Source organism: Polyodon spathula, chromosome 4, assembly GCF_017654505.1.
Source record: "Polyodon spathula isolate WHYD16114869_AA chromosome 4, ASM1765450v1, whole genome shotgun sequence".
Lineage (NCBI taxonomy): Eukaryota > Metazoa > Chordata > Actinopteri > Acipenseriformes > Polyodontidae > Polyodon > Polyodon spathula.
In genome coordinates this window covers 41306321-41429959 of record NC_054537.1, presented here as the reverse complement: position 1 = coordinate 41429959, position 123639 = coordinate 41306321, and the positions used below count along the sequence as shown (strand labels likewise).

At 36.0% G+C, this 123639-nt stretch overlaps 1 protein-coding gene across 1 annotated transcript; it reads right to left on the bottom strand.

Moving 5' to 3' along the window:
• Window positions 1-18430: 18430 nt before the first annotated feature.
• LOC121313936 (aryl hydrocarbon receptor repressor-like) lies at window positions 18431-112687 on the bottom strand. The gene is made up of 11 exons (XM_041246711.1): window positions 112609-112687; window positions 112096-112166; window positions 108493-108674; window positions 55921-56035; window positions 40799-40862; window positions 39293-39428; window positions 37625-37758; window positions 33520-33719; window positions 30954-31051; window positions 23302-23443; window positions 18431-19652 (listed from the first exon to the last, which is right to left on the bottom strand). The coding sequence occupies exons 2-11, from the start codon at window positions 112155-112157 to the stop codon at window positions 18542-18544; spliced, it is 2244 nt and encodes a 747-aa protein (XP_041102645.1). The 5' UTR covers window positions 112158-112166; window positions 112609-112687; the 3' UTR covers window positions 18431-18541.
• Window positions 112688-123639: the final 10952 nt, after the last annotated feature.

The window sequence follows — 123639 nt, the reverse complement described above, 5'->3', positions numbered from 1 at the left end:
AGAACTCAACAGCAGCTGCCATTCCTTCATCTTCTATCACCCCAGCCTTAACCCCAGCTCCTCCCCCCGGACTCCCAGCTTTAGTCCCTACAGCAAACCTTCCGGTATACAACCTGGCTTGTGCATTAGCATCCGGCTCTCAAGCTCCTACTTCCATCCACCGTCATTCTCTTTCAACACATGTAATAGATCGTTGAGCTTTCTCTCAGATATGGAGGAACAATGATCTTTGAATATCACAAAACATATTCTGCAGACTCCATTTTAGCCATGGATAACCACATTGTCGATTGGTCCAACTCTGACTCCGATCATTTTAAAAGGATCTTTAGCGGCCTTCTCTCTATTGCTTGTGCACTGTGCGCCTCAAATGCGCATTCCACCTCCTTGAGTCCCAAGACCTCTATCGCTTCCTCATTCAAGCCAACTCGTTCCTTCCCCTTTCAGTTTAACAGCACTCTACCAGCTCCTAAACCAAACCAATCTTCAGCTCCTCCTGATCACTCTACAGCCAGTGTCCCATCTCCTTTTCTGGACCCAGACAAATATGCAGCAACTTCAATAATGATGCCTGCCTATCAAAAACATGTTCAACATTGCTCATCGTGTTCACCCCCATCAACATACCTGCATTGGCTCAAGCCCTCAGTAATCACCAGACCAACAGTTTGTTTCTTACTTGATTAATTGCTTAACAAATGGATTTTCTACTTGTCTTTTCACACTCCCTTCTTTACCTTTCATTTCTGATAACCTTCATTCTGCCTTTAACGAACCCTCAATCGTCGGCTCTCTAATTCAAGCTGAAGTTGATAAACGCTTCATGGTCTGCCCCCCGCCCCTTTACTAACAATAGAATCAATTCTGTCGGCATTGCTACTTAGAAGCTTTCAGGCAGAAGAGATTGATTATTGATCTTCCTACACCCCACGGCAAGTCAACAAGCAGTATTAATTCACTCATATCCCACCATCAGTTTTCTCTCCAATATATTACAATATCATTAAATGCATTAAGATAGCCAGTCGAGGCTCATGGCTAGCCAAAGCTGATCTCAGATGCATTTAAAGTAACGCCCATTCATCCCTCTCTCCATCACCTTTTTGTGATCTGCTGGCAAGGCAACTTCTACTTTGCAACTCAACTCACATTCGGCTGCCACAGTAGCCCAAATATTTTCGACTCTCTCCAAAGCTCTCTGCTGGTTATTTCTCAACTCTTGTCATGTTCTATTCCTTCTCCATCTCCTTGATGATTTCCTGCTAATATCTCCTCCCTCAGACCCTCCAGCTAAAGCAATTTTTCTAACCTGAAATCTTTATTTTTATCAATAAATGTATTGCTTTCTGAGGACAAAACCATCGGTCCAGTCAACTCCATTGAATTCCTCAGAATTAGTCTTGACACTTTGAAATTTGAAGCTCATCTTCCTCCATCCAAACTAGACCGCATCCACCTTCTAATCAACACCTTTCAAGTTTCATCTTCCATCACAAGACGCAACCTCCTAGCCCTTCTCGGTTATTTCAACTACACTATCTGCATCATTCCACAGGGCAGAACCTTCATATCTCGTCTTCTGCATCTACAGTATTAACCACAGCAAAACATCTTAGCTCCCACATCAATATACCAGTCGAAGCAAGAAAGAATATTAAGATGTGGGCTACTTTAATTTGTCACCGAATTAAATTGATCAGCCAATTAAAGATGTGATATCAGTCTACAGGGTCGAGTCAGGTAACAGTCAGATGTGATGTAACTTGACATAGTTAAACAAGGCAATTTCTTCTAATTTGGTCCCCCTGTCATTCATAAATTGAAACTTGGCAGCTCAAACATTAATAAAGAGGAGACCAAGTCAGCCTTAGTTGTGCCTTGTTTAACTACATGTCAAAAATTGGAAGACTTTTTCTTTCAGAATTCACAGCATAAGAATGTCACTATTAATTAAATGAAACGGCAACTTAGAGTTTCTAATCATTGTAGAAATGCTTCTCAGCTGCATTATAGTCCGTAAATAAAGGCAGGACCTTTTAAGGTCCTTCCATACCTTGACAGCCCGTGGACAGTTTAGCATGGCTGGGTAGCAGTTCCAAGGTCCTCCTTGTTGTAAGAGGACCACAGCAAAGGGGTTCAAACTCCTGGTTTTCCAGTGCTAGAAATTCTCTGCAACTGGCCAGTGGCATCAAGTGAGAAATAAAAATCCAATGCTTAATCTTTTAAGAAAAAAGATTTTGCTATAATTGGAGAATGAAGGAAAATAAAATGTAAACACACTATATTTAACAGTAACTTGCATATAGCTAACATTCATTCAAACCCTCAGTCCTAAATCTTTTATTCACATTGATATTAGTGGTGTTGGGTTCAACTACCACACAATCAACTGTGAAAGGTTTGGCTCTCCTACCACCAGCAGCTCTCTGCAATGATATTGCTGCATCAACTGGATTCTGTCTAGGCATGCTAAACCTATATTTGACAGAAAAAAACAAACACACATATGAATCATTAAAAGAAAAAAAAAATAGAGATTTACACCTAGTCAACTCTCAAAACACGCCTCCCTCGCATGTTTTAAGTTACTTATCCAAATGTAACACATAATCAAAAGGGCTATTTTAATACCTTAAAAATGCAAGAGAGTATGAGGAAACTTGGCACAATAACAGGTGTGAGACTTATCAATGGCTCAACATTGAATTCTATTCATAGGTCATGTAGTACAAGTTTGGAAGTTGGCTATATGTAATTTGTGATACTGGCTAAAAATGAACATTTCTGGTTACTCTATTCCATTTCATTGGTCTTGTGCATAACATGAGGCCTAATTCACAATTAATACATGATACTGCAAAATAAATCATGTTTATTATTTAGTAACTCAATTATTATTTAATAACTTCAATTCCACAGGTAAGTGGAGATAGGAATGTGCTGTGACAACAATATTTTCGTAACTAGATTTTAATGTACAAATGGCAGTGCTGAACAATTGTAGGTTTTGTAAATTGACTTAATTATCAAATCCATATTTTAAAATAATCCTGATTGAGAGGATTCATCTGCTTGGAATATTCTTCCAAAAATTGTTTGTAAAAATAATTTACGATTATATTTTATATAATGAATAACTATCATGAAACTTTCAAAAGCCTTTTAATCTTCTCCTTCAAATAAAACTCTAAAAGAAGATTTCAACTCCAAGGATATCATTACACTCAACGGTCCACATAAGATGCGTACCAGCTGTTTTTACACATTAAAAAATCAGAAATGCTCACTCAATTTAAATTGAATGCGTACAAATACGCATAACAATTTTGCTGAACAGCTTATCTACCTCCCCATCTACCCTAAAACTTCCACTAACATCTATGTCTGCCAGAATACAATGTCTTCCGTTGTTAGGGCGACCAGATAGCAAGTGAAAAATCGGGACGTTTTTAGCTGGGGGGGGGGGGTTATAATACAGTTATAATATAAATTAGTATATAAAATAAAAATAGAGCATCCATATAACATGTAATGTAGATGGTATATCCCTCTAATTGTTAGCACCAGCAGTCTCGTACTTCATTTGGCCATGGGCATAACATCTTTTTTGCCGATGACATAACTTTAGAACTCCTTGCAGCTCATGTTGTTATTAATGTGTACTTGCGTTTCGCACCTCACCAGCTCAATACTGCTTCAATTCCTCACGCAAGCTTCAATTCACAGTCACAAGACCGATAGAAGTGTTGGTGTACTACTCTGTCATTCGCATGGGTAAGCTTTGTAGCAACAACATTGGTATCCATCGCTTCACTGGATAGTGACAGGTTATCAACAACGTCAGCCATCATGACACTTCCCATCAAAAACACACAACGTACTCCTCATCATATGACTGCAGGTTAACATCATTGGAATAGCCGCATAGATGCAAACAACTCTCTCAAACAACATGCCCTAAACTAGTAGAGTATGCTGTTGCACCATAAAACAGTGCAGCAGCCACATGTGGACATTGATTCTAATTCTAACACCTTAGAATTTGTGAGACTACTGGATTCCTTAGATTATATCCTGCATGTCAAAGGTTCTACACATATTAGTGGCCATACTTCAGATCTGGTAATTTCTCGTAGTTTAGCTGTTAGAAATGTCATAACGATGGATCTCACTACTGTTGTTTTCGAGGTTAATCTGCCAGTATCTACAAAGATTGTGAGCTGTACAAAAGTTTAAAACTCGAGTAATTCATTCTTCGACTTTTGTAAAGTTTTCTGATGTTTGAGCTCATTGCCACTCCCTGACTCCTTATCAATAGATCAGTTGATTAATACCTACAACACCTCCTTGACTGGTATCTTAGATACTATAGCTCCAGTTAAAACTCGAAGAGTGTTCTTTAAAAAAAGCTTGCTGTGGTTTAATGATATTACTCGTAAACTGAATTACTTGTTCATTACATTGCATGGAGGGGCCATCTGGTTAATAGGAAGGCTCTGGTATTGGTTAGATTGTCATATTATTCTAATTAAATTGAAAAGAAAAAAAAGATCTTAGATTTATTTTTGCTACCCAAGACAAATTAATTAATCCTCTCTTAGCTGCAATGACTTTTTAAACTTAAAAAAAAAAAAAAATACTGAACATCAGAAATCAGATTACACAGACACGTTCTATTAAAGCAGATTCTAGCACAAAATTACCAATTAGAGCTGTTAAGGCTAATGTTGAAGCTTTTTCTTTGATTAATTTACAAGAACTGAAAGAGCTAGTTCAGCATATGAGAGCTACCACATGCTCTCTTTATCCTATTCCTACAAAACTTTAAAAATATGTTTCTGGTGCTATTAATACCCACATTTTAAAATGATAAATGGTTCACTTCCCTCTGGTATAGTTCCCTCAGCACTTAAGATAGTTATGGTAAAGCCTATGCTTAAACAAAATTTAAACCCAAAAGTCCTGAATAAGTATAGGCCACTCTCATATGTGCCATTCTTAGGGAAGGTTCTAGAAAGAGTTGTTGCAAATCAATTACAAAGATTTCTAATTCTTAATGGTGTATCTGAGAAGTTTCAGTCTGGATTCCATGCTGCACATAACACGAGACAGCCCTTGTCAGAGTTGTGAATGATAAGCTCTGACTTGGTTTTCCATCAGTTTTAACTCTCTTAGATCTAAGTGCTGCCTTTGATACTGTAGACCACTCCATCTTATTGAATCCTCTTCAAAACACAGTGGGATAGATTTTAGTTTTTCTCTATTGAGGAGGCAAAATCTGAAAGGTCTGAAGTTGTCTGCAGTGTTCCACAGGGCTCCATTCTAGGTCCTTTTTAATTTTCATTATATATGCTACCGTTAAGTGATATTATCCACGCACACGGAGTGAACTTCCATTGCTGTGCAGATAATACCCAGCTATATCTGTCCCTAAAGCCAGGAAATACTTCTACTGGGGAGTTGCTTGCTGCTTGTCTGGCAGATATCAAGTGTTGGATGTCTCACAATTATTTAATGCTAAATTCAGATAAAACCAAGGTTATGCTAGAGGGCTCTCAGAACCAACTAAAAAATGTGGATTACATGAGCTCGATCACAGTAATCTCTCATTAAATCTTAAACCTGAAATGAAAAATTTGGGGGGCATCTGTGATCTTGATCAATCATTTGAGACTTATATTAGGGAAGTTACAAAAGCATCTTTTTACCATTTGAGAAATATAACAAAACTCAGACCAATTATTTCTGTATCTGATGCCGAGAGATTAATGCATGCCTTTGTCTCATCTAGAATTGATTACTGTGATGCACTTCTCTCTGGTATCCCAAAAGGTATGCTGTCTCACTTATAGCTTGTTCAGAATACCGCCGCTAGAATTCTGACTAAAACCAGGAAAAGTGAACATATTACCCCTGTTTTAGCCTCCTTACACTGGCTCCCCGTGCAGTATAGAATAGATTTTTAAGATTTAGCTGTTAACCTATTATGCCCCAAATGGATTATCACCTAGGAGTTACTGACCCTGATGCATCCAAATCATACACTTAGATCACAGGATGCAGGGTTATTCCTAGGGTCAACAAAATTAACATGGGAGGAAGGGCTTTTTCATGGAGAGCCCCTAAATTATGGAATGCCTTCATTTCTTTCGTCAGGGAAGCTGGGACTGCTACAGTTTTTAAATCAAGACTGAAAACATACTTCTATGAAATAGCTTTCTTACCTTAGTGGGTTTTAATGTAACTTCCGCTCTTAAACATACTGTTGTGATAGGGTTAGCCGTAGCTTCGGGTTCGTGCCCCTTTAAAAATGTGACCCAGAGAAGAAAACTTGAATTTTCTGCTCTCTCACTTTTATTAGAGCCAACAATAAACAAACAAAAACCTAGCTCTCAGGAGCACTGACTACACACATGTAGGTCCCTGTCTAACTTGCAGGATAGCTAAGCTATTTACCTGACATGTAATGCAATACAACACACTTTACACATAGGGTTTTTTCACAATACCTTTTATAACCTTCAGACCAACCTCTTCACACAGCAGTAGCCTAGAGCAGACTGGCTGCACTCCTTTTAAACCCTGCACCTGGCTCTAATTATCAATAACGACCAGGTACAGGTGATAATTAACAATTAACGATAAATAAAACAATTAAACAATTGGCAGGGAGGCTTTTTAACCCCGTTCCTGCCATAAAACAAACATTCTTAGGTTTGCAGGTTTCCATTACATGAGTATAGATGTTAAACTTCATGCTGATTTGAACTCGGCTCTCGCCAAGATAAGCATCAACTAACATCTCCTGGGGTCTTCAAGTGGGCACCTTATATCCTCGGTTTCGTCGACACCTTAAGAGGGTCGACAGTGATTCTGGCATCCCAGCATCACCCACCTCTGTCCCCAACTCAGCCCATTTTACTTACCCATACATCAGTGTTGCTTTCTTTTTATTGTGCTTGAGATCCCAAGCCAGAATCTTTCAGTCTCAACCACAGCCAGTTGCTGCTCCTTTCTGCTACTTCAGATAAGTTCTTCACTGTGTGACGCAACTCTTGACCACTGAACCCAACATCTCTGAGAAACCAGATTGTAGAGTGTGCCACAAATCCTCGACAACCCACCTCCACTGGGTAAACCCGGACTTTCCATCCTCGCTGTTCCGCTTCAGTGGCTAATTGAGCATATCGCAGTTTCTTCCTCTCATACGCTTCTTCCACAGCATCCTCCCATGGCACTGTTAACACTACCTTATGAACAAGGCGTGCTGATCCAGACCACAAGACAATGTCTGGTCGAAGGTTAGTAGTGGCAATCTCAGGTGGAAAAATAAGCCCTTGACCAACATCTGCCAGCATATTCCAGTCTCTAGCAGCTTCCAGTTGTCCTGAGTGAGGCTTGATTTTAACACCTTTTCTTGGTGGATGCTCTCCTGGATGGAGGAATATTGTCTTTTGTGTGTAATGCTTTGATGGAACAGGTGGCAACTTATTGGTCAGGTTATGCTTGTCTTCCAATGCTAAGGCCAAACATTGCAGCACCTGGTCATGGCGCCAAGTAAACCGTCCTTGGCTAAGACCCACCTTACATCAAAATGTGCCTTAATGTTGCAGGTGATGAACACAAAGGACATGAGGGATCCTCACCCACCCAGAGGTTTGATTGGCGAAAGATAATGCTGGTTTATTGGAGTTCACAAAGATTACTTTTTTCAGCTTGGTACGATAACATTTTCACTTCCTCTTATTTAATTGTTGAGCCTTTTACTACATTACAGCCCTTAATTTCTTTATTTTAGTTTCCAGTGCATTTTGTTAATGGCACGTGAGCAAACCTTAAGTGTACTTTTGTTATATGATTTTATTATAGTTTTTCACTGTTCTTGTTCTACACTTCTTAAATGCAACTGTTCATTTTAAGCTATTTTTTTACCATAGAATACTCACTCATGTTTGGTCACCATCACAACTGTTGCAAGAAACTAGGTTTCCTGTATTCTGCTGGTGCTAATACCTCCCTGTATTTGTATTCAATCAAATTGTTACCGTCCTTCGCGCAATTTATTAAAACATGTGTATAGCGCTTACTTTTATTTTTTTTTAATAGACCAATGTCATGTCTCGTTCATAAATATTGGCACATGCTTTTAAAGGGAGAGGCAGCATTTCTGTACCTGACCCCAAAAAAACAGTTGTCAAAACTTTGTTGTCGGATTGAAACCGGCATCATAATTTCTAATTTATCTGTGATTCAGTGGTACAAACAGATTGATATATTACAACCGTGCGATTGAGGGAGTATTGTGGTTCAGGAATCATGTCGTCATAAAGCTGCTGCGTTCCAGTTGCAAGTTTGTCACGCCCCACAGGTTGAAAACCACTGCTCTAGGTAACCAGCCCAGTAAGTCAGCGGAGGCAGAATAGATGTTGTAGGACAATATTTTTAGTTAAATAACAGTAAGCTGTAAAATAGTATTCACTGTTAGGTTATGGAATGTACTGATATGAATAGGAATGAATAGGTAGCGGCGACCTTTCAAAATTACATATCTGTAATTTCAGCTTTTGTAATGGACAGCTGACGCTCGATAAGCCAAACGGAAGGCTCTCGTGGGCCGGATTGGGCCTGCGGGCCGCTAATTGAATAACACTGCGCTATGCACTGTAGCTCACGGTCCTCTTAAACTTTCTAACTGGAGACAGGTAACACAAAATTCTGATTGTTATGATATGGTTATTTTCCCCAAGTATATTTGTGAACTGGTCAAGTGACCGTAACACTAGAACCACCATGCGAGTCATTGTGACCCATTTTGAACTTAAAGTGTTAATTACTCTTCCATTGTAAGTCATGTGTGTGTCCGTTTTTGACTTTTCCTAAATATATGAATTGGGCTTTTCCAAGCTCCTTCTATCTAACCTTCAAAACATCCTTTATTGGTGGGCATTAACTCCTGCTTAAACGTTTTCTCCTAAAACAACAATTACTTTAAAATACCAACTCGATAACAGCTGTTTGTATGTTTGAACTGTCAGAAGGTTTGATTGTTGGTTATCTAAGGATACCTAGTTCATTTGAACATTTGATGTGGCTTGAAGTGCAGTTTGTTTCGCTTGGAGTTAAATGTGAAACTTCAGAGAACCACATAACTGCACCAGGGTGTGCATCAAACCAAGTGTACTGAGATCACTTGAAATGGTAGTCTTGATTCACTTGGAAGGGGACTTGGTACATTTGCCACTTTGCTCCGTTTTAGCTTTTTGCAATGTGAAACTAAACGTATTCCAGTTCACTTGGAAATTAACCGCTCCAAACAGTAAAGCAAACTGTGGAAGTGACATACTTCAGCAAGCACCAAGGAAAGTGTCTCGTCACAGTCACACATAAATAGTGCAGAGCTTGTCAAAAACACATAAAACAGGTACAATATGTGAATCCTTTTCATAATCACCTGATGAGAGATGATTGTTTCTTCGGCAATGATGTGTTGTCATAAGGACCAAATAATCCAAAAGAACACGGTCAACAGAAAAGCATGTAAGGTATTCTGTATGTTGGGGAAAATGCTCTGCTCGAGTTATCAATTAGAGAGCCAAGTGCCTTTGGAAAAGCACAATGTGAAACCAATAGAAATTTGGATGAAGCTGCAAGTGAACCAAACTTTGGATTCACTTTAAAAGAAACTCAAGTTTGCTTGAATTTTACTGGTGTAAAATTAACTGAAGCAAAGCTGAAAAAATGTGTTTGTTTGCAAGCGAACTACCAGTAACATCTTGGGCCACAGCTCTATAGCGCTGTGGCCCAAGATGTTACTGGAAGGAAAGAGACTCAGAGACAGGGAAGCCACAGTTTTAGTGCTGTCATGCACTTTTAATTGAAAAAAAAAAAACGAAAGTCGCCAACAAACTAAATATTTTGGCACTTTAAAAAAAATAAAAATAATTTAAGGCACATTTAGTTCTTAAAAAGGTGTTTTACAAAGAGGGTCATCTGCAACATCGTTTTTTCAGGAGTTACTATCTTTGTGGGGACATTTTCTCAAATTCTGTCCACAAATTTATAGTAATACCTAATTCATATTTTTTGTTATTATATAAAAAAGATTTTGCATGATGAAGGAAAAATGGACAAGAGTGGCAAACAGTTCTGTTCTGCTGCATAGCACTTAACAAACTACAATTAAAATGGCAAGACTTTTTCTTTTCAGATCTCGGATATTTATTTATAATTATGTTACATACTGCAATACTTCATCCTCTTTGCTACACTTCCAAAATTACAACCAAATTAACTGCATTGCCAGTGCTGTTCTGGTGAAGTTGCTTTATAGAAGGCAGTGTATCAGGAACACTATTGCATCAATAAGACTGGACACCAGACTTGCTATTTATCTCTTTTTCTTGGTCTCTGGTCCTTATTCTATGGCGCCATTCGATCTGATTTCCCAGAGGGGCAGTATGTATGGACATGTGTTTTTAATAAAAAGTCTGTGCAATTCTGTGCTATGCTGTGGTGTGTTTGGAAGTGTCCCCGTATGTCTGCAAGTTTGTTTGAATCATTCAATAGTATAGGAGGACAAAACACATGCTAGAAAGCTCTATATTTTTTCACTTTACAAAATCAGCCATTACATTAAGAACAGCTCAAATAATATAACATAAATGATCTACAGTATACATTGCTCCCTCACTGTTTTGATAATTTACACTTCAAAAAATAATGAAATATTGAAAACGGAATTATTGAAAGATAAGTTTAAAGCATTACAAATTTAGTAAAGTCAGCATGCCCTAACTGTGACAAAATTTATGTCCTGTTTTTTTTTCTGATATTCTCTAAAATAATTAAAGAAGAACTTGAGGCGACATACAATAAGTCCTTTATCATAGTGTTATTGCTTTATTTTTGCAAAACATAGAGAAAATGCTGCAGTACATAGTGCCTGTGTTGCAGCTACAACATTTAATGGAAGCCCCCATGTTTATTTCTTTAAAAAAAAAGATACAGAACAGAAGGAAATCTGAACTTTCTGTAATTATTCAGCAAAACGAATAAATCACAAGAGTGGTCCCTAAGCTATGTAACACATATCCAAACTATTCACATTAAATAAACAAATACATTGATGGATTTATACACATATTTTAAGTATTTGAAGTCATTAAAAGACATCCCAGAAAAGAATAAGCCAAACAGATTATATAATACAGCTGGAAAATAGATCAATAATGGAAGATTATGAAACAAGAACATGGGTACTTTTGGAGAATGATTGGATTTAGGGTTTATTATTGCTGTCATTTATTGGATCAAAAATTTTAAAAAAATATATTAGTTATATTTAAGTTTGAACAATGAGTTAAAATTTGGTTAGCCATATGGTTCTCTCTTAACAAATGCAGTTGGCATTGTGTGTTTTTTTTTTTTTTTATTGGTGTGATTCACTTTAATTTAACTTTTCATAAAAAGTCTATCTTGCTAGAAGTATAGATGGGTCCCAAATGAGTCCTGACAATAACAACTACCAGAAACTCTTAATTGCTAAAGAGTGGAATTTTAGAAACACAGCTTTTTAGGTTTTTCCACCTTTTTTTGAAACAGTACCCCTTGTGTCGGGAGGTTTCAGCTAAGGTACCCTTTACAATTTTTGCTCACTGAATGGTACCAAAGTTGCAATAAAAGACAGAATAATCTGATTAACATATTTATTTTTCCTGTTTATTTAGTATATGATTTTACCACTCTGGGACTGACAAACCACTGGTTTAAGGCAGAATACCATGCAGTAGGCTTCATTCTTAAAACTTAATTACATGTCTTTGAATGCACAGAATTAAAATACAGTATTTAAGAATCTATTTGGAAACACTCATATAAAGTCATTATAAATAATACAAAATAATCTGTATTGTCAATGCTCATCATGTTACCATTTACTTCCCACCTCAGCATAATTCTGTGTGCCATTTAAAATGTTTACAATATCAAAAACATTAACCTCAAGATAAAACTATAATAACTAACAATGATAAACTGCTTTTTTTTCCTTAAAACCAGCTTAAAAGTTATCCAAAGGGAGTTAATTTGCACTTGGAAAAGGAGGGTTTTAATTAATGAAACAGTATATAACACACCTTGAAACAGAAATTTAACAGACCGCGGCTGACGATTACAGAGATTGTACAGGACCAGAGTTAATTTCTTACAGACAACCTAAATAATTCAATATTTGTAGTTATGAAAATATTTTAGCCTCTTCTATATTTGTGGTTATGAAGAAGATGTATTCACTTGTTTTAACCATTTGCAACCTTATAGAATGTTTGTTGTATTGCTAAAATGATATACCGTTATTTGCACCAAGTGTAATGTTACTACCAAGAAATTATCACGGCAACTATAGTTATACATACATTATATGACAGCTGACCTCTACTGTAGATTTTATTTGAATTGTACAACTGAAATCTTGGTATAGAAAACGGCATATTAGATATTATAATAAAGTTTCCTTAGGTGATTGCAGATTTTCAATGTGTCCTTTTAACACCTGTGTCTAATCCACACAAAAATGAAGAACAGGCATACAAGGGCACACAGACCCACTAGGAATGTGATTGAGATCATTGTCATGGAATTTGCCTAAACCTATTTAATGTTGTCAGACCCCCCCCCCCCCCCCAAACTTTATGTACAATGTACACTTTTACCTTCACACTTTTGTATGCATGTAAAATGTTCTTATAATACTGTAAGTGTTCGGTTGCTACTTTTAATCATGTTGCGTTTATTTATCGCAGAGGTGAGCAAAGAGTACCAGAGAAACTGCACGACTAGAGGAATTTACTGAAAAATTAATTATAAACAAATTGCGTATTGGGTAGGGAGTTCTATAATGATTTTAAAGCTTAATAAATATATAACGACCAGTTACATACACGGTGTACACGTATAACACAGCTAACCACAAACACCAATGACACTTCAAACGTATTTATTTATAGCTTACAATTGTACATAAGAACATATAGACAAAAGTAGATGTACATAGGTGGCTTGCGGTATTTTGTTTGTTTTTAACAAAAGAAAAGATAGCAAAGTGCAAATGAAAAGAGTGTATAGTAAGCTGTGGCAAAATATCCCCGTGAAAGAGGGTAAATGACTAGAGGGGATTCATTTTTATTTATTACTTTTTTTTTTTACCAAAACATTAAATAAATGTACATGCTGCATGACAAAATACACAATTTTAAATGAAGTTTACAAATTATACACAACATAGTTCCATTATTTTTTATTTCCATTTGGCTGCTGTTTGCTGGTGGGAGAGCTGCCTCGATGTATGCTAGTATTTCCATAACAGCGAATTATGCTTCCATTCATTTTTCTTGATGAGTTCCCCTTAACTAGTCATTAAGACAGGAAGTAATGTAGGTGACCTGTAACAATCAAGATTTTTAACGAGAAATGCATTCATTAACTACCTCATGAACTCAATTTCAAAGCATTAACTGATTTGATTAAGACATTTCATTTGAAAATCACTTGCTACTAAAGGTCTTGTTGCTATACAACAAGTTTGATACAATAACACTGGTTTTTGAAGAGCCTACCCCAGGGATGATGAGCAGCACAGAGTGCTCTCCATAGGCACACTTGCCAGACGCCTGCTTCCCCTGTATATCAGAGTGGAAATCCACTCAAACAAAATGCGCTTGTGTACAGGTGGAAAATGTGGACGTGATAGATTCTATGTGTTTTTTTCTTCAATCTGCAGTTGACTTTGAGCTGCTAAACAAAGATAAATTATAAACAGTGTTTTAGAGAATATATAATACCATTACAAAATCATTATTTTCTTTTACTTTCTTTTTTTTTTTTGTGCATTTCCAAGTCGTTCTGCATAACCACTATGACCCTTAGAAGTACCCCCAGGAGTACTCTTACCCCTGGTTGAAAACCCCTGGTTTAGGTCATCTGAATTCACCACAGTATATTGAGGGAATTATCTAAAATTACTATACCAGACATTTGGACATGGGAATGCATTTGTAAATTATACTGTGACTTGCCAGAGGTCTGATAAAAACATGTTGGTATGTTTCATATCCTGGTATCTCATCAATACATCAGTCATAACCAACACGTGAAAAACAATTTAGAAATACAACATGCATACAGTAAACGGTACAGCATGCTGTAATCTAAAACCCTGTAATTGAAGATATTGGCAAGCCTATAGTCAAAATATGGTTAAGAGTTACTTTGAGAAATATTTATTTCCAGCTCTTTCTCAACCACTCAATGTAATTAGCAGAACAAATAAGTCATGGTTTACTAGTTTTTTTTTTTTTTTGCAAGGCTTTCTTAAAGGCAAGAGCCTCTTACTCAATGTATATAGTTTAATAAATATCTTCATGGCCAGGACCCATTGACTACTTTTTTTCCCCCCATAAATAAGGCAGACAGTGAGTCTGAAACAAGATTGATACCCATGACAGAAATTTAAAACAGTTTCTAAAAAACGAAAAAAGATAACATAAAGAGGAAGAGGAACACTTTGAGTAACTGTAATATGAGTCAATTTTCAGTTAGATAGATGTTCATGTATTCCCTATTCTAAATTTCTAATTTCTATGTTTTGATTTAGTTCACAGATTTCTCTGACATTATGCGAGTACTGCCTTTGCCTACATTAAGAATCACATTTTTTTTTTTGTCATAATAAAATGAAATAAGATCTCTCGATGGTTTTGGACTGATAATGCACATTTGTATTAATTATTATTTTGACACCAATAATTTTGGTGCTTTTTCTCAGGTTACCAATTTTTGGTTGAATACATTTTGATGAATATGCAAAGTGATTTTCAAAAGATAAAATAACAAAACACAGAACACCACTTGTATAATGTGATGCCTGTCAGTGAAAACGTTTACATGATGTGCATACATAACTTTATCAAAAGGCTAAATTCATGTTACAAATGCACAGCATTCATGCATAGCGACTTAAACCTTTTCAGTGACACTTTTAATTTTTTTTTTACTAATTACCACGCTAATTATGACAAATGTATTGTTCGCAATAAAGGCTGTCACCTACAAAAACGTGATCTCTTTACAAGTTCGCTATGCCTTTTTCTGCTGATGCAGTATTCAATTTTGTCATCTAATTGAATGTTGTATTAAATCTAGTAAATGGAGCCGGGTTTAAAATACCTGAGGAGTTACTTTTTGAGTGGTCTGCTTAAGAAAACATTAAAGCCAGTGAGTATAACACATAATACAAGCTCCTTTGTGCACAAGATGACAGTCTTAACCAATTTATAAGTGTGTTTGCTAGTGAGGTTTCAATGGAGACATGATTTATAATTAGTAGTCATGACATAAATGAATGGTCTTCTAACATTTTACTTTGCAGACAGGGATAGTACCAAGATACCACTGGGGCTGCTAGTGACAATGTCCATTAACAGCATTACTGTGCCAGCGACTCCATGGTCTGAGAACGTAAAACACCAAGCTGTTTTCTTTGAGACTATCAATAACTAATTGGTTGTAAAACACTTAAAAGATTTGAATAGACTGATAGCACACATTAGTGGTAGCGTTCTAGTTAGTAAAAATATTTTAACAATGCAAAAATAAGTTTTAATGATTACTTTAAATATCACGTTCCTGTAATGTTGCTTTAAACTGTAAATTTAGCTAAACTGCTTTATTGCAGTATGTAGTGCAGTATCTTTTACAACGTTATGCATTGATGTAATGCAATAACATTAAAACAGAGCCTTAAGTGTGGACAAGAGCTCCCAAGGGGCAGTGGACAATTGACCGAGTGTCACCCAGGTGGGGAGGGCTTAAGTCGGCCAGGGTGTCCTCGGTTCACTGCGCACCAGCGACCCCTGTAGACTGGCCGGGCTCCTGTGGGAATGCCTGTAAGCTACCCAGAGCTGCGTTGTCCTGCAACACTGTAGCTCTGAGGTGGCTGGATGGGGGGCCTGCAGAGTGAGAAAAATCAGTCGACTGATGGCACACATTTCGGAGGACAATGTGTGTTCGTCCACGTCGCTCCCAAGTCACCGCGGTGAGCTGAGCCTAAAATAATACAGTTGGCTATTTAAAATTGGGAGAAAAATGGGTAAAAATCAATTGGCGACTACTAAATAAAAAAATAATAATAATAAAAAGCAATAAAAAAAACCCCAGAGACTTATGCTTTATATAATGAAATATGAAGTACACTGAAGAGCCATGGTTTTCTCATTACTAATTTTCATATTGTTATGATAATTGCTTTGTAAAGGGGACTTGTCATGATAAAACAAGCTCAATCTGAAATCCAGCACTATAAAAACAATATGAAAGAGAGTGCAATTCTAACACTAACTCTCAACAATGAAATACTGTTAAATGTTGTTGGGATACAAATGCCAGGAGGCATTAAAATATTGCTGACAGCAATTTAGATTTTATTTGCAGTTGAATAAATGAAATTATAGTTAATTAATTAGAACATTGAACACGGCAACAGTTTATTATTTCGATCATTATTGCTTACTTAATTCGAACTGCTAAAAGGCAGAAGTTGTTAAGCCAAAAATATATATTTAGCAACTTATTACAAAAAAGTACAACAACAACTAATTTATACAATACATATTAAACTCATTGTGGATTGTATAGACCGCTTGTCCTTTCCACTTTTTTCTGCATTTAAATTTAAATTTAAAATCATAGTGCTTCACCATCCTAGTTCACAAACTGATATAAAACCTTTGTGTATTACATTTGACTGTTAGTTACTATAGCCCAGTGGTTTTCAAACTTTTTAGGCACTGTACCCCTTTCCAAATAATCTAGTCTACCGCGTAAAAAAGTGGGTAAACGCCCGTTTGGTGGACTTGAACAGATTCAACAGAGATAGATTGAACATGAACAGATACATTGTTATTGGCCCTCAGCCAACCAGAGACCCCCCCCATACAGTCCTTTCCCTCTGAGCTGCTGTTCAGACCCAACGGTGCGCTTCAAGTGAACAGTTCTGTGAGGGTCCTTTCATGGGCTACGATGAAGGCTACTAGCAAGTCCAGTGTGCCTAACAACAGAACATTAATAGAACATAAAAAAGCAATCACAGAACACACACACTCACACACACAAACAGAACACGCAGTCCAGTGCCCACGCCCCCCCTGCGCGCGCCACAGTTCTGACTGAGAGCTCTCAGCTGTCGGTCTTGCGCACAGAAACAGAACACAGATGCTCACTGTTAAAATATCTTGTCTTTAACCTAGTATTTGCACATCACAGGAGAGTAGAAATGAGCAAACTCTGTATCCCTTTTATGAGAAGTGGGTAAATTGCCCAAATTAAAAGTGGGTAAATGGCGTTTACCTGCGTATACCCTCGACTACACCACTGCATACATGCACAAGGTATTCCTTGGTTTGTATAAAATGTCTGTGCCGACATATTTTGAAAACAAGCCCTGACAGCACATAAGCATTGCACTTTTTACCTGTTAGACAAAATATTTACAGATTACTTAAAAACTGCTGCTACAACCATGATTCATTTATTTTTAAAAGCATTTTACTTAAATGATTTAATCATGTTTTTCTTTACAATGTAGGGAACATACTGTGTCGCCCAAATGCTTATAATGAAAACATGTGTTGTTTTCCCTTCATTGTAAATAAAAACGTTATTTGGTATAATTCAATTTTTGTAAGAATAACAATATCGTGATTTTGCTTTTATTAATAATTACTGGTGTGGGGATGTAGGGTAATGCACTCACATGACAAAGAAGTTATTTAGCGAATTAATAGTAAGAAAACGCATACTACAAGCATTGCAAGTAAAGATAACATTTGCGTCGCTCCAGCGCAGAAGTGAGTGATTTCATGGGTGACCCAGCTGTCTGCTCAACTAAACTGAAGCAACATCGTACAATGACCTTTATTTAAATATATACTGTAGTCTATACATATTTTTAGCCCACAGACTGTGGTAACCAGTACACTGCTATTGAAATATGTAAATTAGCTCAACGCACTGTCAGTAGCCTGGCTGGGTGTTTATAGTGTTAATCTCGCCCAACAGAATGGAAACCTGCACCAGCATGGCTTTGGTTTTATTTGAAAGGAGTTTCAACATTCTTGATTCGATTGCTAAATCGCAAACTACTACAACACTGGAAAAAAAAAAAAAAGCATTGTCCGCCATTACAGGATTTTTCTTGCGTACCCGTTTGAAAACCACTGCTATAGCATATTATGCTTAATGCTTATGCTGCAGCTTGTCAAGCTGTAGGACACATCAGAAAACACAAAGATCAGTGTTAATTGTATTAATATATTCTGAAAAGTGCTTTAAAACATGTATCATATTTGCATAGTAAAGAAATATAATTTGAAGTCCTTAATTATGAGTAGAACATCATCTAAAATCTCCCATTTTATGTCTGTAATAATTTCTTCACCCTGAGCAATGCAGGTGCACAGGCAGATGTTTATGTTTTTCACTGTACCTGTTACTGCAAATAGGAATACGGATTAGATTTATGTGCCACTGAATTCATAATGCAGTTTGGCATGACATTCCGTTGCAGAGGTGTCTGTATGACCTTTTGATTGATATCAGACCATGGGGGAGAATCCATTGGCTCACGCTTGATAGCATGGATCAAGTTGTGACTTTTGAACTCGTAGGCTAGTTTGTACTCCTGCTGGCCAAACCCTTCATGTTCCATTGAATTGTGCCCATATGCGGGGTTATCCAAACAGTTTGCACTGCGGTTACTGGACAAGTTATCTGAATGAGGTAAACTTTGTGGGCTAAACTGGGTCAAGGCTTTGGGAACTACATATTTTAAAGGTCTGCTCCCAAAGGGGGTATCTTGGTAGTGCTTGTTAAAAGGCACTCCCATGTTATTTTTATTTTTCTGACAGGGAGAGTGTTGCTCATAATAGTCTGCTTCAGTTTTCAACAGAATTCCTTCAGAATACCCAATCCCAAACTTTTTCTCCACTTCCTCCTTACATGTCCAAGTCCTGGATTGGGTGACTCCATAGATGTCACAGGCATTTTCAGAATCTGATTCCTGTTCGACTTTGATTGGAGTTTCAGGAAACATCCTGTTGTTGTAGCATCCCACATGTGATACATATGTGCTTTCCGATTTCATAACATCTGCCGTGAAGTTGTCCATGTCTGGATTTTGTGAAGTGCTATAAAGTTTGGGGATATGCGTGTCATTCCTGATATGGTGACAGCTTGGAGACATTTTATAAATGCCTGGCTTCCCATAATGAGCAGGTTTACTTGGAAAGCCATTCATATTTTGACCAGTCCTTATCAGCTGTGCCCCTGTGGATGATATTACAGCCCAGGGGTTATCTAAATTGGGGGCTTTTTCTCCACCTAAAGAGGATTTACAGAAATTGAATAGCTCATCTTGGGTATAACAAACTTCACTTTTGTTCAGTTCGAGTTTTTGTTTAATCTCTTCCTTTGTCCAGTGATTGTGATGTCTTTGTTGCCCGGATGTGTCACTGAAGCAGTTTAACACATGCACCTCGTCATTTTCATTCATTCCACTAATACTGGCTTCTGTCTTTAGGTTTTCAGCATCTTCTTTATCTCTGTAAGAAATAAATAAATCAATATGTTTTTTGTTATTTAAAAAATCGCCACATACAACATTGCAGTCAAATATCACTAAAAATAGTGTGGCAAACCAGGGTAAGCTTGCCAGTTTTCAGGACCTTTAACACTGTCTTCTCATGTAAAATGAAGAAACAGCATTCACAACAGGTGAAAACAGGACAGTGCCTGTATATTTATTTATGTTTACAAAAACAAAACAAACAAACCAAAACCTAACTCCTTCCAGTAGTACTAACTAAACTTTTCCCAAGTTTTTAACCATCACCAGACAGCTACCCATTTATCGGTTCAACAAAACACCTATACTTCATAAGCATTCACACTACCTTTCCTGATCTGATCCACACAGGTCTCTTCTCTGGTCTCTTCTCAGGCTGTAGCCTACACAGACCTTGCCTTACAGACCGGTTTAAATACCTGCTTGATAAATCCCAGGTTGGTGCATTAAACTGTTAATTTCAGTCCTGACTAACAGGAGACGTTATGAAAAAAGTAGGCCAAGTTTATTTAAGAGTCGTTTCAAATTACAATATATAACTAACCTCTTATAGGATGGATTACTAAAGCAGTTTTATTGCCAAAAAAATATTTTAGTTCATTATTAGTCTTAGGTTGCTTGTGTAATGTGTTAGGATGGAAGCCTTGTTTTGTTGGAGGTAGTTTAGGAGAAAAGCTGAGAGTTGCAGGTGGTGCGCTCAACAGTTGCACTGAGTTGTTGGATGAAGGTTTATTTTTGTTTGCGTTTTTGTTTTTGTTTGTTTAAACATTTTATTATGCTATAATAAAAGTGTGCTTCAGCTCTTTAACTGTAGCTCTGTTTCTGAGTCTCTCTCCTGCTGATAACCAGTCTTGCCAGTGACGCTATCCTTTCACACTGGCGTCATAAGTTGGGTGGCACCAACTGGAGATTCAGAATAAAACTGCATTTTTTTTTTTTAAGTAATGTTTAATATCCAATTCAAAAGGTAATTTTTTTTTTTTGTAACAAAATCAACACCATTTATTCTACGCTCTCCTGCCACAAACCCAGTATAGTACTTGACCACCTTGACTCTCCTCCGATTGCCCCTCAACCTATCCCAGCTCTCAGGCTTGGTTCTTGCTACCCTCAAGACTACCCGAGTAATACCAGTGCTCTTGAAAGGGCTTAAGCCAGCTAGCTGACGAAACATCTGAAAAATAACAGTCTGTCTTCCGGCCACATCACTGTAGCGAAACTGCTCTGCTCAAGATAGTAAATGATCTCCTGCTCAATGCTGATGTTGCTGCTTCCCCTGTCCTTGTCCTCCTTGATCTAACTGCTGCTTTTGATACCACAGATCATATCATTCTTCATTTTTCTTGACCTCTTTCAGAAGTATGCTGGGATCTCTGGAACCTGTCTCTCCTAGCTGTCCTCTTACCTATCTAGACACACGCAGTCTGTTTTCTGTGATGGAAGCAGTGCTGACGCAAACCCGGTCATGTGTGGTGTCCCCCAAGGATCTGCTCTTGGGCCTCTTCTCTTCAACATCTACATGCTTCCCTTGAGTCATTGAGGCATGAATGTCTACCAATTTTCTTCAGCTCAACACCAACAAATCTGAACTTCTTCTAGTAGGATCTAAAACTCAACTCAAGAATCTCAATATTGCTGCCTTGAACCTTGGAAACTGTCTGCTGCTGCCTTTCCCCACTGTACAAAGCCTTGCTGCACTTCTGGATAGTAACCTCTCCTTTGATGCCCAAATCTCCTCTCTAGTCAAATTCTCCTTCTACCACCTCCGAAACATCTCAAAGGTCCGTCCCTACCTTTCCCTCCTGGATGCAGAGATATTCTGTCATGCATTCATCTCCTCTCGACTCCTGCAACTCTTTCTACGCTGGTCTTCCGTCACACGCCATAAACAGACTGCAGCTGGTTCAAAATGTCACTGCTAGGATCCTTACCAGATGCAAAAAACATGATCACATTACCCCTGTCTTGCCCAGCTGCACTAGCTACCTGTTAAGTTCAAGATTACTTTCAAAATTCTCCTGCTTGCCTACAAGGCCTCCATCACACAGGTCCAGAGTATCTCTCCAACCTGCTGACCTGCTATGTCCCTGCACGCAAGCTGAGGTCCTCTGACTCAGGCCTGCTGGTTATACCCAAGCAAAAGCATGTCACACTCAGAGAGCACTCTTTTAGCTTCATGGCCCCAACTCTCTGGAACTCTCCCAGCTTTAGTGCGTGCAGCTCCCACAATCACTCGCTTCAAATCAACTCTCAAGACCCACTTGTTCTCTCTTGCTTTTAATCTTTTAATCTCTAAGCCTTGTATCTGTTATTAGCTGTTGTCTAAATTGTTTTCAGGTTTTTTACTCCATCTTATCTACGTTTCTGCTTGACACACACATCCACAATGTTTAGAATTCACATTCTAGCCTTTTATTTAATGTATTATACCTGTACTTAATGTATTCTGCATTGTTCCTCACTATCTTGTAAAGTGCTTTGTGATGGTGGTCCACTATGAAAGGCGCTATATAAAATAAATATTGATTGATTGATTGACTGATTTGTTTTATTAATTACTTTTTTCATAACAAACCCACATCTATCATTTAAATGGTGGCTTTCAGTTAACTGAGGTAGTTTACTTCTTTAGAAAAAAATCTAAACGTGGCAGCCTTTGATCCAAAACTGATGATTCCACGGAACTGTAGTTGGTTTCTATTATCTGTAACACAAAAGTAAACAGGAGGAAATCTAGTCCTCCCATCAAGCGTATAGTGCGGTTACATCATACATGGGCTGAGTCATAGTAAAAATTAAGTTTGGAAAACAAAAAGCTCAACAGCTAAATATGAAGGCTAATTTACATTTTTGGTTATATCTTAAATAAGTGTCAGTTATTCAGATGATTCTGTATGAAAGAACATAATTACTATTTATTTTGTGCGTAGTCAATATCATTTTCAGGATACTTAATCACATTAGTGATATTTTAAAATAATAGCATGTGCATATTTAGATTAAGTAATGTTTGTGTTAGGGTTAAGTATAAGTTATTGTATAATTTTAATTTAATAGTAATTTTTTATTTAGTCATTTAGCAAATGCTTTTATCCAAAGCGACTTACAGACACTAGGGGGTGAACTATGATTCATCAACAACTGCTGCTGCAGAGTCACGTACAATAGGACCTCAGTTTTATGTCTCATCTGAAGGACGGAGCACAAGAAGGTTAAGTGACCTGCTCAGAGTCACACACAGTGAGTCAGTGGCCGAGCTGGAATTTGAACCAGGAACCTCCTGGTATCAAGCCATTTTCTTTAACCACTGGACGAGACATATTGTCATAAACTGTCAGCGGGGTTTTTTTTTTTTTTTGGTATTACACCTATAAGAGAAAAAAATATAAAGCATATCAAGGCATACAATAAACATGGTAATATCTTGGATCTCTGAAAATTGGCAAGCCTACTTGAGCAGATCATTAAGAACCACTGCTGTGGACTGTTTTATGAACCTCAGAATAAGTTACTTACAACTAATAGGAACCTAAATGTATGGGCTATAAAAACAGTTTTGCAATTTTGCATTCTAGCCATCAAGGTTAGTTTTTAGTGATGACAAACAAACATAAACAGGTACATACTTCATAGACTGTTGTGTGACAATGACATATTCCGGGCACCCATTTCTGTACACAAGCTGAGCATTAGCCTGCACCCAATTCCATTGATCTTCATTTGTAAGCACTCTAAAGACAGGAACTCCATTTTCTCCATTATTCATCACTGTCACCAAGGAAAAGCAAAGGTTTAGACTGCTACAGACATAAACATATATAGACCAGTCTTTCATCCCCTACTATGGCTGTGGACAAAACTGGAACTATCAGTAACATGAAATGAATCCCCATGACTTAAATCCACTGTATGCACAGATAACTAGTGGTAAAGATGTTCAAAACTAAGTTTCAGAACAATTGAATAAAGGCTTCTCTGGCTATGTTTACAATGTTAAAAAGAGAATGGTAGGCTCTTGGCTTACCTTTATTATATTTTTTGGAAACTTGTCTGTTGCCTGAGGTGGACGTTATTCTATTTTTTATTGAGGTTGGACTATGTTATGCTAAAATGGTAGTTTCATGAAAGTTAAAATTAAAAATGCATTTGGGACATAAATTCTAAAAAAAAAAAAAAACTTCCTTAATGTACAGCAAACCAAAATAGCACAAAATGGTTTTGTAAATAAAACTTAAAAAAAACATAGATATCTTATTATACCAATTCAGTCCAATGGAGTGCTGTGAGTATAATGTACAGTTGGCACATATCCTTTTTTTATAAATCTTTTTTGACCTACTATTGATGACCTACTACTCACTACTGAAGTTTTCTTTGAAATATTTTCCTTTTAACACTATTCTACCCATTCTGTAAAGCCCAAGGCTGTTTCTAGGCTATAGCCATAGCAGGCGATTCAAATCATATCACATAGCAACATTTAAATTGAACTCTCAACAATGGGTTTAAAAAGCAGTTATTTTATCACTATATCAACTGCTGTCTTTGAAGAGCACACACAATGCTACCTATTATAAAAAAGAACATTATATTACTGCTTTGGAGGAAGATTGCAGGTGTAAGGGATTTTACGAACTAGATTACAGATATACAGTGGGCATTGGCAGATTACAAAAAAAAAAAATGTGTACATGTGTACAATTCATTGTTACAGCCTGTGACAGAAATTCAATGATTCTTGGTTGTAAATCTCCCTCCCGGCCTGTGAGGGCACTAAGCAGCGAAAACAGAGTTCTTTGGACGGGCTGGTCAGACAATTCTCTCCCAGGGTTCAAGGGAAGTTGGCGAGACTCCACTGCAATAACGCACTGACCCGGAAGGGAAACAACATGGCAGCTGCAGATTGGAGAGGTGGTTGCACTTGTTTATCAAGGGGTCATGTGTGACAGCAGAAATGGTGATGGAGAATCGTAATCTGTAATCTGCCACTTTGTCACACATGGTGTAAGACAAAAGGACATGGATTACGATGCACTGGCGGGGCTGCTGGAGGTGCTGGACAGCAGACGGGACACAGAGGATAGAAGGAGGCTCAAGCAGCCTATCAACGCTGCCATTCTCTGCTGCCTCAATATTACGGCAGACACCCACTGCGTATGGTTCAGGAAGTACTGAAGATCCCTGGAAAAACACCCCAGGTGGTTGCAGAGCAGTTGTGTGACCACATGGTACACTGGTTGACCCCTGAGAAGAAAACCAACCTGCATGAAGAAACCATTCTGCCATGTGGTCGGCGCCGATACCAAAGCCTGGATATGGCTGACCCCCAGCTGGGGAAGAGGTGCTGCCCCTGCCCCCTTGCCATAACATCAATAATAAAGAGAGAAGGACCGCAAAATGGTAGGGAGCATCACTGAGACAAGGCTGGGGTCTGGTGGGAGAGTGCTCAGATGGTAACAAACACCAGTTGGAAAGCAGTGTGACTGAGAGGGCGAGGTTACTGGGCCATCTAGAGCAGATGTTACTCCAGCCTATCTCAATATACTGAACATGTGGTACTCAAGCGCATACATAGTTTGGGGCCAACATAATGACCCATCACTAGTGCATGCTTGGGGGCAGAGCCAGTCTATAAGGTAAGGATGCTGATGGCGCTGGGGCGCTAGCATTTCCACACTTCAGTACCAATGGGCAATTACTGTATAAGATAAATCTTGCTGTGGGCACAGAACAGCCTGTAATACAAGTATTTGTTCCCCCGTCTTGTCAGACTGAGACATCATGATGCTGATGCATGATATCCCTTTTGCGGGGCACCTCGGAGCTGACAAGACAAGGGAGCGGATATTGGCTCGATTCTATTGGGTAGGTCTTCATACTGATATATATATATATAAATATGTAGGCACATGCCCAGACTGCCAGCAAGTAGTGCTGTGTCGAGTGTGCCCCGCCCCTTTGATTCCACTGCCGATTATATGCACTCCTTTTGAACGCACTGCAGTAGTCATAGTGGGCCCTTTGCAAACTTCTGACTCCAGGTACATGCATATATTAGTAGTGGTAGATTACGCAACGTGATACCCAGAGGCAGTTCCATTGAGGTCCACTAGTGCTGCTGCAATAGTCAAAGAATTAGTGCAGATTATTGCTAGAGTAGGGATCCCCAAGGAGATTTTGACTGATCATGGAACCAACTTTTTGACTAACACGATACAGCAGGTATGTAAAATATAAAAAATACATCCCATCAGGACATGTGTTCATCATCCACAGATGGACAGTTTGGTAGAACAATTTAATCAGACCTTGAAGCAGATGTTGAGACCTTTTGTAACGCAAGAGCAAAAACATTGGGCATCGTTCCCTACTTCCCTACCACCTTTTTGCAGTGAGAGAGGTGCCGCAGAGCTCGACAGGGTTCTCCCCTCCCGCAGAGCTCTTGTACGGCCAACAGCCTCACGGCATCCTCGATATGTTGAGAGAGGGCTGGGAGGAGCACAAATGCTCATCCAAAAATGTAGTGAAGCATGTGCTCCTACTAAGAGATCGTCTGGATTTGGTCGGTTGTTTGGCCGAGGACAACCTCAACTCGCAAATCAGCTCATCACCGGCAACAGCGGCATTATAATAAAAATGCATTAATTCAAACCTTTCTACCAGGAGACAATGTAATGCTGCTGCTTTCCTCCTCAGAATCGAAATTATGTGCTAAATGGCAGGGGCCATATGAAGTGATTTGGGCTATAGATAAGGTGAATTATGAAATTAGACAGCCCAATCACCGTAATGAAGGTGAAATTTATCATGTCAATTTAGTAAAGCTCTGGCATGCAAGGGAGGTCTTGTTTATAGCCCCAGGCAATGTAGAGAATGAGTTAGGCCCCTGTCCTAGCACAAAAATCATTTTGATGGGGGAACAATTGGTTCCAGATCAGCAAAGGGAGCTGAGTAAGCTTATTGAGCAGTTCAGCTATGTTTTTTCTGACGTGCCCGGCAAGACTAAGTTGGTTGAATATGACATTGTCTCTCCATCAGGTGTCACAGTACAAGAGAGACTTTAATGGATCCCAGAAAGTCAACGAAGTGGCGTTTGCAAAGAGGTATGGGACATCGTTGAACTTGGGGTGACTGATCCTTCCAGGAGCGAGTAGTGCAGTCCAATTGTCATAGTGGCCAAGAAAGACAACACCAATCGCTTCTGTGTGGAATTCCGGACGGTAAACACTATTACCAAGTTCGATGTGTACCCTATGCCTTGATCTTCTAGATAGACTGGGAAAGGCGAAGTTTATGTCGATCTGACAAAGGGACACTGGCAGATCCCCTTAGCCTGCAGTTCTAGAGAGAACTCTGCATTGGTATATAGCTGTATGTATTTAAATTGTAATGGTAATAGCCCAAAGGTAACAGTTGATCTGCACATTTTATAATGCCCCACTGTAAATACAGTATAATCGTAAATCTCGAAAAACTACTCACTTCTAAATCTTTTGTAGTCATTTTTGTATTACTTTAGTATAAATACATGTTAATTTGGATTCATATGTTGTTTTTTTCTGACTTTATGTGAACGAAAAGACACACATTTGCCCGTTTTCCCATTGGAAATAGTGATATTTTGAAATATCACTGTCCTGGTCACAAAAGCAAAGTTTGTGGGGAATAATAGCCATTTTCTATACTTTTGAGGCATAAGCAATTAGGAAATAACACTTACTACCCAGGAACAAAAAAAAAACAAAATTGTTACACGGTGTAATCATTCAATTGGAGTCGTGGTACAACTGCACGTGAATTAATAAAGTGCAATTCCCTGTGCTCACATATTATTACTTTTTACTTGCATGTGAAGTGCTGTGCAATCCGCATGCCTAAATACAAATATACATTTGAAACACTCGTATTACACAGACCCGTTTATATCCTGTGTACCAATGACTATACACCAACAGTAAAACACAACACAAAATACACACAGGAGCGGGCACTTTGCCACAGTCAGACAAGTATTTTCAGACAATTCCAAAAAGGATGTCCAGATATTGTAACATTTTTCATATGTAATTGCAGAGCAAAAGAACCAAAATCATAACTAAGGCCATTGGATGTCCTCCACTGGATATGTGCAGTGAGCGAACCAGACTTACACTAAAGGAGAGTCAGTCTCCTGGCAGCAAGCAGCAGACAGCTACACAAATTATATATTGAACAATCTAAAGAAACTTTTGGTAGAGGGTCAAATAAGGCCGATCGGTATTTAGCTTCAGAATCACACATTAAACAAAAGGCTACTGCAGGCTGCTGAACAGAACGGAAAATAAACAGCTTTCAGAAACCAAGCTGGAAAGTTAGCCCAGACAAAAAGTATTCCTGTCTGCAAGTTAAATCAGTACTAAAACGATCTAGCACAGCCATCTCACTTCAACCTGCTGCTTACTTTTTCGCAGTTGGAATTTTAGACCCGAATAGCCACGTTCTTTGTTTTGACTCGGTACTGATAAAATAAATTATTGGATGGGACATATAACATGATAATGAACATGCTGCATATATTGCCTTTATTAAAGCATGCCAGATGCCCGTCGGTAACCGAGTTTTGGGGCTGTTTCTAATCGAATTCCACATCCAAAGCTTTGCCCTACACTTCCAGCCAATTCCGCGAATGCAGACGTGCAGTCTCAAAGTATGAGCAAGTCAACTGCAGGGGGATGCTGCTTGCCTTTAACAAATGACAGCACTCTGTTTTAGTAAAGAAGCAAGTACCACTATTTTTAGACTTTATAGTGTTCTGAAATACTGTCTACTTAGGTTTATTTAATGTTTAGTCCTCAACCTACCCGTGAAAAATATGTAAATTTACCGCGATTTAAGACCCCTTGTTATGATATATAACTGGTATGCAGGTACGCATGCGAACCAATGAAAAAGAAAAGCAGACTTCCACATTGTTCTTTAAGACACAAAGGCGTACTGTCAGTACATTTTTAACAGACAAGCGTTTTTCATAAAAGTAGCAGGCTCTCCTGGGCCAATTCAGGGCTACCAGGATCACCCAAGCCCATTCTTTTCTGATTTTCTCCAGTCACAGCAATAGCAAATACAGCCCCATATAAATGGCTGTCTGGGAAGGCGTCAGATGGCTTTTGAGGTGGTTCGCTGAGGTGACAGGTGACCAGTGACCAGCTATGTGTAATGTTGCCTGTGTGGGTGACTCGGCACATATTGGCAAGTCATCCAGATAATTGAGGAGCCTGAGGCTTTGAGTCTCAGAGGGGCCAGTATAGCATCCATGCAGTTGGAAAATGTGCGAGGCGCCAGGGAGAGGCCTAACGGCGAGGACACAGAACTCGTAAGAGGTTCCCTGAACCGCAAGTACTTCCTGTGGCTGGGTCTTATGGGAATGTGGAAATAGGCATCCTTGGTGAATGAGTCGTCTGGCCTCACTGTCTGCAACAGTTGTTGCAGCGTCAGCATCTTGAATTGTCGTCTCCTAAAGAACAGGTTGAGCTGTCCAAAATGGGCGAGGTTCGGACTGAGGCCACCATCACGTTTAGGCACCATGAAGTACCTGGGGAAAAATCCCTCCCTTGTTGAGAGGGTGTACGATGGAGATGGTCTGTTTTTTAACAGGGCAGACACCTCCTGAGACACTAAGATATCATCTTGTGGGTTCATGACTGTTGTTGTGGTCACTCCCTGAAATGGGGAGGGCCATGTCAGAAGTGTACAGAGCAGTGTTTTTTCAGTTAGCGGCCTGTGACAGCCTGCTGTCTGGCCCGTAGGTGTCAGCTGCAGTGCTTCCAACTGGACATTTTTTCTACAAAACTGGGCTGCTTTTAGGGAGAAAATTATGTTGGTAGTTTGTCTATTTTTGAGCAGTTTTAGCAAAACGCTGCAGTTTTATTTATTTTTTTAACATGAAACCTTTACCATGATTGACACAACATGAATAACATAACAAATCAAATCAGAATCAGAGTAAGAGGAGCACACACAAACACACACACACACACAAACCCCAGCTCCACCTCCTGCCCTGTCATGCATCCACCAATAGGATTGTTGTTTTTTTTTTTCCGGGGTAAATTCGACACAATAATTATGAACAGAAACCCCTCAGATGCTAAAGGAAAGATGCCGAAGTCGTGGGCAAAATATATTTAAAAAATTAATCTTTCCTGGGAACGAGAAGCAGTTTTTAAGGGTGAGAATGTGTCTATTATTGGAGTTCAGCAACACACATTCATTAGATCTGACAAGTGCAGGTGGCTGTTCATCTGCTGCTACCTTAATACTGCACTAACACATGCCATTTGCATCCTGGCTTTAATGTATCTCATAATTACAATAAAAACAGCTGGAGCAGCTGGAGCAGATGGTCTTTAACCAGGCACAGCTCATCCAATGCTTGGGCGAGGGCCTGAGATGACTAACAGTGACTGCAACAGCATAGACTGGTAAGCTACCAGTATGCTGCTATAGTTGCCCAGGCATGTGGCAAACACAGCAGCCGTGTAGCCTTTCCTAACAGCACTTAAGTGAAGCGACATTGCTTGTTAGGGCAAAAAAGTCCTTAGAAAGCAATTCAAGGTTGGGCATCTGGACCAGCGAGGCAATAAAAGCCTCAATAGGTGGGAAGTGGGCAAGGTTGTCAACCACTAAAGAGACAGCAGGGGTGGTTTCCAGGTGGCCCTAGGAGGACTGCACCTGCAAAAAGTCTGACAGTACTGAGGGAGGAGAGGACTGTTGCATGGCAGTAACTGTCAAAGAGGGAACGTCTGAGGGACAAGGTGTCCTCCTGAGCTTGCTCAAACCCATGTGTGGCTACTTGCACCCTCGGGAAATGACTTTGAATTGGACATAGATAATAAATAATATGTAACCCTATGAATACTTGTCGCCTGCTATTGCAAAAATAATTTACATTCCCCAAATACCAATAAATACAGTAACTATGTTTTTGTGACTGATGGGAGGTCCTTTACTGGCAGTTGATTACTTGAACGGGTAGTTAGTAACGCAAAAACAACTGCTGCAGGTCATTAATAGCCTTGGTTTGTCCACCTACTTGTGCCACTATTCCTTAGTCACATACAGACATTTGCCATCCTATAACATTGCATTGGATATCAAGATACTGTATTCCAGATCCAATGATGACCAATAATGACTACAATAATGCAGTAATCAAAAACAATGCAACAGGATAAAAGAGCAGAGGTGAGTGTTTAATGAGTGATGATGATTTAATGCATTGAAATTCCAAATTACTTACCTTTCAGATGGGTTTCTGCATTATGTGTCATATCAGCAAATCTGACGTAGTGGTATCCATTTTTGCTCTGTGCTTCAGCTACTTCACCTCCTTTGGCCCTGCAAATATAACATAAGAAAACCGTGACAAACCAGGTTTAAACAATCATAAAGCAGTCACATGCATTAGCCAGTCAAACGCATTGGAGAGCATTCACATGGTAGGTTACAGTATTGAAACAAAATACATTTTTTTAAAGTGTATACATCTATCTGTAAAATAACTTCTTGCTTTAAATAAGTTTCAAAATGTTTAATCATTTACACAACAAATGAATATAGTTTAAATTGCTGAAAATAAATATTGCAGATGAACGTGTATACCAAAATAACATTTTAATGAATAATCCCAATTCACTGTACTCATGCCAATATAAATATTGCATTGGTATAGTATGGCATTGGGTATCAACTATGTTATGCAAATTACTTACTAAAACTAAACCTCAAACAAATTGAACATACTAATGCTACCTGAACAAAGGTATGTTTACATGTTTATACTAAATCCCTCTAAGTAGTAAAACAGTAAAAGTAAGACATATATTTCATGCACATAAAAATATAACTGTTTTGTAAATGAAAACATTTTGAATGAGAATTCGGATTGTATTAATTTTGCATGAACTAAACTTAATTAGTAGGTTGTGTGGTACAGTGGTTAAAGAAACTGGTTTATAACCAAGAAGTCCCCCGTTCAAATCCCAGCTCAGCCACTGACTCATTGTGTGAACCTGAGCAAGTCACTTAACCATCTTGTGCTCAATCTTTCAGGTGAAATGTTGTTGTTATAAGTGACTCTGCAGCTGATGCATAGTTCACACACCCTAGTCTCATATCTGGTGAAGTGCTTTGTGATGGTGTTCTACTATGAAAGGTGCTATATAAATATTATTATTATCCAAACAAGCCTTAGTTCGCTGCCATAAGAGCCACTTACAATTTTTGCCCCGAATCATATTGGAAACCTATAGTGTAGGGTGGTCAAGAGTTAATCTCTCATGTGCACACTACATTCATAGCCTCATTCATAAACTGGGATAAACTGGCACAATTCAAGAGAGATATTAAACTATCTGAAACTCCATTTCATTAACAATGCAGCTGTGTGATAGTGTATTCAATGGATACCTGTTAAGCTATTTGTATATCTCAAAGACAACTGAGAAACATGTTAATAGTAAAAATTATTTAAAATGTACATTTTTTTCTGTGAAACAACTAAATGGGCATTTAAAATTTTTCATTTACCAGCAGAATGTACAAACGAGATCGCAACATGTTAATAAGCGACTAATCTTTAATAAAGCTATAATGAAAAATAAAGTATTGTATGCTGGACACACTTCCATTACAATTGTTATGCTTAATTGTATTTACATTAATAAAGATGAGTCACTTCTTCTTTTAAAATGAAAAAGTAAGACTTACGATTTAAAAGCCCATTTAATTGTTTCACAGAAAGAAAAAAAAAAGTGAATTACCAGTAAATCAATTTTAGTATTAACATGTTTCTCATTTATTACTGAGATTTATAAATTGCTTAACAGGTATCAATTGCATTTTTTAAAGGACAGTAGAAAAGTCGGGGTAAAACACCAAAATCTAAAGCCCTAAGAGGTTTAATGTCACATTGAGTTCAAGCGCCCATACAGGTTTTATGAATGAAAGACACAACTCAAAGCTGGGTTACCTATGCTGTCTTCCAGGTTGCTATATTGCATTGCACTGTGATGTTGTGTGCAATGTGAGAACTCAAGGGCACAGGATACCAGATACTTGCAGCCCAACATACAGTGACATGCAAATAGCTGAAACAAGATCAGGCACAGGTTTCATGCATTTCATTAGTGAGATGTAAGGTGGTGGGGGAGAGACATATAAAAGAAGGGGTGTGCACAGTGAGCGGTCTCTTGGCCTGCCTGACTAGCAAAGAGGCAGCCCTATTTTGTATTTCCTAAGCGTTAAAATAAAGACAGAGTTTGTTTTATATGATGTGGTCCCGAGTCTCATTACGAGTAAACCGACAAGTGCTACAGTACTTAAAAAAATAAAAAATAAATACAACAGCTAAACTGGGACGATTAACAATTTTACCGGGACAAAAAATGAAGGCTGAAAACTGACAATCTCAATTTTTCCAGGATGTATGGTAACCCTAATGTAGTTCCCCAGGACATGTTTTTGTTTTTTACTTTACTCATTTCCTCAGAATATGAATTAAACCGCAAAATGTTTACTTCTTAGTTAGATTACCTTATACAAAATACATATAATTTGATGTTAAACAGGTATGGTAAGACATTAAATGTTCTAAAAATGTAGATGACACAAAACATCGCTTTTAGAGAGGTCCAGTAATGAATGGCAGAGGGTGTTCTGTTGGGATTGAGGTGTCAGAAAGCTATAATGGTGCATAGTGTAACCATTCTCATTGTTGCTCAAACTAAATGAACAATAAATTAAATATTAAAAAAAAAAAAAAAAAAAAAAGTGAAGTCTTGTATCTGGTAGACATTTTTGCTTACTTGTTATCCAATGTGTCAATAACACCTGCTTTGTATTTGGTCCTCATTATCATGCTTTTCATTTTCATCTCTGTGATGGCGGGCAGCAAGACCGGCACTGCAACACAGAATAATGCTAGCTTGGGGGGTAGCATTGCTGCAGACGTTGTTGTCTTCTTTTGGCCGTAAAGAAATTTCAGTCTGCCTTGAAACTGCATTGTCTATGACAGGGAAAAACAGGAAGATAAACATTTAACACAAAACTTTGTATATATTTTCCATGGAGTAGGCTGGCGACCTGTAAGAGGAGCTTTCTTAATCTTTCCTTTCCATTTCCCACCCAAAGACTAGTGCATTGTATATAAATATTTCTATTCAATGTATAAAGGTAAAGCATATTCCAACTCTTACATTAGAATCAAGTATTTAAAAGTTCTGGATGATATACTACTGTATAAAGAAAGATATCTCGTGCAGGTTTTTGGTATTTTTAAAGCTTCTCTTCCATGTAAAACCTTTCTGAACAAAATGAAGGTTTCTATTATTGAAGTCTTTGGTACTCTTCATAAATTACCTAATCAGTATGTTACAAATAAACCAAGTAGGCAGAAATGTAATTTAAGACAGTTATAGTCTATTTACTTAAAAGGGGATTTTATTACATTTTTTTTTCCCCATTCATGCAATTATGCTTCAAGATTTGGGAAGATTAAAAAAAAGAAAAAAAGAAAAGAAAAAATGGCTGCAAGCGATGTGCCTAAATCCACATTGCTACTGAAAGGCACATCATCATTTATGTACAGAATAAACTCAAGGGGCAGGATTTTCAAAAGGTCATACATGATAACTCCAATGTTAATCAAGGAATCGGTGTGTAGCGTTGATTTTGGCATTTTCAAGCGGTCGTTATGCCTATTTTGTTATTACATAATCGCCCTAATGTGATTTCCGAAATTCTGTTGATTTACGAAATAATGTTAATATCTTAACGAGCAGTGCTTCTTGCAACTATTTCCTTTGTTTGCGTGGGAATTTAAAAGCAAATCTGTGTTAATTGTCATAATTTATCAGTTGTTAATTTGCACTTGGAAAGGGAGGGTTTTAATTATCAAAACAGTATATAACTCACCTTAACAGACCATGGCTCATGATACAGAGCGAGAGAGAGAGAGAGAGAGTGTGTACAGGACCAGGGTTAATTTCATACAGACAACCTAGATAATTCAATATTTGTAGTTATGAAAATATTTTAGCCTCTTGTATACTCGTGGTTATGAAGGAGATTTATTCACTTGTTTTAAGCATTTGTAACCTTACGGAACATTTGTGGTATTGCTAAAATGATATACCGTTATTTGCACGAAGTGTAATATTACTACCAAGAAATTATCAATGCAACTGTAGCCTGTTTGAATTCTGCATACGTACATTATGACAGCTTACCTCTACTGTAGATCTTATTTGAATTATAAAACTGAAATCTTGTCATAGAAAACGGCACATTAGATTTTAAAATAAAGTTTCCTTAGTTGATTGTGGATTTGCAATGCGTCCTTGGCTTTAACACCTGTGTCTAATCCACACAAGAATGAAGAACAGGCATACAAGGGCACACAGACCCACTAGGAATGTGATCGAGATCATTGTCATGGAATTTGCCTAAACCTATTTAATGTTGTCAGACTCCCCCCACACTTTATGTGCATTGTACACTTTCACCTTCACACGTTTATATGCATAAAAAATTTTCTTAAAAGTGTAAGTGTTCGTTGAGTTTATTTATCATGGAGGCAAGCAAAGAGTACCAGAGAAAATGCATGATTTGAAGATTCACCAAACAATTAATTATAAACAAATTGTGTACTGGGTAGGGAGTCCTATAGTGATTTTAAAGGTTTAATCAATATATAATGAAGTGTTACACACATGGTATACACATGTAACAACTTTCTTAGTCAAAACTGACCCAAAATGAACCATTAAACATATAGGAGTCAGCAAGTAAATAGTTACAGCATAATAAGAAAATTTAAAGGGTACAAAGAGTATAGTTTACCATGCAGGGTTTATTGTAAATTAATTCTACAGTGAGTATGGTATTTTGTGGGATTGAACATTCAAAGGAATGGCTCATAGCACAGGACAGAATATTTAAAAACAGAATTTCCTAGCAAGGGGGCAGCACAGCTTAGAAAACAAACAGGTCACCACACAATAATGATATGCCTAAAATGCAGTGCACACGATATCTCTAACAAAGCAATGTCCCAATTCCATTCAGACAACAAACAAAAATAAGTCCAAAAGAGGGTTTCAATTCAAAAGTATTCCAAAAAAAAAAAAAAATTTAAAAATCAGAATAAAAAAAAATACACAATGACCATTCAAACATTTGTAATCCACTGAAGCTGTTAAATGAAGAAAAAGGTTTGATCTCATCCAGTTATGTGCAATGACATCCACATCGCTGATTCCTTCTGTTTGGATCCTGCCGGTAAGGCCATGTGGTTGAATCTTTCCGTGATCCAGAAACAGAAAATCCAGAAAAAAATGTCCAATGTAACAACACAAAAAATATAGAACCGAAAAAATGGTTTGAACAATTGTAGAATAGGCAAACTAGAAATGTTAGTATTGCTGCATATTGCTGAGCAACTATTATCAATTATCCATTGCAAGTGGAACAAAAAGAAAATATGACTGACAAACAGAAAAAGTTACACATAAAATGTTCAGACCAACAAACTGCTAGCTCTTGACTACCAACACAATATATCCAATATGTCTGGAAAAGTAACTAAGTCCCCCCCATTACCTGTCCCTTGCTGTTTTTAAAACTCCTGGTAACTAACAACAGGAAGTTAAGCCCCCCTCAACTAAGGGTAACCCACATGGACAAGTGCAAAGGGCCTTAGGAAAATAATTACAAAATACCGCTTAAGGTTAATCCGATGCAATTGGAACAAAAAGAAAATACGGCTGACAAACAGAAAAACTTACAAATAAAACGTTCAGACCAACAAACTGCTAGCTCTTGACTACCAACACAACATATCCAGTATGGCTGATTTGTTAAAATTAAGTAAGTACCCCCCCCCCCCCCCCCCCCCCCCCCCCCACCGTTGTCCCTTCCTGTTTTTAAAACTCACGGTAACTAACAGGAAGTCCCCACCCCCCCCCAACTTAGGGTAGCTCACAGGGACAAGTGCAAAGGGCCTTAGGAAAACTAGCCAGGGATTCTGTCATACAGTTAAGCTATGGCTTCTTGCTTCACTTTGTGTGGCTTGTGCTACACATGTACAATATAGCTAACAACTACAAACACAAATGGCAATTGAAACATATTTATTCATAGCCTACAATTGTACATAGTAAAATACAGACAAAAGTAGATGTTACCATAAGAAAACAAAGGGGGGGTTTTCATTTTTATGGATTTATTCTTTTATTTAATCAGTGCCGTGCCATCCACCTTTTACCCACATGCCAGATAATCGTAAACCAGCATTTTATATGTGAAGTGTTCTAAATATATGTACATTCTGCATGACAAAATGCACAATTTTAAATGGAGTTTACAAATTATACCCAACATAGATATTCCCGTTATCTTTTATTTCCATTTGACTGCTGCTTGCCGCCTCCATGTATGCTAGTCGTTTCCAGAACAGAGAATTATGCTTCCATTCATTGTTCTTGATCTTGTTAACATGTATTTTGGTTAACGAGTTCCCCTTATGGAGTTGTTGAGGCAGGAAGTGATGTAAGTGACCTGTGACAATTAAGCTTTTTAACGATAAATCCGTTCATTAACGACCTCATCGACTTAATTTCAAAGTATTAACGGATTCATTTTATTAACAGATTTCAATTGAAAATCACTTGCCACTAAAGCTTTGTTACTATACCACAAGTTCACTAGAATAACACTGTTTTTTTTAAAATCCTGCCCAAGCCGCCTTGTTTTTTACAACTTCTATCGTGAGACAGAAATATAGTATAATGATAAAAGTACACAAAGCAGTCAAGTAGTGTGCAACTGCAAATCTCACAAGTTTGAATTTAGCAGTTAAATAGACTAGTGTTCAGTAAATGTATGTGGTGATTCTGTGACTCAAACACTTACCAGAAACCCAGAGGTGCTGTCGAGGAGACAACGAACTCTGCTGATAAAGCAACGCTTCAGAAAGGAAGAGCACTCTGCTGGAACACCATCTGATTCCTGGGCATTAAATAAACTGCTCAGGATGTAGTCTTCCCCTACGAAGAAACCAGGACAGCATTATGCATATAGACCACATTACACCTGCACTAATAATGTCACTTAATGAGTCCAGGTCCTTTTGATTGTCCTAAATTAGCTGTTATAGTTCTAATAGGGTTTGATGTGAGCTTCATTACTGCTACCCTTTAAGGTAGAAATATAAGGTTTAACAATGATTAAGCCTTATAAAGTTTATGTACAACAGATCTGTAGGTTTTGGAGTATGATGTGGATTCAATAAAAAACAACATAATGACCTGAGTGGTTTCCCGTTTTGAAACTTCCTGTAGTAGGGCTTGCACTAAATAACAATCCCCAAAACTGTAAAGGAGTTGCATACATATTACATGCAGAAATAGTAGCATGCAATTCTGTGTGATTTCTATTGTGGGATTCACCATAGAGTCCAAGTATAGCCTTGAACCTTTTTAAGGAACTATTAAGCCTAATTTTGCTTTTATTTTTTTTAATATACGTACATTTTGTTTTTACGATTACTTTAATGTACTATTTCACATGTAACAACATGCTACATATCTGGTAGCTGTTCATGTTGATTGATTTTTTGATTTATAGGTATAGGAAAGGCATCATTATTAAACGTTTGCCTTGTTAAGCATTAGTTGATTTATTTGGTTTCAATCAAACTTCACACTGCTCAATAGCAGGTATTTTTCACTACACATCCTTGTCTCAGTGTACACTTTTACTGCAGCTGACAAAAGGTTACATACTGAAGCTAAAAAATAGGATAGCATTTTAACTAAAACATAAATCAATGTTTCTTTTTAGTTTTAAGACCTAACTTGTCATGCAGTGTGCAAACAGCAGCTGTGCAGGGAAATTCTGTGCAGATAATGAATGTATAAGGCACTGACATAATAAGACAAGACAATAAACAGATTATGTGCTACTTAAAAATATGATGAACTGTTAGATATCACCAGTTAAAAACTGAATATTTTAACCAAATAACATTCATTAGCTTTTAAAGTGACAGGCTCTTCACTCTTATGCAGTGATGAAAAAAGCTAAGACTTTTAAAGCTGTAAAGCGACATATGGTTTGAGGTCATAAAAAATACATGTGTGTACCTTACTTGAGTGGTGTTATCTATCCTAGCCTGCAGTAAGGGCACTTAATCTTAGAGATCTATAGAGGTCTGCACTGCAGTATGGCAAGAGTTAAGGTTGTTGATATCTTTAAAAGCTTAAGTTGAAAGAAGGTGTTATTGTTATAACAGAATATTTCTGATACATTGGGAATAAGAAACAGCAGTGCCTGTAAAGTACACAGATACATAAACATTGGAACAATGTAGGAAACTGTCACACAAGAATCATATTATAGTATAAAACAGAATTTGAATGTAGGTGACTGCAGTTTTAAAATTTGATATGGTACTCAAACATTTTTAAGCATATTTCTCCCACCATTGTTCTACTTTAAAACTAAAATTCAACTTGCTAAGTCTTGCTTTCCAATTCCTCTGACTATCTCTGATTCTGTTGCTGTTAATTATATACACACCAGTTCCTGCTGTTAAATGGTGCTCCTGGCTGGCCACCTGCTGAGGTGGATTCATGGACCAGTGAAGCTGTCTGCGAAACTCCTGCCGATCATCCACATGGATATAATCAAACACATTCTGGTGCATCACATCAGTCTGCAAGAGCCATTAGGGGAGAGAATTAAATAATGCATGATGGCTTGACCCAGTAACCCTTTTATTAACTATGTCCTTTGTAGCTGTAAACAAAATGTTACTTCCAGTTAAACAGCTGCCAATGCAAATGCATGTAATTCTAATCTAAGGCAAATATGAAATGAAGTAAATGAACATACAATTTAACAAGAGAAACAGCTTTAATAGAGATACCTCTCTAATGCTCTCTAAAAAAATGTAATGTATTATATTGTCCACATTTCAAGGTTCTTTATTTTTAGAATAGATCTTGATTGTAAAATACTTATTGCAGAGGCAAAGTTAGTAGAACTTTAGATGACATTGTATGAATAACAATGTAATCACATTGCAATAACTGAGTGTGTGTGTGTGTGTGTGTGGGGGGGGTCTACAGTCATGAAGCCTAAACACTTTTCCAAGTTAAAATTTCATGTTGTAGTTTCATTCATTCTTCTATTTCTGCACAAGGATCTGCGTAACTTTGCATTCATTTGAAAAACAGTCCTTCATTAAAAAATGTATAAAAGTTAGTATACTCGAAAGTTAATACACTATACTACTACATTAGTGCTGCTCCTAAGACTACTACTCATAATAATAATAATAATAATAATAATAATAATAATAATAATAATATATCATTACAGCTTACAGCTTAGCAGTGCCAGTACTGCAGTACAGCTATGGGATCATAAACTGGAGAAAGCAGGAAATCCAGGAAATGGACAGGAAGACCAGAAAATTACTAACCAAATATATATATATATATGCCCAGGAAATGTGGTGGCCGTGGACGCATTGAGCTGGAGAGTGCGTGTAAGAATGCAATTGTCGGCATGAGTGAGTACATCAAGCAAGGGTCCAACAAGTACACAAGGCTTATAATGAGACACAAAAAAGAAAAGAAGAAGTACTCTCTGACCAAGAAAGGCGATGAAATTAAAAACCAATACATCAAACCACAGAACAGCCCCCAGACAGCAACACATAGTCTGGAATCTATCAAGAACAAGATGAAAGCTTCGCTCAAACGAAAAAATCACCAACCTCTTGTCGAAGCCACTACATGGTCAGTTCTACAAACAAACGAAAGCTATGTAGATAGAGAACTAACATTTGGATGGCTACAAAGCTCAGGGCTAAAAGGTCAGACAGAGAGTTTTCTTATGGCAGCACAAGATCAAGCACTGAACACCCACTATCACCAGAGAAAAATCCTCAAGATGGATGTTGATAGCAAGTGCAGGCTTTGTCAACAACAAGAAGAGCACATCAGCAATATAGTCGCTGGATGCTCCGTGCTAGAGCCGAGAGAGTACATGCATCTGCACAATGGCATTGCTGGTTACCTGCACTGGTAAATTCTCAGAGATCTCGGCATACCAACGCCTGATCACTGGTATGATCACCAGCCTGAAAAAGTCATTGAGACAGAGAACATCACTGTCAAGTACGACATGGCTATGAACACCGATCGTACCATAGGAGCCAACCGACCGGACATCATACTTCATGATCGGAGCAGAAAGCGATGTCTGACTATCGATGTGACAGTTCCGGATGACTCGAATATCTCACTCAAAGAAGTAAAAAAACGTGTGATACCAGTTGTAGTTGGAGCTCTTGGAACTATCCGACAAAGCCTCTGCAACTACCTCAATGAGCTACCATGTAAAACAAGCGTGGCTCAAGTGCAGAAGATCGCCCTTCTAGGAACAGCCCACATACTCCGGAAAGCCCTAAGCATCTGTCAATAGGAGGCCCAAGGAATCCAGTGAATTCCTGGCAAATACTGACCAGCGGAAGCTGACACTGAACAATCATAATAATAATAATAATAATAATAATAATAATAATAATAATAATAATAATAATATAGGAAATATGTTATTTTAAAAAAAGTATAGACGCTGTAGCTTAACAGATACTTGCGCTAGTAAGAAGCAACATTATATTATATTAACTCAAGTATGTGATTTTTCACTTCAGAGTTTTCTGTTGCCTATTCATTCACCCCTCAATACAGCAGTCTTAAATTCCAAATTTTACACAGCTTGTAATCAAAAGTTTTTTTGTCAATTGTTGCGTGACACTGAGAGCCAGAATGCTGCTTCCCAGGCTGATGAAAAATCCTTCAACAAGTCCCTGATTAATATTTCCTATTTCTTTCCAGCTCTGGTCATGTTTTCAGTCATGAATGACAGACTCCTTCTAAAATATTTAACCTCCCCATAATGTTCAAATCAGAGGCACACAAGGATTTGAACATTTGCCTTGTAAAACAATCCTAGAACCAAACACATGGCACATCCACCAATATCTGAAACTCACCCAGATTTACATCAGTACAGATATCAAGTGACTATAGTGTGAGATCCCCTTATAAAAAAATAATAGTCAGTATTTTTCCTGGCTGGAGTATCCTGTTCTTGAAAGGATAATTACACAGTAACAAATCAGATCAAAAGAAATCAGTGTTTGTGTACAATTTCTCTGCTTCCTTGGGATAGCCATCTAAAAAACACAGTATCTGCTTGGCTTTGAAAAGGTAAGTTGGTTACATGTGTGTCACTGACATAATTTTACTTGTACTGTATTTTAGGTTGCAAAATGTTAATGAAAAATTTATTGTACTGAAGAAAGTCAAAGACTCAGAAGGGGTGGGGTGATAGTCAATTTTTTTTTTATTTTAATGAAAACCCAGACTCATTGGTAACATGTTTCTGGCAATTCCCAGGCAGACTACAAGCTGTCCCGTCATTTCTCAAGCTATGGCATGCAGTAGATTCACAATTGACCATTGAGTATACCGGGAACCAACAAAGTACAAGAAACTTGATAGCATGTGAACTCAAGCTGTGTAGCAAAATTGCTATGCATATTCATTATGCATTCAATTTAAATATAATGCATAATTCATATTTTTTCAATGAGTAAAACCTCCTTTACACAGCTTAGTGTATCTGAACTTTGATGTTTTCTCAGCATTTCAGCAATTTTATGGTCACTATATTTAATAAATAAATAAATAAATAAATAATATGATAAGCCAAACCACTCTAATTCACATCCTTTGATAAGTTACTGTTTTTCTTCACAAACTGGACAAGCTGATCAAGTAATTTTCCAAGAAATACTAGCAAGCAGACACTCTGTACTATATGTGCTGATAATCCTGATTTGTGATGCCCGCACTACACATAATCATGTTCCTTCTGCATTGGTCAATTACTTCTACAAAGGCATGCTATTAGATGATGTCAGAGCCAACTGGTTGAACGAATGCTGCCATTAAGATCCATAATGTACAAATTAATCTTAAACTTCTTTTCAAGGTTGTCACAGACCATGTTTTAGGTAACACATCTCATAGTTAGGTATCAACCAAGAAAGATCCTTTGAAAAATAAACAGATATACATAAAAAATAATCTAGCATATAATCTCAATAAACATTTGGATGATAATATCTTTCTTATGTGTGAAATGGAGGAATGAGGAGTATTTTACTCTACTTGACAGTGATCCAAAAAGGACTAACATAACTATGTTGGGTAGCAAATAAGTTCATTATATTTTAACCTCAAAAAGAAAAGGTAAAATGGCATAAAAAGTATTGGTAGGGTTAAATTTACCTACAGCTTGCTACAGTGGTTCTTATGTCATAGAACTAAGAATAAATCATCATCACAGTTGATATTTTTTCAAATCTGCTTTAAGGATAGAGGCACCACTATTTTCATTTTGATTTTAGGTGAGCTGCAAGAAGGAACAATTAGTTTTAAAGTAATAGAAATAAAAACAAGTCTTTACTAATTGAAGACATTTTCAAGTACATTTTTCTATTACTGCATGTCTTACTTACTTTATAGTTATGACAAATTATTGTATTGGTAGTTTCTTACTATTAGGATTAAAAATAATTTTATTTCTCTCTAAAAGTTTACTTCAAAAGAGGGTCCTATGTGTTATATAGCCCTAGCGTTACCCTAATCAATTCCTTTTTTTTTTTTTTTTTAAATGGTTCTGACTTTGGAAAACGTGGCCCATTAGTTTCATAAAATGTTCTCTATGTTATAAGGCATGGAGCAATGTAGCATTAAAACGCTAAAGATGACAAAGCAAGGCCAGTTCTATAATGTGTTTAATGTGATTTAAAATGTTTTAAGTACAACAGGAGACCACTGTAGCACTACCAATTATTAACAATGATAGAAGACTACAACTGAATATATTATTGGTCAAAACAACCAGCCAAAAATATTAAATCCTAACAAAGCTTCAAACCAATGACCTTAACATGAAATCCTTAAAACATTTTGCCTTGACCCCCCCCCCCCCCCCCCCCCCCACTTCACCCCTGTGCAGCATGTTGTTTTGAATATTTTTCAGGTTTCTCTCACATTAGTTGACAAGTGGAGGAATATAGTGCAAGAACAGGGGATGGCTCATTGAGATTTATTAACACAATGGTTTCAGTGTAATGGATGCAAAGAAGATAAAGCACAACACTCAAGCCTTTGTAGCATATACCGAGAACAAGGGACAAGATTTAGGATTTTATGTTCGAAACCATGTTGGGTACTTTAATTTGCTAATATGGGGCACTTGATTAATCACTAGAAAAGACTAGAAAATTGGGAAGACATTTAGTAAGACTTTTAGTCGAAATGTTTGTCAAAGAATTGTATGTTTCTTTTAGTATTCTTATAGCAAACATAAGGCAAATTGTGATATGTTGGGTGTGCAATAGGTGCCTTCGAACTGTATTGAAGTTGCTTGAAATTTGCTTATAGATAGATGTGCATTACAGCAAACCAGCCAACAGTTTATCATTACAAAACAACTTTCCCACAGGTAGACCCCCCCCCCCCCCCATCCCAGATGGCAAACCTGTAATACCATTCTAAAGATGCTTTTACAAAGTGTGTTTAATTTTCTTAAAAAAAGCAATTCATAAATACATACCTGATGGAAGCCTAGGTAGTCAACAATAGTGGAGGATGCATAAAATATCATCCCGTCTGTGCTCACCACCAGAGCAAACCCACTCAATGACTGGAAAAAAACACATGTTTTCACAGTTAGTGAAGGAACTTGATATAATATAGTTAAACAGAAATACCTTTATTAAGGTTTATCTTGGTAAATTTGCACAGCAATTTTGCAGTTTTCTGCATTATTTTCCAATGGTTATACTATGCATTTACCATAGTTTACCATGGTTTGTCATGTTTTTTATATGCTTTACCATACCTCACTGTGGTGTACAATGCATATCTACTGTATGTCTAACCACACTTTACCGTGCTTTCACTATGCTTTATTACACTTTGCTATCATTTTACTATGGTAAACATTTCTAAGAGTATTTAGTCCACAACCATGGCCAAAGGTTTAGCTTAACTCTATAGAATTAACTAATTTTGCTTTATAAAGTCGAATGAAACTGATGAATAATATTACGTTAACATACTGAATTACATTCTGCTTTGTAATTTTCCATATACTTAGTGAAAAACTTTTTTTTTTAAATGATGTCTCAATTCCAAAATTTTAGGTGATGCAAAACTTTTGGCCATAGCTGTATATAATCTCCTTCAAAGCTATGTATCTCTTAAGGTTTATTTAATACTGACTAGTTTACAGAAATATATGTATTTGGCGAGAAATATACAATTTTAGTATGAGTACTGCTGTTAACTGATACGTTTTCTAATTTTTGTAATTTATTTATTTATTTCTGCAACTAAATTAATACAATGCATTATACATGACCACACATTAATTATATTTAAATGAAAGGCACATAGCAATTTTGATAAACATTTGGGTTTTTAATTATTCATTTTTTTATTTATATTTTTTCATGAATTACTACAGTGTTCATATAGAGTTGGACACAAGTGATTAAATCAACATCCTCCAAACAGTGTCACCTCAATTTAAATGTCAAGCTTTTTTTTCTTATTTGAGGGCGACTTGGTCTGACTTTGTGGTCTCCTTTATTTTGTGGTATTCCTGTTTTAGCAGAAATGCCATGAAAGGATGTTTTGAAGTTATTTGTGACTCCAGTTATGCTTTGTGTAGTCTCCCGTATCTCCCTTCCACCACACCAGTCAGACTCATTGTCACGATGTAGCGGCTCAGAGGGAATTGGGCACAATGCACAATCTTATTTCTCAGTTGACAGAGATTCAAATAATTATAAGTTATGTAAGATAGATAACCAATTACTATTAGATAACATATAGCACAATTCTCAATTTGAGGTAGTGGAGGTCATTAGATGATTTTTTTGCGTTTCATGGCTATAGTTTCTATACCAGTAAAAAAAAAAGAAAAGGATCATAAGTAATGCATTATGGTATTTCCATATTACCAGAATATGTGCAATCTACTATGTATTACATTATGCTATAGGAAAATGCCTCTCAACACTTCATATATATATATATATCTATATATATATATATAATATATATATATATATATATATATATATATATATATATATATATATATATATATATATATATACAAATTAGTACGAATAGATATTATAATATATATATATAATATATATACGCTATATATATCTATATATATATATAATATATATTATATATATATATATAAAAATAAAATTGTATTTACAAGATCTGCATTTTTTCTGCGACAGTTCAATTATAAGTGAGCGGAGGCGGGACATAAACAGTTGAAGGTCTTGAGTAGGTTTAACCAATGGGAGAGTCAAAGATCTGCCCTGGGTTTTCAGCTGTCCAATCATTAGTGAGCAGAGGTGAGTCATAAATACGCTAGGGTGCGCGGTGTAAGAAGAATAGTAACAATATTACTAATATTATAGAGACCGTTATTGGGAATTATATTGACAACTTCGAAGTAATATAATTGTTTTACAAAAAAATATATATCAGACAACAGAGATATCATAGTCGATTATACAACTTACTGTTGTTAGTTAATTAACAAATCTGAATTCTACCCACAAAGCAAAAAATAAAAGCCATGCTTGACTTGACAAAACATGCTTCAATCATCTAGTAATATTTTCTAGTCTTTTGTAAGCTATTTTGTACAGATTATAAGTGAACATTTGATATATACATACTTATATCTATATATACTGCATACAGACAGGGCCTATTGAGCTCAAGGTTTGATGAAGAGTCTGTTTAACAGCTGTAACTGTACAGTCATTAAGCAACTGGCGCCCATTAGCCTAGTAACCGTATTCAGCTCCTTTCTAGGCAAAACAAAAGTGATGTGCGACAAATCTTATATAGTCTTCTTGAACCTACCACTCTAATCTTAAGAACCAACAAATATAAATATTTGGAAAAATATGTATATATAGAAATACATACTAATTATACATGAGTTCACAAGATGTTTAATTTATTCTGGAGGAATGCAAACTGTTCTGTGAGAAATCACTAATTTGTGCAGTTTTGTAATGTGCCTGCTACAATCAGTCCTCTAACCCATCGGCTGCCTTGCCCATTGTAGTTGTAACACCTAGATGGAGCATTTATTCATATATAATTATGGGTGCCATGCGTTTAACAAATTTACAGCCATTATAAACTCCTTGTTTTTTGGTCTAGTGGAGCTCCCCCAAAGATGAAAGTTCCTATTTACCCTATTCTGAGTCTGTACTCATAGCAGCATGCACAACTTACAGCATAGATACTTAGAGCTGGGGTTCCCAAACTGGGGGCCGCAACATGGTTTCAGAGGGTTGTGGCCACGGGTGAAATTCTTAAAAAAAAAGTGCAGGTACTCCTATATGCAGCAAGTACACAATACATTTATGAATACAAAGTAAGTCTTAACAAATAACTGATAAAATATAACCAATTCACCATAAACAAAGAAGCTGAAAATACTGAAAGCTTTGTACCCTCTGCTTGTATCACTCAGTCATGTACTCTAATATAACTCTTAAGTTAAACCTTAAATGATAAGTATTAACAAATATTACACTGTGCAGTAGCTGCTGTAGAGGGAGTTTTGTTTCAAGATATCCTAAAAAAGGGGGGATGTTATACAAAATGTGTATAAAAAAAACAACTGTGCTATGAACAAATGATACAAAAGGTCAACCAATTGACAATACGAGCTGGACTACCCCTCTCATGCTTTTTAATATACCAGGCACTACTCCAATCTCCATTGTATTCTCTGAAATCCTCCCCATATTTTCCAGACCCTGGGTGCTCACCTACATCAGAACCTAGCCATGCTGCATCGATAGCCTTGGATTAGAACATACATCCCTGTTATTTATTTTTACAGATTACTTATCCTACAGTATATTCTTCGTGCTTCTCTGTTGTGATTCTGTTTAGATGACTTATACCATGATCTATTTCAGAAAAAGATGAGCATATTTGAGGCAGAAACAGTACATAAGTAAACATCAAATTTTTAATTTTTTCTAAATCCCTGGCATTGTGGTTCCTACTCAATAACAAAGTAACAAATTATAAATTTTCATAAAGTAATATCATTACTGTGGTTTACGTATGCCTTTACACACAAGTGCAAACTCAAATTTAACTTAAATGAACTATAGAACAGGTGGCATTGTACATTTACAGTCCTCATAACAGAAAATACTAGGATCACAACAAAACAAAACTTTGATCACTGTACTTAGCATTTACCTTGCAAGTTGGGCCAGTGCTTTGAAAGCATATTCCACATCTGATTCTGACTCGCTTGTCAAATCTTAAGCAATGCTTTACTTTGTTGATCCTGTTTTTCTATGTTAATCTCTACTGTTCCACACATCACTTTCCATTTTATAAATCGGGGCAAAACAAAGCACGTTGTGATAATTATTTATAATATTTATCCACTGTGTCATTTATGGTGGACACTAACGTGAATTTGTGAATATTTTCATTTAAATATTCAGATAGTTTCTCTGAACTTAAGAAAATAATAATTACCCCATGCCGCTGTTTTAACGTCTCACTGCTAAAGTCTTTTCTCGTTGATAAACCAATGAGCACTGACAGAAAGTGAAATGGGCAGAGATTTGTGACGCATATCAAAATGAAATCTAATCAAAATGAAAGCTTGGCCAATCAACATGCAGTGATTATACAGACTTTAATGATGGCAAATAGCAGATAAGAGACAAAGAAGCAGTATAAAGAAACAGAATGCAAGCAGCATGAACTGTTCTGAATGAAAGCCCATTTGAGAAATGTTACACTAGTGTGAGTGAACAGAACGCAAAAGCATTGGAAGAAATGCAGATTAAATAATTTCACCCCTGGCTACAGCACGAACAAAAATGTTAACTCATAAATGACCACGACAAAGCAGGATATCAATTAATTTACATGAATGCCCCTGTTAGGTGCACTGAGTTATTTCAAATGCAACATTGACATCAACTCGTGCACGCTGTAAACTTATGGTCCATCTTACAAAAGAGGGTGATTGTAAGGCGAAGGAGGAGGGAATTAGATGAATGCACTTTATAGTTATACAAATGTTTTTTTTTTTTTTTTTTTTTTTTTTTATTACATTGAAATAAATAATTAAATGCCAATGTATGGTTTCATTGGAAGTTCTTATATTTTCTTCCCACTACATAATTAAAGTAAACCATATTGTCGTTCCTGCTTACCTTTACAGGCAGGTTTATGTTGCATTTGCAGTCAGACAGTGTGCAATAATTTCAGTAATTAGAGAGCGGTTTCTCAAATATCCAAGAAATGACACTGAACATAATGAAAGCAGTCATACTTCTACCAGTACAAATTAACAACCTCTCTCACTAAAGGTATCAAAATCTGAATGTTGTATGGGGGTCCTCAGTCAGGTTGCCTAATGTCATGGGGCCTTGGCCTTAAGCCAAGAAAGTTTGGGAAACCCTGCTTAAGGGCTTTTAACTACACACCACGCCTCACTGGGGGAGGTAACATAGTTATGGCAAATGGGATGAGAGAGTGTCTTATAGTGGCAGGACAGTGCATATGTAGTTGATAAAGTAGGGTTACATGTTAGGGTGAGAGACAGATATTATCTATTTTCATACATATTGTAATATAAGTTCCATGAGAACCTTGAATTCTACCCATTAAAGAGCATAAATCATGTCACAAAATTTGGACGACTTTGCAGATTTTTTTTTTTTCCCTGCATACAATTCCAATTATGTTAAGTCACGGAAAGTTGCACCTGCTACTTAAACCAGAAAACAATTCAACACAGTTCAAAGTAAGTACTATGCTCTTGCGAGTCTTGCGACTCTGAGATGAAGGTTGTGGGATTTAATTTAGCACATGTTACAGTTATTAGAAACTCTCTAAGGATGTTGAATAAGGCAGATGGGGTGTTATACCCGTATATCCTTGTACTTTTCCTAGTCTCACAGGAAAACATTGAGCACAAAGACATCAAAGACATTTTGTCAGGGTCACAGCATATTAAATAAGAAATGTTTCAAACAACATTTCTCTTATTAGTCTTCCTCAGAATAAAAGTGAAATACTCTGGCACCTCTATGCCCCTTGAGGCCCTGTTGCTGTAGTTACCATACTACAACAGTGAAGGCCTGCAGCCATGCCTTGCTGTGAGTAGCTTTTCAAGTCACGCAATATGGGCAACAAATTACCATGGTCAATTGGTTTTTGATTTATTTTGTGATATTTAACTTTCAGACACAGAAAGGCCATTTGTGGTTTCATCCTTGTGATGACAGTTAAAGCATTCACATCATTTGAGACACACACACACACACGCCTGATTTCTATCAAGCATGTTTACATTTCTTGTAGCTACACAAGACAGAGACATATGTATCTGCTGGCAAAACCTGAATTATTTTGCCTTTCATTCGTAATAGGACGGGTCTAATTTATGACATTATTTGACACAGATATTATCTTTTTTTGCATTATGAATGATTTTATGATGACACTGTGTAAATGTGTGTCTTTTCGTTCACATAAAGTCAGAAAAAAACAACATATGAATCCAAATTAACATGTATTTATACTAAAGTAATACAAAAATGACTACAAAAGATTGTAAATACTGTATTATACTGTAAATACAGTATAATCGTAAATCTCGAAAAACTACTCACTTCTAAATCTTTTGTAGTCATTTTTGTATTACTTTAGTATAAATACATGTTAATTTGGATTCATATGTTGTTTTTTTCTGACTTTATGTGAACGAAAAGACACACATTTGCCCGTTTTCCCATTGGAAATAGTGATATTTTGAAATATCACTGTCCTGGTCACAAAAGCAAAGTTTGTGGGGAAATATAGCCATTTTCTATACTTTTGAGGCATAAGCAATTAGAAAATAACACTTACTACCCAGGAACAAAGATTGTGTTACATAGTGTTATCATATACATTTTGTGGAAACTAAGCCAAGTAACTGACACAGGCACAATTTATTTAACCATTATGATTGAGTTTTTGAGAGTTATGGATAGAAATTTAGAATTTTATGTTTAAATATACTGTACCCCCTCATTTTTTTGTTTGAATTATACACTTCTTTCTTTGACAGACAGAACTGTTTACCGTATGAATTGAGTAATAACTATTAATTTCGTAAAAGGTGTTTGAATAATATGCATTCAGAAGATAGCTAACTGAAAAAAAATGCAATAACAAATTGTAGTAATAACCAATATTATTATTATTATTATTATTATTATTATTATTATTATTATTATTATTATTATTATTATTAGTGGAGTGTACTTAATACACATTTTTTAAAATAAAAAATAGAGGAATGGCAATAGAAAGTTGCAGTGTCTAGCTCTTTGTGTCAAGCTCTTTGTGTAAGTCGTTCTGATCAACACATATGTAACCCCGCCCACTTTCCTACTTACAATAGAACAATAGAAACCAGCAATGTAACTTTAATAGATCCCTTGATTCAGCTGGGGTGTTCTGTTTTAAACCAACTAAAACTAATTTATATTTTGTATACAATAATTTGTAATCTCTGCAATTAATTGTGGGATTGTAGTCCTAGGCAAGGTATCTCTAATTAAACTCACAAAAGAAATACATATCCCAGTTTCCACAGCAACCGTTTTAGTTAGGGTGAACAAAGAGTCATGTTTACATGTAAAATCAGTTTCATTTGCTAGTTTTGCAACATACTTTCATTGTCAGTTTACAGCCTTGGCACAGTAGAACAGCAGTAAAACAATCTGTGCCCTGGATGAGAGGAACATTTGCTTCCTCTTTAACAGATACAATGGAGTACTACAGAGCGTTCATGAATAAAAGACAGCAGAGGCAGAACAATATCATCACACATGTATGCAAACTCGCTCCTGACTTGTTCATCCTTGCAAACTCACAGCTGACAGCTTGTTTCAGCAGGATGACACTCTGAACGGTTGGTTGATAGGCGACAATGGAGACCCACTTAAACGGTGGCGCATGACACCAATTTCACATATCTTTACACTTGCTAAACACAGATATAACAGATCCATCACCTCTGCTCGAAGTGTCATTAAGCGCACATTTGGAATACTGAAAACGTGTTTCAGAGTGTTGGTTGCTCAGGTGGAACACTACAGTACAGCCCTCTGGAGGATCCAACAAAGTAACTATGAAGACCAAGGAGCTTTCAAAACAAGTCAGGGATATAGTGGCAGAGAGACACAGAGCAGGAGAAGGGTACAAGAAAATTCTTCTCAGTACAGTGAAGTCCATCATTAAGAAATGGAAGATGCATCATACCACCCAGACACTACCCAGATCAGGTCGCCCTCCCAAACTGAGCAGCCGGGCAAGCAGAATACTGGTTCGGGATGTCACTCTGAAGCCAACAATGACCTTGAGAGATCTGCAAAGTTCTGTGTCTGAGATGGGAGTCAATGTTCACACATCAACAGTAAGCCGGTACCTGCACAAAACTGGCCTGCATGGACGGTGGCAAGAAAGAAGCTATTACTCAAAAAGCCTCATCTTAAAGCACATTTGGAGTTTGCGAAAAAGCATGTAGATGATACTGCAAACATATGGAAAAAGGTTAGGTTTTGTTGTCAGAAGCGTTACGTCTGGCGCAAGCCCAACACTGCACAACGTCCCAACAGTCAAGCATGGTGGTGGCAGCATCATGTTATGGGGATTCTTCTCTTCAGCAGGGACTGGGAAGCTTGTCAGGATAGAGGGGAGAATGAATGGTGCAAAGTACAGGTGAATCCTTGAGGAAAACCTGTTCGAGTCAGCCAAGACTCTGAAACTGGGGAGGAAATTCATATTTCAGCATGAAAATGACCTGAAGCACAAAGCCAAAGCCACACTGGAGTGGTTGACAAGAAGAGAATTAATGTTCTTGAGTGGCCCAGTCAAAGTCCTGACTTGAATCCAATTGAAAATTTATGGCGAGACTTGAAGATTGCAGTCCATCAACGATCGCCAACAAACTTATTAGAACTGGAGCAATTTTCCCATGAAGAATGGACAAAAATTTCACCATCCTATATTGCAAAGCTAGTAGAGACCTATCCAAAAAGACTCATAACAATAATTGCCGCAAAAAGTGATTCCACCAAGTACTGACTTAAGGGGCTGAATACTTATGCAACCAGTAAATGTCATTTTGTACATTTTCTTTGCAAGTTTTGTTGACATTTAACATCCTCTTCATATAACAGTGTTCAATTAACCACTACAGCTTTGAATAAAAAAAAAAAAAAAAAGTTTGCTTGAAAAACTGTGCATTGATTATTTGTAATTCAACAAAACATGACATGATTGGCAGGGGGTGAATACTTCTGCAAACCACTGTATAATTATGTTGTTGTTATTGTTATGATTTTATCATATATTTATATATATATAAAACCAAGTAGCTTTCGAGTTAAGGTGAATGCAAGCAATATATTTAAAAACAATGGGTTGTAGGGAAATATGTAAATAAAGCATTATAAGATCCAATCAAATCGAATGAAAGTTGCCAAACAGCTTCTACAGTCACAGCGTTTTAAATGTCAAAATACAGTAGCCACATACCTGTTTTGCCCATTTTGGGGCTCAAAACTGTATTTTGACTTGGTGTATTTGTTTCTGTTATTATTATTATTATTATTATTATTATTATTATTATTATTATTATTATTATTGCTTGTTTTGGATTGGCAGGTAGAAGGTTAAATTCCTCCCTGCCAGAAATACATGTGAGAATGTGGCTGGAGCCTTGATTAGGTAATTGTTAATTATTGATTAATTAGGCTGTTGCCACATACATAAAAGGGGATCAGAAATCCTTTGTCTGGGTGGAGTATGCTAGAGAGAAAAACAGACAAAAAAAAAAGCCGAAACAAACAGAAAAGCAGAGCTGCTACCTCCTAAGACACCATAGAGGCATCTTGCACCCCAAAAGGGAGGGGGACCATGCTTGAGTTCCCGAGAATAGCCAGTTTGAACGGTAGTAAGCACCCAGATGACTGTGGTGCTTTGATGCCAATACTCCAGATGGCTCAGTGAAAAGGGGCCCTGGCCTGTGGCAGCAAACTCCTAGGGCTGCTGTTTGGCTTGTGGCTTGGCCTGAGGCTTATGTCACTGCGCAGGGTGGCGGAACTTATTAAAGCCTCTGAATTGCTCCAGTTCTGATAAGTTTGTGGGGGATCGTCAATGGACTGCAACCTTCAAGTACACTTAGGTGCCAACAAAATGTGAAAACTTTGCAGAGGGGTGACTATTTCTGCAAATATATAATGTTATGTTATGGACCGTTGCCGAAATCGGGCAGTTGCTGTAGTAATGTCCGGCCAGTTCGCGAAGTGCCCAGCTGCAGCGAGCAGATGCCGAATTAGCTTCAAATTTTATGTCATTTTGGCATCTGCCCGGGCAGTTCATTAGCTGCCCACAGCCACCCAGGCTGATGGCGAAGAAAGACTTTTGTGTGCCCTGTTGTAAAAAATGAAAGACTAATGGAAAGTAACACAGCAGTGTTCATCCACTAGGTATCTACTGCAGTTCTCAATAATAGTTTGTCAGTCAAACAAATTTATTTAATCATTAGACCGACTGAATCATTTATATTTATTTTTTATTTATTTAGGCAAATGTCTAATTGTCTGAGAACTCATGTCAACTAATGGTAAACATGAAATAATATTGTATGAATGTGGAAAAAATATTTTTTACGTAACGAAAATTAAACTTTTTATAAGAAAATGTTTTCTTCCGAGTCAAATTGTCATTCATATTTCTAAATAAGAAAAATACAAACTTTATACTGTTGATTAATGATTCATTAACATTGCTATGATAAATTAGTTATGGCATTAATTCTTCCTGAGTTTCAGGTAACTATATTTAACTGGGTAGCTTTTAAACGTTTAAACTTAACAGTGATTATTCGACTCTTGCCGATATTGAATGATCTCTCATTCAAACAACGCAATTCTGCTCGGAAACTTGTATTGTATTACTGCAATAAAAATTAAATAAAACATTTCATCACATATATATATATATATATATATATATATATATATATATATATATATATATTTATATATAATGGTACTATGAATACAGGCATACATTAAAATGTTTTTGTTTTATTATTATTAATCATAATTTTTACGTCTTCCAATACGGAACATATAATAAAAACGGTCCTGATAGAGGATGCAAAATAATCTATGTTGTTTTGGTTTTTAATACCCTTATAACTGTCTTGCAAACCATGAGAACTGAACTCTGATCAAAGCACTTGTTGTTTCACGCACTTACTGATAACAGCAGTTGTGAGTGGGATGTGTAGTTTTTAAAGCCTTTCTAGCAGTAGAAATAATGACACAATGGATTACAATTCCAGGAACTCAAAGTGACTAAAACACTCATGTGAGTTAGAAATTGTGTTCTTCACATGAGTTTATAATTATAGCTGAAAAAAAATGTGTTCTTTCTGGACAATTTTTGAGGCTGATATGAAATTGGGTGCAGAGCCCTGTTCACTCTAGATTTCCATTAAAGCATTTAAATATTTACTATAGTCTAACAACATCTATACAATATTAGTCAGTCTATACCACTAAACTCTACTGCTTACTACAAAAGTTGTCAAGTTGTACAGTAGTTTGACAAATGTTTTGACTCTACCCTTTTCACACGGATGAATTATGACAGCTCAGAACCAACACTGATGCTGCATTTTGGTTTGTGTTTAATTGCCTATACCATCACAGTGTGAGTGGTATAATCCAATATTTTAATGTTACTTCCCAAATTATGCCAATGCTCTGCTGCTGCCAGTTTGGTCTTTTTTCCGCTGCACAAAAGGGATAACATTTTGTGACATTTTTTGTTCTAAAAGGCATATATTTAAAATATTATATATCTATATATATATATATATACCATATATCTATATATATATATATATATATATATATCCGTTTTACAGTGTCAATTTGTTTTTCTTACATACTAGCAACAATTACGAATTCTGTGATGCTGTTCTCTATTGGCCTGCTCTCTTTCCTGGATTCATGATTCACAGGCTGGCTGATATGCTTTCTGGGCGTCTTCTCCTGAATGGCTGGAAGATATAAAATGTTCCAAAGAAAATGATTAATTTACACACAACATTGTGTTGCTAGCATACATATGCTTTGTAAAAATGATCAGTTAAGTAAAATTCCCAGGACAGTCAAAATGCAACCTGTAACCGACTGATCAGATTAGTGTTATATCTTGACAATACAAGCGCCTATCATGTAGCACTTTTATACATACATGCACGCCCACATAGCATGTGTCAATTATGCAATAAGTCATAACAGAGTGAGCATTATTGTAAATAATTGCATGCCAATTTACCTAGGTGTGTTATACACTTTGGTAAGTAAATTGTATATTTCTATTTACTATTTTCCTACACTAATCATGTTCTACTCCTTTAGATTTTAAATGCAAAGCCACCACCAGTCCTCAAGATACTCAGGCTCAGTGCTATCACTTTAACTTAGAGGGGCAGGCAGGCATTATACTGTTATACACTTGCATATCTCTTGTAAAATAAACACCAGGATATAGAAGAGTCAGGATCACAGGCTGCACATATTTCTCTCAGTAGAGCTGTGAAATGCACTAGAAACTGATTGTTTGTATATTGGTGGTGTACGTGCACCTTAGGACCGAGGGCATAGAAATCAAGGGGCTATTAAAACGGACCCATAACCCTGGGTTACTGAAACTCTGAACTGAGACAACGTTTGTAACCGTAAGGCAATAGTATTGCTGGTACATGCATTACAGTAAATGTATGATATTTGATGATATCATATACGATATACAGATAAATGTAAATGTATTGGTTCTGTTTTCATGATATTTGCGTCAGATCTGCCAAGAAGAAAGCGCTGTTTTTTTTTTTTGGTCACTGTTTATTTTTTTAGTCAAGCAACAGGTACAGAATAGGAATTTAAGAAGTTCCAGAGAGCATAGAAAATGTACCTCGATGTACAATAAAGATGCAGGAAATGTTGTTCTTCCGTGAGACAGAAAAGTATTATTGTTACTTTTTGGCTAGCATTTTGTTTGGTTGTAAGGAAATGGTTCCATTTTTTTTTTTTTTTGAGAACTGCAAACAGCTACTAATGGGAATATGGATTATTTTACCCAACCGACATGCAAATACAAATCTGAGGCAGTAAAAAAAGAATACTCATTGGTAATATTTTTGAAAACACTAACATAGTCACAACAGTGACAAGATTTTCAAAGCTCAGAAACCGGGGCACATTGTGAAATAATTGATAAGACTAATTAAACCATTTAAATATAGGCTCTCCTTAGTATTATCTTTTTTTTGTTGTTTTGTTTGTGTTTTTAAGCACTGCATTGATGGGTGTATAATTTGTGGCTAATTAGTTTAAGTAGTCATATAATAATAATAATAATAATAATAATAATAATAATAATAATAATAATAATAATAAATTAAATCACTAAGAATGCATTTACGTTTTGCAATTTCTTTCTTTCTTTCTTTCTTCACTCGCTGCTCGGTCTGGGCTAAATCCAGCCAGAATTGAACAGCTGCAAAATTACCGTATTACACAAAATTGTAGGTCCATAGTGAATATGAACTAAATGAAAACACATGGCGTACTGAGGAATAAGCACGTACGCTCATGTAAGTACTTTATAAAAATAATGTTCTTGATTACCCTAGTACTTTGTTTTTTTCATTTTGTTTTCAATGCAGGTGCCATAAACTAAAAGCTGTTGTTTCCATTATTTTGACAAAAGGTATTTAGAGTGTGTCATGCTACAAGAAGTGGCTGAAAATAGGGACCTTTAAAATATTTTGAGCAAGATATCAGGACACCGGGACCTTTGATGGAAAACTGGTACTGTCCCGGCTAAACCCTAAGTCACTGAGAAAAAAGACAGTGTTACTAAATGGAGGCTTGCAGTTCATAATGAAAGTTTTACTGTGTAGATTGAGTCTGGCTGAAAAGCTCCTATGTATAAAATGAATGAAAAGAAAGACTGAAATGCCACACATCTTTATCTTTGTTTTCTTATAAATATAATTTAGATCACGTTCCACTGCATAATTTCCAAACACTACACAAAAGCACAACTAAGGAATAAAAAAATACTAAAAGGTAAAAGGTAAACAACGGCTATGTTTACAACAGCAACTAATAATTTGCTTATTTAGGCCTTTTTAATTGTTTTAAATCTTAACAGCTGGATATTTCAAGTTAACTATAACATTGTACAAGTAACTTCAAACCTGTGACTTTTTAGTAGCTGAGAACAAAATTAAAAAGGTCTAATTAAGCAAATTATTAGTTCAAGTAAGGGTTTAGTTAAGTAATTGAGAGCTCAGTTGGAATGAAAACCAGAAGATACTAGGATCCCCAGGACTGGCTTACAAATAGGAAGAGTTTAGTCACGGAAAATATGCTTTAGTATTATGATCACCATTTCTGACATTCCAGTATATTACATCAGAAACATTCACCTAACATATGTGGTATGTGTACACAGTGCTATAATATACTGCTTGAAGAATTATCTTAACCAGGGATCCTGCAGATTGTCAAACTATTTATATAAGCATACTCATTGTTCCTATTACAGGCCGACTGTCATGCTTATATATAATAAACATAGTACAGTGAGTTAAATTGTTCTTGATTGGCAAAACCACTCAAGGAAATCAGTCTTACTGCACTTTTTGTTAGATCCAGTGTGTCATGACTTAATAATATTCATGCTCCATGAAAACTCTGAAAGGATATGAATTTAGGAAAGATAAACACATGGAATGATTAATTATTAAAGTCAACTTTTTTTTCATTAGGCAAATAGAAGAGTTAATCATTACGAAGTAAGCATCTTGTCAAAGACTGTTTTGACTAGAATCTTTTCTAACCTCCACTTTCTTTTTTTTCACTGTGTGACATAATGCAGATATAATGCATGTTGTTGTTTGACCTGTTGCTGAATTCAGGCATTACATATAATCCACTGGATTCATTTGCACAGATGCACTGTTTTCAAGTGTTTTTTAAACTATTGTTGTAGTGACATCACAGATAAAAAACGTTCTTCTAAACCTGTCCCCAAAGAACATGTAATTACAATATAACAAGCCCTAAACACTAGAATCATTCATCATCAGTTTCAGTAAGGAAACTGCTGTAATTCCAAGTGCGGCCTTTGCAAGGAGACAGATTAAGGTAAAGTACAGAAAGAGCAATAATACAGGGCACATATACAATAAATATGAACCGTTCACATATAATGTTACTGTATATTTTATAGAGCATTTGGGAAAAAAAGAAACATATCTGTCTGCAATATATCAAGAGCTCAATCTAGACCTACAGCAACTTAACATGGTGTTAGTTTTATTGTACACATTTTGTGGTTTTGTAAAATCCAGTTCTCTCTGTAGATATTTCTTGATTTTTTTATTAGTCAATTCTGAGCTGTTTGATGTTAGGCAATAAGGCTATTTTAAAAGTTGTTTGTTGAAACACATTTGTTTTTCTTGTGCACTCATTTCTGTCTGGGAGATTGAGGGTAATAGTTTTCCCATAGACAGTGAACATTTTAGGGGTGCCATCTTTTGGCATCAGCGCTCCAGACACATGTGAGTATTTCCCTCCCCGACAGCCTTGCGTGCATACAGTGAAAAGATATCTTCACTTGAGGGATGTGGGCAGTGGGATTGGCGGCAAGGCATCTCATTACCCTATTACCGCCCCTCAGCCCCCCTCGCCCTGCTCAAGGAAATCCAATGCACAGAAACACCAGGGAGGGAAAGCAGGCAGATTTCAGAAAGAGACTGCTGGCTGACCAAAGCCCTACTGTCACGCAAGCTAACCGTCTGTCAATCTGCTCCTGTCTCTGACACAGTTCTGGCATTCATTCAAACCATTGCGTGCAAGCAGGCAAGCCACATTAGCCTGTAACGAATTCCATAATAACAACAGCTGTTAAATATTGATGACTGCTGGCAAGCACTCTTCTTAAAGGTTAAGTCTGCAATGTAATGGAACCTAATGCTTCATTATATATTGTCTGGAATTAAATTTTTTAGGTAGTGTGGCATGAAGTCAGGAAAGACTTATTTATTTGTGGAGAAGGGCAAACATTGATTGTGTTTTCATGTCATTGTTTAAAAAGTACACTTTTATGTTCTTTGAAGAATAGTTATTATATTGTGGATCTAAGTTCTGGTATACATTTCAATATCATTCATCATTAATTGACATAGTTTTTCTTAGTACTGGAAATTTTCCTTTTTGAAAAGTTTGAAAGAAAAACAAAGAAATACACAACCAACTTCTCTAATTAGACACAGATTCTAGATATCTATAATATATATATATAAAATAATATATATAAGATTATATATATATATGATATATATATCATATATATATATATATATATATATATATATATATATATATATAAAACCCGTACTATTTCTATTTATGGATTGCAAACACTAAAAAGGGTTATGCCTTTGTTTCAAGAAAACAGCAGATGTATTCTGTCCATAGGAATTACTGACAACTGATTACATTTCATGGAAAGCAATAAATAGGCCAGAAACTTTATTTCTAAGAACAACACATTTCTAAACTACTGAATTGAAAACAAAAGGCTGACTTATAGTTACTACAACAGCGAGAGGAAAGTCATTGAAGACTTTCATATTATGAAGATCATATAAACTCCTTCAAACTTGTCTCTCCCAATACATTATAAAAGTGCTCAAGCCCATTTGATGCCTCATATAATTTTTCAAGCAGAACAAACATTAGTCTTCCCTCTGAACTGAAAAATAATTCAGATACAACTGAAAGACGATTTAATTAGGTTGAAGTAGATGGTTATGAAAAACTGACCTCCTCCATCTTTTTAATGCAAAATGCTCTAATCCATGCTGTGCTAATTAAAGCTGATATAATTTGCACTAATAAAATGGGATTAGGTATGTACTTTATAAATTAAAATTCTTCTCAACAAAATGAAGGGAGAATTGTGTCAAACATCTGAATTTGAAACTGCAGTGAAATATCAAAAATGAATAACTTTTCAATTTTTAAAACTTTCATTTCTTTCTTACAGTAATTGCTTTTTCCATGCATGTAATACCCATTTCCTGTGCTTTACTCTGGTCAACCGTGGTTTGTACAATATTTCACCTTACTTGTGTTTCATGCATTACCAGGCTTTCACTTCAGAATTATTGACAGACATGCAGGACTAAAGCAAGTAGTCAACAGGGTGCTCAGCAACTGCAGGTCATTAACTACCAGTAAAGGACTGACACAGGTAAGATGACAGGCATTCAACCACAAAGCTGTAAAGAAAAGAGAAGTCAAATTGTACATGCCTTCTCACACTTGCTATTGTAATGTTTTTATTGCTATATATAAACACCTAAACAAACACCAAATATTTTCCTTTCGCATGCCACAGTACATACATACATGTACAAGTTAAACATGTTCATTAACAATCTTTTTATTACATTGCTAGACTGACGATCCATGTTGATTTGTGTATCAGGAAAGTCAATAGGAAAGCACCTACTTGTATACCCTCTTGCCTTCACTTTATCATGTTGAAAACCTGCAGGGGTGTGAGTTGATCCATCCTGTATCCTCAGTGTCATGGGGTTTTGTTGTTTATAGAAGTATTTCTAAATATACTGGATTTTTGTCTCCACTACATCTGTACGCCTGCATGGTGCAATGTTTGCTTCAGGAGTGGTTTTACCAAAGAGTGAATAAACATTAATGATGCATTCCGTGGCTAAGGTATTGATACATTTGATTAGCTTTATAATATGTTTTACTACACCTTGCTGTGTTTTTATCAAGGCATAACATAACAGGGCTATCAGGTCCTCTGTAAAAGTTTACCACTTTATTTTTGCACAGTATTTTTGCAGTTTTACCATGTTGTTCCCATGGTTATACTATACATTTACCATATACCCTGGTTCACCATGTTTATTAATAACCATATATTGTTATTCTTTACAATGCTTACCTATGATTTACCATGCTTTCACTATTGTAAACTTTTATAAGGGGTGTGTAGCTATACTGTGTACACTGCTATTGTGAGTTTAATATCTTGGGAATCATACTCAAATGCAAGTTTACCAATTAAAATAATATATTCACTAACTAGATTTGAATTAAAGTGCTGAAACTTCTACCTTCTAAAGAAACAGAATCTCAATATTTGTATGCAGATTTAAAATGAAAGCTTGAGACACTTTTATTAACAGTCTTTTTTTGAGCCAATTATATCAGATTTTCTTGGAAAACGTAAATGTAGATTTAAAATGTACAGTACGCTGGACAGAAACCACTGTCAAAACCTTTAATGAGTTCTAGTGTAACTGAAGCAAACTGAGTTCAGTTTCGTGTTTCTATTAGGTCATGTTTCACTTTTTTTTCATTCATAACTTCAAAAACATTTAATAATAAAGTCAAACACAAATGTTTAATCTAGTGTCTTCATCAGTGTAATAAATCTTCCAAGCTGAAGTTCAAAGGGCTGAGTGGGACTAAATGGCTGCTGTCAATGTAGTGCTGTCTGCAAGACTGAGATCTATCTAGGGAACAGTGTAGTGAATCTAAATCAGTGGGTACCTACCCAACATCTTCCCTTGATGTAAAATAAAAACTGGTTGTGCCTCAAGCTGTATTATGTGGTCCCCCACAGAAGCCACATTGGATTATCACCCTTGCAGATTTGAGAGAAATAGTCAATGTGAAATCGAGAAACATCACTGTAGTATACCACATATGAATAGTACATTTCCAGTGCGATTGCCGTAACTAAATCTCAAGCTTCGGCTCCCAGCAACAAAAGTGGGAACTCATTCTGTATTTTGTTTTTTGTTTTTTCTTACGGTGTCCTTTGATGAAGAAATTGAGTTATTGTTCCTTTGTGGGTCATGGACCTAAAGGCAAAATAATTGACAAACCCATTTTACGTCACCCCCAAAGAAATGTAAGTCCTTGGAAGATGGTATAGTCCTTCAACCACTCTTGGCTCATTCACTGCCATGGCATGGATGCTGAAGGGTTCAAGACATGTACAACTCACTAAGAAATTACTGAAGCCCTTTGGTGTTCAAGAAGAAACATACACCTGCATGCGCAATAGATTTGTATCTTGGTGCTTCAACAAGAATATACTGTATATCTTTTCTAATGCCCTCTTACTTGGTTAAGTATCTATAATTAGAAAGCGATTGAGTGAGAACAGCCAATCAGCTTCCAGATCTAACAGGATTCTATTTTGTATAGATGCCCGCTGGAACGTTGAAGTGCTTAACTGTGAAAGTTTAAATCAATCCGAGCATACATACCGGCTTTTTCCTTAACATTCTAATCTACAACTAATCTGATAACATAAAAAGCTACTTAAACATTGATACTTTCTGACACTGGTCTAGCTGACAAGGAAAATCATGCCTGTGACAGGACACCATAATGAAGGCTCAATTCGCAGCTTCTGGACAGCAAATCAACAGGAAAGACATGATTGGTACACTGGGTCCAAACAACACCCTCCCTCAAAACCAGCCAGTGAAGCTGCCAACCCTGTTTCAGTTCTTTCCGCACCAGCCAACCCACTCCCTGCCTGCTTGAATGACGCCCCTCCTCCAACAATAAGTTTCAAGTCTGACTCAATACTACAAGGATTATTCAACAATTAAACGTCCAGATAAATTATACTAAGAAAGAATAAGAGCCCAAAAAATAATAATAATAATAATAATAATAATAATAATAATAATAATAATAATATTCTATTATATCATAAGAGATATTTTCCTCAAAATACAATTACAGCAAAAAAAAGATAAAAGGAGTCGCTAGGTAATGGGTAGTTTTTTAGTTCAAGTTCCATCTATATCAAAAAAAATAAATGCTCTTTTTTCTATTTAGCTTTATTAGCAAAAGATTACCTGCCTGTGTCATTAAAGAAATAAATCGTTTTCTAATGGCGACACAGCGCTCTCGATGCATGCTCTACCATGTGGTAGATGACCTTGACTTTTTACGGCTCGGGACGCATAACTCCAGTCGCGGTCACACAGTAGAGCCCGCATTGATGGCCTCTGTTGCTTAATTAGGCTTACCATGATCGCAATCCCAGAACGATCAGGGAAGCTGACTGACACAGTATGACAGACTTTTACATTAAAATGTAATTTGCTCCATTTTTTGTTTAAGTAATTAAAACTGGTAATTTTACAACACCAGCAACAAACAACCCAAAAGTTGATTTAAGGACTGAAATGTTTATTATTTAAAATACCAGTCACCTGGCCCAATTTCTGACACACTTCATGATGGCTTATCCAACATCATCCTTTCCTGAAAACTAGTGAACGGCAGGCACAATACCAATCCTAACAACTTTAATCAGCCTGTGAATGGCCAATTATTGAAACTTTCAGAGAACAGGACTTTCAAAGATAATATAAGCCTTTAAACATAAAAGGGTTATTTTAGTCTACATAATTTTGGGGTTGGATGATTGTCATATATTATTAGCAAGTAGCCACTTTCATTGGAAATAATTGTGTTTGAATTCAAAATACGATTTCTATTTAGATTGAGTGTAATGAAGTAATTCCATATTAATTCATACACAGAAAAGCAATAATAATAAATAATAATAATAATAATAATAATAATAATAATAATAATAATACAATTAGACAATTAGCACCTAGATAAGGAATAGAAACCAATAAATAAAGATGGTCCAGATTCTACACCAATGAAGCAGTGTAATTGTTATTTTTTTTCTTTCTGAACTAGGAACACATTTCTTGACATCCCAAGAAACTGTAACTATATTTCTGGCTTCTTAATTCACAGACCAAAGGAATCTAAGTTTTTTTTTTTTTTTTTTTTAATGATTTTCCAATCTTAAAATTGGTTTTCTGATGAAGCCAATATTTATGAAGTCAATGCTTCCATATCTCATAGGGGATAATATGATTACAGGGAGTTTGAGCAAGATTAAATGTGAATCCGAACAGGACTCAGACATCTGTCAGCATTTCGTGCAATGCCATGATTTTCTGACTTTTTCCACAAGTCAATTTAACTTAAAGTAGACCTCAAATATTACATAAGATAAAAAGTGGTATTTGTCACTTTCACATTTGAAAGCAGTTTTCTGTCTCATTTACGTGGGTGTTGTGGTACAGTCATGGAACTGTCTGGCAAAACATTTACACTTGCCAGGAGAGGCATCTCGCAGAAAAACAAATATTACCATTTCCCCAGGCTCCTCAATTGACAGTGCAATGTAGTAATATAACTAAACCAAACTGTTTACAATAGAACAGATTTAGGTTTCCTTAAGGTCGTTTCCCTTTTTATCTTCTTTTAAAAGACTTCCAGATGAAGTTTAGTGTGCTTATGTAGCTTTAGGTTGTTTACAAAAAAATTGCAAATTGTGCTCAGCTATGTAGTTTGCTAGCAGCCTGCAAACACCGTACAAGGAGAAAATTGCATAATGAAGTAACTGCACCCCATAAAAGCTTCAATCTTTTAATAGGTAAATTAATAGCTAAATGGCTTATTTTAGCAGAAACCACTACATTCACCACAATTAAAGGCTTTTTTTGGTTTACTTTGAACTTTGTTAGGAGAGCTCTGACAACTTTATAATACAAGAGACAAGTATTGAAACACATAATTTCACTGGCTATCAAAGCAATTCAATAAACTACCACCCCCATCAACACAGTTTTTATAGGTCAGTCATATAAAGCACTTTAAAAACTTCCATCTGTGTGTCTGGGTCAACACTGTATTTTATATAAGCTACTTGTATCTAACAGAAATCCAAACTCTTACCGTTAGTCATTTAAAATAAAAGTTAAAGAATTAAAACAAAACAAAAATACGCAGAAACCTTTCATTAATTAATAATTAAAACTGATGAATAACATTGTGAAGACTACATTAAAAAAGAAAAATGACTTGGCTTAATGACTTGGCTTGCTCATATCTAAAATTTTTTTAAAATGTTCTTGCTGTCAACAAGCATGCAGACGTGTGGCCAGGGCCAGATTAAAGGATGTGGAGGCCCTACCCTAACCCATATTTTGGGGGTCCTATGCATAATATGGTGAATGGTGTGGAATGTGAAAATAAATAAATAAATATGACCCTGTTGCTACAGAAATAACAGAGATATTGCTCTTTTCAAAGCATTCCTGAGTGAAAATGTGTGTTCCATTACAGGGCATTCCAGCCACCATGTTAATCTGCTGCAGTATTAAACGGGTGGCCCATTTTTATATAAATCTATAAACCAGTCTCTTAATCTGTTAAAAAGATTATGAGACTTTACAGTCCATTTGAGACTAATAACCCACAGATGCCCAAAAATGTAAGCCCTATATGTCAAAGACATGTATTGGTAATTTATCTTATACACACAGTTATATATGTAAACTGTATGATTTTTTTTTTGTTGAATATGTTTTTGTGTCATTACATTTTCTTGTCTGTTCTATATCAGTGCTTTCAAGGCCGGATGTAGACAACCCGATGCTGAGCATAATTTTAGCAGGTAAAAAGCCTTTCAAATATTTTCACTAAGCTGAAGCTGTTCGTGCCTTGGAATTTCAGATGAATGGATGCCTTTGTGGAAGGGATAATTACATTGCTTGTTGCTGTCGACTGCACACATCTGTGGTAACTATAATTATTGAAGAGAGGAAGGAGTGCCAGAAACATGACAACTCTCAAGTAGGTATCTTATCAAAAAGGCTCATCTTTGTACCTGCAAAATTGTGTTGAACTATCCTGGACTAGGATTGCTGCCTCACACTTATCTGACTTACCCTAGGCTTTCTACAATGATCGGCCATCAGAACTCATCATCAGATTCATCACAGTCAGTTTTCAAGTCATACGCTTTGTCACTGGGTATATGTATGCAATAAGGCCCGACAGGCCGTCCTTATACGTTGAATATACGTGTGTGCCTCCAACCCCAGAGAAGTCTGTATATTCAACATAAACAGATGCCATGAAGGGCCTTATTGCATTTATAATCTAGTGGATTTGAAGAGAAAAAAGCATAAATCACATTCAGGGCAAAAATAGTGTACAGTCATATTTAGACATCTATATATATTATATATATATATATATCACTTTCTAACGCGGTGAAAGTTCAAAGCAACGGGGAAATTGTGGTTTGGGTCTGTGCCCTTTACCTAAAACATTTCGCGAATGGATTTTTAATAGATAAAAAAATTATTGTGTTTACTATATGGTTTGGTTGTCTTTGTCAAAACCAACAGAAATCAGAAACAAAAACCTAACGAGTTTTGGATTTTGTCGGTTGTCCTACCAACCAGGATCCTAACTAAACACTCAGGACGGCTAAGGACTGTGTACCTGACACACTACAGTTAACTCCGAAGTGCTTCACTCAGCAGGAACCTTGTTTAATGCGACCCACTGGTGTGTGGGCACACCAAGGTTGTGAGCCTAGTCAAGTCAGGCTCTTCACTCAGCAGCCCCGAACAGTCTGGCTGCCTCTCTTAAATACCCTGCACCTGGCTCCAATTTACAATTAGCACCAGGTGCAGGGGATTAACTAAACAATACAAACAATTAACAATTACAAAAACCCTTAGCCCAATTCACCCACAGTGCATTTTCACATGGTTTTAGCAGGGAGGAATTTTAACCCCCTCCCTGCTATCTTACTATATATATATATATATATATATATATATATATATATATATATATATATATATATATATATATATATATATATATATATATATATATATATATATATATATATAGCCAGGAATGTACATATTTGGGTAACTATTGAACTTGTGTGTGAAGCTGATTCGACTCATTCATGATAGCTAGAAAAACTATAAAAGATACACTAGGGGGCGGTAACTTTTCTGTGTATCCCCGCCTCCAATCTAACATGGCTCAAGATCAAAAAAAAAGGCAGTGACTGTCACGTCTGTGTGACAGACAGACACACTGTTTGAGCAGAACAGACGGGAAGAATAAAAATGAACACAAAAACGACATCTTGGATTTCAGTCATTTTTCAAGGTCTGTGTCTGAGAAGGGTGGATAATGTGCAGAAGTGTCTTTTTGTGTTTTTCTGTTGCGTTTAAAAACCGCTAAAAATACATTATTTTAAGTGACAAAGTTAGGGTGACAGTATAAAGACAGCATTTTTTTTTTTTTTTTTTTTGGTATTTTTTTTGTTGCTATCTTCCAGTTCATTTAAATGTTCTTCATCCAAATCGGCATGTCTGCTTACTACTTTTTTTACTACTGGTAATTTGCTGGTAACTGGTCACTCAGTTGTACATCTGTAACTTTACAAGCAAGATGACTACTGTCCGATACTTTAAATTCTGTGAGGCAGCCCAGTTATTAAGAATATGTAAGGCTCCAACTGTCTTTATCCATCCAATATACGGACAGCTTGAACCTTGTTTCATGTTCTAATATATATATATATATATATATATATATATATATATATATATATATATATATATATATATATATATATATTATATATATATATATATATAGTTTATATCTGTGTATATAACAATTGTTATGTAATATATATATATATATATATATATATATATACGTACTTAACACACACCTCACACACACACACACACACACACATATATACACACACTTTTTTCATTGTTATATACTAACAGTAGAGTGTTTGCATGACAACAAGATGGGATTCTTCTTTGTTGCCTTCATAAACGTATCTTTTCATATTTCAGATTCTGTACATCCGCGTGTATATGCTTTTTTATATTTTGCAGCTCTTTCACACACACTACAGTACATCTTGCTGTCTCAATAAACAAGTGGCTGAGATGCAGATGGGTGATCTTCTTCATTAGTTAAGATGTTGACTACTTAGCAAAAAAACTTCCAATTGACAACGGACTTGCTAACAGTGTACACTCTGCACTAGTTATTAATTTTTACACTTAAAATCTGTCAGGACATCCCTGTTAAACTAGTGGGGAAAATAACAAAAGCACAACGTCAAATTAGGCGCCTAAAAATATGAAATGTGAGTTAAAAGTAGGATCAGGGATGAACAATTCATGTAATTTATCAGCTCTGTTTGAAATAAAATTAAAAGGACCAGAATCAGGCTTACTCAAGCAACTTTTCTCTGAGTTTAATTATGAAACAGAATCAGCTAAATCTGAGTAAATGTCACCTGACTCCCATTCTGTGCGTCCCATGAACGCAAGACAACATATCTTTCTGTCCAATTGATTTATTTTGCTTCTAGGATGCCAAATTTTGCGTTAACGCGACCTCCAACTTGTTAGTTGGTGCTACACGACTTTGCCATCCTGTGTAGTCATTTATTGTAAAATAGGTTCATTGTAATACTTTTGGATAAAACTGAACTCGCAAGGCAAAAAATAAAAGACTGAAATACCAACGGTAGTAGCAACAACAAACACAGAACTTGGAAATTGCTATACTGGTATAGCTTAATGCGGTAGTACATCGTGCAAGTAACTTATTGGCTGATCTCGACATACAATTTTTTTTACTTTTCAACAGTCAATACTTTCATTTGACAAGCGTTTTGTCGAGCTGCATTACCATAACGTCTATTATAATAATGACTATTATAATTATACAATTTTAAACCATGAAAACTTAAACCTACTGAAACTCTGGAAAGTCAGGACGTCAAAAACAGGCTAAGTACAATGTCAAATTTTATAAGTTAATTTAAAAATTATTTTTTTTGTAAAGTGTGTGTTCTGTTTTCTGTTAATTGTGTACTAAACAGGCTACAGTACAAAAAGAAAATGCACTAAAATTATTTAGTTTCAATTCAAAATTATTATATTTCCACAGTGTACAGTAAAGTGTAAAATGCAGCAGAATGATTTGTTTTGTGTTACCGGTCAGCTAAAGAAAAAAGAAAGTGCACTACAGGTATTCATTTGATTTTACTACTGTATTACAAAATTGTTATTATTTTAAACTGGACAACTCATGTCTTCTTGCAGAGATGTCCGGTTTAGCGAGGGACTACTGATGAACATTTTCTTGATAGGAAAATATTTTTAATTTGGGGGTGAAGATGAAGGGGGCCCACTGGAGATCCATTACTCAGGGCACACAAAACCTGGCGCCTCCTGTATACCTATTTTAATAATGTAATCATTTAAAACACATTTTACAATTCTGAAGATTTATATTCGAAAAATACATGCAAAAAAAAAAAGACAAAGTAAATTGAATTCAGAAAGTTTGCAGTGCCCTAACATTCCACCAACAAAGAAGAACATGATTCATTGGAGATTTAAACTAAGATTGTTTTTCAAGACCTGTACTGATTTTGTAATGTTTTTGGCATGGAATGTAATTATATGTCCACAATGTCAATGGCTAAAGTAAAGATCTGATGACAACAGTCCATTGCATGTTCATCGTTGCTTATGTTTAGGAGATTGGTACACATGTGCAACAGCTGTGCTTTGTTTCCTGCATTTTGTCACTTCAAAAATCTCTTTCCTGTACAATATATTGTGGATATCTGTTTGCCTAGAATTCTAACTTGTGGTTGGATGTTATTTAATCTGAAACTGACTTTAGTTTGAAGTACCTTTTTAATCATAATGTACATGTACCTTTCCAATCATGAAGTGCAATATTATGTTTGTCCACTGGACTGTTTCTTTGTAGTTTTTTGTAGTTACTCTAACTGTAATATATTGATAATTTTAAGTGCCGCTATTGCAAAAAGGATTGCTTATATCTAATTGATTGTATTGATTTTGTAAGTTAAACAAAAAAAGTTGTTAGGTGACTACATCCAAACTATCCTTTAAAGTGTGCTGATTTGATAAATAACATAGTGTCTTCCACCACTAATATTAACTAATGTACTTCAATTTTTGGGAAGAACCTACTGTATTAGGACAAGTGATTATGTTTTGAGTTGATTTTCAATATACTAATCCAGATTTATAACAAAAAGCTACAATAAATAAATCTGGTAACATTAAATAGTATTTAATTCAGTTAACTTTATTGAAAATAGCAAGTACATTATTTGCTGTAATACAGAGTGTCTGTGTAAATTGAAGGTATAGAGAATTACTACATCAGATTGTTGCAAGACATACAGAACAAATTTATTGAACTTGTATGGATTACTGGTATACTGAATCCCCCCCAATAACTAATTATACCTATATGACATATGATATATATTAGAGAACATATATATTGAAGTATATATCTGGTCTATGAATCCACATAAATATTATATATTCTTCTATTAAGAGATAGATAGAGAGAGAGAGAGAGAGAGAGAGAGAGAGAGAGAGAGAGAGAGAGAGAGAGAGAGAGATAACCTAGATATTTCTTGAAAACAAAGAATCTTAGGAAAAACCTTTTGTAGCAAAAGCTTTGCTTTTATCAATGGGAAAAATCAGTTAAAAGAAATAGATTTTTTTGCAATTTTTTTTTGCAAAACTTCAAAAATGCTAATGCAATAGCACTGATACCCTTTGATGCTATGATAGTATTGTCTTCAAGGTGCTAGACATTTCAATATGATAATGCAGAACTTAATTCTAGAAAAGTCTATAAAATGCTGGATTGTAGGTGAACATTCTTACAGAGTATAACAGGGTTAGGCATAGGATGATTGCTGTCAATACCAATAAGACAATATGGGAAAAAGTAAAGAGCTACCTGAAGACCTTAGGCAGAAAATTATTCATTGTCATAAAGCTGGAGAAGGATACAAGAAGATTTCCAGCATTTGAGTGTCCTAATTTCAACTATTGTTTCTATTATCTAGAAGTACAAGACTCATGGTACTGTCACAACGCTCCCTTGGTCTGGAAGAAAAAAAGGTTCTTTCACCAAGAACAAGTATTCTAATTGAATTGTCTGCAAGTGGAACTGGGGTTTCCATTTCAATCACAGGTCGAGTATTGCATGGTGAAGGTCTCAATGGTCACAGCAAAGGAAAAAGCCACTCTTAGGAAAACGTCACAAGGACAATCACTTAAAGTTTGCAAAACGACATCTGAATGATGGATATGAGTTCTGGTCAAAGGTTTTGTGGAGTGATGAAACAAAAATCAAGCTATTTGGTCAAGCTGATAGTCATTACGTTTGGAGAAAGTCTGGTGAGACATACAAAGAGAAGAACACCATACCTACTGTCAAGCATGGAGGTGGTAACATCCTTCTATGGGGCTTTTTCTACTAATAGCACAGGAAATTTATATTCAATACATGGTAAAATGGATTCATAGCATACCAAAAGATATTGGCCAATCATCTGAAACTCTCCTCTACAAAACTTGTTTTAAAGCGCAACTGAACGTTCCAATACAACAACGATTCAAAGCATACATCAAAATCTACTTCAGAATGCTCAAAGAAGAATGCAATCAAGATTCTGGAATGGCCTAGTCAAAGTCCTGATCTAAATCCAATTGAGAATCTTTGGTATGAGTTGAAGAAGGCTGTGTACAAGAGAATGCCAAAAGCTCATTGCCAAATATCCTACTCATTCAAAAAAGGTTATTATTGCTAAAGGTGCCTGTGGCAAAGTGGTTGATTGTGTACAGATGCAGGAGTGACACAATGAGTAATTAACAGACAGAGAGTTGTAATCCAGTTGGAAAGGGTTGTTTTAATTATAATCCTGGTCTGGTGACCAAACAATAACTCCAGGCACTACACAATAATGTGTAATGCACTGGACAAATAAACAGGTTGCAATCCCAAATGATATACATACGTATCTTTCCCACAATGTACAAACACGGTCACAAGTCTTGGGTGCGTGCTGTAGTGCCTGTGGTGAGTGATACAAGTTTATGCGTGACAAAAGTGAAGTGCTGTTCTGGGTTTTGTGCTGGCCCATGACAACAGCTCCAAATGTGTTAGCCATCTAACAATAACAAACAAGACAATTATAGACAAACACAGAAAACACTCACAATTACTTTTATCACTGGATCTCTCACGAGTCCTTTCAGGTTCAAATCACAAACCAAAGTGAAGGAACAGATTGTGTCTCTTATGCTATCACACATGACCCCTTGGTAAATGAGTGCAGCAGCCCCTCTAATCTGCAACTGCCAGGTCGATGCTTTAATGCACTGGAGTTCCACCCCCTTTCTAGCCAAGGAACTATGTTCTCACTGCTTAGCACCCTCACAGGGCGGGAGGGAGATTTACTACCAAGAATCATTGTATTTCTGTCACAGTGCCTGAACTAGCTATTAATTTAATTTTCCTTGTCAGGATATAAATACTTTTGAATTAGCATTTTTGGAGTTTTGCAAAAACATTGGTGAAATAAATAATTGTAGCTAATAAATTTTTTCCCCATCCACTAAAGCAAAACTTTTGCTGCAAAATATTTTTCCTATAATTATTTGTTTTCGAGAAATTTCTAGATATTATATATATATATATATATAATATATATATATATATATATATATATATATATATATATATATATATATATATAGTGAGTGAGAAAGAAAAAGTAGTGGTTACAAAAGATTACATCCCTCAGAATGCCATAGGAGGGAGCCAGGAAGAGAGTCACCCGGCTCCAATCTAATAATTATCACCTGCCTGCAATTAACAGGCAGGTATTTAAACCAGGAGAAATGTTTGTTCAGAGCAGTCTCCAGTCTGCGTGAGGCGTGAGGCAGTGTGGAAACCTTTGTGTTTGTGTGTGTTTAAAGAATTGTTTTTAATCAGTAAACGGCTTAGCTGTCCAATTCTAGTTAAACCTAAAAACAAGAAGTTCAGTTAGTACTCCAAAATTGAGTTAGGTTTTGTTTTGTTTTTGTTCATTTGACTTTTATTTCTGTAATTAATAAAACAGCAGGGAAGTGCAATTCAAAACTTCAAATTATTGTGTCTGGGTCTGATTTTAAGGGGCTACGAACCTTAAAATTTTTGAAATCCTTCAAATGACATTTATACAGTGCCTTGAAAAAGTATTCAGACCCTTCCTATGGTGTCCCATTTTGTGAAATTACAAAATGATGCATACACATTTTTTTAAAGTTAATATTTTATCCAAAACTTGAATGCTCAAACTGAAAACTTCTAAGGGTAAGATAAGTTACAGTAAATGTCTGGTCAGGACTTTGACTGGGCCACTCAAGGACATTCACATTCTTATTCTTAAGCCACTCCAGTGTAGATTTGGCCTTGTGCTTTGATTCATTGTCCTGCTGAAAGGTGCATTTTCGCCCCAGTTTTAAGTCTTTAGCAGACTAAAACAAGTTTTCCTCTAGTATGTGCCTGTACTTTGCTCCATCCATTTTTTTCTTCAATCCTAACAAGCTTTACAATCTCTGCTGAGGAGAAGTATCCCCATAGCATGATGCTGCCACCACCATGCTTCACTGCAGGGATGGTATTGACTGGGAGATGTGTTGTGTTGGGTCTGCGCCAAACATAACACTTGGCATTTAGACCAAAAAGTTCCAATTTGGCCTCGTCTGACCACAACATCTTTTGCCACATTTTTGCAGGATCACTCAGGTGCTTTGTTGCAAACTACATTGGGGCTTTGAGATGGCTTATTTTTAGTAATGGCTTCCTTTTTGCCACCCTGCCATACAGACTACTTTTGTGTTCTGGATATTGTTAACTGATGCACATTTTCTCCCATCTCAGCCATTGAACTCTGTAGCTCTTTCAAAGTTGTCGTTGGCCTCACAGCGGCATCCCTCACCAGTTTCCTCCTTGCCCGGTTGCTCAGTTTGGAGGGACGGCATGATCTAGGCAGTGTCTGGGCGGTACAATGCACCTTCCATTTCTTGATGATCAAGTAGACTGTGCTCACAAGGATATTCAGAGACTTTGATTTTTTTTTGTACTTTCTGATCTGTGCTTTTCAATGACTTTATCCCTGACTTGCTTTGAAAGTTCCTTGGTCTTCATGGTTGAGTCTTTGCTTGAAATTCATTACCTGACCAAGATCCTCACAGAGACAGGTGTTTTTATTCTGAAATCATGAGAACCACTAATATTGCACACAAACAGAGACCATTCAACTAATTGTGTGGCTCATAAGGTCATTTTATACACCTGAATTAGTTTAGGTTTGCCACAGCAAAGGATTAGAATACTTATGCAATCATGACGTTTTCATTTTTATTTCGTATTAATCATCTATTTACTTCTTTCTTTTTGTTTTTGCTTTGAATGTGTGGAGTAGGTTGTGTATATAACACATATTAATTCCTACATCAAAGTGTCATGACTGCAAGCTTTACAGCAACAAAATGTGAGAGGGTCTGAATAATGTTAAGGGCGAAAACCAGTGGTCTGGCGAGTCTAGTTTTGCCCTGGCCAATCTAGTTTTGCCAAGGGCTTCTGGGCTTCTCGGCATTCACCCACGTCCAATCGGGTGAATCTAGATTGGCCCAGAACTTGAAAAAGATGACTGGGTGAAACCTGTTTTTTTCAACAGTTTTCAGTGAATTTTGGGGCTAGTCTAGTTTCGTCCAACACTTCAACATTGATGCTGGGCCAATCTAGTTTTGCCTTTGCCAATTATTTGTGCAAGTCTAGTGTTGCATATCTACACTCTCCTCTGCCAGCTTCCAAGTGCGTGCCAGGGTACCTCCCTTGCCTCCATTTCTGACAACACAGTAGCAACTGTGCTGGGTTTCCAGTGGTGGTGCAGAAAAGGCAGGACACCAGGGCTTTTACTGAATCAGCTGCACTTCATCAAACCTGCCACCAGATGGCAAAAAAGAGCAGAAAATGCATGACACAAAACAGCAGGAAGCGCTGTGGACTTAAAAGACTAAAGGGTAGATGTAATAAAGCATTGCGTCTGTCACAATCATTGCAAACCAGTCGGAAGTGTAGCGTGAAATGTACTAAACAAATGCAATGTTGTTAGCATCATTTTAATGAATGCTTTGCAGCCACAGTTCTTATAAGCGCTTTAGCTTTAAATTAATATGTAATTCTGGGCATTCCTGCAGAAATTCACAAAAACATGGTGGAAATGAGAGTGCAAATGAGGGATCAAAAATATTGTAAAGCTGCGGGCAATTGTGACACTTACAATTGCACCAATTTGTTCAGAACTTTTGAAAGCATGTTTTCAACAGTCACAGTTTTTGCTGGCAATTTTTTTGTCTGCTTTTTCTTGTGTGTTGCCAGTTGTGCATTTTTGAGAAAAACACCCAAGTATCTAATTTTCACTAAAGTCAGGTTGTACTTACAATCCTTGAAAACAAATTTCTATGACATTTCTGGTTTTCCCAGCAATAGACTGCACACATGTGTCTCTAACCCCTCCAGCTCATTCTGAGCATCTATACAGGACCATGATCTATTGTGTGTTAATTGTCTAAGCTACTAAGTAGACCAACTTAAAAATTGATAATTAAAATAAAATTTTAAAAAACCCTCAAGTCATTTATTTTCAATTTAAAATAATATTTTATTCGCATTGTACACCAATTTGTACAGCATGATTTATTTTGTGTTACCAGTACCCTAAAGTACAAAAACGTGTGCTAGGTACTGATTTGATTTTACTACTGTACTGTATACTGTATAGGCCTACTGTTATATTTTTAGATAATGTAATGTGTAGCGTACCCAAAACACAGTAATGTTATTTCAGAACTCTAAATATTTGTGTGTGCAATTTTATTGTATTGTTTTTAAACCTAACATCTCCTTATGTCGGACAAACACGTCCACTTAGCGAGGGGCTACTGTATGATTATGAATAAGTTATTTTGGGGTGAAGGTTAGGGACCCACTATAGAATCTGAGGGATTAAACTGCCTTTCATTTTATATATATATATATATATATATATATATATATATATATATATATATATATATATATATATATATATATATATATATATTACAGTTTTAAAATAGATAAAATGAAGACAGAACAGAAATAACTGTACAGATGATGTTTACATTCAATGAAAACAATGTTATTTTGATTCTTTCTCCCTTGCATGTATAGACTTTATCCTTTGGGCACCCTCTGCTGCAGCAAACCACTCAACTGCCGCTATTTTATTTGAAGAAATGTCGCACAAATCTTGCTAGAGATCTCGCTAAGATGACGCAAATAACATTTAAATTAGCATACTGCAGCTCTCTTCATTAACATATTTCTTCTTAGTACATACGACAAAATGTGCACTTTGCGAATTGTCTTAATGAAAATGCAAACTGCGGTATGTTTGCATTGCGATTTGCCCATCTTAGTACATCTACCCCTAAGCTTTTAAGACAATCATGCATTTTCAAGGAAACACATGTACATGGATAAGGGAGTGGTTAACATGTAGAAAACAGAAAGTACTGATTAGAGGAGAAACCTCAGAATGGAGTGTGGTAACCAGTGGAGTACCACAGGGGTCAGTATTAGGTCCTCTGCTATTCCTAATCTACATTAATGATTTAGATTCTGGTATAGTAAGCAAACTTGTTAAATTCGCAGACAACACAAAAATAGGAGGAAACAAGGACCAGGGGTCACAAATGGAGATTAGACAAAGGGGCATTCAGAACAAAAAATAGGAGGCATTTTTTTACACAGAGAATCGTGAGGGTCTGGAATCAACTCCCCTGTAATGTTGTTGAAGCTGACACCCTGGGAATCTTCAAGAAACTACTTGACGAGATTCTGGGATCAATAAGCTACTAACAACCAAATGAGCAAGATGGGCCTCTTGTTTGTAAACTTTCTTATGTTCTTATTTTGTCAGAGTGCAGCTAAACTGCACATGGTTTGGAGTTGTGCTTTGAAGTCAATTGATTGTTCATGCTTGTTCAGAGAAAGGAGTTATAGTTAATGAAGTAAAATCAATATAGCAGGCTGTATAAAAAGTATAAATACCCCACAAAAGACTCACCCTTTTTTGAGCATACAGGAAATAAGAAGAAGAAGAAGAAGAAGAAGAAGAAGAAGAAGAAGAAGAAGAAGAAGAAGAAGAAGAAGAAGAAGATCTTTATATAGCGCTTTTCATAGTGGGGCACCATCACAAAGCACTTTACAGAGCTTGGCTGTGAACTTTGCATTATATGCAGGGTCACTTACAATAGGACTTTGATTTAACATCTCATCCACAGGATGGAGCACAAGGCGGTTAAGTGACTTGTCACACAGTGAGTCAGTCAGTAGCAGAGATAGGATTTGAATTGGTGACCTTCCACAAGCTCTGGACTTCAACCACTGGACCACACTACCTGGACTTTAACCACTGGACCACAATGATCAGTCCTTTAAGAATCTGAAATGATCTGCAATATCCTTATTATAATATTAATGTAAATATGCATTTATACTACCAGTACAGTAGTTGTACACGTCCAACTATAATGATTCACTACTATGTATTAAACTATTATACAGTCCTGTTAATGTTGTATTTGTTAACATATCCACACACTTTTTATAACATAAATGTGTTCAAGGTGCAAAGCTGCAGTGTCAATTGAACTTCTTAATATCTCTATACAGGGTGCAGTTAACACACATAAATATATTTGTACATCAATGTATGGGACATTATTATTATATTTCCTTAATTTTTAATGAAATAAAAAAAAACACAAAACTTTTATTAGGAAGCCTGTCGCAACATCTTCAAAAAGTTTTGTAACATCCCGTATTTTAATATTAATTAGGTGATTTGCATTTGGAAGGAGAATTTATCTCCCTAAAAGAAAACTACACGGAAACCCAAATTACTTGAAAAATACTACCAAAATAGCGTGAGAAAAAGGTGACACAGATTTTTACAGTCCAGGAGAAGAAAGTAACCAAACTTCATTATAAATCAACTTACATTTTAAGGAGAAAAACACACACATATAGTGTGTATAATATGTATTTTTTGGTTTGCTTTGCTGCTGAAATTTTGATTTATGATGCCACCACAGGAATTTAAACTTAAATGACTTCAGTATGTTTTCAAACTTTAGAACATAGCTCCTTTCGCAAGAATTTGCGGTTTTAAAATACCCTTTCTGTCACATTGTGATACTCACGCAAACCTAGAAGTTTGGAACGGTCTATGAAAATATTCTAAAGTCACCACTGTACAGTAGCCTTTCTTCTTCACTTACTAATCTCAGCTTTATGAAGTCTACTGGTATTTATGGAACATCCTGTCTACATACCACTGTGTACTTTAGATAATGCCAATTTTAATGTTTTTTTTTTTTCAGAAGCTTTGTGGTGTATTTATTTTCAAAAGATGTACAAGCAGGCACATCTTCTGTAAGACAATAACACAGTATTGTGACCTAGCTCTGTGGCCCAACATGTGTTACAGGCAGGAAGGAGACTCAGAGCCTCATTCAACATTAAATTACCAGAATTACCACGTGGCAGGGGGAAGCCACACCGTTCGCAAAAATGAACAAGTGGTAGCGCTACTCACTAAGCTAATTATATACGCAAATAAAGCACGCTAAATGATTAATTTGCAAGTTGTCACAACGCATGGAATTCAACACGCGGAATTATGCATGAGGTTTACACACACTGTATTATATAAGAGTGCTTGAAAGAAAAAAGTAAGTACGGTTATGAGTTTGTCACAGTGACAACGTTCAAGGAGGACAGAGTGAAGAATCTAAAGTTTACAGACCAGGAGCTAAATGTATTAGCAGAAGAAGTGGTGGGGAATTATGAAAGGCTTTTTGATGTTGAATCAGCGAGAACATTAACTTCAATGAAACATTAAGGACAAAATAAATGCTCTCAGTAGGTGGAGGGCAGGGGTCTTGTCCCAATTCCTGTGAGACAGTCAAAGCAGAGAAAGTCAATGTTAATGGAACATTCATGTTAAACTCTGCAAATCAAATACATATTTGTTTGTTCAACTTGATCTGCCTGTGATTTATTTTGTAATATTAATCAAAAGTCAGCAAAGCACTCGCTCAGTCAATTAAAAAGGTTTGGCAAAACATCACTTGTTTAACATTAGATGCCGTTTGATTGCATGTATTTATGACTGCACCTCAACTCGCACTGCATGTACATTCATTTATTGGACATTTACAGTTTCTTTTGTATATTTTAAGCATAGCCTACTTATATGTCACAAGTACATGATGACTATATAAATATATTAACATAGCTGAAAGTGTTGCATATATACCTGCCTCATAATCTTCATATATCCCGGACTGTCTGAGGATGTACGAGTACATTGTAACATTGGAACTCGAGTCACTATTGAAACAATCTTTAAAAATTCTGCTGGAGACAAGAGTTGTTTAAAATTGTCTACTGCAAAAAAAGTAACAAGCGGATAAAACAGATTTTTTAAAAACAAACTTGAATGACATATTCAGCAACATTTCCAAGTTGTGCAAACCTTTAAAACTTATGTTGACACATTAATTACAAATACCGTGTAATTCCCATAGACTACTTTGCTGCCTTTTTAATCCCAAAATATTAAACATAGGAGAAACGTTACCTGCAAATCTGAAATGACAAAACCGAAGCTTTTGTGTTTTTCTTTATAAAAGAGTTTAGGGAAATACTGTACTCTTGTCTGAGTATGTTACTGTTAGGCATGGCTCCACAATTCTGAATTTTTTTCTTTAAAAATGTTGTAATATTTCATTGACCAGCCGTTGTATGTGTCAATCCTGTGACCTGCATGTTCGGTAATTGTAGGGTGACCAGACGTCCCGGTTTAGCCGGGACAGTCCTGGTTTTTCATCAAAGATCCCGGTGTCCCGACATTTTGCTCAAAATCTTTAAAAAGTCCAGTTTTTCAGTCACTTCATGTAGCACGACACACTCTAAATACCTTTTGTCAAAATAACGTGTCAAAATAACACCCACTTTTACTTTATGGCACCTGCAGTGAAAACACAATAAAATAAAAATAAAAAAACAAGGTACTAGGGTAATCGAGATCATTATTTTTTATAAAGTTATTAACAAAGGAATGCATGCTTATTCCTCAGTGTGCCATGCATTTTCATACATTCAATATGAATCTATAATTGTGTGTAATACTGTCATTTTGTAGCTGTTCAGTTCTGGCGGGATTTGGCCCAGACACTAGACAGAGCAGAGAGAGGTTGCAATCATCCGAAACCACCAGGTTAAACCACATCAACATTGTCAATAAATAAAGCCTGACACAGAAAAAAAAAAGACAGGAAAATGCCAAAACATAAATGTATTTTAATGATTTAATTTATTATTAAAATACCTTATATTTAAATGGTTTAATTAGTCTTATCAATTATTTAACAATGTGTCCCGGTTTTGATCTTTGAAAATATGGTCACCCTAGGTAATTGTTTAGCCTGAACTTCAAGTTTGATTTTCCATTTTTTGTGTACTGCGCTGTCAAGATGCTTGGCAATAGTACATTTTCTTAGATGATCCAAAGACACATTACAAGTTGATTAAAACAGAATCCCACCATCTCCTTGTTGCAGCTCTGAACGCGGTCCTTTGTTGAAATAAATTTAGATTTTTGATTTGTTAGCTGTCTGCATTTTTTATGTTAATCATACACTGCAAGCTAATAAATCAACAACATCTAAACAACCATTTTAAACTTCCTGCCTCTGACTCACATGTTATGTCATTGCACAGTATGAGGAATTCAACGATCATGAAGCCGGTATTTGTTTGGCCTTGTTGCCATAGTAACCAAATGCACAGTATTGACACTGGACTGTGTTCAGCTACTGTAGTGCTGCTTCTACTTGATAAAAGTGTGAAATGAACAGGGGAGGTGAAGAGTAATGTAAAATACTGTAAGGAAATAAAATGCATCTTTTTCACAGTAGGCAGTCAAATACACGATTTCTGTGAAATTCGTGATGTCGTGAATTTTCCAGGGCCCTACATATAAGGCTAGTATGATCTGTGCTCAGTCTATATCTAGTTATTACTTCCTCCTCACAAAGCCCTAGTAATGTCTGCCTGGTCTGAAATACTCTCTCCCTCTCGCTCTCTTGTGCCGCTGTTCTGCTGGTTCTGTGACACTGCCTGGTTTGAATAAGCTGTACTTTTAACACAAGCAGAGGCACCTAGTAAAGTTAGCGCCCTTAAGTGAATATGGCTTGCATATCAAATACCTCCCTCATGGTATTTTGTGAAGTAATTTGCATACATTTCCACACATTAACATTATTAATTATATTTAAATGACTGAAATGCTGCACTTTTTCCACATGTGAGGTTGGCTGCCACTGGTTAGTGAATATAGCAGGTGTACAAATCATGCAGTAAAAGGGCTTACTGCATACAAAACATGTTATTACTGTTTAGCGAATGAGGCCCACAAAGTCAAGAAAACTGCAGTTAAGCGCTGTTGCGCACTTTTAATACACACAAAAGAAAACAGAAACAAATAATAGTTGGTAATTGAGCAGACACAGATTTAGCACAGAGGGTAGAAGATGCTTTTTTACAGTGAGTGGTGAGTGTGTTGAATAGGTTACCAAACCATGTTTTTCCTACTGAATCATTACATTAGGAACCATGTAGACAAAGCTCTGGAATCAATCAACACCAGAACGTGAATAATCATATTTTGTATTGTATTTCCTCTTCCAGAACGGGAACAACAAAGGACTTTAATCCAAAGCAATACAAACAAAAGTAACACAGTTATGGTTTTCTGACATGATAACATACAAACTACAAAAACCTAAATTGGTTTGTGTGTTGTGACTTAATCATAATGGGCAAATTCAGCATTATTTGTTAAGTCTATAAACTTACATTTTTTTTTTGGCTAGCATTTTTTTGGATAAATTATGGGAAACCTGAACAAAAAAATGCTGGTTGGCAAAATATTTACAACTTAACTTACCACTAAAGAAAAGTTCTGGAAATCCTTTTCTTATAAAACTAAGATCTACAAGGTTTTAGGAAAATACAAATTTTATGCAATAAACAAAGCGCATATAGATACATTTTGATTCCTCCTTGATGATGTGTTAACCAGATATAAATATAAACAGATCTATATAAGAACATAAGAAAGGTTACAAACGAGAGGAGGCCATTTGGCCCGTCTTGTTCGTTTGGTTGTTATAGCTTGTTGATCCCAGAATCTCATCAAGCAACTTCTTGAAGGATCCCAGTGTGTCAGCTTCAACAACATTATCGGGGAGTTGGTTCCAGACTCCCACAATTCTCTGTATAAAAAGGTACCTCCTTTAATCTCTTCATTGCATGAATGAGAGTTTCCCAGCTAAAAATGAATTGAATTAACATGAAAAAAGACTGATTCGGTTTACATGAGATCACGATAATAGAGCCTAACCATGTGATTTTGGGTGCTGAACCCAAGATTTTTAATAATTAATGCTCTCGTTCCTACTGTTACTTTCAGTTTTCGCCTCCCTCTTGGCACCACCTTCTCCCTTAGCTATTTCTTCCTTTCATCTACTTTTCTTTGCTATTGCAAATTCAACTCCTTTAAACTGATCTCCCTAGATCTCCCCCTTTCCTGTGCTCCCCCCCCTCCCCATGCTCTCTCTGGTACCCTCTGGAATTGTCGCTCGGCTTCCATCAAAGCTGACTTCGTCTCTCACCTTTCTCTTTTTTTGTGAACAATTATTTAAATTCATTTTTCTTTCTTTTCCCCACCTGTTGGGAAGAGGGAAATGGGGGAGGCAGTACATACCAAAAAATATCATTATAGCAATACAGAAATACAACATAATATCAAACAAAAACAAGAATATTACAACAAGATACAATAAACTATTGAAACTGAAATAGCAAAGAACAAATATTCCTTAATTAATTGAATGCAAGTTGTCCTAGGGGAACATGCCATAATATGCATTTGATCTTACTCAAACAACTGTGCCCCTTTATCGATAGGAGTAGATCTTTCCAAAAGAATGATGTCATGTAAATACAACCAGACAGAAGAAAAGGAGATAGACGGCTCCACCTAGACCTTCAGGATCATTCTTTTGCCAGGAAAAGCCGCCTAGATTGTAATGGCAATGCTAACTGAGAATCATCAGCCAGCAAACGTACCTCACGAGTGAAATGCACAACTACCCCCATTAGAGAGCCCATAGTAAATACAACAAAGTGCCAAAAGGTAACAACTTTCGGGCACTCCCAGAACATATGCAAGCATGTGCCCGACACTCCCAAGACACAAGACTGGCAGGCAGGATCTGCACCATTTTCATCTGGAATCTCCTAAGTGGAGTAGCGTAGAATCTGTGAGCCACTTTATAATGAATTAGCTAATGTGCTAGATTTGTAGATGATATAAAAACATTCTCCCAGATAGTATCCCAGTTAGGGGTGACAGCAAGCTTACTCAACTCCCTATCCCAAATGGAAATAATTGGAAGGGTCTTAACATTGTAGGATAAGAGTTTATGACATATGAATGAAACATTCCCACCCTATAGGACAGTAGCATAGTAATGACAAGAGCACAGCAAAATAAACTGAGAAGGGAGCATGGCTACAAAAATTACCACTACATATCAGAAAGTTCAAGCCACAATTAACATCTGTACTCACTGTCGCTCGCAGATTCGAAATCGTAAAACCCCAGCCTCCCCTTCCATACTTCCACCCCTTCAGCCTCCCTCCCCATCCCCTCAGCCAAATCAGCAATTGTCATTGTGAACCAAATTACCCTGACAAGGCTTGCTGTGAGCTAAACTATCTCACGAACAGGAAAAAAATAACTGCAAATTGAACAACATTAAAAAAAGGCATATACTGTATACAAAAAAGGGGCAATTAATAAAAAAATTATACCACCGAAATACAGCATACATTATTCTGTTATACATCCATCACCAGGCAGTAATACAAGGGGGCAAGGCCAAAATGAGCGAAGTAGCAGCAGTGGAACTAATAATGCAAGAAAAATGATAAACATATAACTAGTCCCCATACCATATCAAAGCAATACCACCAGACAAGGTAATTTTGAATAAACACAGAAGTACACCTCAAAGGGAAACATACCCATACAAAAATTAAACTTAAACGCTAAATACATTAGGTTATAGCCTTAGCAACAAGCATAGCGCAGACTATCGTATAAAAATGATATATATATATATATATATATATATAGATATCTAGATATCTATATCGATCTATATATATCTATCTATCTATCACAGATATCTAAGATAGATAGATAGATAGATAGATAGATAGATAGATAGATAGTCTGGCAGCCCATGTATTCAATGTTTACGGCTCTAATTAGAGTACCGATTTTCACCAACAATAACATTAATGCCATAGATAGTATTAAGGGTCCATCAGCACTTCATGTAAAAATAAAACAAACTATCCCACCTTGCTTGATTAGGGTTAGGCTGATTAAAGAAACAGGCTTGTAACCAGGAGATCCCCGGTTCAAATCCCAACTCACTCACTGACTCACTGTGTGACCTTGAGCAAGTCACTTAACCAGCTTGTGCTCCGTCTTTCGGGTCAGATGTTATTATAAGTGACTCTAGCTGATGCTTAGTTCACACACCCTAGTCTCGTATCTTGTAAAGAGCTTTGTGATGGTAGTTCACTATGAAAGGCGCTATATAATAATAAAGATTATTATTTCAATAAATCATGAAAAGTACACAGGGAAAAACACAAAAAATGTACGATAGGTGCATGACTTCATTGTATTTTAAAACTTAATGTAGCTTTATGTACTTTTTTGGGCAATTCCATGAGAAATAATTCATAACAATGTATTCAAGATTTTGAACTATAAACAATAACAATAATGGTTTTATATGATACTTATTGTCATTTATGTAATTTAAATTACATATATTGAAATATCCAAAGTCATTATCCCAAAATATGTATTATTCTTGATCATCCCCCTACCTTCCAATTGATCTTGAATATAAAGATTATTAAAGTATAAAACTACATTGTAATAAATATCCTGCTCTTTAAAACTATAATATTACATCATAACTCCAATTCTCTTTAAACAGAAAAAATGGTTTCTGACCAGAACAGACAAGCTAAAACGTGTGCTACCTCTGTCTTACAATGTCTGAAATAAACAATAACCTACAACGTCTTATGCATGCCGAGAAGTGCAGTAAGATATGTCTTCCACACACGCTGGAGTGTGTTATTGTGCTTATAAAATGGCTGCATGTTTATTTTATAAAAAGAAAAGAAAAATACAACATTTTAAACTTTTAATTAAGTTGTATGTAATGCATCCTTCTGCCAGTGCAAAATAGTTCCTATACTTATTTAGAAGCAAAAAATATGCTGGAAAAACATATTATTGCTGAGTACATTTTTATTTGATATTCAAGGTTATTTTTTTAAAGCGCAGTTTGAAAAAACAAAAAATATAACTGCTTATTTACATGTCGTGTATGTTTTGGTACGTAAAGTTGATGTTTGAAATCGCTGTTTTCCTAGTAAAATAATCACACTCTGCATCTTTATTTTTTATTCCTCCAAACACGCTGCCTACGTCTCTTCTCAACACTAGTTTTAACTTCCCAGACAGTCAGTGAGGCAGTTATGCAGAATGTCACATCAGTCATATCCATCAACTTTAACAAAACTGCTCACCACAGTGATGGGAAAAGTGAAGCCTTGTGAATCACTAAATCTCCCAATCAAGTAAATCACTTTGAACCATTGCTTCACCAAAAGGTTCACTGATCTGGATCACATTCAGCACTTCATGTTCTTCATTGCAATCTAATGGTAAGTCTCCAGAAACTCCCAGTCAGTGAGGCAGTCATACGAAATGTCACATCAGCAACCTGAACAAAACGGCTCACTGCATTCATAATGCACGCTAGTGTCTGTAATTACCGTAATGTATTTGTCTTTGTATTCCATATTCTTGAAAACATGAACTATGAACCTAGGTTGTTTTTTTGTTTGATTGTTTGTTTTGTCATACGCAGTCCCTTCGTTGTTAAGATCCAACTCAACCGATCTCCACCTTGATTTCAGACCCTCGGTCCAACAGAATTTGAGCATGGGGCTTTACAGGAACTATCGCCGTGAGCCGAGGAGATCGAGATTTTGACATTGTAAAGAAGATATATTCACAGCAATTGGTTACACCGTGTAACAATTTTTTTTTTTTTTTTTTTTTTTTGTTCCTGGGTAGTAAGTGTTATTTCCTAATTGCTTCTGCCTCAAAAGTATAGAAAATGGCTATTATTTCCCACAAATTTTGCTTTTGTGACCAGGACAGTGATATTTCAAAATATCACTATTTCCAATGGGAAAACGGGCAAATGTGTGTCTTTTCGTTCACATAAAGTCAGAAAAAAACAACATATGAATCCAAATTAACATGTATTTATACTAAAGTAATACAAAAATGACTACAAAAGATTTAGAAGCGAGTAGTTTTTTATTATATTAAATTAACATTATAACCCTTGATTTTTTTTTAACATTATAACCCTTGATTTTGCACTAATCTTCACCAAACTTTTTTCATACACTCCGAGCCTCCTATTAACATTTCAGATTGCGTTTGGCTATAATCTGATCAACTCACGATGAACTGGTTGCATTACTCTGCATTTCCAAACAGCTGGCTTTAGCAGTGTTTGTGACTGTAACTGATTTCAGTTGGACGTGACAGGAGTGTGCAGAAGTAGAAATCCCACTGCATGCTGTGCAGATTCAGAATCAGCACAAATTCCTACAATGTTCACAACAGCATCTCTCTCTATAACCCATTGCGATGAACACTACTCCACTTTGATCTTAGACTTGTTAGCCTGATGTGACTGCTGCATATTGAAGCTTTGAATGCTGTAGGTTAAAAGTTTGCCAAGATTGAAGTTTTTTTTTTTTTCACTGCATTTTTCTTTGTTTTGTTTTTTTTGTGGCAAGGTTTGTTTTACATATAACCTCAAATCATATTTCAGTAATTGTGCAGATATATTCATGCAGCGACAAATAACAGATAACTGGTTTTGGAAAGTGTTGAGCCAAGATCGCCTGTATCAGACATTAGACAGTAATTTGATTCCTTACCCTAACCTCCGGGAAGCCAACTACAGTATATATATATATATAGAGAGAGAGAGAGAGAGAGAGAGAGAGAGAGACATTAGAGGGTGGCACGCATGGCCACAGAATTTAGTTCAACTGTTGTTTAAAAATGAATGGCAGTCTTTCACATCTCTGAGCCTAGTAAGTTATTGTTTAAATAGATAGTAGTGGGAAAAGGGAGAGACTTTGGTATCAAAGCTTAATATGGGAAAGAAGATCAAATGTTGTTCAACATTTGAAGTTAACTCAATATTTGAACAATACATCCCACTCTTCCCAAACTGGTTACGAGAAATCTTTGATTGTCGTTTCATCCTATCCCTCCTGCACCAAATAGAGTCCTTAGGTTATTAAATTCAATATCAAATTATTTATTAAAATACTGTAAACTAATATCCAAATACCTTATATGCAAACACATACTGTACAAATTATTTAATCAATTTGTTGTAGTGGGTTCCTTAGACTATTGCTAAAATCTATAATTTTACGGAATTTAGAAAAGCAATGCGTTTTAAGTTGTCTGGCTAACATCTTACACATATGACAATCAAGCACCCTAACTGAGTATCACCGCAGTATGTTGCTTAAAGGAGAATACTTAAAATAAAATCAATTTTCAAAGTTTTTATTAACAGCCTTGTCATTGGTCCCCCTTTCCTTGTTTATTAATTAAACTTTTTTTTTTTTACTTTCAGGTTTGCCACATGACCGTTTTTTGAATGGAGTAATTCATTTTTATTTTTATCTTTTTTTTTTGTAAATGACTCCAGTTAACCAATTTGAGTTGCCTTGAGTTGCAGTTGTAATGGACTGCTTCCTTATAATATAAAGTTATGCATACATAACTAACCTTTCCTTTCTTCTAAATACACCTCCCATTGCAATCTGCCTCTGGGTCACACAGTGATTGACACGTATGAGTGGTCTGTCAGTCATATTGCTAGTTCTAAAGTAATTGGATTTTGGATCTTGTTTAGCAGTTCTTTTAATGCTCAAACTTCCAAATTTTGCTTCTTGCCAATCTGCGATGGTAAAATTATCCCAAGACAAACCCTAATTCCAAGAACGTAATCAGTTATCAAACAAAAAAGTGATTTCAAAGAAGTTGGCAGTCGAGTACTTTGTAAACTAATATTAAAAATAGGAATGAATTAAACCCATATGTTAGTGAGTTAGTCGTTTGTCTGTGTTGGGTCCATTTCCCACTTTGGAAACCTAATTCAGACATTTGTATTTATCTTATTATTTGCACCGTCTGACCGGTTTTGATGTAAAGTAGTTCAACAAATTGAAATGCTCCACCTTCAGTACTTTTGAGGCTCTTCTAAAGCATGCGTGTGCTATTTTCAGTTGATTAATATTTCCTTTGGCAGTCAAATGTTCCAGCTGATTTCTTTGCTTATAACTGCTTTGCCAGTTTGATGTGTAAATTTCATTAAATGAAAACCAGAGCTGGATACAAAGCTGACACACTGAGTTAAATTTACAACCGTATATGTTAACTGCTGAATTTATTGTTTTGGAATAATGAAGCACTGAGAAGCCAAATAATGTAATTTCTTCGGCTTTATTTTCCTAACACACTATGAAGTTACATACTACCAAATAGAATTGTTTAAGAACTGGACAGTAATTGCATGTGAGAAAACAAAGGAGCACCAAAGAAAAGCAAACACTGCTGATATTCCTATCACCCAAGCGTGCCAAAACAACACACTGGTGGCAGTTTGAACTAATCGGAATTCAACATATGTCTGGTGTTGCTTTGAGGCGAATACCCCAGAAATGCTGTATCAATTCTAACATAACACTGACATGGTCGATTCCAACCGGAGTCCGGATGTCCTGTAAAAATATCGGAGCACCTACCTCTGTGAAAATTATCTGTGATAAAAAGAAACTGACATTTCAGACGTGACTACATTTCACCGAGGTGATTTTCAGTCCTGTGCGAATCGAGCTTATGAAAACAACAAACCTGCAACAACCATTGCAAGGTTTTTGCGTATATACGGTTTATAGGAGAATAGAGCAGTCCAAAGAGCAATCAGCCATACCTCTTAAATAGTAGATCAATGGCATATTTACAGGGAGAACTTTATTGGTGGCCATCTTGGCAGTTTCCCAACTACCATGACCTAAAAACTGCTACATGTAATTATTGATATGCAGAGTTATGTTTGAAGAGGATCTGATAAAAACACAAGGTGTATAGTACATATTTTTGAAAACTCGAATGACATCATGATTTATATACCAGTCAGAGTTAAGAAATATTAAAACATGTGGCTTTAATGCAAAATTCAGCATGCAAACCACTTATGTTATTTTAAAGATGGAATCCCTGCGCTATGCTTTGTACTTTCTTTCTCTGTGCTTGCTGTACACTTTCCATAATAGGGGCTGACATTGAAACAAACAGAATAATTGTTTCTAATAGTGAAATCACTGGTTAAAAATGTCCTTCTTAACTATTTGTGCTGTAAAGCTGCCAAGAGGCATGCCATATTAGTAGAGCATATGTTTTGATGTAAAAACATTCTGGAAGTTCTGGAAAAAAAAAAAAAAAAAAAAAAAAGTCAGAACTCCCAAAGGTTTGTTTGTTATTTTTTTAAAGACAGTATTCATGTTAAAAAAAAAAATAGTTTTACAAAACATGTAATTAAATTGTAATAATTTCAATAGCTGCAGGTCAACATAAAGAGGTTTTAGGTAATTAAAATATTCCCTTTGCGTACCATGGTGTCCGTAGGTATTTTTACTGTCAATATTTAGGTGATTTATAGATTGAGTGCAGTATGCCCTTCACAGAAAATAATAATGTGATGCTTGTCTACAGCTTGTTTCGGTTGCATTGTACTTGAACACATAACTAGTTAATAGATTGCATACAGTAGTTGTGACCGGCATCCAATTCTAATCGTAAAAGCACTTTGGCAATATGGGGATGAATGTAAATATTGACATTCAGTGCATAACACAGCACTTATGCTTTTTTTCAAAGTTCATACAGGGACAAAACATCCATCTGCAGGCAACTGAAAATGCTGTTTGACCTTTTTCCTAATACCAGATACTTAGAGCTTTAAACAATGGTATTAGTACTGGCGTAAAAATAAAAAACAATGGTTATAATGCACCCTACAAATGTGAGGGTTGAGTTTGTGTCAGTTGCTACTGCCAGTGTCTATGCATTTGTTCAGAGCTCTTAATATGTGGTACTAGTAAACTCTTCAGGGACACATTTAAAAGCCAGCAGTCTGTTTTTGTTTTTTTCTTCATGAACAGTCATCAACAAGAATCACATTGGACAGATTTTCCACATTCAAACATGACTGCACTGACTTCTCCCATCAAAAAAAGCACCTACTGTACATACTGTAACTCTGATTCATGGTCATAGCTAACGTTTGAGAGATTACTGAATGCATTGTTGTATGATGAGCTGCACTTAACAGGCTGACTACACTTATCAGATGTAAAGGCTATGAAATATGGATACTGCCTCGTTAAGAAAGCTTGATGAAAGCAGTTCAGTGCTCGGTGGGATTCTGTTCAAGCATCTCAAGGTAGCATTTTTCTTTCTGTTTCTTGACCAGTCACATGTTATTGAATTCAGTAGATAAAAATAAACTTCAGATTGAATCTGTTTAAAATGTCTCACTGCCCTCCTCTCACCACCTCCCAGCCGGGACCTCTGTATACAGAGCAATGAAATGTCCTCTTAGTGGGAATGGGCTGCCCTGAGCTGCAGAGAGGAAACTCATTTCTGCATTGCTGGTCTCCTCTGCAGCAGGGCTCTGCTCTTCTGATTGACAGATCATTTTCATAACCACTTTTCTGAGGTCACAACTGAGTCTACTGCAGTCACGCAATCCTCTGCCTCGTGGAGTTTACTATACCACAACTACACGAGAGCTTCTTAAAGAGACAGGGGACATTTTCAACAAACTTAACTAGGGCAGCTTAGGTAATGCATTTTCTTTTTCATTTACCTACTGAGATTTTTTAATTGATTACAAAATCTAAGCCCACAACCTGTTCCCTTGACCCCTGGTCTAAACTGATTCAGCGCTATGGGAAGGATCTTGCTCCAGCCTTAACTCAGTTAATTTATTTTTTCTCTATCTCATGGTCATGCTCCTTCTGCTGGTGAATCTCCACCAGCTGAATTGGATGTTAATTCTGGTGTTCCCCAAGGCTTGGTTTTGGGCCCACTGCTCTTTAACATCTACATGTTGCCCCTGGGTGAGATCATCTGTAGACACAGTGTTCAGTTTCATTCAAATACAGATGACACACAACTAGATCTGAAACTGAACACTAACATTTCTTCTGATATATTAGTGCTCACCAAGTTGTCTTGCAGACACTGAGTCTTGGATGTCTGCTAATTGTTTGCAGCTAAATGCTAGTAAAATTGATGTTCTGCTTACTGGCTCTAAAACACAGTTGAAATCGTTCACTTCTTTTCAGTTTAGTAATGGCAACTGACTACTGCAGCCTTCAGCTTCTATAAAGAGCCTTGGGGTAACTTAGATGCCACAATGCCTTTTGAGGCACATATTTCTTCTGTTGTCAAATCCTCTTTTTTTCCATTTATGGAAAATTGCCAAAGTTTAATGTTTAGTCTCTCTCACTGATGCTGAGATTTCAATCCATGAATTTGTAATCTCTAGGCTTGATTATTGTAACGCAGATGTCAGAATCTTGACTGGTTGAAAAAAGTACCACTACATTACACCAGTCCTGGCTAAACTTCATTGGCTTCCAGTACCGAATCTCTTTTAAACTACTTCTCCTAACTTATTGCTCACTCAATGGTACTGGTCGTGCTTACCTTACTGAATTGCTTTGTCCTTACCAGCCAGTTCGTACTCTTAGATCCTCCCAGGCTGGCCTGCTGGCTGTCCCTGATGTGAAACGGGTTGGTCTCTGGTCGTTCCTTTAGCCACCTGGCTTCTGTGCTATGGAATGACCTCCCCACTGACACCAGGAACTGCTAGTCAGTTGATTGGTTTAAAAACCAATCTTAAGACTTATCTGTTCAGTCTCGCATTTGGTTAAAGCTCATGAGCAGCTTTTCTAGCCAAATTTGCTTTTCGTGTTTATGTCCTGATTGTATGATTGGCTTGTTTATTTCTCTTTTAGATATTACATGTTTTTAATTGTGTAAAGCACCTTGAGATGTACAGGTGTACACACGATAAGGCACTATATAAATTGAAGTTGTTGTTGAAAACTACTTTTTATGATTTTTTTTTCTTTTTACCCTTTTGCACAGCTACACATCATGCTTTTTTAAAACTGTAATACATCTGAATGTGAAAACAGAAGATTCCACATGTGGTCAAATTTAAATCACTACATTAAATCATTAAAAGCAAAACAATCCTGTGGTCAGTGAAAATGCAGACACTTCAAGGTTCACCTCCTGATCAGGCCCACGATCCAGGCAGAAACTTCCCAGACGCCATTATAAATGTTTGCCACTTAATATTTTATGTTTTAGTTTCAGCTGCATGTTCTTGTCATGTCTTTTTATGTCTTTCTTACTCACAAGGGCCAATCTACATGCATGCAGGTAATGACTATCAACCACAATATGCTTTTGTACTTGGTCTGCAGATTTATCTGACTGACATCTTAATATTACAGAAATAGTCTATCAATGCCTTTTTGTTAGCCCATAGCTCTTCACATTCTAAATGGCTGTATGCCACATAGACAATCAGAGCTCTTAACAAATGGTCTTCAAAGTCAGTGCAGTTGCAGTACAGTGGTGTAAGCCATTGGTACAATGGTACCAGTGATGATATATGAATACTGCACTTTGACTTACCAATAGTATCCCATTGGTATAGACCAATTTATACCAGTAACCCACTGCAGTACCATGGTACAACATTAGTGCCAGTGTCCTATATTTGTTCAATACCCACTGTGCTGGCATTGAAATTAATGCTGTGGTTTCGATGTGATTTTCTGCATCGAAAGTGGCATCTCACTAGAAACTAGAGGACTGAGCACAAGCTCATGATGGGTGGAGTGTCAAATGACGCTGAGGAAGTAAGGGGAGCAGCTGCCATGGATGCTGAAGCTGTACCTTGAGGTGAGTTTGTGTCCTCGTTATATGCAAGGCACACATATTCAAGTCCATTTTTATACTTTTGGATCTCAAAATATGTTTTTGTTAGTTGTCAGACACCATAGCATCCCAAGTTGTGCCAGATTAAGTTGAAGATCAAACCAGACTTTACACACTAATCCGAAGCAGTGTCAGGGGACAATGCCTCAGTTTCCCAAGACACTTCAAATCCAGGCTGGTAATTCAGGCCGTGGCGTCTGGCATGTCTTTACCTGGTTTTCTAAACGTTTTCATGACTGACAGGAACACGTTCTTGTTGGTTTTAACTCGCTGACTGCAGAGATGTTAAAACTTCTACTGTTAAAATATCTAATTAGTCCAGCTCAGCATTATAAAACTGGAGACTGAATACTGGTCCACAGTTGAACTTCTTGCACTGGCATAAAATTCCCTTATGTTGTTGAGATTTTTTTACTTATTTCTTTAACATGAATGTCCATATTTTTTCTTTAAACCAGCCTTTAAGTACATTAACAGCTCATGCTGTAGTTTTTTTTTTTTTTTTTTTTTTTTTCTTTTTTTTCAATCTTTGTTTCCTTCTATTCCATTTAGCTGTTCCTCATCTGCTGTTATGTGTATACTCTTGACAGTGTGAAGTGGCTCATTAGTATGTAGCCATGGTATATGCTATATATACGCACAGTCATGTGATGCTGTTCTACCAAGCAGAGGTTGTTATTTTTTCAAGCCATGTTACAATGCAGGAAATAGAAGAGTATTTTATTTCAATGGAAATCTCAAAAAGTAAAAAAAAAAAAAAAATGTCACAGCATATAATGCTGTCTCAGTATTTAACTTGAATTCCAAAATATAACATTTTTAACAGCACTGAAAAAAAAGATACTGACAAGCTGTTAAAATGCAAAATAGTAAACAGTACCACTTTGAAATGTACGTTTTTATGACTTCTGTCCAGACTCTTTTCTCGTGCACTTGGTAACAATGCTCGTTATGTGTTCTAATTCTGCAACTTTTCCACACTGATTCAGAGTCCAGTGTAAGAAAATTGGTACTTCTGCATTTCTTTAAGTTTTTCCAGCACTCTGCCAGCAAGTCCACTGTTGCAATCCCAGTTAGATTCTTCCAAGGTAATTCCATGACTTCTTAAAGTAAAAAAAAAAGTCCTTTCCTGTGGTTGTGTTGTTCATGGAATCCACAGCGCTTTTTCTTCTCATTTTCAGAAAAAAAACAACTTTAATTGAGACTCCATAGCTTCTTTTATTTCCAGTAAACTCAAAATATGTTGCTTTGTGCAGCGTGTCATGGTGACGTTATTTGTTATAGTCTTTCATAACTGCAACCATTGCACTGCAAATCAGACATACAGTATTGCCTTGCCATCAAAATTACTCATTGAACAAATAATCATCTGGCTAACAATTTTGAAATCTTCTGTGTTCCACCTCCACCTTTCACTTCAGTGACATCTCCAACTACTTTCTGACTAATGATTTCAAATTTTACACAAAATAAAATAAATAGTTTAAACAAGCCTTCACTTCACTATCCTAATCAAAATTATTGTGTTCTGTGCTGTTAGATGTGTGCGAGAGGAACCAGATCCTGTGTGCTATTTGATTGGCTATTTTACTACCTCGCTGTGTAGACTGCACACGTTGAACACCTGTGTTATATTAAAGAGATGGGTTGTCTTAAAGAAGAATTCCAAAATGATATAGTACATCAGTGCAATTTTAGAAACTAATAGGTGGGCCGCCAAAAATTGTCCCGCAGGTCGTACGTTTGATACCCCTGCTTTAGCATATTAACTATTTATTTTAAACTGTCATTCAGCTTAAAACTGCAACCTATTAAATAAACTGCAATTTACAACAAAAACAAAAAAAAAGCCCTGCTAAAGCTCATGGGGAATAATATTAAATTTCCCACAGTGGACAGACACACAGGACGTGTGCTATTGACTGTACTCACACAGCACTGTCACCCCGATCCATGGAGCCGGCTCTACAGGGTGGCGATGCCGACAAGAAAGAGAATTGAGGCTACATCTATCAATATTTCTCGAGTAAGCAGAACAAAAAGAAAAATATACCATTGCACAACATTAGTTTTATTGTATATGCATTAAAGGAAAAAGGAAAAAGGCTTTTTATTTTACTTTTTTACTTTATTTTACAGACAAGGAAAACATGTTAAAATGAAAAGGTAAGCAGTGCAGTTTCACTTGACATTGTCTCTGCCTGTCCCCTGCTGAGTGCTGTGTCTGTTGATCGCTCATTTTTGGTCAATGTAAGCCACCTCCACCTTCACAATAAACTACCGACCAAAAGATACACCTGGACTGCTGGGGCTTTTGATATCATGGTGGTCAGGGGTAAGTCTCTGACATTATTGTGCACATTAAATTTTCGCTCACAATACATGTAGCGTGCAAGGTTATGGTATGTAAACTAGCTAAATACTGTGCACTTATTTTAACGCTTTCCCTGTTAGTAATTGTGGCAATACATTTAGATTTGTCGTGCACGTTAGGATCACTACTTTACATGCATGCTAACTCCAAATTTAGTGCCTTTTCATAATGAAGTGCAAAGTGTTGAATCCGTAAGAAAAACAATCTACAGTTTCTCGTGCCTAACGGCACTCAGATGGTGAATTATTTTTACTGATTCAATCATTGTTTATCCCTTACTGATATAATGCCATATGATTAAAAGCAGACAAATCCACTTATGCATTTAAGGCTTTGGGATATAAAACTTTGGATCTGCATCTGTAAGAAATGTAGTTTGTTATTCAGATGTACAACATCAAACTTGCCTGCTTTTGATTGTAGTAATGTATTTTTTGAATCACGTTATCTGATGAATACAAGCACTTTGGCATTGCCAGGGCAAATGGAATTTCCTAGTTTTGCACGCGAGCTACAGCGGGCTTTGCCAGAAAGGGTGCAGCTGGCTTGGGAGGATTTTTAATCATCAATGGAGATAACATAACGCATCCTTTAAGGCCCAGTCAAAAATTATGCTTGAGCATAAACTTTATATATGCTTATTATAGGTGAATATTAAAGTGTCCCGTACTGTAGATATTGTTTATAAATGTTTTTAATAGCTCTACCCTTATAGAAAAGTCTATACCAAAATGCAATTTGCTATTTATTATTTTTAGAAAGTATGTTAAAAAATACGTAACATAATGTTCATTTAATTACTTAAAAAGTTCATATACAGTTCAATACTAGCACTATAATATAAATATATTTGTTTTCCTTTAAAAAGTACTTGCATTTTGGTGTGGTGTCACACATTTTAAACTGTTTTACTAAAAAAATAAAATAAAATAAATAAAAAAAACAGGCTAATGGCATACTGAACAAAAAAAGGGTTTGCTGTGGTCCTGGCATGTACACTTACTGCAAAGCAAAATAGTCTGTTCAACACTGAATATAAAATAATAATAATAATAATAATAATAATAATAATAATAATAATAATAATAATAATAATAATAATAATAATGCAGCTAAAATTAAATATACAGTATATTTCACAATCCAGTGTGCTACGTAGTTTACTGTATGAAGTAAAATCTATTCTTTTTTTGTTGTTAAAAGCAGTAAAAAAAAACAAAAATTATATGAGCAAAGTATATCTTTAATGGGGAATTGTTTGTATATGCAACCTCAAAGCCACTTTCATCAACAAAATATGTTTTAAAATATTTAGTTTAAAATAAACTCCCCTTTGAACTGAACTGCAGGGCTAGATTTTTAAGTTTAATGTGACGCCTCCCTCCCTTTGTTCTCTCTCTCCATGCACTGCTTCATATAACATTAAATGTGACTTCTAGTTAAAGTTTTTTTTCAATTTTTTTTTAGTACTTCATGAAAAATATAAATCTGGTTAAATTAAACTTTATACTGACCATTTTATTATTGCGTTTGAAAAATTGCATATTATTTTCCTCAAACAGAAACTCTATACAGAAACCCTGGTGTGGGTCTTGGCCAAGTGATCAGTGAACTCTTTGTAGGGAGGCTTGGCAAAGACAGTCTCCTTCCAGAGATCAGGGGTCAGGTAACTGCAGGTCTTGGAGATGGCATCAACGGGGGCCTTGGCAAAGTTACCCAGCATGGCTGTGCAGCCCCTGGCTGAAGTGTATCAATCATTAATACCAGCCATCATAAGCAATGCATTTGGTACGGGGGCAGATACGATGCCAGTACCACGGGGAGCAGGGATCAGACACACCAGAACTGAACCGCAGCGACCAGTCACCTTGCAAGGTAATAGTAGTGTCTGAAATGTTACCAAATTCAAAACACAAGCTTGTTAAATTTCACAATTAGAATAAGCATATGAGTTTAAAGATTGTACTTTTCATATCACATAGCTGTTCTCAAAGACTTTTTCTAACATTGCTGGTAATGTAATTATCATATTACTGTACAATTGATGTTCCATGCATCATAGCAGTAACACTATGACAGTGTGGTTTACTAAGATATGCTCATTTAAAATTGATCAACTGAAACATGTTTCACTGTATATAATTTGTTTACTATGCTAAGTTAGCTTTAAATAAAATGCATGATGTAAAAAAAATGATGTACGATTTGTAGATTTCTTAACTGTAGGGACACTAGAAGACTAATGGTGTTTTTTTGTTTTGTTTTGTTTTTTTTTTTGTTTGTTTTTTTTTTCATATTTCACTGCGTTTTGAGATTTTAAGATTGCCCAGTGACATGGATTTTAAATTAAGATGAAGTCATGTATCAAAACTCTCGGCTATTTTTTTTTTAAACGGTTTAATATATGAAAAAAAAACATTACATTTAAATAACTGTAAACTGTTTTCTTAAATAGGTCTGTCATATCCATAATATTTGTTCTTAAATATTACAAACTTTAAAAGAAATTAAATAAACTTTGACTTAATGTGAAATATCGTTGATGTATTTTATGTTAACTTTAAAACTAATATGTGTCACATCAAATAGCATAGATAACACTATGCAGTTTAGACATCTGCAAGCCTTTATTGTAGTTTCTGTACCATAATTAAAACGGGAAAGTAATTTTCTATCTGTGATGTACAGTACCTTGTCGTCATTATTATACTATAAAAGCCAGTGTAACAGTAAGAAGAATGGAGATGACAAGGGGTCCAAGTCCAGTTACACCTAGATTTATTTTGGGATAAAATCCCAGCAAATTTGTAAACTCCAGCCCCTCACCCCCCCCACCCCCTCCAAAAACAAACAAAAAAAACAAAACAAAACAAAAAAACACCATTATTCTTCTAGTGTCCCTACAGTTAAGAAATCTACAAATCGTACATCATTTTTTTTACATCATGCATTTTATTTAAAGCTAACTTAGCAAAGTAAACAAATTATATACAGTGAAATATGTTTCAGTTGATCAATTTTAAATGAGCATATCTTAGTAAACCACACTGTCATAGTGTTACTGCTATGATGCATGGAACATCAATTGTACAGTAATATGATACCATTAGCAAAACATTACACACAAATAAATGTGTTTATTATTCTATGTCATTCGTTGCACTCGTTCTGACGAAATTTTACATTATAGCAAACAAACACAGCTGATTTCAAAATGACCCAAAAAATGTGTTTTAATCATATAAAATCTGTTTTAACGCACCAAATCTACCTTTCCTGCCTGGTGGCCACCTTGGATTTTAGTTAGGCCCAGATATATATATAGATATATATATATATAGATATATATATTAGTTATGTATATATATATATATATATATATATATATATATATATTTTTTTTTATTTTGACAAACAGACCTAGCACAGAAAGATAATTTAGTTACCAAAATTTCTCGTTAGCGTTAGTAACGGTAACATTTGTGAAGTCTCTTTAATTAACTGTCTCTTTACCTCTATGTTGTTTTTTATATTATATTACATTTTCTTCAGCGGAATGTTACCTGACGAAATATCAGAATTTCAAGGTAAATATAGGTTTTAAAGTTTTTTTTTTAAAGAGAAAATAAAGAAATAAATTGTTTTCTAATAGTGATAGAGTCCTCTCAACAGGCTCTATCACTTAATTAGAAAACGATTGAGAGTTAACAGCCAATCAGCTTCCAGATCTAGCAGGCTTCTATTCGCATAGATGCCCACTGGAACGTTGAAGTGCTTAACTGTGAATTAAATTTTAAATCAATCCGAGCATACATACCGGCTTTTTCCTTAACACTCTAATCTACAACTAATCTGATAACATAAAAAGCTCAAAAGTTTTACGGTAATCAGTTTTCTTTCCGAATGACTGTTTTTATCTCATAGTTTTAAAACAAGTATTTATTGAATGTCTTTACCAGGTTCAGAATTAAAAGTATAGTGAATGGAATAGTATACTGTACTGTACTTTCAGAAATCTAAATCAAGTTGGGACCAGATGTAAAACAAGCTGTCTCTTTCAATCTGTTTGTTAATAAATACATTACCAAATACCCATATTTGTACATTCAGGGGAAATTACTTGTGGTGCTGTATCTTAAATAAGCAGGTAATATAATTTAAATAACTTTTTAACCCAAAACATTTAAGAACAATGGGATGGATTATTTAAGGACACATGGAGCTTTAAAAATACAAGAGGCACTGTAAATGTATTTTTAATTAGTAAAATATGATCTGCAGAAATAAAATTAATTTGCAAGTCACAAGTACTGATTGTTAGTAGGTCACTAATCCTTAGTCTGAGTAATTTACCAACTTTGGAAAATCAGGCCCATAGTGTTTAAATTGGAGAGTAAATTACTCAATGACCCAAAACCTTATCTGGAGCGTTAATAACACTGAAATAATATCTGCAGAGAATATGGGATGCTGAATGCAATTAATTAATATGTTACATCTACATGACATATTTTACTACTTTCTCTCAGGAAGACTGGATTTTGTTGTACAGCGTACAAAGATTTAATGATGTACGCAAGATGAGTGTTGCTGTTGTGCAAGACAACGCACAAGTTTAAAAGTTCAACTAGTTTCATTTCAATATGTAAGTCACAAATCAAGTAGATGGGGGTAACTGATGATGAAATTAACTAACTGAAGATCAAGTACTAAACCCAACATTACTATTCTCTTCTATAGGTGTCCACATCTAGCTATATCTAGTAGTATATCAATTAATAGTCTTGATATGTCTTATTATGTAAGATATGTCATCTTTTGTTTTTTGGGAACGAGGTTCGCTCTGCAGATTTGGGTCCTTTGCCAAATGATGTCTCTTACGATAACAGACACCACATATATATATAATATATTAACTTATTATAAATCACAAAACCAGATCTTGTAGCAAGGCACTACATACAAATGTGTACAATATGCACAGGGTGACATATGTTTACAGCATCAGAGATACTGGAATTCGGGGACATCCTTTAGATGGCTGTAGAGGTTTTAATCACAAGTTTCAGTGTCTCTATCAGCAACAACTGGTGATTAATATGGGAAGAAGACGGCTGCAGAGGCTTGGGACAGCTGATTGGTGGTGAGGGTGTGACCGGCATATTAGGACAATAAATTAACCACCTGCATGGTAAATGTTAGTAACACACATCCCATATCACTACTGTAACTACAAAACTCAGAGCTATCACCATGGCATACAGATGAAAAGTTCCTCCAAATAGCCCAAGTGGTTCCTTAGTTACAAGTAAAAAAAATAATAACATCGCTACATTAACACATACGTTTCCCAAACAATGCCCTAAGCAAGTTTCATCACAATTCGAACACAAGTTATATGTAAAACCAATTTCGAGTGTCCCCAGTGCCTTTTCCAGGCCCTTAAATATTAAAGCACTGAGGTTTGCCCTTCATGTCTCTTGTCCAACAGTTAACATGTTTTTTCTTAGTTTCAATTTGAAAGGGGAAATTTGAGTAAATGCTGAAGACACACTAACCCTTAAAACCATTGTATATCCAATCAGATGACATGCTTTGTCAAGTTACATTGTTTTACTAGACCAAGGGCAAAAGTTTGTGTTTAGTGCACTGGCTATACTCCTGCTGAATGCTGATTGTATATGTATAGTACCAGTCACAAATTTGAGTACACCTGCTGGAAACAAGTTTTTTTTCATAATTGACAATGTTTTTTGTCATATATGTTTCTGTAAATACTTGAAACAAAACATAAGGAGTATCAAAGCAATGTTCAAGAAAATTGAAAATTGTCTCTAAATCTTGGAGTCCTCAAAATAGCCACCCTTTGCCTTAATAACAGCCTCACAAACACGAGGCATTTGGTTAACAAGTTTCAGCAGGAAATCACCCGACATGTCTTCCCAGCTCTTCTGCAGCAATTCCCAGAGATGTAGGGCACTTGTGGGTAGCTTTGCTTTGACTCTTCTGTCCAGTTCGTCCCATACAAGTTCTATGGGATTGAGGTCTGGAGACTGGGCAGGCCAGGTCATTAGATTGAGTTGTGCTTCACTTTCCTTCTTCGCCAGATAGTTCTTGCACAACTTTGAGGTGTGTTTCGGGTCATTATCATGCTGAAGAGTGAAGGACTGCCCAACTAGCCATAATCCTGATGGAATGGCATGCCTCTGAAGTATCCTCTGATAGCCATGCTGGTTGAGCTTGCCATGGACTTGGTAAAGATCACCAACTCTGTCACCAGCAAAGCAACCCCAGACCATGACACTGACTCTCCATGCTTGACAGTGGGAACCATACATGCAGAACTCATGCGCTCACCCTCTCTGCATCCTACAAATACTCGGCAGTTAGACACAAATATTTCTAATTTTGACTCATCAGTCCATAAGACCGACTTCCACTCCTCTAACATCCAGTTTCTGTGTTTTTTGGCCCAGGTAAGTCTCATCCTCTTATTTTGCTCTCTTAACAATGGTTTCATTGCAGCAATTCTGATGTTGATGTTGAAACATCTGTACTTCTAGTAGCATTTAGCTCAGCTTGTATTTCAGGGGCAGTTAATCGCCGGTTTTGCAGACTTGACTCGAATTAACTTGTGTTCTGATTCTGAGGTCACCCTTGGCCTGCCTGACCTTGTTCGGTCCTCATGAGTGCCAATTTCTTCAAATCGTTTGATGGTCTTGGCCACAGCAGTTACAGACACTTGCAAAGTTCTTGTGATTTGTCTTAAACTTTAATTTCTTAAAGTAATTACACACTGTCTTTTTTCTTTGCTTAACTGAGCGTATTTTGCCATTTTCTGCTCCCTTACATTCAGGAATGACAAACTTGTGCCCATGCTACCTATATTTATAGTAATCATGGACTCTCACCTGTTAACAATAATTGGTGTCAAAAGGTTAATTAGGTAACATGCTAACAAAAACACTTTTATACTTAGGCCAGTGTTCTAACACTGTGTTATACACATTTCAGACTTTTAACTGACTTGGGCTTCAGACTGAAATCCCCTTGCTTTGGGTGACCATTTCATTGAAATTGACAAGATTTACATTTTCATTTAAAAATTAAATTTTTCAATGCAATTCACTTTTGATTCTCAGCTTATATAAGTACACGTATCATATAATGAAATATTAAGTGTTTATAGACGAGTTTATACAGTTAAAAACATAGATAATCATGAAAAACCTGGTTCCAAGCAGGTGTACTCAAACTTTTGACTGGTACTGCAGGTTGTTGATATTTTTATTGATTGTACATTTTTAGATGAGTACTCTGTTAAACAGAGTATCTCACATCACAAGCAAGCAGTCGTAAGGGACAAAGTTATGTGAGTGTCTCATTGTCTTAGCCTAATATTGTATCCTTTGACTTCTTAAATTTAAAAGATCAAAGTTACTGTTTTTTCATTATTTTGTAGTATGGATTGTGTACTGACTTTCAAATCAACTGAATTACATAAAATACTAATTTAAAGAATGTGCTTTATATGTTTATAGGAGATCAGATCAACTGCAGTCAGGCTTTTTTTTGGCAACACACCATAATACAGGAAAAAGTGATCACTGCACTTCACCTGGCAATAATTCTTCTCCTTTCTTGTTTACAACTCACTCTGTATGTAAGGTACCCTAAATCAATAAACTTTAGTTTATTCACACACTGGGTATGCACATTTATTCCTATTCCCAGTGTATATTCTATAACCTAATGGTGAATACTGTTTTACAGTTTATTATTATTATTTAACTTCTCCAAATAATTACTCCTCTCCTGTAACTTCTATCTGTCCTTAAGGTCTCTGAATCCACTGACTTACTGGGCTAAACACCATTAGTTTGGTTACCTAGAGAATCACGATTATGCCTTTTATTTTAAACATTTGTCAGGTAAAGAGTGATTCAGCGTCACTACCCGAGAGACATATAGGCAAAGAACAAACTGACAGACAATAAGAGAGACAAAAAACTATTCAAGCTTTGACAGAGATAGAATGATTCTTGGTGATAAATCTCCCTCCTGACCTGTGAGGGTGTTGTGTAAAGGGAACAGAGTGCCCTGGACAGACATGGCCAGACAATTCATTCCCAGGGTTAGGCGGAAGTCAGCCATCTAGAAAGGGGGCGGAGCTATGGTACACTAAATCATCGACCTGGAAGGGAAATGATGTGGCAGCAGCGGATTGGAGGAGCGGTTCAATCGTTAACCAAGGGGAATGACTGACCGAATATAAGGACACGTAGCAAGGTACTTTGTTTCTTTTCTATGGTTACTGCTAAAGGAGAACCTGTATTGTTACCATGTTTTGTTTGTTTTGTCATGTCTAAATATACTTGTTTGTTGTTATTAGACGGCTAACGTGATCCGAAGCTGTTGCTACAGGCCAGAACGAAACCCGGACATCATTGCACTTGAGTCGTGTTTCATTTGTATTTGCACCATGAGCACTACAGCACTCAGTTCAGACTTGTGATCGTGTTTGTGTTTATTGTGCAATTAAATATCGGGACTATTATTTCAGGACAGAACCCGTGGATTAAACGGAGCAATACGCCATGCTGTGTATTGCCTGTTCTCATTTATTGTTTACTGTTGTCATCAGACTGTGGATTAGAAATGAATTTTATGAGTACTTTGTTGTTTGTCCTTGTCTTGAGCACTGCATTGCCCCTACAGCTGCGCACTGTAAACCACTTTGCAACAAAGCACAGAAACCAAGTCTGTCAAAGATCTTTTATTTGGACTTTTAAAAAAAAAACCTGTTTGGCAACAGTAAGAAATGCACATATTGCACGCCTGCCAAAGATGGCATGTTGGATATGCGCTGACTTTAATTTTTTCTCTCTTTGCTGTCATTCCATGTGTAATTTATAAACATTTCAGCTACATTAAACACATTGGAGCTAGAAAGTGTTGATACATATTTAGACTTACAATGCTATACTTTTAATCAGGCGCTTAATAAGATGCTTATGCAACTGTTTGCGGGGTAGAATATTTGCGGTCAAGGCTGGTCAGTGGCAGGAATGCAGACCCAGAGACAGAAGCTGCAGTTTTAAGCTCTGTTGCGCACATTTATTTAACAGAAAACAAAGAACAAAACAGGAACAAATAAACATAGGCACAGGAGCCAAAATAAAAAGTTCAAACACAAGAATACTTGCTTGTAGGCTGGACATTCGCCTTCACTCCCACCTCCACTTCCACTCACACACACGCACGCACACACACACACACACACACACACACACACACACACACACACACACACACACACACACACACACACACACACACACACACACACACACCATCCACCATCCACCAAACAAATGATTTTTCTCTCCCTTATCACTCAATTACCTAACTGGGATATGGTCACACCTGTGATTGTTGGCAGGACTAGATTTAGCCCCATCCCTGCCAAACTTAAATTTACACACGTATTTACACCGACCCTGTCACAGCAACATAAATATATATACTGATGTATTATTAGTTAAATGTTTCCTGCGCAGTAATTTTCTGAAAACAAAGACCGTGCGAGTGAGTGTGAAAATGTTGAGCAATAGAAGGAAAATTAGATGTCCATTCATTTCTCATGAATTTAACATAAATTTAATTTCATAGATTTAATAAAATAAAGATTAATATCATGCTGTTTTAACAGAATTGCAGCTGAATTTGTATAATTACAATCGTGTTTGCAAGATGTTGTTTGAATATTGTTGAGAAAATATCAGGAACACTATATTTGCGTTGTATTTTTTTTATTAAATGGCGATCAGATATTGTATTATTGTTAATGGTTATTTCTGAGATGTTGATTAGTGTAAGTGTAGTGTTGCAACGTTCTGTTATGAAAAGTGTGATTAAACAGTCAGATTTTCGTGACCATTTAAACAAATCCCCACGAGGTACACACATAAGGAGCATCCTATGGCCCCCCAAGGTTTGAACATTGCCTTATCTGGCCTGCCAGAGAATGTAATTGAATACCACTTCTTATGAAAATGCACCTTTGCCTTTACCAAGGTTTGGTGTTTAAAATCAATAACTTCTGAATCAATCTTTTGTAGAAAACAAATATCACATTCTCAAAGGAACTCTATAAAAGAGGTCACTAGTTAAAAATAGATTTTGCTAAAGTTGAGACAGCGAGTACCAGAAATACTGGGTATCTGTACGTTGAAAAAGTAGCTTTATACAACAAATGTTGAGATATCTAGCATCAAATAACCTTTTCATATTTGGTGGTCCTGAGAAACTCATTGTTCACGGTGGTATATGTCCAGATATTATCACCTGTAATGCCAAAAATTACATCTTTCAAACCAGATGTCGAGAGTCTTTTATGCATGTGATAAAATGAATAAAATGACCTGCCATATACATGAACATGAACTCGAAATGACCCACAAGTGTACCCAGATAACCAGCATTCTTCAGAACAAGTATTTACTTCCTAGTGTCAATGCAATTTCATTGTTTATTGAAGGGTTATACAATATTGCCATTTAACACCTGATTTTCCAGCTTGACTAACTATGCTCTGTCCCTGTAGTGGTCTTAAATAAATTTGGCATATTAGTCAGATCCTACATGAACATAAAAATATACAATATTAGTATATATATATATATATATATATATATAAATATACAATGTGTGTATATATATATATATATATATAATATATATATATATAAATAATAAAAAAAATAAAAAAATAATAAAATATATATATATATAATATATATATATATACACACAAATATATTTGTAAACATTTCAACATTACCTAGTGTAATGTGCGTATAAAAAAATCAGTTTCAGTTGACGGACCACCTGGTGGTGTCAATTTGAACGAACCTTAAAAGGTTCTATTTACCAAAGATAGTCTTATGAGTCTTAGGGAGAATTCTTACTTAATCCCTCTTTTTATTTTAGGATTTTAATGAAGAAACATCTTGAGAGATGTTATATATGTAAATTTTTTTATGTAAATTTTTATACGAATTTAATATATATAGCTATATATATATATATATATATATATATATATATATATATATATATATTATATATGGTAATAAGACGTCGTCATTCTTTTTCTGGGTAACAATTTTTTGTGTTCTGATTATAAATACATTAGCAACACACATTGTGTTTTATGAATATGGATCAAAATACATTATAAGAAGAGCAGGGATAGGATAACACTATTAATCATTGTATGTATAATAACAGAGTAATTGTAATTGTCTATATTCATAGGAACTTGTAAATGTATCAGTAAATATAATTGGAAGCTGCTATCATGATCATAACATTGAAAAACTACCCTAACTGAAGCCTTAAGTTCAATCAGTTTGTATAATATTAAAAGAGGAAGATAAAGTACCATAATTAATAAGCTAAAAGCAATTGAAGTGGCAGCAACAGGATGAGTCCAGCATTTTCAAATGAGCAGCATTTTCAAAAATGCTATCCACTCTATTGTCTTGCCAATTAACCTAAACACTATTTTTAAGTCGCAATGTCCAAGTATGACGGAGTATGATGTAGAATTCCAATTGAATTGCTTATCCAATACAAAAACTACAAATAAAATAAAGAACTGGACAAAATTTTTTTAATAAAAAAGTATTAAATCGCTTATTGATTATTTGAAAAAATGTGATTTTAAAGTGTGCTTGGACAAGTAGGTGTTCTTGTGTTACTATTGACACCATTTACGTATCATTTAGTTAAACAGCTAACAGACCAACCTTGAAAGAAGCTCTTCACCCTAAGGTAGCTGACACTGAGGCGCAGAACAGACAGTTTATCCAGTTTGGAAATGATGTCCGGAGAGAATGGCAGGAGACTGGCAAGGTGATCCAACTCTGCATTCAGCCGATCTCTGTGTCTCTTCGATGGGTTGGACTTTTCACTTACCACCGCTGGCTTTCTATTGCAGAACAAAGGATTTCACACATTTGGATAGGATAACAAGCTCAAAGTACAATACTTCTGTAAATTCAAATGTTCTGATCTGAGAAAAGCTGTCATTAATATCATTAGAAGCCATTTTATTTATGTGCACAAATTATCAATACCCATAAGTAAGAAACTGGAGTTTCCATTCAAATACAGCTGTTTTATTGTGTGAGTTATGATTTATTTTCATTTGATACTGCATATAATACTTTTTACTTTAGTGTAGTTTTTATTTATATTAGCATAGTTTTTTGGGGTGCATTTTCAGTCACTGGATCTTTTTTTAAGTAATGTCATTAAATGAACATACACACAATAGTTTATATTTTCTTAACGGCTCATTAGGAACAGTGTGAAAAGTATGAAGTGTGAAAATGCTCCTTCATTGAGTTAAATATCACAGTTTAAAGGGTATGATCATAAATGTAATTTAAGAGTAAAAGGAAAGATGAAGCAGGTGTAATTAGCATATCTTTTTTACTTTACTAAATGCCTTAAATTTACAACACAGTGAAAAATACAAATTTTCATAATAATAAGTCTTCAATATCATTCCCAGAGTACCTTCATCTTAAACAACTGAAACTGAAAAGCTAGTGTCATTGGCTGTCAATGCAGGATAAATGTACTAAACAAACAGACTGTGTGCATGTTAGTGCAGCATTTATATTGTCTGTCATAACAGGTCTTAAACTGTACAGTATGTGAACTCTGCATGTATTAATTAAAACATTACACATTAATTAGTAACTGTGATTCTGCAAACATAAACAAGGAATGATAAATAAAGGGTGTGAAACCAAATACAGACTTAAACATTTTTTTTTTTTTAAACTTAAGATAAAATCAAGATGTTGAGGTTTTATGTTGCCACAAAAGTGACTGATCACTGCCTTAACTTTTGCTGAATAACGGTTTATGCCCACAACATTTAACAAGCTTTTCTTTAAGGGCTTTTTAAAAAAAAAATATATTTTTTTTTTTAAGAAACCCTAACAACAACATATTCAACTGTTTGCTTAAATCAATAGATTGAAAGATGCACTAAAGGAGCTAAAACTTCAGGTAGGATGATAGTCCCTCAGGATCAAAGGTGTTCCTTCACTGATTCAAAGGATTAAACGAACTATCTGAAGTGGAGAGCTTTCACCGTGTAACAAATTTTTTTTTTATTTTTTGTTCCTGGGTAGTAAGTGTTATTTCCTAATTGCTTATGCCTCAAAAGTATAGAAAATGGCTATTATTCCCCACAAACTTTGCTTTTGTGACCAGGACAGTGATAATTCAAAATCTCACTATTTTCAATGGGAAAACGGGCAAATGTGTGTCTTTTTGTTCACATAAAGTCAGAAAAAAACAACATATGAAACTACAAAAGATTTAGAAGTGAGTAGATTTTCGAGATTTACGATTATACTGTATTTACAGTATAATAGTAAATATTGAAAAACTACTCACTTCCAAATCTTTTGTAGTCATTTTTGTATTACTTTAGTATAAATACATGTTAATTTGGATTCATATGTTGGTTTTTTCTGACTTTATGTGAACGAAAAGACACTCATTTGCCCGTTTTCCCATTGGAAATAGTGATATTTTGAAATATCACTGTCCTGGTCACAAAAGCAAAGTTTGTCGGGAATAATAGCCATTTTCTATACTTTTGAGGCATAAGCAATTAGGAAATAACACTTACTACCCAGGAACAAAAATTGTGTTACATAGTGGAATCAAGCCCATTATGCACTATAACTACTCAAACCTGCAGAACAAACTTTATGGTTGATTTTAAGAATCTAAAAAATGGTGATACTCATAAACCCATATTGACATGGACCTCATTCCTCTGTGTTTTATAGTTAACATAGGGGTCAATAAATTACACGGGGACGACGACGACGGCGATTCAAACAGGATTAAAGTAGACCCCTGAGTCAAGAAAGTAAAAGCTGCTCTTTACAGAGGTTAAGCAATACATTTAAGTCACAGAGTACTTCCATACAATGAGATTGTATTCAACTAATGTAATACTTGGATCCATTATGGTACTATCATTCACTTCTGTTAATGAATATCTAGGTGAAAATGTACATAGCTCTGTTGTAAATTGAAGCTGGCAGTACCAAATAAAACCTGTTGAATTGAGTCAATGCCATTTTTTTTTTGAAGGCCATAACTGACTTGATCAAGAAATAGCAACATTTTGAAAAATACAGTATGTTTAAAAAATGTACAGATGATTTTCAAGCCAAAATAATTTAAGAATATACACTTTTATTCCTATTTCATTTACTCATGTTTCTTAATTTATATGAAAAGCAAAACTATTCAGTTTTCAGAGAATAATTATAATTTTAAGGAGTTACAATACTGTACTATTTATTTTGTATAATTCCCACAAGTACATTTATAATTATGCATAATTAATTGTATTTATACATATGAGCGTATTTATTTTAATGTTGTGTATTTAGTGAGTAAAGGTAAAGTGTCACATAATGAAATGTTAAAAAACGATTTTGTAACTTGTTTAGTGTACCAGAACTATAACAGAGAATTTTGTTCAGATCGCCTTTTAAAAGTACTGGGGCAGCTTAATAAATGCAGAATAATTTGGATGGGGCATTGGTTGCCTTTTACTGCTCTCATGAATTTTGCTAAGTACATATTTAGGCATCCCTATGCAGTTATTGCCTACTCTCCAGCAAAAAATTTTTTCCAAATGTATGTGTGTGTGTTTACGTATATATATATAATATATATATATATATATATATATATATATATATATATATATATATATAATATATATATAATATTCCAGATATTTACTCTATAATGAGAATATTATTATTATTATTATTATTATTATTATTATTATTATTATTATTATTAATAATAATAATAATAATAATAATAATAATAATAATAATAATAATAATAATAATAATAATAATAATGTCCTAATAATAAAGTAGCAATAACAATAACGATAACACAAACAAATGTTGTCCTGGATACCAAATACAGTATCTAACTATATTTAAAATACATAAAATAGCTCAAGAACAAAGATTTACGGAAGAGCATTTTAGTGAAGCATTCAAAGAAAGACGTAAAAACAAAGCACTATCGTTTCTGACACGTTTTGATGCAGGCTTATTGGTCAAAACAACAGTTTAATGTAAATTGACATCTGTTGTAAGATTAGTATTTTTACAAAGCGAAAATGCAATGGCATTTTAATGAACAATATATACGTTATTGAAGCATAAATGATTAACGTTGGAGGACTCATTATTGCTGGAACACTCCTCTTTATTTTGTCAGAGATTAAATTATGCAAGCAAATGAAGAATGAAAAGAAATCGTCGGCTTATTAAATACTTAACTGTTTTTGTATGGGCTTTCTTCTTTTCCTGCCAGCATACATACAGTCCCCTGGTGGAATCATTATCTTGCACTGAAACGGTAACAGGTGCATTATAAACATATTGCATTAAAATAAAAAATGCTTTTCCATTAACCTCAGATTTGCATGTGCTTATTCAACTTTTCGTTTATTTTACAATTAACATTAATCCTAGATCACTTTACATGATGGACAAAACTTAGTTTTAATACAGAATACTTCCTTCTGATTAACCACTCGTCTAATAGGACAGTTACTCGCTTTAAATAAACACATAAATGAAAAAGTAAAACAATGTTTAAAACCTGACAGCATAACTACTACTGTATAATTGCATTGCATACATGAAATACAGGTTTCCATAAAATAAACAACTTAAACGGCATGTATTAATCAACCCATAAATACAGCGCCACAAATGTAACCTTACAACGTTATTAAGCTAACTTCTAAAAACTTCAATGCATAGATGTAACGTTTCCAAATGACTTACCTAACCGCTTTGCAATTTTATTCGGATTCCAACAGTGTACTAATATGCAGTAACATCTGAATGAATGAACGTGTTTTGTTTATATTATTATTATTATTATTATTATTATTATTATTATTATTATTATTATTACTGAATTCTGTATTCCAAAAAAACGAAAAAGTACATCCGATCGCTAGTATTATTGATGCTGCGTCAGTCTGCACGGCACAGGGCAGATGTGGTTGATGTTTTATACCCAAATGAGTCGTTTTCACTTCCTTGTATTTCAGGTGGCGGATTGCGCTGAATGACAGGGCAAGCTCCTCGCACGCGATTTTCTGTGACTCACATCTACACTCACAACACTCACTCTCTCTCTCTCTCTCTCTCTCTCTCTCTCTCTCTCTCTCTCTCTCTCTCTCTCTCACACACACACACACACACACACACACACACACACACACACACACACACAGATAACTCATAGGACGAGCTGCTAAGAGCACAGAGAGCAAGGGGAGGGATCACACGCAATAATATCCATTACAAATCTGTGGGGTTGAAACTTATAAACACATTGCATTCGTTTATGCTTCACTAAGTTTCTTTACAATACATGTATATATCTGTGTATTCTATCAGAAAGCAGAACTTGATTAAAGTCCTGTTTGTTTACTTTGCCCAAAGGTGATTTTAGCACTATAGGTACAAATTCCCTCACCCATCAAAACCTGCTTGTCAGTAAATAAACATATACACTATCATAGGCATGCTCCTGCTACTGCTATCAGCAGTAGGTTATTTGTGAATGTTCAATCAACTGAGAAAGCAAAGGAAAGACATACTTTCAGTAGAAAAGTATATAGACAGAAAACACATTCAGAGCTGATGTTTTGAACATAGTCTTATAAGACATCACCATTCTTATATATAAACTGAATTGGACATTACATCTTACTTAGGAAATGTGGTATACTGTTACATTCCTATGTAGGCAGAAAAAAAACAATAAAAAAAAAAAAAAAAAAAAATATGCCTTTATATACTTGGGGCACAGTGATGCAGATCTACACAGACTAAAACAAATCCGAGCGCCAGGGTTCAGAATGCGGTCACCAGTCCCTTTACTGTAGCTGTTTGCCAAATCATGTTTAAAGAGAAAAGAGAATCATTTTTGTTTGGACAACAGTAATTCCTTGGTGTATGCATGTTCTCATCATTCTTTCCATATTTAGCATGCTCTGCAATGCGATGACAGTTCAAATGACATCTTCAAGTTCTGTTATAGCTTTTAGAGATATACTTGTACAATTAAATGATTCCCAGTTGGGCACGAGAAGAGGCTGTTTGGCCCATCATGGTTCATCTCTTCTTAGAACACCATTTGCTCCAACTAAGGGAATCTATGTAAATTATTCAATTAATAATTCAATAATACTGGCAATTCAATGAATAATTAATCCTAGACTACTTTAAAAGGTGGATAACTACTGTATATTTAATTTAAATAAATCATATACAGGTATACATAAAAGAAACAACTTAATGGAAAACCATTTTTATTTTATAATGCAAATCAACCTATAAATACAAAGTTAATCATCTATGCTTCAAAAATGTATATATTTCAATGTATTTCTTCAGTGTTTTATTTTCTTTACTATTACTAATGTTAGATTACATACAGTCCCGTTCAAAAACGTGTGTCCAGCAAACAAGGTAACAAGCAAGAAAACATTATCTTACAATTTATTGTTTCTTTTTTCAATTTCATAATTGGTTCAAATCAGGCTGTCATTGATTAAAGCAGCTGACCCCAGGAAAAGTGAGGGATTCTCAAACACTTGCTACAGCTGTTCTACAGTAGGTTTGTTGACTTTGCCTTGGCAACCTGAGACTTCAAGCATGGTCATAGTTTCTTAGGTGAGTTTTGGTTTTTGTGCCTTTTCTTGGTGGTTCTTCGCATGTCACATATTGCTGGCATTGGTGGCAACCTGTTGGTCATGCTGCACTTGTTTTCCAATGCTAAAGCCAAACATTGCAGTTCCTGGTCAGGACAGGTATCATAACCGATAGTGCCTCCCCATGGTATTATAAGATAGAATAAACCCATCCAATCCTGTCTCCCAATATTATAGTGGCGTCAAAGTCATTATAATACAGGGAGATACTATGACAGTCTAGTGTATATATATTCAGATGGTATATCTATATATATTAGCTATAATATATATATATATATATAATATATATTGCAAGATAATATATAAATATAAGTATAATATGAACCTATAGTTACTTTAACATGTATTCATTGCAAGTCACCTTGGATAAATGCATAAGCCAAATAGATGATTGCGTAATTTATATATATATAAGTTAAAGTCATACAGTACACTCATCCAAAAATTGTACGGATACCGGAAAGTAGTTATGGTTTCATAACTTTAATAATGTCATCATTTTAAACTGTATTATGAAAATAAATTTACTGTTTGAAAATTAATGCTTTGGCAAAAGCATTTAATGTTCCTTTAATGCGGTAGCCTAAATTTGCTTTTTCTTTCTTAACAACTGCTCCCTTTCAATCTTGAAATGTCAACCATTACACATTGGGAAATGACCCTTGTGTCACATGACCTGAGCACATATTTAAAAAGCTGCCTGATAGGCCAGGTGTGACCACGTGTCTGTTGAATTCTGAAACAAGATGCTGCGTCACACAGCAACCTTCGCCATTTGATTCCTCACTCCAACCTGAGCAGACACGTGTTCACTTGCTCCGTTTTCGTGAGAATCTTTTTCTCTTCTTGTTTTTGGTAATAAAAGTACTCTTTCCTGGAAGCCGGCTCTCCCCTTCCTTTGGATACAATGGTAGCTCTCTTAGAGAGCAAACTAAATCACACGGCTGTGGCGTTTAGGCGGCTAAGAAGCTGCAACTGCTGTTTCCAGCCTCGTCCATTTTGGATTTTGTCCTCGACAAATTGTTTTTTGTGTCTTGGTATCTGGTCCGCGTTCACACGTTGTGCCAAACCGAGTGGTGTTTTTGGATTTTTCTTTTCTGAAAAAAAAAAATTATATTACATACACACATATATATATACACACACACACACACACACACACACACACACACACATATATATATACACACACACACACACACACACACACACACTGAGTGTACAAAACATTAGGAACTCCTGCTCTTTCTATGAAATAGACTGACAAGGTGAATCCAAGTGAAAGATTTGATCCCTTATCGATGTAACCTGTTAAATTGTTAAATTGTGTAAGTGTGCCATTCAAAGGGTATATGGGCAAGACAAAAGATTTAAGTGCCTTTGAACGGGGTATGGTAGTAGGTGCCAGGCGCGCTGGTTTGAGTGTGTCAAGAACTGGAACGCTGCTGGGTGTTTCACGCTCAGCAGTTTCCTGTGTGTATCAAGGATGGTCCACCAGTCAAAGGACATCCAGCCAATGGCAGGCCAGTGGTCAAAAATGGCTCATTGATGAAAGAGGCCAAAGCAGGCTGACACGAATTGTGCAGAGCAACAGACGGGCTACAGTTAGTCAACTGACAGTCCAGTACAACATTGGTGCCGAAAGACCCATCAAACAATGCACAACTCGTACCTTGACACAAATGGGGTATGGCAGCCGACAACCTAACAGAGTTCCACTTCTTTCAGCAAAACACAAGAAACTGCAGTTGCAGTGGAACAAAAACACTGGACAAACATTGGAGGATTGGAAAGACATTGCCTGGTCTGATGAATCCCGGTTCCTGCTGTTTCACACTGATGGGAGGACTAGGGTATGGAGAAAACCATGTGAGTACATGCGTCCATCATGCCACTTGTCAACATTGCAGACTGGTGGTGGTGGTGTGATGGTGTGGGGTGTGTTTTCATGGCACACATTGGGCCCCTGATAAAAATGGAGCAACGTTTGAATGCCACAGAATATCTGAACATCATTGCCAATCAGGTGAGCATTTGTGGGATGAGATGGAACGAGATATTTGGAGTAGAGATCCACTACCAACCAACTTGACACAACTGTGGGAAGCACTGGAGTCAGCATATATATATATATATATATATATATATATATATATATATATATATATATATATACTGGTCCTGTCTTCGAACCGGCTAGTTATTCTTGTGCCGCACTTTGTAGCTTATAGCACATTAGCCAAGTGCATAGCACTTTGTGCATAGCATTTTGGGCCTTTTCAGTGCATCTCTGTGCACTTCCTCAGAGTCCCCGTGCCCACACCTCGGTACTTAGCATTCCCATGCACAGCACCAGTATCTTACCCAATGCTCGGTACAGGTGCATAGCACTCCCATGCAGAGCACCCCGCACATTTATCCATCCGTACACGGTTTCCTCGCCATGTCATTCCAGGGGATGGCCACAATATGTGTAACCAATGCCTGGCTGCTGATCATGCCCAGCGAGCGCTGGCAGATCTCACCTTTTGTGCTGTGTGCGCCAGCTTTCAAAAGAGGTCCAGGGCTAAGAGGGCAGACAATGCTGAAGGTTGTTCCACCTACTCTTGCTCTCCGAGACTTTTGCTGATGCTCTCGAGGAGCCCCTCACATGAGCCATCTGTGAGCCGCAGGGGTCGGTCTGTGTGTTGCTCCCCTGAGAAGTCCAGGAAGTGCAGGCACTCTCCCAATACGGATGTGTTAGCCCTGCAGGTGCAGATGATGCAGCTGGCAAGCAAGGTTGCAAATCAGCAATTGCTGCTGAAGTGCCTTGTCAATACGACAGCTCCTCCTACACCCACTCCGGCTTTTGGGGTACTAGAGACTCCCTCAGCCCTGGTACTGGTCCCTTCTCTCCCACAGTCTGAGCTGATTGAGGAGGATCAAGACAATATGGTGTCCCTGGCCGCCTCCATGGAGGAAGGCAAATTCACGGGTCAGAGACCTATATGGCTCCTAGTAGTCTGCTGGCAGACAAGCTAGCAGCCCTTGTGAGCAGAGCTGCTGCCCGGGTCCAGATCCCTTGGACTGAGGAGGCCCAGGTATGCCGATCGGTTTGGACTACACAGTGCTGTAAGCCCCTCCTGATCCTCCCAGACTTTGTGGAGGAGTTGCAGTCTTCATGGGGCAGCCCAGCATTAGTGCCCACTTGCTCCAGATGGGTGGAAGCATTTTATGCCCTCCAGGGCGCAGAGAAGCTGGGGCTCCAGCATTTCCCGCCATTGGATTCCTCGGTGGCTGCCTTAGTGCAGACACCAACTATTACAATGGTATCCCGTGACTTCTCCTGCCCAGATAAACAGTGTAGGGTCACAGACAGCACAGGGGCACTGGCAAATACCGCTGTTCTGCTGACTGTGTACCAATCACATCTGCTGCAGGACCTGTTTGCTCAGCCTTCTCCTCACCTGTCACACAGACTCATGTGATAAGCAACATATCGGGACTTAAGAGATCAGAATTGGAAATAAATTATTAACCCAAATTCTTGTTCTAAAGGCAAAAATCACTGCCTGTCTAGTGGCTTACTTCCTGAAACTTTGCGTCTCCATAAAGCTATTTTCTCTATAGAACGACATATAGAACGAATGCAATTTACTATTGGTCACTCCATACCATGTGGAAGAGCATGTTTAGAGAAAGGATTTTTCAGTGTGATACCAGTTACTGTGGCGCTAAACGTCACCGGAGCGGTGCTTTGCACATAATATAGATTCCTTGCTTTTATTTATTTATTTATTTACTTATTTTGCTGGGCAACTAAATTGGCCGTCCTAGACGTCTGCCTAGTTTGCCTAGGCCCTCCTCCGGGCCTACTTGTTGTAGTTGAAAATAGCCACAAACCATAACAGAACTTTGTCCTTGTTTCAGAGTACCAGTGATAGATTATTAACTTCTTTCCTCCAGTTTGCTGACACATGGTCCCTTTCCTGTTTGCTCCAGCCAGTATTGCTTCCTTAAGTTGGATATAAATGGTTTACTGACTACAACTGTACCCATTAGAACAGCTTCTTGTGCCTACTTCGTTATTGTATGGTCTGATATACTGATCCTACAGCTTTGTCTCATTTCTGAATTAACTTCTTGGATTTTTTAAAAAATTAACAGACCTTTCATTGTGGACCTCCCAGATCACGTTTTGTTACATGAAAGGTCCATGCTACTTTGATCAGTGTTATGTGTACTATATCATTAGTATATCAAACTAGTTTCTGTTGATATTTCAGTGTTTTTCAGAGTTTTTGTGGCATTCACAGACAAGACCTCCCAGAATGAATTGCTCCTCCACACTTTTTCAGTAACCTATTGACTTGTGCTTTCAAGGTCTGCAATAGTCAAATTAATTTACGTGAGCCCTTCTAGGAAGATTGAAATATCAAATGAACTAGGATGTGGCCAAAGAGCTCTATTTTCGTCTCATCTGACCACAGCACCCGGTTCCAATCCAAGTGCCAATGCCGTTTAGCAAACTCCAGGCGCTTACATTTGTTGGTTGCTCTCAATAAAGGCTTTTTTCTGGCAACCCTTCCAAATAAGCTATTGGCATGGAGGTGGCATCTAATTGTAGATTTGGAGACTTGGTGACCCCTAAGATATAAAATATAGCTCATTACCTGTATTGTTTATTTTATACAGCATTTTTTGCTCATCTTTATCAAGGGTGCCAATAATTTTGGAGGTGCCTATATCTCTCTCTCTCTCTCTCTCTCTCTCTCTCTCTCTCTCTCTCTCTCTCTCTATATATATATATATATATATATATATATATATATATATATATATATATATATTTTATATATCCGGATTCAACCTATAAGTATGTTTAGAGGGTAGGAGGTTCATCTCAAAATCCATGTTTGACTAGAGTTTTCTTAACAAAAATCAATCTGTGTCAAAAGAATCAATATATATATCTATATAATTATATATATATATATATATATATATATATATATATATATATTATATATATATATTTATATCAGTCAATTTGTATGTCTAGGAATTTTCCCTAAAAGACCATGTCCTTTTGTCCTCTTGACTGAATTCAGTAAGATAAATGTAATATGACTAGAGTAAGAGTATTATCTCTAAAAAAATAATTGTGCATCATTATATTAATTATATATATATATTATATATATATATATATAGTATATATATATATATATATATATATATATATATATATATATATATATAATATAAGCTAAGGAATATCATTAGTATGACAATTGACCTGGCTCTCATTCAAATCACTGCCCCGTCCCTAGTCTTTGGGAGCCCCCACTGCTTATAATTAAATCAGAGCTGATCAAGGCCAACCTGGAATTATTTTGACTCAGTTAAAAACGGATGTCTGACATATTTGTAGAAATGTCTTTTTTTTTATTATTGCTATCATGTTATTGTGCATATTTGATTTAGTTTCATGTGATCTTCAAACAGTCATAATACCACAAATAATGTACATTTACATCACCAGAAATGGGTGTGCTTATTCAAACGTCATCCAGCATTACACATTGTTGATTAGAGCCATGGATGTGTTTATTTATAGAACCATTTATTTGTTCACTGAAATGTGTATCTACAATAGAGGACCTTTTAGGAGGTTACGTGCTCATTAAAATCACATGACATAATGTAATTTGAAAATGATCCTTATTGATGATTTAAAAATACATTTCTACTCAGATACAGAGCAGTCCAATAACTATCAATTCCATTATATGGAAAGCATTTTTATCGAATGTGAAATAAACAGAAAATATCAAATATGAATACTGTACAGCAGAAAAGTTATATTGAAAACTAGATAAACTAATAAAACAGGTGAATACTTCAAGGTAAAGAAAGTGTTATTTAATTTTGTTCTGGAAAGCTATTGTAAAAAAAAACATATACATATATATATAAATTATATATATATAAATATATATATAATATATATATATATATATATATATATACTATATATATATTACAAAGACCAGTTTACCACTGCAGTGATGGGAGTTATGATTCCTGGACTACAAATCTGCTGGTTTAGGTTCATTTATTTTCCCTGTGAAGGTCTACAAAGTGTTTAAAGACATATGAACACTGACACCTAGTGGAGAAGATGGGACCTGCAATGCAGCACTTCATTCCCTTCAAAATTCCTAGCAAATGTAGAGCCCTAGACTTTGGTACATGGCCCAGTACATATAATCTAGGTCACTGGTAGATCCCTAATCATGGTGTTTCCATTACATTTTGGGTGGTGATCAATTAATGCAGAAACCATATGAAGGGAAGCTTGGTTGTGCTTTATTTGAATTGGTCACTACTGCATGTAGCATTCAAAGCACTTTAATAAATACTACATAACACTGAAAAACTACATGCGTACTCTATCAGAATCACTTTGAAAACCCACAAGTATTCATACAATTGAATGTTCCAAGTGCAGGTCAGTGACACTAATTATTCAGAAAATAAATAACATAATTTTATTGCATATTGGAAAAAATGTTATGACAACACATTTGAAAAAATATTAGGAATACTTGTCAGTTTTTAAAATGTTAATGGATTATGCATGTAGTTACATTGTGATATGTAGTCTTTATGAAGGTGTTTTGAATGCGTAGTGTCCAATACAAATAAAGTGTTACCACAAGCTTGTACCATATGTAGGCATTTGCGGCCTGCTGTATAATAGGATATAGCTAAAATGTTTCCACTGCACCAAAACAGGGCATGTATATGCCTCTAAATTAGTTACAAAAGTTTTAAAGTGAAGCGTTTACTGTGCTTTTAAATTGTGTTATTTTTAGCTCAGTAAACAGCTTTAGGGGAGTTAAAAAAATGTGAGAGTCAGGAGCAGGACACGTTGTTTTTAAATAGCTTGATTCATACAGTATTTTGACAGAAACAGGCAGTCAAATTAGTGTTTATTTTATGTACTGTCCACTATGCACATACTTAATGTTTTTTCTTTGCCTACAGTCCTGTTAGATTTTTTGATCAGCATCCAATAAGAGCAGTTCTCCAAACTACTGAAGAACCAAGTGTATTTATTATGCTTCCACAACCACACATACTTTAATTTCACTTCCTGTACCACAGGTATTTGAACCCCCACAGAACCTCAACCTCACTGAATAACGGCTGAATTCACACGTAAATAAAGTCTGGTAAACTAAGCAGCACAGGAAATGACAGGGGTATTTCATGCAAGAAAGTTGTTATACTAATAAGATCAATTATTAAAGGCTTGGTTTTGAACCGTTGAATTGACAGTGAATTAAATCCACTATCATAAAACATTCAACTTTTCTGTAAGCCCATCCTACTTTGGGAAAGATAAACCTAAAATGTGTTGAATAACCATTGATTGACAATAGTGTGACAGAACTGTGTTTGTTATAAACTGTTCTGGACTGTTAGAGCAAGACTGTATCATGAAGAAAAACTGAGAGAGTGCCAGATTGAACATTAGATTCTTCCAACTATTGGCACTTACACTATTTTTAAAACTATACCAATTTTGATAATTCGCTTGTTAAAATGACATGCACATTTGTATAAATCAAACACATTCATTCATATATGTATTTTTAATGAACAATGTTTCCACTTCTTTTAGCAAAATAGGTTGTGTTGTTTATTAACGTTTATTAAAAGTACTTGCAGCAAATAATTTTCTGCCATGCACATCTATTCATAGCATTTTAAAACACTAATTACCTATGAAGATCAAAGTGCGTTTGAGTCAGCATCTTAAAAAACACTTCTCGCAGCCATATTGGCAGTTATGGACTTCGGGCCTAATAGATATTCAACATTTTAATATTTATTTTGCAGTCAAACACTAACATAAATGAAATAGAATTGTACAAAATTTAAAAGATAATCAGTTGTCATGAATTTATTTTCTTTACAATCTCAAAATCTCAATCTCTTTGTTCATAGTGATATTTATTATAAAACCCCTGACTTAAATACATTACAGTAACAGTAAATATCAGTGTATATTGTAATGCAAATACCAATTTGGTTCAGGCTGACTGATATGACATTCTGTATAACTGCCTCTCTGACTGTCTGGGAGACTCTGGAGAAGAACTCATGTTGAGAAGAGAAGATATAGAGCCCGATTGTTGTACTAGGGAAACAATGATTTCAAACCTTTACTTACCGAAGTGTATGCAACATGTAAATAAGCAGTTATATTTTTTGTTTTTCAAACTGCACTTTAAAAAAAAAAAAAAACTTAAATATCTAAAAAGAAAAATGTACTCGGCAATAATATGTTTTTCCAGCACATTTGTAGCTTCCAAAGACAAAGTATAGGAACTACTTTGCACTGGCAGAAGGATACATTACATAAAATGTAATATAAAGTTTAAAATGTGATTGTTTTTTGTTTTCTTTTTATAAAATAAACAGAAACATTTTATAAGTGCAATAACCCACTCCAGGGTGACATATCTTATTGGACTTAAACTGTGGGTGGTTGAAGGCGCTCGGCCTATGGCCTTGTACCTCACAATGCACCGTGTCGTGGGCTATTGCTTACTGATATGCCACTTTCTGCACATACTCGAATGATTCTACAGCACAAGAATTAGATTAAATCACTCAAACATTTTAATGTAGTGAAACAACCAGTTGCCTTTAAACACCTAAATTACTACATTCTCATTATAAATTACATATGAGATCAACTAATTACGGTTAAGGAATTGTCCAAATTCCAGTACTTGTACATCTTATCCCTATTTCATCCCAAGCATAGAGTATACAGCAACATTCTACAGTTCAAAAAACAGCAACACTTTTTGCTGCAAAGGACTGGAATGCAACCTTGATCACTTCATGCCCTGGTTCCAGGGTCTGCTGCTATGGCCAAGAACATGGAATGCTCTGTTTGTTAATCTTGTATACAATCCGAAACTCTGTGTGAATTACATTTTATTCCAGGCAGAGTAATGGGAAACAAATTGTCATTTTGTACCAAACTTTTGTAAATGATGTATAATGTCTTAGTAGTGCTTTA

Coding starts and splice junctions, on each gene's coding strand:
- LOC121313936 (XM_041246711.1), bottom strand. CDS start 112,157: ATGATTCCACCAGGGGACTGTATGTATGCTGGCAGGAAAAGAAGAAAG. Junction 33,720..37,624: donor ACAGCACCTCTGGGTTTCTG/GTAAGTGTTTGA, acceptor TCCCTGTCATAG/ACAATGCAGTTTCAAGGCAG. Junction 31,052..33,519: donor ATTGACACATTGGATAACAA/GTAAGCAAAAAT, acceptor TTATATTTGCAG/GGCCAAAGGAGGTGAAGTAG.